General features: G+C 42.4%; 3 protein-coding genes and 1 non-coding gene across 13 annotated transcripts; 2 read left to right on the top strand and 2 right to left on the bottom strand.

The window, feature by feature from the left end:
- Positions 1-14,007: 14,007 nt before the first annotated feature.
- Positions 14,008-22,687, bottom strand: LOC105942543 (uncharacterized). 5 transcript variants are annotated; one of them, XM_058669342.1, is made up of 13 exons: positions 22,520-22,687; positions 22,219-22,416; positions 20,391-20,493; positions 20,057-20,259; positions 19,366-19,450; positions 18,660-18,835; positions 17,818-17,902; positions 17,104-17,288; positions 15,980-16,370; positions 15,595-15,782; positions 15,179-15,287; positions 14,542-14,645; positions 14,008-14,117 (listed from the first exon to the last, which is right to left on the bottom strand). In XM_058669342.1, exons 2-9 carry the CDS (start codon positions 22,379-22,381, stop codon positions 16,327-16,329), a joined length of 1,044 nt encoding a protein of 347 aa, XP_058525325.1. In that variant the 5' UTR covers positions 22,382-22,416; positions 22,520-22,687; the 3' UTR covers positions 14,008-14,117; positions 14,542-14,645; positions 15,179-15,287; positions 15,595-15,782; positions 15,980-16,326. The 5 variants fall into 5 exon arrangements, with proteins under 5 accessions (XP_058525325.1, XP_058525324.1, XP_058525326.1 ...); XM_058669341.1 differs by having other exon boundaries at positions 22,219-22,391; XM_058669343.1 differs by having other exon boundaries at positions 17,104-17,285; positions 22,219-22,391.
- Positions 22,688-37,502: 14,815 nt separating this feature from the next.
- Positions 37,503-54,460, bottom strand: ARV1 (ARV1 homolog, fatty acid homeostasis modulator). Its single transcript, XM_004578545.4, has 6 exons — positions 54,225-54,460; positions 48,262-48,381; positions 46,536-46,689; positions 41,511-41,735; positions 40,554-40,700; positions 37,503-37,729 (listed from the first exon to the last, which is right to left on the bottom strand). The coding sequence occupies exons 1-5, from the start codon at positions 54,393-54,395 to the stop codon at positions 40,558-40,560; spliced, it is 813 nt and encodes a 270-aa protein (XP_004578602.2). The 5' UTR covers positions 54,396-54,460; the 3' UTR covers positions 37,503-37,729; positions 40,554-40,557.
- Positions 54,461-54,578: 118 nt separating this feature from the next.
- Positions 54,579-125,427, top strand: TTC13 (tetratricopeptide repeat domain 13). 6 transcript variants are annotated; one of them, XM_058669336.1, is made up of 23 exons: positions 54,579-54,944; positions 65,472-65,566; positions 68,023-68,098; positions 70,538-70,608; positions 82,001-82,066; positions 83,530-83,622; positions 88,420-88,536; positions 89,714-89,824; positions 94,306-94,388; positions 94,783-94,924; positions 96,489-96,663; positions 98,385-98,541; positions 102,549-102,679; positions 103,463-103,595; positions 104,152-104,244; positions 106,297-106,380; positions 107,060-107,144; positions 110,974-111,080; positions 112,482-112,617; positions 113,666-113,745; positions 116,572-116,650; positions 116,816-116,895; positions 124,646-125,427. In XM_058669336.1, the coding sequence occupies exons 1-23, from the start codon at positions 54,674-54,676 to the stop codon at positions 124,758-124,760; spliced, it is 2,580 nt and encodes an 859-aa protein (XP_058525319.1). In that variant the 5' UTR covers positions 54,579-54,673; the 3' UTR covers positions 124,761-125,427. The 6 variants fall into 6 exon arrangements, with proteins under 6 accessions (XP_058525319.1, XP_058525322.1, XP_058525323.1 ...); XM_058669335.1 differs by having other exon boundaries at positions 54,581-54,944; positions 110,971-111,080; XM_058669339.1 differs by lacking the exons at positions 82,001-82,066; positions 83,530-83,622.
- Positions 115,457-115,563, top strand: LOC118759153 (U6 spliceosomal RNA). The gene has a single exon (XR_004996007.2). It is a non-coding gene; the product is annotated as a U6 spliceosomal RNA (small nuclear RNA).
- Positions 125,428-140,034: the final 14,607 nt, after the last annotated feature.

Genomic DNA, 140,034 nt, shown 5'->3' with positions numbered 1-140,034 from the left:
GAAGGGCAGTAGATGACGGCCCATGTCCCTGGACCCTGGCTTTCACGTGGGAGACCTGGATGGGGCTCCAGAACCGTAGTGTCAGCTACTGCAAACATTTAGGGGTAAACTGGTAGACGGAAGATCTCTTTCTCTCCCTGTTTTCTTCTGTCCCTGTCACGCTGCCTTTCAAATTAATAATTTAAATATATATATCAAATAAGTGGATACACAACAGAGAGCTCCTTTTCATCTGCTGGTTGACTCTGCAAATGGCTGCGCCTGCTAGGGATGGGCTAGGCCCAAAGTCAAGATCAGATTCTAGAACTCCATACAGATATCCCAGTGTAACTGGGGCCCAAGGACTATTTCTTTTAGGCTAAATGCATTATTCCAAACTCTTAAAATATGCTCTAAGAAACCAACAACTTTGTATTTATATTCTTTGGGGTTGTGTTCCAGGATATGTTTAAGAAGTTGTTGTTTATTTCTGTATAAATTACCTTGTAACTTAGCAGCTTGAGACAGCATACATGTATTATCTCACAGCTTTGCTGTTTCAGGAATACGAAAAAAGCACCTGCTTTTCAAAGTAATTAATAAATGTAATTGAATAGTGCTCTTGACACTTAAAACATATCATCAAATGTTTTTTTCTCAGATAATATAATCTAGCTTCATGCTAACCAAAATAGCAACAAAATCGATCTTTCCATTAAAACAAAACAAAAACCAACTAACCCCATGCAATTTCAGAGGAGCAAGGCAATGCCTTCTGAAGGGCACAAAGAGATGAGAAATTTGAAATTGCTCATCTCTGGTCTAGTCTATAAGCACAGTGAAACAAAGAAAAAACTCTCCTAAGGGAAGTTCGCTAATCCTGCAGTTTCGCTGCTGCCTGGCTGCCCACCTCTGAAGAGGTGAGCTTGAATCCTGGCACTGCAGCCAGAGCCGGGAGGAGAAGGCAGACAGCCAGTGCACCTGCCCTACTGGCTCCTCCTCCTTGATGGACATGTACATCATTCCCAGGGCCCTCTCCTTCTGAATCCCACTTTGACTCCAGAATCCTCAGAAAGACCCTCAGCATCGTGACTGTCCATCCTCTTGACACGTTTGTCATTCCTATGTATTTTACTGAGTCTTAAGCAAAATTATCTGAGACAGAGAAGTATAAAGCATTATTTACCACTGTTGCCCAACAGTACAGACCCCAGCCCTCAATATGGGTAAATCTTGAAGTCATAAATTAAGTTTGGTTCCTTCATCCCATAATGAATAAGAAATAACCTTCATTTTGGGAGATGTCAGATCCAGGCTTTTTGTGGGGATAAAGATGATTTTTTTTTAGATTTATTTATTTTTATTGGAAAGGCAGATGTACAGAGGAGGAGAAACAGAGAGGAAGATCTTCCGTCCGATGATTCACTCCCCAAGTGATCACAACGGCCGGTGCTGCGCCAATCTGAAGCCAGGAGCCAGGAACTCTTCCTGGTCTCCCAAGAGGGTGCAGGGTCCCAAGGCTTTGGGCCGTCCTCGACTGCCTTTCCAGGCCACAAGCAGGGAGCTGGATGGGAAGTGGGGCTGCCAGGATTAGAATCAGCGCCCATATGGGATCCCGGCGTGTTCAAGGCGAGGACCTTAATCGCGCTGGACCCAAAGATGATGTTCTTTGAAAAGAAAGATTAAATTTCAACTCTTGAGTATTTCTTCTTAGATGTTTCAGATCAAATCTGTGAACATAGTCTATATTCAGATGAATTCAAATTCCTAAGTATTTACTGTGTGATATGGGACATTTACTCCCTGTTCCAAAGACTATTGAGAGATGGAAGAATGCCAATAGATCACCAATGAACTCTAATAAATCAGTGATGATTGTTTAAGGGGCCTGATAGAATCCCTATCTTTTAGATGTGACTAATTCAAAGTAAGCTAAGCTTATTCTGAAGTTTATTTTTGAAACCTCTTTGGAGATAAAAAAAAAAGTGTGTCAGTAAGGAAATTTATGATACCAAAACAAATTTGACAATATTTTCCATCTACATAAGAGGACAGTTTTCGAAAACCACAGAAAATTCATTGAGTAGCAATTGGATGTGATTAACAGTAAATCTGATCTATCTGTTAATTTCAGGCTGGTGGGATTTACATTTTGGCAACATAAAGAGCAATCTATGCAGGTCATGAAATGTTTTAGGTTTCTAAAAGTTCACTACTCAGACTTTATCATTAATGTACCATAGCCTTGATGAGCTGCCATCTTCTGAGAAGGAGGGATTTGTTTCATTTGCGGAGTAAGGTATTGAACTGTGAGCAGACAGCTAGCCGACATGACAGCTTGTGTTGTGTGGAAAGTTACAAGTAGCTGCCTGGCATAGCAACGAGGTTACCTGTACTTGGTACATTCTTAGGCAAACAGAATGTGTGGAGTGGCCAAAATAGTTGCAGAAAGATTGTAACCCTGTAGTTATTCAGCCAATCAGGAGCTGGGGGAGGGACAGGCAAGCAAGGAAATGAATAGCTTGCTGAAAACTACCTCAGCGCGCTGGCCCAGCAGGCACCTGATCTTGACTGTTAGTGAAGTCTCGCTTTTGCTGAGCGCATTCTCTAAGTGGACACGTAAGGTTGCCTCTCACAGTCAGTGCAAAAATCAGTTGAGATTGTTGTCTATGAGATCAAAATTTTCTGCAACAGAAAACCCTTTGATTTCATGGCCAAGAGGATGCAGCTATGCAAATTAATCCTCTTCTGCCATCTAGAGGGCACACAGACACACAACAGGGCTCACAGATGCTGGAAGACAGTTTCTTCATGGCCTGTAAGCTCAATACTAGAGTGTTCGGAGGTGGTGGGAAAGAACAGTTGTATGTTTCTGTCTACACTGCTATACCAGATTGCTCCACAGGAAAAAAAAAAAAAAACTGGTTTTGAAAAATACGTTTTAAGAAAATGTGGGTCATGCATCTTTTTAAAAAAACACTTAACCCATTTTGTTGACCGTACCTGCACTTCTAAGCTTAAAACACTTGCAAAAATGCAGTGCCCCAGCCCAGTTGCAGCTGCTAACCCTGGCCCAGCCATCACAGTGCAGCAGCGTGGCCCTCACTGGCCCGGCCATGCGGTATCTGGGCACTCGGGCTGGACCTCCCAAGTTACCTAATGGCAGTCCTTCACGTGCTCCAGATGACGTTCTCCCGGGCTCTCTCCACACAGGACTCATCCCAGGCTCCACCGCTGTGCCTCGGGCTTCGGGACGCACGTCCTCTCATCACAGACCTGCATTCCTCTCTGATGTCTCCCCCACAGTTAACTCACGTGGGGCGTTGGCTAAGTGTCCGACGGACGGGGAAGGACGAGGAGGAAGAGAACAGGCAGTGAATCCCTCAGCAGCTTCTGAGCCGGAGGTTCACTCACCGAACCTCCCCTAGCAAGGGGCAAGGACACGAGAGAACATGGAGAAGGAGGGAGGGACAGCAGAGGAGCAGGAGGAGGGGGAGACACAGGAAGGGAGGGAAGAGAAAAGTGAAGGCTGAGGAGGAAGAGGGAGAAAGAAACAGGGGGAAGAGGATGAAAAGGCGAGGGGGAAAAGCCCCAAACCCTTAAGTCTATCATGTATCAACTGATTGCTAATGCTTGGGTTGCTATCTTTGTGATTATCGTCAATTTTCAATATCACATTTTAAGCTCCTCTATACTTTATTAGTTACTGTATGCCTATCTTTAAAAAATATTATAAACTGCAGTATAACAATAGTCTCTAAGGATTTGCTTTTCAGAATGTACTACCACAAAATATATATTTTTAAAAACCAAGAAAGATATCATGGGTAATACCAAATAATTTAAAGATTTATTTATTTTCATTGGAAAGTCAGATATACCGAGAGGAGGAGAGACAGAGAGGAAGATCTTCCATCCACTGATTCACTGCCCAACTGACCGTAATGGCTTAAGCTGAGCCAATTCGAAGCCAGGAGCTAGGATCCCCTTCTGGGTCTTCCACATGGGTGCAGGGTCCCAAGGCTCTGGGCTGTCCTTGACTGCTTTCCCAGGCCACAAGCAGGGAGCTGAATGGGAAACGGGGCCACCGGGATTAGAACCGGCTCCCATATGGGAACGTGGTGCGTGCAAGGTGAGGACTTTAGCCACTAGACTACTGTGCTGGGCCCAATACGATCAAATAATATAGTAGATGAAAGTGATGCTAGAGGGTCTGATGCGATGGCTCAGTGTCTTAATCTTCACCTGGCATGTGCCAGAATCCTGTGTGGACATCGGTCATGTCCTGGCTGCTGTTCTTCCTGCTTAGCTCCCTGCTTGTGGCCTGGGAAAGCAGCCAAGGATAGCCCAGAGCCTTGGGACCTGCACCTGTGCAGGAGACCTGGAAGAGGCTCCAGGTTCCTGGCTTCAGATGGGGAGTAAGCTATCTAACCAACACTGATGGCGATACAGTCACGGCATAATGTAATCAGAAATAGAATCAGCCTCGCAGGAGCCAAGAAGCGGCAGATGCAGCCCAGAGTCCAGCAAGGGGCAAGTAGAAAGCAGATTTCAAAGGGGCTGCACAGCCTCCCTGTTCTGGGATGAAAGTTATGTGCTTCAGTCCCATCCCAGCAGAGCTGGCCTCCAATCAGTCCTCTCATTTTGTTACGTCTCATTGCAAGAGGGGCCTGGTGGTGTGGCCCAGCAGTTCGAGCTGGCACTTGTGGCCAGCCCCAAATGGCTGTAAAAGCCGGGACCAGGCTGAAGCCAGGAGCTGGGAACTCGTTTCAGTGTGCCACAGGATGACAGGAGCTGGACTGGAAGCAGAGTGGCCAGTGCTGGAATTGAAATATGGGATGTAGCAACTTAATCTGCTGTGCCATGGCACACAGCTTCACAAAATATTCTGAAATGTGTGTGTGAGAGAGATATGTGTCCCTCATAATCATGAGTGGAGGCATCTCCATGACAGTACACATAGATTCAATAGTACTGCTGTGTTCTGTGGTATGTGCATGTTATAATTTAATTTTAAAATTAAGTTAATCCTTTACTGATGGACATTGAAGTTGCTTCTATTTTTTTTACTCTTTAAAAAAAAAAGATTTATTTTTTAAAAAGGCAAAATTAGAGGGAGAGACCAGAGAAATCTTTTATCTGCTGGTTCATTGCACAAATGGTAACTAAGGCTGGGCCACACTGAAGACTGGAGCCTGGGACTCCATCCTGGGCTCTTATATGGGCGCAGGGGCCCAAGGACTTGGACCATTCTCTGCTGTTTCCCCAAGTGCATTAGCACAGAGCTGGATTGGTAGAGCAGCTTGGACTTGAACTGGCATCCACGTGGTATGCTAGTGTTGCAGGTAGCAACTTTACCTGCTACACCACAAGACTGGACCTGGTTTTTTTCACTCTTAAAAGTAATATTTCCAGGGTTTGGTGTAGTAGCCTAGCAGCTAAAGGCCTTTCCTTGCATGCACCGGGATCCTATATGGGCGTTGGTTCATGCCCCAGCAGCCTCATTTCCCATCTAGCTCCCTGATTGTGGCCTGGGAAAGCAATCGAGGATGGCCCAAACTTTGGGACTCTGTATTCATGTGGGAGACCTGGAAGAAGCTCCTGGCTCCTGGCTTCAGATCAGCTCATCACCAGCCATTGTGGCCACTTGGGGAGTGAACCAGCAGACTGGAGATGTTTCTCTCTGTCCTCTCTGTGTATCTGCCTTTCAATAAAATTAAATCTTTAAAAAAAAATAAAAAGTATTGCATTCCTTCACAAGTATAATTTAGTATTGATACAAGGATTTTGGTTGGTTGAATTCTTAGAAGTGAAATTCCTGTGTTAAAGAAAAAGAACACTGTATCATCTGAAAGACTTTGGGCTGTAACCAACAGAATGTCTACCTGGGCATGTGGGGCTGGTGATTCTCCTGGTGGTTAAGCCACTGATTTAGGATGCCCATATCCCATGGTGGAGACCCTGGGTTCATCCCCTGCTGTTCATTGAGCTCTTGCAGGCTCTGGGATGCCTGGATTGAGTTCCTGGCATGCAGCTTCAGCCAAGGTTAAGGTCACATGCTCAGTAGCTGTGCCTTGGACAAGAGGAACTGTTTCCCTCCACTCTTTGTGGAAGTCTTTTTTCTCTCCAAGTATGCTGGGTGAAAAGTGATCACTTACTTTAATGTGTAGTTTTATTGTCAATGAGTTGGAGTATCTTAATGATTTCTGTTTCTTGTGAGTTTTTAGGTTTTTTTTGGGCTAATTTAAAACAATTTTGCTAATCTTTACTTTTTAAAATTTATTAGAGAAAGAGAAGAGATATAGAACTAGAGATCTTTCATCCACTGTTTCACTCCCCAAATGGTTGCAACGCTCTAGGCTGAGTCAGAAACTCCATCCTGGTCTCACACACGGGTGGTAGAGGCCCTTGTACTTGGCCCATCTGCTGCTGCCTTTCCTGGCACATTAACAGGGAGCTGGGCCAGAAATGGAGCAGCCTGGATTTGACCCTGTGCTCTGATGCAGGATGCTGGCATCACAGGAAGTGGCTTAAGCCACTATGCCACAACACCAGCACCTTGGCCCAATTTCAGGTAGTCATAATGATTATAAAATAATAGTTAATGTAAAGGCTTGTTGTGTATCGGTTATGTCATTTAGCCTTAACAACCCTACAAAACAGATTTCATTCTTACTGTAGTTATGAGGGAAGTAAGGTGCTGAGAAGTGAGCAGTTTCCCTACAGTTTGAACTGTGGCTCTGAGCCCCAGAGCATGCTGGGACTGTTGTCACACATGGGGCTGATGCAGTGGTGAAGGGCTCGCTTGCTGTAGGAGCTGTGATTCCCAGCTGTGTTCTGTGACCATGTGCAAAATTCCTAATGACAAGAACTGGAGCTGGCAGAAGGGACTGCTCAGCCTGGCAGTGGGATCTGAGGCAGCCCTGGGCCCCAGTTGCTTCCTTGGGCTACATTTGCTTGGTTCATATGCCTTTTGCTATTCTGCCAAGGGCCTGCTCTGTGTCATGCCTGACTATCATGTCCCTCTGCAGCCGAGAACAGGTGACCTTCTCCCACAGGGTTAGTGTGTGTGGCTAGTGACTCTCATGACAGAAATGTATCAGTTTATGGACGTGCAAGTTGCAGGTCCCAGACTGAAGTGCCGGTCCACTTGGCTTCCAGCAAGGCTTCTACTGACTTACAGACCTCACCATGTCCTCAGGTGGCCTGTTCTTGGTGCATGCATGGGAAGAGAGAAGGAACTTTGTGGTAGACCAGTCTCTCCCTCTTTCTGATTTTTTTGAAAGTCAGAGGTATTAGGGGAGGGGAGAGATCTTCCCTCGACTGGTTTACTCCCCAGAAGTCTGCAATGGTCAGGCTGGGCTAGAACTCTGTCTGGGCCTCCCTCATGGGTGGCAGGGGCCCTAGCACTTGGGCCATGCTCTGCTGTTTCCCAGGTTACATTAGCAGGGAACAGGAGAGTGAGCAGAGTAGCTGAGACTTAAACTGGTGCTTATATGGGATGCTGGCGTCACAGGCAGCAGCTTAACTGACTGTGCCACAATGCAAGCCCCTGGTATCTCTTTCTTATAAGGACACGATCCTATTGGATCCAGGCACCAATGCTCTAACCTCATGTAACCTTATCGACCTCCTTGTAGACCCTGTCTCCAAATGCAGTCCCACTGGGATTTAGAGTTTTAGCTCTAACGAATTGCAGTACTGAGTTTGAGGAGGCCATAAACACGAATGCCATTTTAGCACTTGCCCCCCCAAATCCATGTCTTTTTTGTATGCAATATATATTCATTCTAGCTCAACAACTTCAAGTGTCTTATTCTGGCATCAACTCTTTTTTTTTTTTTTTTTTTTAAATATTCATTTATTCATTAATTACATTGCATTACATGACACAATTTCATAGGTACTGGGATTCCCCCCCCTTCACCCCAAACCCTTCCCCCATCATGAATTCCTTCACCTTGATGCATAACCACAGCTCAAGTTCCGTTGAGATTCCCTAATTAAAAGTTTACACCATACAGAGTCCAGCATCCCACTTGTCCAGTTCAAGTTCAACCGCCTCTTAGGGAGGCCCTCTCAGGTTTGTAGGCAGAGCCAGCAGAGCGTCACCTCGATCAATTAGAAGCTCCAACATATCATCAGCAACAGTCCAGGTATGATGAGGCTGGTGCAGAGTCCACTGATTGACATAGTCCGTCTTAGGGTTTCCCCTTGTCCAGTTTTCCGCTGCAAGCATAAAGCTGAGGTGGTTGATTCATCTACTCCATTTTCCATCTTTTTTTGATTAATGCTTTGATTCCTCCGTTTTGTTCAGGGGAATCCCCCTAAAAAAAACTCTGAGGCATTCCCAGTCCAGGCTCCTACATGTACTACTAGTAAGCACAGTGCCCGCCACCGTCCATCACTCCGATCAGCTGATGGTTTTAACCCCTGGGTTGGTTCTCTTCTGAGCCCCGACCTCTATTGGAACCAATGAGTATCGCATCTCTCCCCGGCTCTGCCCATCACACTCTTGTCCCTCACCTAAACCAGTGGGAGGAGTGCTGGTCGGGTGTTGCATTCCCTGCTAGCACAGGCCATTTCACCTTGGCATTTTGTGTTTTGTACTGTTTTTTTTTTTGGCATCAACTCTTAATACCTGACATCCAGGGGCCAGCATTGTAATGGAGGGTGAAGCCACCACCTGTGACAACAACATCTGAATCCAGCTCCCTGGCTGTGCCCTGGGAGAAGCAGCAGAGGATGGCCAAGGTGCTTAGGCACCTGCCACTTATGTGGGAGACTCGGATGAGGCTCCTGGCTTTGGCAGACCCAGTGCTGGCTGTTGCAGCCTACCGGGGATGGAAGATCTGTCTCTCCATTTCTTTCTCTATAATCTTAGTTTCAAATAAATAAATTAGTTCAAAGAAGAAAAAAGAAAGGCTTCAGAGTCCTTAAGTTTCCCAAGGGGAAGATTAAAATGATTATAGTTTTTTATGAACAGGGCTAAAACATATGATTATAAACTGAACCATTTTGATATATAATCGACACTAATGGCAGTATATTCATAGCATATCATAATCAAAAATTGAAAGAATTTTCTCTTTAATTAGACCAATTTAAAATGCAGGGGGGCTCTAGGGAGGGTAAGTTTCCTTTTGATCTCTTGGGAGGGCTTTGGGTGAGTGACAGATGCATGTTCTTGTGGTGAATAGGAGACATATGCCCTGCATGCTCTCTGTGCTAGCGGTCTGTGCAGTATCCACTGGGATCTCTGTTCTGTGAGTGCAAGCGTTCCATCCAGTCCTCACCTTGCCATTGGCTGGGACTCTGAGTAGGGTCTTGAGTCTCACTTGTTTCCATGATACAGGGGTAATACTTCTGTAACTTCGACAATGTTTTCAGGATTAAATCAAATAACATCTATAAACCATTTGGTCCAGTGCTCAGTTCACAAGTGCTAGGTAATTTGTGGCTAATTAAATAATTTACCAGTGTCATTATCTTGTCAATCACATTTGAACCCTGTACTTGGGTCTCAATTTTGAAATAAAACTAAATGTCTTACGAGCAGCAATGCACTCTTTTTGTTTTAAATTTGTATGAACAAATTTCTCATATCGTGCAATACAGACTTAGGAGCGAAGTGATACTTCCCATGCTACCCCCCACTGTTATTTCCTGCCCCACCTTACTTTCTTTTTTCCTTTCCTTTCCCCTCCCTTCCCTCCTTCTCCTCCATTCCTTTCCATCTCTTTCTTTCCCCCCCACCTCTTCCCTCTCTTCTTCTCTTTCTCCTACTCCTTCAATGACATACTTTCATTTCATTTTGCAACCACAGGCTTAATACTCCATTGGGTAAAGAATCCAACTAGGGAAAATCCAACTTTTCCGCAGCAGCATAGGCACAGGCTATAAACAATTAAATATTAAGATGCCCCCTTTGTTCATATAGGTTACATTCTTGTACTCTGTGTATTGGTTACCACAGATTAGGGGAAATGAATGGTATTTTCTTTCTGGAACTGGCTTATTTCACTGAGCATGATGATTTCCAGTTGTATTCATTCTGTTGCAAAAGACAGGATCTCATTCTTTTATGGATAGTTATTATTCCATAGGGCATAAATACCACATTTTCTTTCCAGTCATGCATTGGTGGACATCTGCTTTGATTCCGTATCTTAGCTATTGTGAATTGAGCTGCAGTGAACATGACTGTATAAATAATTCTTTCATAAGCTGAATTCAGTTTGGGTACATCCCCAGGAGTGGGATAGCTGGGTCCTATGGTAGATCTCTCTTCAGATCTCTAAGGAATCTCCAAACTGTCTTCAATGATGGTGCACTAGTTTATATTCCCACCAACAGTGGATTGTAGTACATTTCCCCCCATATCCTTGCCAGCATTTATTGTTTTTTGATTTTCAGATAACAGCCCTTCTAACTGGGGTGAGGTAAAACCTCATTGTAGCTTTTATTTGCATTTACCTGATGGCTAGAGGTCCTGAGTATTTTCATGTGTTTGTTGGCCGTTTGTATCTTTTTAAATTGATCTTTTTAAAAATAATTAACAAATTAATTGGAAAGGCAGAGTTACAGAAAGGAGGGAAGATAGAAAGATCTTTCATTTGCTGGTTCACTCCCCAAATGGCCTCAACAGCTGGAGCTTCACTGATTCAATGCCAGGAGCTAGGAGCTTCTTCTGGTTCTCCCACATGGTTGCAGGGTCCCAAGGCCTTGAACCATCCTCTATTGCTTTTCCAGGCCTCAAGCAGGAAGTTGGATGGGAAGCAGAGCAGCCAGGACATGAACTAGCACCCATATAGGATTCTGGCGCTTGTAAGGGAAGGGTTAACCAGCTGAGCCATTGCGCTGGGCCTATCACATTTTTTTTCTTCCTTTTCTTTGTCAGTTTTCTTATTTATGATCCAATATAAGGCACATGGTTGTGTGCTTCTGGCAACCCCAGCTTTGTTGTCAATAATGTTATACTACAGAAGTGACAGCAGTGTGTGAGCTCAAGCAATGTCCAGGATGGCTTCAGCAATATAGCAGAGGAACTAACCACAGAGAGAGGACAAAGGAACAAATGTCACAGAATCCATGGGAGACAAGCAGAGAAGGCTACAGCAAAGAAGGCAGTATGTTGTAGGCTGAAAGAGCAGCATGTTCTAACTCGGGGGTGGCGCCCATATGGGATCCTGGTGCGTGCAAGGCAAGGACTTTAGCCACTAGGCTACTGTGCCGGGCCCCAGATAGGGTCTTATAAGTGTGGCACTTGCACAAGGTAGCAAGAGTTCTGTGCAAACAGTCCTTGCTTTGTGCATTGGGCTAGCTATTGGATGTACTTTATCTCCTTCCAGCCACTTCTCCAGGCACAGGGAGTCATCCTCTCCGTCTAGTCCAAGTTGGAACTTCTTACAGTTCTGTGCTGTTGTCATCCCCCTAGAGGTAGTAGCAGTCACAGCCTCCACTGCTGATCAGCTGCAGAGGGCCTCGTCTGTGCCTTCCAGAAGGGTCCTCTCTCATCCACACATATTCAGCCACTCTTCTTAGAGCAAGAAATGCACTATCTCTCAACTTGAGTGATGCCAGGGAAGACCTGAAATCCCACCTTGGCCTTCCTCATCACCCCAACCACATGGGGAGCACTCTGCCCTGTGGGACTCCCCTGGTCACCTGGACTAAGAATAATTCACAACCATCCTGGCTGTCATCTTTCAGATCCTGAGAGGGTTATTTCATGGACTCTTGGCCCATCCACCACAGTGATTTTTGTCCTAACACAACTTCCCTCCCTTGCAGCAACAGACTCTGCTCCTATCATCTCCTTGGTAAGAGTGAACTCGAAAACTATCCTATAAGTCACTTTGTGTTTGGACTTCCCACAAGCACCTTTTGGGTTTTTCTGATTCTTGTCAGTTTCAGATAAGATATCATATGGAATTACATCCCACATTGGGGTTCTTGAGTTAGATCTCCAGCTCCATTTTCCTACTAATGTAGACCCTGAAAGGCAGGGATGCTCCCAAGGATGTGGGTCCCTGTCACCCATGTGGGAGACCCAGATTGACTTCCAGGCTCCTGGCTTCCAACTGGCAACCCTGGCAGGCACAGGCTTTTGGGGAGTTGACCAGTGGCTGGACATGAGCTTTCTCTTCAAGTTATATATGTAAAAAAAAAAAATCAACTCATCTTTTGATTCCGTTGAATATTTCTATAATCCCAGATGAAAATGACACTAACATTTTTATTCTTTATTTTTACTGTGAAGTGCTCTTTTGTAAAGCATTAAGTGAGACTGGGTCACCAATGCAACATGCCGTCTGAAGGATGTAATGTCAGCCCCCCATCAGTCGGCTGGCCTGTTTTTTGAAGCACTGTGCTGAGGGACAGAACTTAGGACAGAGCACAGTTTTGGCTAAGGGCCACGGTGTACTTAAAGGAGGCAATTTCAAGCACTGTTTAGACATCCAATGTTTACAAACTAAGTAAATTCTGTCATGGGAAACAAGCCTAAAAACATGCCTGAATGTAAATGCAAGTTCTGTGTGGAGGGTCCAAGAGAATCCCATAGACCTAGTGTGTGTCAGGCAAAGAACAAAACAGCCACACAGGGGAGGCAGGGGATGACTTCTGCAATGATGGCAGGACGGTGGGCTCCGGGTAAAGGGGCATGTGCCAGGATGAGGCACTCTTTTTTTTTTTGCATGCTCCTACACCTGTCAGTACCTAACTACTCGATCATGGCCATGTGACTGAGGAATGAGGAAGCCAGTCTGTCCTTTATCCTCTCGTGTGGGAACAAGTGCAAGCAGTGTTGATGCTGAGCTGCACTCCTGTCATTGCTGCTCTTCACAGCCTTCCTGCACACTCCCAGTTCTCTCCTGCACAGCTCCAGGGTCCTGTGCTGCTGGGTGAAATCTGCTGCTGCCAGCTGGGCTGTGTGTCTCCCCAGGAGGCTGTGAGGCACAAGAGTATTTAGGAACACAATAGAAGGTGGGTGCAGAAACCGCAGGCCATGGGCTGTGATGCCACCCCATGAGCTTTCTGTTTTATGGTGGCTGGACACTGTTGTAGGCCACCAAACTCACCTCTGCTTTTGGGCATCCTCTTCAAGCTCACTGGGACATCCAGGACACTGTGGCAACCCTGGCTGCAAAAATGTCCCCTCAGGACTCACAAAATTCCTGGGGGAGATGGCAAGTGTTCCTCTGTCATAACCCCTCACGTCCTGCTTAGAAGGGCACTGCAGTGAAGAAATTCCTCTCCCCTCCAGCACAGTGCTTGACACCAAGGCCCAAAGCTCTACAATACAAGGGTTCCAGGCTTCTCTGGAACACCGAGTCAGTCCAGGTCCATAAAGCCGGGTCTTCACCTGCCAGCAGTCCACATGGAGGTCTTCTCCAGGTACAGCATCACCACTCAGGCCCCCTCCTACCCCTTCTTGAAGTGTCGGCAGAGTCTTATGGTACAACATACTGTGCTGAGCAGAAGAAAAACAACCCAGCTGCCCAGGGAGCCAGGGATTTCCATGTGGATGTGCTGGCAGGAAATGACCCTTTGCCTTGGTTTTGCCAACTAGACGTAGAAAGGTCCATGAACTACAAATGAATACCTACACTAAGATTCCAGAAGACTCCCACACATTGTTCCTATTGACACTCTTTCTTTATTGAGAGTTTTCAACTTCACCTTGATGGCATTCCTTCTCTTGTTCACCACGCACCCGTCTCCTTACCATGTGCCATTAGTGGGTCTACTTTTCACCTGTGCTCAGGTGGGATTTGCTTATTGCTAGCTTTTTTTTTAAAGAAAGATAGTTACAAATAATCAATTATTCAAGTACTTCACTGCCCCTAACAGACACCCCAGTACGCGTGTTTATCCTACTGATAATATTTACGTGTTTGCAGGGCTTGACCCTGGGCCACAAGAGCATTACGTTTACCAAAAAACCCTGGAATTCCAGGTTCCTGGGTTATATCAATGCAATTTTGCATGAAAAAAATCGTGAAGTAAAAATATCCAGTCTAGGCAGTTGTTGAAACTAGATTTCTTTATAGGGCATTATGGAAAGTAGAGAGGTTACATCTCTGACATGACGAGGTTATGTCTCTGACATGGTTACCACAAAGAATTTCTGGTACCTGAGAGGGAGAGAGAGAGAAAATTAGAGTCTGGAGGCTCTGCTGGCTGTGATGAAGGCGGGACCAGTCTGAGCTCCCTTGGACTCCTAGAGTGACTGAGACTCAACAGGGGCTACTGAGCACTGCTAAGTCAGGCTGTGGAAACAAACTTGTCTAATAATCCAAAAGCCATTGGATAGAGATGAACCTTCAAATTATTTTATGGTAATTAAGGGGAAAATAAGCTATTCAACAGTACACATTGGGAAACCCAAGATAAGGGAGTAGATCTGGTCCTTTGTCCCAAGCTCTCATCCACCTTACTACATAAGAAAAATATGGACTTGAGCCTGACCCTCAACGAACATGAGGAAAGAGGTCTTATTCACCGCACCACAGAGATCCACACACACATGACACCTACCAGGTCCCTGATCCTTCCTACCTTGATAGACCATCCACAGCATTTTAGACAAAATTCTGGTGGACAATAGGAGCCAGGAAGTGCAGGCTACACGAGGTTCATCAATGGAAAGCTGCTGCAGAGACCTGCGGAGAAACAAAGGGACGAAGTTACTGTGGGAAGATGGCAGACACAGTAAGTACCACCAGGTCTCCCTAGCACTAACAGAGGATGGGTATTAAGCAACAGCACACCAACAAAGACCCACTGAATACAATCCTGCCCTTGTTGTCAGCAGCAGACTTCAGAGAGACAAAGAAGGGTCGGGGGACCAGGGAAGCAAGGGGGTAGGGTACCAGGGGGGGCAGGCCTGATGCCCACAGGATTCCACCAGCCCAGACTTCCTCAGGCCTAGGGGCCGTGGACAAGGATGAGCCCAGCCCACTTGCATGGACCCTGGTCAGGATGCCCTGGTCAGGGCAGAGTGTTGTATGGAGTAGGATAGTGTGGGGGAGATGAGAGGAGGAACCAGCACAGGTCTCAGTTACCTTCCTCTAGGAATGTGGAGGACAACAGCTCACACACCCTCCCTAACCCCACACAACACCACCTCCAGCGGGCCCTGCCTTCACCTGATCTACCAGCTAAGTACCTTCTACATATGCCCATGTATACTTACCCATGGTGGGCCTCAACCAGCTCCCTGGATAATGCCCGCTCTTCCTCCTCCTCCTGCCTGGAGGAGTCTATTTCCTCTTCCTCTCCCAGCTCTGTGCCAGAGGTGTGGGCTGCAGCAAAAGTGGGCACATGGGGCAAGGACACAGGGAGATGAAAAAGGGGAGCCCAGGTCCCACCTGCCTACCTACTGCCCTCTGCTGCAGCACAGCCTGGGAGGGAGACAGCTAGGCTGGTAACAAGTACCACCTTCCATGGTTGGCCTGGCAGCTCTGCCATCCAGCAGGGCCCACCTGCCCTGTCCTGGGAATCCTGAGTTGCTGCAAGTGGGTGGCTGGCCAGCAAGCCCGTAACCCATAGTCAAACAGGGATGTGGAAGGCCTAGTGGTGCTGACAGAAGCTTTCCACAAGAGGACTCACCTTCAATGGCATGGGCCCAGTGGAATGGCCTCTTCAAATGCATGGCTGGGTTCCATTCCCAGTCACAGGGACAGGGCAGGCCAAAGGCAACATTCACATTGGCTTCAGTAGGGTCCCAATGGTACATCACAGCCGGAGTGAGGCAGAACAAGGCTTCTGGCTGTTGTTTTGAGTCCAAGCTTAGCCTGCTGCAGAGAAAACAGAGGAATATTGTTGGGTTCTGGGGTGTGATCATTGGAACCCTGATCCAATGGAATCATCACCGTCAACTCCCAGGCTCCTTTGCATGCTTGCCCACAGATGCTATCTCCCAATGTAGAGCAGCCCAGCAAACCCAAGAGTCCACATGCTTGGATGGCAGCCAGTACCAAGCATCCTGACTTACCAGGCATCCATCTGCACGCTGTCTCCAGAGGCCATCCAATCCTCGTCAGGTTTTTCATCCTGCTGATCACTGCAGGTATATACTGCAAACAAGGGCCAAGGTCACAGCAACATGACCACAGAGCAGGTCCAGCACATTGTCTGAGCACCTGTGGGTCTCTCTGCCCTCCAGTGGGACCAACACCTGGTTGGGCAGTGGCCCCACACGAGAGGACCTGCCTGCCTGTGCCGGCCTGCTGCCTCTGTCAAACCACTGAGCTCTCCCTCCATGTCTGGGGATTTGGGCACCCTGCACACCACCTGTAGCCAACGTCTATATGCAGGTGGCACGTCTTCAGTCTCTTGGCCCTAAACCAGAGCCCAGCTGTGGGTGGGAGGCCACCCTTCCAAGGCTGTGGGGAGCAGTCCGTTATCTAGCCATCCATGGGTTCATCTAAGGGTCAGGAACCTGGACTTGGGACTCCTGGGAGAAACCTCCGAGGCATAGCAACATGTGCAGTCAGGTACGGCACTAGGGTGGTCAATGGCAATGGCGAGGGTGGGGAGCCTCATCAGGAGAACTCCCAAAGGCAGTCCTGGGTCTGCCTGCCCAGGCTTGCACAGGCTCTGGTCCAGCCACTGGGCTATGGGTAAGTGAAGAACCACATCAACTTAATGGGGTAAATGGGCATGTGATAGCATGGCATGGGTCCTATTCTCAGGGGAATTGGTGGGATGATGGCAGGAGGCAATGGCAATGTCTAGGTTTGTGGACTCATCAAGGCTGTCCTGGAAAAGACACCAGTCACCATCTGTCCCAACATCTCCATCACAGGTCGGGAACACATGGGCCCTTCCATAGAGGTATGTGCAGGCTGCAGTGACTGCATGGGCTGTGCCAAGCTGCACAAACCTGCCACGGGTGTGGTGATCCCAGGATACAGGGTTTCCTGTGGCCTCATTGGCTGTGATATGAGTCTACTGGGGAAGACACAGCAGTAGATTATTCCCCTTTTCCAGCTACCAGGGCTTCCAACAATATCTTGGGGCCTCTGATGGACAGTCCACAAGCCTGTACTACAAGACCAGGCAGGGCCCTGATGTGCAACTGGAAGTGGGAAGCAAGCCCAGCTGGCAGGAACTCACCCTCGATGGCATCAGCCAAGTAGAAGGGTTCCTCGAGGCTCAGGTCTGGGAACCGGCCTTGGATCCTTGGCATTCTTGTAGTGATATTCTCCATGGCCGCGAAGGAGACCCAGCAGTACACATAACCACTGGGTGGGGCACACAGACAGATGCAGGGCTCACATGGGTATCCTGCAGTCAGCCTGCTGGAGAGAAAAAGAGATGCAAGCATAAGAAGGGTGGTCATGGGTGTAGATCCCACAAAATCCCCACTGCTTCCACCCAGTAACAATCCTTTCTCCAATGCCCTGGGCATGTGGAGCAGTCTGGAAGGACATCTCCCCCAATGAAAACTGGCCTTGCTATGAACACCCATCCCACCACCTGCCCATGCCATCACTACTGAGGTTTCACAGGGACAGAGTAGCACATGGGGGAAGCAGAGTACACTGCGACTGGGCAGGGGTCAGGCTCTGCCACCATCTATAGCTCCCCTGGGCATGGGCTAGGATGAATGTAATCCATGCCCATGAACTCTGGTCAGGGAACCAGTCCTGGGATGGCCACCACAGTAGGGTATGGACTGGGCGAAGTACTGTTTAGCAGATGGCCTAACCATAGCTTTCGGGCACAGGGCATCCCACAGCTCTCTTCAGCAGCTTTACTGGCTGCTGGCACTTGCCCACAATTGAAGTCCTCGTCCAGGTAGTAGCCACCAGCCCAGAGCAGACTTACCCACAACACAGCTTCACCCAATCCTTGCACATCACCACTACCTGGCTGTCTGCCACTTGCAGTTGCTTTCTGGAGGCACCATTTACTGCAAGTGAATGGAGACAGGGCAAGCTCAGGCCATACCAAGGAAAGGATGGTATGGGTGCTACCCTCCGGCAGCTGGGGATAGCTGTGCCCTCAAATTTGCATGCCTTCCATGGACACTCTGGCAGCCTCTGCCAACCAGCAGAGCACACTTTCTGTCTGGGCTAGCACACTGCCATCCTCACCTCCGCTAGGGATCAAAAGCACCAGCAACCAGGCCCTGGGCTGCCAATCAGCTCTGTGAACTCGGCATCCTTGGTCCCAGCTCTGTTGCTGGGAGGCTGGCTGCCCTAGAGAGAGGCCTCTACCAACCAACTGGCCAGCCAGAGGAGCTCTTGGGACAGCAAGTCAGCGATGGATGCTAGAACAAACCTGTACCATACATGGGCTGTTGGGGCCATGCTCCTGGCCCTGGAGCTCGGAGGCACGGGGCTCAGGACAGCTCAGAGCCACAGATGCTGGACCTATTTGGGCCCACAAAACACACATCTGGCCTTGCAGGTGTGCAAGTGCCATTATGACCCAGGGCAACTGGGCAGACACAGCTGCAGGGAGACTCCCACAGAGCCCAGATGAATCCATGGCTGCCCGGCTATCCATGGAAGGAAAGAAAATATGAGGGCAGAACTGTTACCTTCCCCCACCCTGGGCTAGCCACATGTGGCCACTGGGAATAGTGTGCAGGGTCTGTGGGGCCAGTGTCTGTAAGGATGCCTGAGGCAAGTAGGGTTGGCAGGATTGGTATACCAGGAACTTACCTTCAACAGCCTCCAGCCAGTGGAAGGACCCTTGGAGCCCCTGGTCTGGGACCCAGGAATAGGCCCAGGGCATTCCCAGCATGAGATCCTCAGGAACCATGAACAGGACCCAGCAGTCCAGGGTAAGCCAGCATGGGCAGGCTTCAAGCTTGCTCAAGTATTGTATAGTCAGGCTGCTGGGGAGGGAAGAGATGGAAGTGTGTAAGGCAAAGGGGTGTCCTGGGTTTAGATACACAATATTTCCCTCAAGTCCCTCCCGCAGTCACCAGATACCACCCCGAGACCAACCTCCCTCCTAAGCCCACTATGAAGAGTCCAGCTGCTAAAACTCAACAAATGGTTGTCTTCCACTCATGCAGACATTGTGAGGCTTTGCAAGGACAGGGGAGTTAGTGCCTGCCTGGTGGAGTTGGAGAAACACAGGTTACACAGAGGCTGTGAGGGCAGATGCACCCTGGGACAGGACCCTGATAGGGTCTGGAGACAAAAGTCCTTGGAGTCCTGTCGCCACACCCGCTGAGAGTTTCCAGGGAACAGTGCTCGGAGAGAGGGCAGGATAGGGCTATGACACTGGATGTGCTTGAGTAGCAGGACTGAGTCCGTGGGCTCTGTGGTCCTTGAGAGTCCACCTTCTCTGAGACCCTAGGTGCAGGGCAAGGCCACGGTACGTGGCTGGATGGTGGCCACTGTGCATGTGCAGACTCACCTGGGGTGGGCCTCCATCCTGTCTGCAGAGGCCACCAAGTCCTTGTCAGGTTCTTTGTCCTGCTGATATCTGGAGGAGTCATTGACTGCAAATGAAGTAACATGGGTCATGTCTTCGACAGTGTTGCAGCCAAAATGCCCATTGCATTGCCCAATCCTGGAACCTTGAGGGACAAGTTCTATCTCAAGTGCCTGTTCCAATGCCACATGGCAAATGGCTCTATCCTATGTAAAATGCCTGTACCACTGTTCCTAACTGCAGTGCCACAACTACCAGACAACAAGCTAGTGGACCCATTGTCTAGTACAGGAACCAGAAATCCAGAAAAGATCAATTTTCTACCCGCTGTCTGAGAGAACAGTGCTGAAGACAGAGATGGGTCCTTCCACTCTCAGCCCGGCGCTCTCTTCTTCTTCTAACAAGCTGCCTCCTGTCACACCCTCCTTGCTGTTCTTTAAAACTGTGGGTGCCGCCTCCTGCTGCAAAGGGCACTGGCACCAGGGACAAGCAGAGCTTTGGAATTTTGGAAAATTCATGCCTACACATTGCTCCTTTTTTCTTTTCCACCCCAGGCAAATCTGATCATGCCGTGAGCACAAATAGTCCTTGGAAATGCGCTGCTGCTGGATACACGTCCCCTACAGGGACCTGGAATCTCAAGAAAATGGAGACTTTCCTGTGGTTGCCTCACCAGTGCTAATCTTGCAGACAAGTTGATTTTCCCTCCTGGCCTGCACCACCAAAGGCTCTGGGAATCTTAGTCCATGGAAAATGTCAGGATCACACTGGGTGAGGTCTTGGGGACGTTGGTTGGGTAGGTGACAAGTCTGTGTCTCTGCCCCTGACTCCTGATCCGACTCTTGGGTGTGCTCTGCACCTGCGGCAAGCAGTTCCCTAAGGAGGGGGCGGAGGAGAGGAAATGTAAGGAAGAAAGGCCTTCATGATACCGATAATGTCCCAGTAGAGTTGCCCCATCCCAGACATGTCTCTTAAGCCACCATGTACTCTGTACAAAGCCCCCTTACATGAACTCAGTAGGTGCCGGTATCTCACACTGTGGCTCTCCAGCTGCTGGCATCTCCCTCAGTTTGGACTCAATCATGGCTTGGCATTCCTCCCAACGTGAGCCTGACAGAGACATGCCTGCCTCAGTGGACAGCTGGCCATGCTGCTGAGGCCGCTGTCCAGGGAGGAGAACCGCATTACCCAGCTCCATGAAGTACTTCCTCAACAAGCCCTAGCTTAGGAAGGCACAGAGTTCTGAGGGTCAGTGATGATTCCCTTCCCTGAGTTGTGACTGAATCACAGCAGTGCAATCCCAATACTTTGCAACTGCTGAAGTCATATACTGGGTAGGGGTAGGAAACAGTGACTTTTTAAAACAAAAGATTATTTTCCTTTGAAAGACAGAGAGTTGGAGAGACAGAGAGAGATATCTTCCATATACTGGCTTATTCCCTTAATGGCTGTTATGGCCAGAACTGGGCCAATCTGAAGCCAGGAGCCAGGAGTTTCTTCCAGGTCTCCCATGTGATGAACAGGGCCCTGGTCAAGGACTTAAACCATCCTCTTGTGCTTTCTCAGGTCATAAACAGGGAGTTGAATTAGAAGTGGTGCCACCAGGACGCAAAATGACACCCATATGGGATGATGGTGCTGCAGGTAGAGGAATAGCTCATTATGACACCACCCAGACCCTAGGAAGTAATTATTAGAAGAAAGAAAGCTCCACTAGCACAAGAGGCTCATGGTTCCCTTGTGCTGAGAAGTTCAAGCTTTCGTGGTTGGAAAATTTCCTAAGACTTAAAACACCAGCTAGAGAGAAGGGCATAAAACAGATTCCATTCAAAAGCCCTGGAAGAAAAAATATATTCATACTAATGGATTTCACTATCAGGGAAAATAACTATAAAAAATGTAAAAAGAAAATATGGCACACACACACTATGGAGTGCTACTCAACCATAATAAAGAATGAAAACTTATCATCTGTAACAAAATGGACCCAGCTGCCAACCATATCCTTTGTGACTATCATGTTCTCTATGATCTGTGATCTCTATAATACACACAACACCAGAAGCATACTCTTTGTCAGTGAGGTTGGCATACTGGGAATCAACTGTTGTATGCAACATGTCACTATACTCATGAGTCTATACTCCTGGGGCATAAGGTTTCTGTTATTTTAGCTTATTTTTATATCTGTTACTATTACTTTTATTGGAAAGTCAGATATACAGAGAGAAAGATTCTCCATCCATTGATTCACTCCCCAAGTGGCCTCAACGGCCGGTGCTGTGCCAATCCAAAGCCTAGAGCCTCTTCTGGGTCTCCCATGTGGGTGCAGGGTCCCAAGGCTTTGGGCTGTCCTCAACTGCTTTTTTAGGCCACAAGCAGTGAGATGGATGGGAAGCGGGGCTTCTGGGATTAGAACCAGCACCCATATGGGATCCCGGCCTGTGCACGGTGGGGACTTTTAGCCGCTAGGCTACCGCCCTGAGCCCTATATATGTTAGTTTTTCCTTTTACCAACCTGTTATGCCATGATACCTTTATACACTGGCAAGTTAAGCTTGCTACTTTGAAGCAAATGAGTAAGCTTTTGTAGCAATTTGGGAGATAGTAATAAGGGGAGAAATGGGCGGGGGGGAAGAGGACCAAATCTGCATTGTGAAAAATGTATCTCATTTTATAGAAGTTTAAAAATACTAACTTCCACCTTTCTCAGTGTATGGCAGCAATGGAATTTCTTTTGGGGAAAGGAAGAGACATATCAACTCTAGAAAGCATTTCATTTCTCAGGGAGCAAACTAGAATCAGTCATCACTTTGGAAGATCTCCAGGACTCACTGTGTTCCCCTTGGCGGATGCCAACAGCGAGATGAAGAATGATGTCCTTGAGGTCTTGTAATTCCTGTTGATTCCTCTGCAGCTGGGACAGTACTGCCTGGCTGATGGCTACCATGCTCATTTCACTGGTTGGATCGTACAAAGGACTAAGCGGCATTGCCATCCTGATGTTGCTGGCAGGAGAGGTGGATCCAGAGACTAAGGGAAGAAACCCAAGTGCCAAAAAAGTTCAAACAAGTAACATTCAGCAGCCTTCATTAGGGCAGAAGGATGACAAGAACCCCCAACTATCCAAACTTACTGTTAGGAAACACCCCACAGAAAGTCAATCTCCAATCACTATCCCATCAATGTTAGGTACTGAGATCTCAGCTCTGAAGCAACTACTTCTAGCTTTGTCACTGACACCAGTGACCACAGGAAGGCCTCCTTGCCAAGTAGCTGTTGGCTGTACCAATAACACAATTAGAAGGAGGGGGATGTCATGGAATCTTAGGAGCCCCTGCCTTCCAGTTGCCTAGGTTACTACTGGCTGAAACACAAGGCCTCCTGCCTGGGTTTAAGGACACCACAGCAGGGGAGCAGCCACTCATCCTTCACTGGGGAGCAGTGTACCCTGTGCTGACCCTGAACACATGCCCAAGCTCATTCCCAGCCTCAGTGCCTCCCTGTGCTTAAAAACCTTTAGGCAGAATTAGTTTCCAACTAGTTTTACTTTCTCTCAGGAAGTCACCCAACCTTTCCTATAGGTTAAAACGTATGTCTACAAAACAAAACAAAACCCCCAGATTTCCGGGCTTCTCCTCCAAGGAGACATGTCTCATTATAAACTGCCATAGTGTTCCTCGCTGGGTTTCTGAAAAGAAACCTTAGTCATCATAAAGTGAGTTAAGCAAAAATTAGAAACCTGCAATACACACTGATTAAAAGGAAGAAAAAGTATTTAAACTCAAAGACAAGACTTTTGAAAATATACCAGTTAGACAAAAAGAACTCACTTCCTGGAAACTATTAAAAACGGAAACGCAACATACCAAAGCTGTGGCAGCCAGCAATAACAGTTGTAAGAGGCCAGTTTATAGCAATCAAAGGGCACCTATATCAAAAGAGAAATATGGAGGTATCAGACAAAGAATCTAACAATATATCTCAAAGATCTAGCATAAGAATAAGAAATCAGGGGCCAGTGCAGTGGCACAGCAAGCTAGTCTCCATCTACAACACTGGCATTTCAGGTGCCTTCTAATACTGGCTGCCGTACTTCCTATCTAGCTTCCTATTAATGGCCTTAAAATACAGCAAGAATGACCCAAAACTTGGGCCACTGCACCCAAACCGTAGACTTGGAAGAATCTTCTGATTCATAGCTTTTGGCCACCCAACTCTAGCTGTAGAGGCCATGTGGGGAGTAAACCAGTGGATGAAGATTTTCGTTTTTATTTTTGCTGTATTTCAAATAAATAAATGAATCTGGGAAAACAGAGAACAAATACAATCCAAAATTAGTAGTATAAAGAAAGATTAAAACCCCCAATATCTGAAACAAAAAAGCTCAAATGAACTCACTTTTGGAAATGGGAAAACAAAGCTCAATACATCCTGAACTAAACTAATTAAGGAAAATTAGAGAAGTTTCCAATGAGCAGAATTAAGGATGGAAGAGAAGATCCTACAACAGACATAACAGATATACAGTGGCTCATCAGCAACTGTTCAGAACAAGCACATATAACTATGGGACAATAAACATAAAATGTCCAAATTCCTGTATGCATGTAACATAACCAAGTTGAACCATACGGGCACAGAAAACCTGAACAGACCAGTAACATGTTAGAAGACTGAGGAGTAAAAAGCCTGTAAAAATAAACGCAGACTACACTGCTGGCTTCTACTAAAATATTTAAGAAAACAAGCACCAATACTGCTCTATTCGTCAATATGAAAGGGAGAGAATCCTTCCAAATTCATTCTTCAAGGCTAGCATACCCTTGATTCTTAGAAGATGTAAGGATGCACTCTGAATCAAAACTGTACAATATCTCTAAACAAAAATTCTTGGCCGAATTCCAGCAAATAGAATTTAGCAACACATCAAAAATATCATTCACCCTGATTGAGTGGGATTTATATCAATGTTGCAGGAAAGGTTCAACCAAACAGGTCAATAACATATTTCTTCAACAGAAAGGAGATACAAACTCTGATTATTATAATATTCATAGAAAAGCACCTAATGATACAGAAAACCCATTCAGGACTCAGCACTGGAGTGCAATTATTAAGAAGGAACTTGCTCAACATGATAAAGGATTTACATGATGAACCCATGGTGAATGTAATATAAAAGTGGGGAAAATTCGTAAGCATTTCCTTTGATATCTTTAACCAGACAAGGATGACCAAAGACGACAGAGAACACACTAACTGCTCTTGTTTCATGTTGTACTGGAAATTTCAGCCAGAGCAATGAGGCAAGGCAAGCAAATCAAAGTCATACAAATAGGAAGCACCAAGCCAAATGATCTCTGCTTGCAGTTGGCATGATTTCATGGAGAGACCAACCTAAAGATTCCCCCAAGGGCTATCAGAACTGATGGGCCAGATCAGTAGAATTGCAGGATACAAACCCAACCCATAAAAGCAATTCTATTTTTATGTACCAATAACAAACTCACTGAGAAAGCACATATAGTAGCAATTCATTCACAAAAAGAATCAATTCCTTGAATTAATTTGAACTAGGGACGTAGAAGAGTTTTGGGACCAGTGCTGGGGTTTAGCTGATGAATCCACTGCCTGAGCCAGTATCTCTTATGGGTGTCAGTCTGAATCCCATCTGTTCATTGCTAATATGTCTAGGAGAGTACAGGAGTATGGCCCAAGTCCATGGGACTGTGCATGTATGAAGGTGACATGGAAGAAACTACCGGCTTGGCTTTAGGTCAAGGAGTGACAGCATTTGGCGAGTGAACCAGTTGAAAGATCTCTCTCTGTCTCTCTCCCCATCCCCACCCTCACTTACTATTTCCAAAGCAAGGAAATAAATCTGCAAAAAGTAAAGGTTTCTCCAGGAAGACAGAAAAAAAATTGAAGATAACACAACAAACTAAAGATCTCTCATGTTCAGGCACAGGAAGAATTAACATTAAACCACAATGATACCTAAAGAGATGAACAGTCAGTGTAACCCCATCAAAATATCTTCTAGGGAGCCTAACCAGCAGGCCCCCCACAGCCACCAAGGGGATGAGACGATGGTGTTCTTCAGCAAGAACAACTAGAGACAGTTTGGTTGAGCATGTCTGTTTATTGCAAAGCTAGCACAATCTTATATAACCCAAGAAAAAGAGAAGGCAAAAGGGCATTGTTTGACAACTATTCCACCCAGCGATAGTATTATAATTGGCTAGAAAACCTCTCCATGTGTCTGGACCTTTCAGTTACATTGTACATTGCGTACAGCTGGTGATATTGCAGGACCATGCCAACTTTGCAGGGCTGTTTATCAAGAAAGCCCCAGCACAGTTTGTTCCATGACAGAGAAGAGAAACTGGGGTGCAGCCCATTACTCTCACCCGTATGGCTGGTGGTTAGGTCAGATTGAGGTCTCAATGTGCCACGACTCCTGCCAGGGACTCCCTTTGGGGATGTGGTGTGCCGTGTCCTTGTGAACTTCCACATAAGCCAAGTAGGCAGAAATCCAGGGGCAATCCCCTACAAATATCAACAAATACAATGCTAAAATTCAGATGGAAGCACAAAACACTTTGCATCAACACAGCGATCTTGAACATTATCAAAGATGAAAGTATTGTGGCAGCAGGTGCCACTCTGTCTCAAAATAGTGTGCGACTAGCAAAAACAGACACAGAACACATACACATAGCACAGAATAGAAATCCCAGCCATATCTATAGCTCACTTATCTTTGACAAAGCACCCTAAGCCCACCCTGGAGAAAGGACAATCTTTTCAATAAATGTTATTGGGCAAACTGGACACCCACATACAGAAGGCTGCAACTAGACCATTTGTTTTCATTCTTGACAAAAAATTCAAAATGGTGCTCACTTCAGCAACACATATACTAAAATTGGAAAGAAAGTCAAAATGAACAAGGATTCACAGGTAACTATGAAATGGCTGAAAGAATACTGAGGGAAAACACGTAAAGCCATTGGCATAGACAACAGTTTTTTGACAAGTTCCCCAAAGCACAGAGAATGCAATTGAAAGCAGACGAATAGGATTAAACTGAGCAGCTTACAAACAGCAGAGAGACAATCAACACAGAAGAGTTTACTGACAGAATAGGACAAAATGCTGGCGAATCATTCTTCTGAATGGATTACTATCCAGAGCATATAAATGACTAAAAATTCAACAACCAACACTCATAGTCCCATTAGTTAGTGGGCAAAGGATCTCAAAAGACATTTCTCAAAGAAGATACACAAATGGCCAACACATACAGGAAACATTGCTCAGCAGCACTACAATCAGGGAAATGCAAGTTAAAATGATGAGAGTCGTGCCACTTCAGTCAGGATGCCCATTATTAAAAAGACAATCAGTGGGCAAGGATATGGAGAAAAGGAATCCTACCACATTGTACGCTGGGATACAAATACTATAGATCTCATTTTGAACACAGTGGAGGTCCCTTAAAACCAAAAAATGGATTCATCTTAGGTCCTAGGTACATAACAGACATTTCTTCTAAAGCCAATACACTCTTTTTTTAATTCATTAATTACATTGTATTGTGTGACACAGTTTCATAGGTACTTGGATTCTCCCCACCCCAAACCCTCTCACCATGGTGGATTCCTCCACCTTGTTGCATAACCACAGTTCAAGTTCAGTTGAAATTCCCCCATTACAAGCATATACCAAGCATAGAGTCCAGCATCTTATTGTCCAGTCAAGTTCAACGGCTTCTTAGGTATACCCTCTCTGGTCTGAAGGCAGAGCCAGCAGAGTATCATCCCGATCAATTAAAAGCTCCAACATACCATCAGCAAAAATTTACATCATTATGGAATTAATTGACATAGTAATGAGTAACCAATATGTTAAAAAAAAAAAAAGACTGCAAGTTCTTAACCACATCCTGTGACTTCTTCATTGACATTTCAATTTTAGTTTGTAGACAACACTATAACATACATAACATGTTATGCGTAACATCATATCATCTTAAATTAAGGCAAACATGTGGTATTTAACCCTTTGGGATTGGCTCATTTCCCTTAGCATTATGGTTTCCAGTTTGGCCCATTTGGCCACAAAGAACTGCATTTTGTTTTTTTTAATAGCTGAGTAGTATTCCATGCAGTAGATGAACCATAGCTTTCTTATCCAATCCTCTGTTGATGGGCATTTTGGCTGCTTCCATGTTTTTGCAATTACTGATTGTGCTGCTATGAACATAGGAGTGCATGTTGGTTTCTCATAAAACAAGTGTTCTGGATATATTCCTAGGAGTGCTATTGCTGGATCATACGGTATGTTGATTTTGAGTTGTTTAAATGTTCTCCATACTGATTTCCATAGAGGCCGTACCAGCCTGCAGCCCCACCAGCAGTGGAGTAGGGTTCCCTTTTCCCCACAACCTCGCCAGCAAGTGTTGTTGGTGCTTTTATTCATGTGGGCCAGTCTTACTAAGCCAATACACTCTTAACCAGCTATAGAGTTCTGTCCCAGTTTAGCCTTCTACAAGGTGAACACAAGCCCCAGAACATTTCCTTCTCACCCAAAGTCAAATTCTCCATTTTCTCAAAAGCTTTATCAACCCCATCTTCTTTCAAGCCCCCTTTCTGTTCCCCGTATCCTGGAGACCTTTCTCAAGGTACCCTAATTAACCCTGCTCTCGACCCCCAAATCATCTTTCCCTCACTGTTCCTAAGCGTCTTCCCCAGGCCCTGTCCCTGGTCCAACATTGATTCCTCACCAGTTTCACTCACAATCCCATGCAACCTTGTTACAGCTCTTGAAAGTCCCCGGCCGCCTTCTGTAACATTCTTCCCTCTTCCCCTCCCTGTGGTGAGATGGGGGCAAACACCAACCACCTGTTCTCAGTTCTTAACTGCCAAGCGTTTCCTGTCCAGGGATCCTTATTCTCCCCCCACGGTTTCCCTCTAATCTTATCACCCTTAGTCTCCCAACTGCAAGAGGAGTATGTTCTGCATCTGTTCCTGTCCATGTCTCTTCACAAGGACAGATACCAGCTTCCGACATGAGCCACCTAGTTCCCTCACACTAAGGAACCTAAGCTGGGTCTGAAGGGGGCTCGCTGCTGGCAGGCGCTGCCACTTACCTCCACGGAGCTAGGCCTGGGGGCCTCTCCGACCTCATAGGGGCAAACTCAGGTACCCTGGCGCTCCCCACGCCAGACCCACAGCACCCATGTTTGCTCCTGTCCCAGACTTCCCCACTGCTGTACCTCCTTTCTCTGCACCAGGCCTTGCCCCATGTTTGGCCGCCACAGCACCAGCTTTTGCCACCCCAGCAGCCCCACAATCCTACGTGCCAGCCGAGCGGTGCCGTGACTTCCTTGCTGCCAAGCGGACAGCCTGAGGACGCACTACCGCTGCAGCTGCCCCCATACTGGCGGCCACTCCACGCCGCGTGCACCGCCTCCCACAGTCCCTGTGGTCACCGCACAGGCGCTACACGCCCTGGGCCCGCCTATCCTTCCGGAAGAAGCAGGGCTCACGTGTTCCCTTCTTCTAGTTTCAAATGTTCCCACGTGGACCAAGGTTCTGGATTGCTGCTTCCTCTCCTTGACCACGGGACTGGCTTGCCTCTGAAATAACAAACCTCTGCTGGTGCCTCCATGTGATGAATTGCCATTACTCGCCCACCTGAAGCCAACTTTACTGCCGGCCAGAGCTCTCCCAGACAGGGACCACCTGGGCAGACATAAACTAGGAACAGGTCAGGCAAGAGTCTGTGGAGCATCTGTAAACGTTAACACATGTATTGTAGGAGAAACACCTGGAGGCTTGGCCTGTCCTCTCTTGGGTCCTCCACACCTTGCCAGTCAGTGATCCAAGAGTGGGAACCTGGGACCACTCACCCCTCCCCTGCAGCTTTCCCACCCACGCTTCAATGGCGCATCAGATGGACAGGCCACCAAGGACAGCAGAGCAGAAAGAGGAAAAGCTCAGGCTCCCTGCAGGCCTGGGATTCCGGGAATGGCTCACAGGGGTGCCCGGGGTAGCCGGGAAGGCGCCACCAGGGGGTGCTGAGATCACTGGTGGTTCCCCGCTTGCTCCTGCACCCTTCCTACCAGCGCCCGCAGCCGTAGCCGCGTTCCTGGAACCCAGTCCTCCAGGGCATACATGACTTACAGGGTGAATCTGCAGCTGCTCCCGAGGCACGAGGGCAGCTCCAACTTAGCCTGGGGCCGCTCCTCAAGGTTGGCCCGGGCTTCGTTGTTGACCCGCGCGCGGCCAGCCAGGTGGAGGTGGTGAGACCCCGGGGTGGTGGGAGACCCGCGCACCCTGTGACTTTGGTCCGCAGCCCTGCGTGGGGACAGCCGCAGCTGCGGGAGCTGGGGGCGCGTCACGAGGCAGCGCCGCGCCAGCTCCTCCAACGCTACATCCTCCAGACAGCGTCGCGCCTCTGAGCGTCTCAGCATGCCCCGGGTTTGCACAGCTTTCTGCCTGGCTGCCTAGGACCTGCTGACTGCGGTCCCACCCGCCCTCGGTCTGCAGCCTCAGATCACTGGGCGGATGTTTCACAAAGTGAGTGTGTGCATTCCTAATAGCAGAACTCAAAAGGCATTTGGGAAGTAAAATCCAACAAAACGAATTGGATATGAACAAATCACAGCTGAAGAACTTGATACTCCTTTTAGTTATTGATAAGGAATATAGCTAAGACATAACACATGTGGAAACTCAGCTAACCCTCACACCAAGCCTGCCTTATTCATGACAACACAAGCCTGGTCCCTGTACACATTTGCACACTGACCCAAACTCTCTCCCATTCTGCCTCACATAGTGGACACTCTTTTCCAGAGGCCCAACCGTGTTTGTGACTTGTCATCTAGAAGTGACAACTAGTTTCGCTGCCATTCTGACAGTTCGATGGAATTGATTCCCCTTAAGGTGCAGGTGTAAGTAGTTTCCACACATACCAATCGAAGCAGCGATCTGGCAATCTTCCTGTGTGTTGGAGACATGCAGCTATTCAATTCAGATTTTTCTTTTTTGGGGTGTAGCAGATAGACATAATGTGGGAAGGCCTGATCTCAAATACTCCAACCTGATAATCTCAACTAATTCAAACATGATCAAATTTATTTGACAGTTGCCCTGATTCTACAAAGCCCTGATCACAAAGCCCACTACTTTAATTTCTTAACCACCTTATGTTTCCAAGAAATTTATGGGCGTAGAAACAGTGCTATTTTAAAACTTAAAGGAGCCTGTGAAGTAAACACGCAAACAACCTCAGGGTGAGAGGGGGAAATGGACAGCAATGATACGTAGAAGCATGGCTTACGTGCCGAACTTCCCATATCTATCTGCCTTTACACAGTGAATACAGATAATTTATTTTTAAGGATTTAATTTTTATTTGAAAGGCCGTTGCAGAGAGGAGATCTTCAATCCACTGATTCACTCCCAAAATGTCCATAACTGCTGGAGTCGAGCTGAACTGACCCAAAGCCAGGGATTTCTTCTGGGTCTCCCATGTTGGGTGAAGTGGCCTAAGGACTTGAGCCATTCTCTGCTGCATTTCCAAGCCATATGTAGGGAGCTGGATTTGAAGTGGAGTAGCCGAGACACAAAGCGGGCACCTACATGAGAGTCCAGTGCTGCAGGCAGAGGATTAGCCTATTGCTGTCCCATTGCCAACCTCCAGATCGTGGCTCACAGTACACGCATGTAAGTTAAAATGCATGCTGGTGACCTTGGAGTACATTTGCTTTTCATCTCTAGTTGATACCAAAGTTTTCCTCTTCTTACCTAAGCATGAAATCCTGCAGCCTGTTATGACCCCATCCCATCTAAAAATAATAAAAAATACATATCCCGGACCTTGCCACTATGACATGTAAGTCTTGGTGACAGTAATTGTCCTAACCCAGTACATATGGCTATGGGAGAGTCATCCACAGACGAATCAGTTGTATTTCTCGAGTTTGTTTTGTTTCTATAAACACTGAAATGTTTGTGGTTAGTATCTTTGTGGATTTCAGCCCCTTAGAAAAAAGGCACTGGACACAACCCATTTCCTATTATTGTCTTTTTATTCATGGAATAGATGATCTGTTGTTTGGTGTGATTTGTGAAGCCTGTTAAGCCAAGAAAGGAGCCCTCTGAAGACCAGTGATCACTCCAACAGAGGATGTTACACAAGATGATCCAGAAATCACCGCGTTTCAATCGAAAAGTTGCAGAAGAGACATAGCTGTGCGTGCCCCAATCAGAAGGGGCCTGCACACTTTCTTTTCTCACTTCAAGGGGTGGTATAATAATAATAAACAAATAGTGCTGGGGGGACATTTGGCAGAGTGGATAAGTTGCCTGGGATGTTCACATCCCATTTTGGAATACACATTCAGTCCCAACTCTGCTCTCTAGGTCTGCTTTCTGCTAGCGTGCAGCCCAGGAGGGAGCAGGTAACGTCCTAAAGCTTAGGCTCCTGCCACCAATGTGGGAGATGTGGGATTCCTCACTTCAACTTGGCCGCGCCGTGCTGATGTAGGCATTTGGGGAATGGACAAATGGAAAGAAATTTCTCTTTGTCTTGCAAGTTAGTAAGTAAAAAACTTAAAACTACAAATGGAATTTCGGGTGGGTTTCCTTTGTTGACCACAGGTTCCATAGCTCTTGGATCCCTTTTATCCAGGATACCTCATTGACAGTAAGCAAAGGGGTCCTAACACTTGTTTCTCATTTTTATTTTCTGGAAGATCAACAGGTGCCTTTGTGCTGATCAAGAGAGATTCAGGATGCATTCCTGAGTATGAATTTAGAAACACATGCTGTGCTGACCTTTTTTTTATCTGAGTTAGTAGATGGAAGATTAGCAAAGCTATGGTCAGTGTGTGACACTGCTTTCTGATGTATTTTTAATGACCTTTCTCTCTGGTTTGTGCACTGCTTCTCCCCATCACCTCAGTATTTACAGCTCCACCTGGTGCTCAGTACTCCTCTGCACAGCAACTATTCAGAAGTTATGCCAATTATGAAAAAAAATGTATTTTTTAAACTATGTATATTGGTTTCCTTGTCTTTGGGGAAAAAGTATAACTCGTGCAATCATTCACAAGTTGACCTTTACATGATTCTCTTAGGTCATTAATTTTTATTGTTTTTTAAAAAATATATTTATTTATTTTTATTGGAAAGTCAGATTTACAGAAAGGAGAGGCAGAAGGATCTTCCACTGCTGGTTCACTCCCTAAGTGGCCACAATGGCCCAGACTGAGCTGATCTGAAGTCAGGAGCCAGGAGCCTTTTCTGGGTCTCCTATGGGGGTACAAGGTTCCAGAGCTACGGGCCATCTTCCACTGCTTTCCCAGGTCACAAGCAGGGAGCTGGATGGGAAGTGGAGCAGCTGGAACATGAACCAGTACCTGTATAGGATCCTGGGGCTTGGAGGTTGAGGATTAGTCAAATTGAGCCACTGCACCGGCTCAGGTCATTTATATATTTTTTGTTTTTCCATTTTATTTTTTTTCCATTTCTTTATTATATTTTTTGACAGTCTTTACATAGTTAGGGTAAAAAGGTTCAAGGGCTACAAGAAAGTGGGTAAGACTATTATTTCCACATTGTTTCCTTTATGTATCTGAGGTAAAGGGGGATTTTAAGGGAGAAACCTTACCCAGTCTCCCACCCATCCCAGGTCCCCAATGTGGGGCATGCGCCGAGGGTCTTGTTCAAGTGGTTTTGATAGTTCAACAGTTATGAATTGCTGCCAATCTCACCATTCTAAGCATGATGAGGTTGTTGAAGAATCCACTGATTGACATAGTCCATGTTAGAGTCTCCATTTGCCCAATTTTTCACTGCCAACATATGACTGAGGTGGTTGATTGACTTATTCTGTCCTCTGTCTTTTCATGGTTAGGGTTCTGAGTCTGGCAGTTCTACTGGGGAGATCCCCAAAGAAACTTTGACTGAGGTGTTCCAAGACCAGATTCTTGTATGTACCAGCAAGTACAGGGCCCGGCACAGTCCATTGCCCTAATTAGCTGGTGCTTGCAATTGCTGGGTCAGTTCTGTTTCCAGCACTGTCTTCCACTGGACCCAACAGGTGTTGCAGTCCAGCCTGGTTGTGCCTAGCACACTCGGCCCTCACATAAACCAGTGGGGGCTGTAGCCTAGTTGGAGCAACCCACAATAACCCCCACCTGGCCCGCCCCCTACCCTGGTTTGCCAGTATGTGTAGCAAACTAGTCTAGTCTGTCCCACATCCCATTCAGCTCCCATACATGTCAATGGGCATTGAAGCCTAGTTCAATCCAACCAGCCCAACTATCCAGCCCACACAGATGTTGTTGGGTGCTTTTCTGTCTAGCCACTCCAGCCTGTCCTGGTTTTCGTGCCCTCCAGTAGGAGTGGTAACCCAAAAGGGAGGAGCCCACCATTTCCCTTCTAGGCCACTCCAACTTCCGGATCAAGCACTTTCTGGATGGTTCTGTAGTTTAACCTGACAGAATTAGCCCCCAGTGCCAGCTTCTGCCAGCTGATGCTGCGACTAAGTCCAACCCAACCCTCACCCACTCTGATTTATGCTTGCACCAGTAGGAAGAGTCAGCCCAGCCTGGCTTTTCCCTGATCTAGTCCACATGAGGAGCGCAGGTGTTGTAACCCTGCCTAGTCTGGTCTGCACCCATTCCAGCTCACGCTCTCCAGTGGGAGTAGCCATCCAGCAGGGAACCCCCCACATTCCCCCTGCCGGCTTTGTCCCCTCCCTTCCTGGTTCTCACGTGTGCTGGTTGGGCACTGCTGTCACACCCGGTACAGGTAACCTCACCTTGGCATTCCATAATGTGCACTGGTTTTATGTCGCGACCAAACCTGGCTCAACCCACACTCTATTCTGGTGCTCGGATTCACCAGTGGATGATGTGAACTGATTCAGCCTGGTCTGTCAACGACCCATGCCAAATGTATGCCAGTGGGTACTTTCCATGGCCTATTCTGGGCTGTTTCCTGTAGAAGGACATTGTGACCCGAAAAGGTCAGTGAGCACAGGACTACAGTTGGTTGGATAATATTTGGAGGAGAATAACCAAATGGCTACCTTTTGTATACCTTATTGGATATCATCTGCATATGTATATGAGAACACCTGGTGGAATATACAAGACAAAAGGAGTTCCAAACAAGCATTAATGGTTTTGTTGATAAGCTCAGCACTTCCTCCCTTATCCTATATGACCCTCAGAGTATAAAGTCTGATGCTACTAATAAACCTCGGCTTTTGACCATCAGTCAGGGGTCCACGCGTGTTATTATCAGCTCCGTGCACCAAGTCCATCGCTGCGGGACAGCGACAGTTTCCTTTCACGCCTCTTGCGCTTACCTGCAGGGTCTGTGTCCTGCCAGAGGAGCTGCCCAGGTTCCTCCATCAGAACCTCTCCCAATGCCAGATTTTGTGCATACCAGCAGGTCCATGAGCCAGTCCTACTCAGTTTATCTCCTGTCCTAGCAAGTACAGTGGCCTTTCCTGACTGGCCTTCAACCCAATCTGGTTCTTAACTGTTGGATGTTTCAGCCCAGCCACGGCTCATCCATACCCATATACAGCTCACACATGGCTCAGTAGGGGCTGAGACCTAGCCTAGTCCGTCCTACATCTACCCTGGTCCTCCAGGACACCAGACGGTGTTGGGGTCTGGCCCGGCCTGGTGCATCCAGTCCCAGTCCACACTTGTGCTAAGTGAGACTACAACCATTTCCTGATCAGAACGCAGCCCCCATTCCAGCCCCGTGCTCCTTGGTGGGAACCTCAATCCAGCTAGGGTGTCCCCTTCACTCCCCAACCGGGCCTGTTCCCAACTATAGATCACGTGCATGCCAGTGGTTGCTCTGACTCAGCTTGGCACAGCCCCTCACCTGTCCCAGCCCTTGCCTTAGACACTGTGTCTTAGCGTCCCTGGCTCATGCAGACCAGTAGGTGCAAGAGCCTAGCTTGGCATGACCTCTGCTGCATCCTGATTTCTAATTTTGCTTGTGGGCTAAGGTTTGCTCAGTCCTGCCCAGTCCTTCCCATTCCATTACCAATCCAAATTAGCCAGCCATTGGAGCTACTCTGCCCAGCTTGTCTGACCTCCAGGTCTGGACCATGTGTTCACCAGTGGGAACTAGGACCCACCAGGGAAGCTTCCCAAGTTCCTCCACTTGACCCACTCCCGGACCCAGTTCTCATACATGCCGTTGGGTTTTAGGCCAGTGTCCAGCATAGTCTGGCCTTCCTATTGGCCTTGTATGAGCTAGCGAATGTTACAGGCTGGCCCACCCCACACCCTGTTTTAGGATCTGCATTCGGGTGCTGCTGCCTGACCAGTCCAGACTGTTGTGGGTTCCTTTACCTGTGAGTGATGGCAGGCTCCTTGGTCACACCTAGTTTAGTCCATCACCCCTTCAACTCTTGAGCTAACCAGTGGGGCTAGTGTTTCCACGGGATTTGGCCCACACATCCCCCACAGAATCTACCCCTGGATATGGCTCTCTCGTGTGCTACTTAATTTCATGGCCCTGCTTAACATGACCCATTTCCTGATCCATCATCATGTCAGGTAATAGGATATGATCCTGCTAGACAAGCCCCAAGCCTTAGCTTTCGCATGGACTGTTGTTCAGTGATTACAAGTACTACATAGTATTTAAAGGAGTATGGTATATCAGTCTCATCCATAAAGATCATCTGGTCTCTCTTCTCCAACCTACTAGGTCTCATTACCCTAGCTAACCTTCAAAGGAAAAGCTACTCTGTTGCTGGGATTCTTTAGGATTGATTGACATCCCAGATGTACAGTGAGCTCGACATGGTGATACTTAAGCAGCAAGTCAAAGCCCAAAGCCCCAGAGCTGGCCGCCAGGTGGGCAGCAGGCAGAGCCTGGCGCCGAATGGTGCACTGGCCGCCCAGGGACAGATCACCACGTGGACGTGGTGGCTGGAATCAGGGCTCTGAGCATGGAGGCAATCCCAGTCTGGCACCCACCAGCAGCCAAAAGGCTGCTGGAAGTTAAAATTCCCAGGTCCCAAGCTTGCCCCAGCCCCAATCCCATCCCCCGCGCCATGATGGAGTTGGGTGGGGCCTGGGCCCAGGTCATTTATTTTTAAAAGATTTATTTAAAGGCCAAGAAAGAGGTGCTTTAACCTATTGGTTCACTCTCCAAATGAGGCATGCAATAGCCAGGACTGGGTCAGGCCAAAGTCACAAGCCCAGAATTCCATTTGGGACCCAAGTACTTGGGCCATCTGCTGCCTTCCTAGGTGCATCAACAGAAACCTCATTCAGAAGCAGAATAGCCTGCACTCAAAGTGGGACTCACATATGGGAAGCAGGCATAATAGCAGCAGTTTAAATGCCGAACCAGTATTCCTATATCCTCTTCATCATTTAACATCCTCTATACATGTTTTTTTTTTTAAAGATTTATTTTCTTTTATTTGAAATGCAGAGATAAGGAGAGACAGGAAGAGAGGTATTCCATTCTTGACTCATTCCCCAGATGGCTACAGCGGCTGGAGCTGAGCTGGTCGAAGCCAGGAGCTTTTTTTAGGTCTCCCAGGTAGGTACAGGGTACCAAAGCTTTGGGCCATACTTCATTGCTTTCCCAGGCCATTAGCAGGGAGCTGGATGGGAAATGGAATAGGTGGGACATGAACTGGCATCCATATGGAATGCAGGTGGAGGCTTAGCCTGCTATGCCATGGTGCTGCTCCCTTTACCTTTTGTTAAAATCAGCTTTACTGAGACATAGTTCATCCTTGTAAAATATACAATTCAGTGGTTTTTAATATGTTTATTTTCTAAGAGTTCATGAATTGAAAGTATACAAAAGATCAGTTTATTCTGAAAGGCTTTCTTTATTATTAAATGTGTTTCTACTGGTCAGAGCATAAAATACTATTTTTAGGTCAGTATACTGACATTTAAATAAAAAGATATAAACATATTAAAGGAATGAAATCTATATTTTTATTATACATGAAATTTGAGTTCTTACCTGCGGTTTTGTACAAGGTATAAATCTGCACTGGCTGCACCCAGCAGTGCTGTGGCAATGTTTCTGTGTGCGTCTCCGAGGATCTGTACGCATGTGGCTTAGTTTGTTTCCTAGGGCTGCGTGTGGGTGGGTAAGGATTGCGTTTTACTCAATCTCCGCTGCTGTCTTTTGGGGAAGCATGTCCAAATCTTTGCTTCATTTTACTCATCAGATACATGGAGCTTGGTGTCTAGTTCGTGCCTTCTCTTTTTTCAGATATAGCTGGCATGGATGGCACTTAGTAAAGATGAATGAAGCTGTGGATAATAATGGGAAAGATTAGAATGGTGCATCCTGCTATCAGTCAAGCCAGAAATGCTTCTTCCTAAGGGTAGCTCCTGGACTCTGGCAGATACGGAGCAAGACGGAGTGGGGTCTCTCCCAGCACCTAATTTGAACTGTGCTGAGGAAGGGGTGGGGTATAAACAGGAAATTTTAACAGAACGCATGGGCAAATATAAAATATGAGGTAAACTAAGGCAGGAAAATATGTGTAACATGATTAAATGTGTATGTCCTTATTTCCTTAACTATAAATTAGCACTGGTGACCTGACAAGCAGAAGCACCTGTAAAAACCAGGGAGAAAACATCTGACGTTGGGACAGTGTTGGAAGGCTTTGCAAGGTGACTCTAGGTCAAGGGCAGAGTGAGTGGTATAGACAGGAGGCTCTGGGAAGGCTTCATTCCGCAGAGGAGCAAAGATGTTTTTCAGGCGAGGCAGGAAGAGGGCATTCTGGGTTCTGGGGAGATTGTCAGGCAAGGAAGACCCGCAGCAAATGTAGACCAGGGACAGCAACACACTGGGGAGGAAACTGAAAATCAGGTTGTGGAGGGCCTTCCTACATGCCACAGAAGCACAGACATTCATGAGGGAGAGGCTAGGAACTCCTGTGGCAGCAAGAAGAAAGGACTAAAAAGTGCACAGGGACTCGGGAGTGGTGCTTTATGAAGATTTACATGGCACTGGCATGGTTTGTTAAAGGCTGGCTGTGATGTTGTTAGGCACAAGACAATGAGGGATCAGCCTGAGTGGAAAGAGATAAGGAACACTTCCTAAGCAAAGTTATGGTGGCCACACTGCAGTGCGAGGGGCTAAGTGCTGCTTGCCATGCTGGCATCCCATATCGGAGTGCCCGTTCAAGTCCCAGCTGCTCTGCTCTCAATCCAGCTTCCTGGATGTAACTGGGACGGCAGCAGAGGACAGCCCAAGTGCCTGGGCCCCTGTCACGCACGTGGGAGACCAGGATGGAGTTCACAGCTCCTGGCTTCGGTCTGGTCCAGATCTGGCTGGGATGGCAATGTAGGTAGCGAATCAATGGGTGAAAGTCCAATCTGTCGCTCGCTCGCTCTGTCTGTCTGTCTCTGTGGCTCTGCCTTTCAGATGAATAGACAAATAAATAGTAAATCTTAAAAACCAAAAGAAAAGTTTCCAAGAAAGGACCTTTATGTCAGTAAGGAGACATAAAAATAGAGTACAGTTTTAGAGCTGCTGATGTTTAAGGCAGTGGCAGGGCCATCTTGGCATCATGTAGGAGGGAGTGGTCAGGTCACAGTGACCTGGCAGGGAGGAGGAGCTGGAGGTATGAGATACGGAAGGAATACGTACAGAAATAGACACAGTGAGATGGAAAAGAAGCAGGTTTGGGACAGAACCCTGACACAGGCAGGGAAATCGGTGAAGGAGAAAGAGCCACAGGAGAGGAATAGGCAGGTGTTGCAGGAGAGGCCAGCAGTGGCAGCTCAGAGAGGTGGAGAACTTTGCAAAGGAGCTTGTAACTGTCTTTCTGTGAACTGTAGGACCAAAGACTTAGGAGATTCTAGGAGAAAGCACATTTCACAAAAGAAAAAAATAAAAAGGAAGAAACAGAGCGAGCAGGTTTAAACTTCCTGTTTTAGAATAAAGAGCTATGCATGTCCACAGACAGAGAAGAAAGAGCCAAAGCAGCAACATCGCTGCAGACACAGATGGGCAGAGGAGCAACTGGGCACAAAGGGAGCCTGGGGTGGTGCGACGAGAGGATGGTGCGTCAGGAGAGGCAGGGCAGCCTGCAGCAGCTATCCACGGCAGGGACACAACACAACAAGGAAGAAGAGAGCAGCAAGGTGGCAGCTTCCCCTGGGAAAAGCTGTGAACACAACTGCTTCCTTTTGCTTCTGGCCTAGCCTTCTGCCCCAGGATCCTGCATCCTTACTTGGGAGACTACAATCCCCAAGTCTTGGTTGTGCTCAGAGAGAGTGGAACACACACAGGTCAGATACAGACCCAGAGAGGCAGGGGAGTACAATATGAGATGGGGAAGGACGTGGATGACTGAGGACGCTTTGAAGTAAGGAAGAAGGCAGCTCAAAGCACTTGCAAGTAGCTCAATTCTCAGCAAAGCCAGAACAGAGGAGGTGGTGAGGAGCATGCAGCAGATGTAACACAGCCGCCTGAAGGCCCTTTTAGGGGAGGGTGACTGCAGGTGACTATGAGACGGAGGAGAGCAGGAGGACCTGTGGAGATTCTGTGCATTAGCAAAGAGGGCTTCTGCAAGAAAATCTTGCAAAGCTCAATGAATAACCATTGGGCAAGACAGCCTCAGTGAAGCATGAATAGTGAGAGGCAAAAAGTTAATAGAGCTCTAAGAACTTAGGAATGTCACATAACAGTGCCTACAGGTTCAAGTGTGGTTAAGAAAGAGGCGAGGCAGGTCAGGAGAGTTGCAGGTCAAGGGACTAGAGGTAGAAAGAGAAACAACAATGACATCAAGAACAAGAAGATGGTGGGAAGGAGGGAGAGGAGTGGTCAGATGGGAAGAGGCAACTGTCAGGGGGACAGATCTCAGAGTCTGGAGTGAAGGTGTGAATGAGGAACTCTGAAGGTAGGCCCCCGGAAGCAAAAGAACGTGCTGCTGTCAACCAGAACGACACCTGGAACTACAGTGAAGGACTCAGGGTCCTTGAGGAAGATGGCAAACCAGAGGCAATGCCACGCCTACCAAGGCTGGTGCCATGTGAGGACACCCACTTCTGTTTCTATCCTGTCTGCCTAATGTGAGGACATCTGATTGAGGGCAGGCAAGCTGCACGTCTTCAGTACCTCTTCAAAAGTGCTGGGATTTATAGATGGTACAATCGCTGCCCACATCCCACTCCATCCTCTGGAAGAAGTACACCATGGTGCTTTCTAGCAGCAAGCCGCTCAGGATGGCCATGAAGGAGAGCTTCCGGTTGATGTTCAGGGTCACTGCAGAAGAAAAGACAGTAAATGGTCAGGCATGTGAAAGACTTTAAGTGTCTTATAAAGCTGGTTTGGGAAAAAAAAAAATCTGTATCTGTTCCTGTTAGTCTATGTGGTGGTCATGTCCTGTTTTTCTGGCTGGTAAACCTCCTGAGAGAAGCAAAGCCTTTGCTTACTAAATAAGTAAATAAATAAATAAATAAAAATAAAAAAGCTGAGTTTCTCCTCCATGAGTCAAAAGGTAGATCATGAATATTAAAGAGAAAAATAAAAAAGGGATGACAAAGTCATAAAGACATTAACAGGGCAAAAAGATATTCTATGATGTGTCAATTTGTAAGATGACAAGCATGATGATAAAAGTGTCAGGTAACAGATATATTTTAAAATAGCACAGTGTGTACTATGGGTACAATTCTGGGACACGGGACCATTTACTGCTCTGCTGGTGTGGCAGATATTGTCGTGGGCTGGGTGACGGGTACCTGGCATCTATCCCGTGTGACAACTGCCCAGCCATGTCACTTTGGTCAAGCCTCTTCCTCCACAGTTCCACCAGCTCATTCATAACATACAAGTAACGATGGCTGCCCCGACTAACCTCAGAGGACAGAGAACACAGGCAGGAAAAATGTGGCCCATGATACCGTCCCAGTGGTTATGTGAAAGACCAAGGCTCTGCCACAGACACACATGTTACAGTGTTCAGCAGGCTATATGACATTCAGGTTGCAGAAGCACTGTGCTTTAGAAACAAGGCTCTAAGTTTTGATGTGGGTGGAAAGTGGTGAAGGCAGAGTGAAGACAGAAACATACCTCGGATTGCCTGGAAATTTGATGTAAGGACAAACACTTTAATGAGTTTGAGGCACAGAGGTGTGTAGTCGTGTTCCCAAATGACGGCTGGAATCAGCAAGAGCTTTCCATAGCTGGACAGCAACAACGCTTTCAGCAGCAAAATGAAGTTGGGCTTTTTTTTCGCTGTCATGGGTCGTTCCACCCACAAGAAGGTGAAAATGCCAATTAAATAGGCGGTTTGTTCTATGGAGAAAATATGAAATATAAATATGAAAGTCTCTATTGAAATCATATCTGTCTAAAAACAAATCTACCATAGTTCCAAAATACAACATTTCAGCTGACTTCATTGGAAATACTATGACACGATCAAACTGTTTTTCTTTTTAAATAAATCCCTAGCTCTTGTGTCAGATCCTGCTGGCACGATTTCAGACAAGCATTTCATAGTTCTTTTATAAAGTACTTTAGCATCCATTGAAGCAAAACACCCCCAACAGAATTGCAGCTGACTTTCAGATCTTTCTAGGAAATGTGATTCTGTTCAAACATGTTCAGTGTAAGAGATCTCTACAGAAGAAATGAAATTGGAGAATGAGAGCTTTCAAGTTTGGAAGATGTGACCTATTTGGAGCATGGGATAATACGAAAAGATGTGTTTTTTTGTATACTGGTTTATTGAATGCTTATTAGCTATGAGATTTTGAATATTCTTCTATTTGAGAAGAATACTTTTTTTTTTAAAAGAATTATTTATCTATTTGAAAGGAAGAGTGGCAGAGAGAAGAGCAGACATTTTCCACCTACAAGTCACTTCCCAAATGTCTGCAATAGCCAAGGTTAGGCCAGGCAGACCTCATGAGCCAGAAGCTCTGAAGCTCCATACAGATCTCCCAGGGAGGCGGTAGGAGCATTAACAGGCAGTGGATTGACAATAGAGAAAACCAGGACTTGCACTGGAGCTCCAACATGGCAATTCAGCAACACAAGTAGGGACTTAACATGATATGCCACCATGAGGCCCCCTCTATTTCATTTTATCTATATTTTTCTTAGTGTGGTTCTTACAATTTCCAGAAAGCCTTCATACGAAGAGTCTGGACTGGAGGAAGCAATAGCCCTACTGGTGTTCTAACACTGGAACACAGAACAATCTGTTCAGTTCTTATTAATTGGGAATCTGACTTTTTTTTTTAAACTGTACTATTACACTGTTAGCTCCTCTGCCTATTCAGTTGTGCACATTCCAAGAAGTCTTTAATTCTATCCATTCCCTCGCCCCCCGCTTAAGCTGTGTTATTTGTAGATAAGGTATATCTGTAAAACCAGATTTCTGGGGAACACATATTTCATAGAAAATTCTTCTTTAAATGTTTTACAATTCAATATGGCTAAACTAAAGAGGTTCTGAGTGTCGATGATTAGAATCAATAAAATTAATTTAGGATGGTTAACCCTAAACTTGGTATCTCCTTCAAGGGAGATGCATTCTTTCTCTTAACAGATTTACTGAAAGGCTTGTCCAATACGAGGCTCTGCTCAAACAAGTAAATCATATAACACTTGGATTTTGGATTAAAATATAATAAAATGAGAGAGAACTCTTTACCAACAAGTGCCAGCAAAGTCTCCTGTCGAAGATAGGCCTCCCAGCAACTCTAGGGAGGGAAGACTTCCTTGCACTGGAAGGAAGGCTGGACCAGATAACCCCCACTTCTTCTGCCTTTGGGATTTATGAGACGTGTGGAATTGTGACAGCTCTCAAACTCTGCCCATTATTCCTTATGGGAGACACTTAAGGCTTTGGTGGATCGGCCCTGCTCAGCAGGAGCTGCTGCCCAACTACAGGAGACTGTAGTGCAAAAAACACTAGATAGGGAGCCAGGGGCATGACTTTAAACTCTGAGGATGTCAGGGAAAATCATCTCCCCATTTCATGTCTGTTCCAACAACTAGGGATAGGACAGAAATTCTAACTTCCATAATTTATATATGTGAAAACTGCCTTAGCAATTACCACCTATAAAAGTATTTTTAATCTGTAAAATGCTGCATTCGTGGGAGTTATTCTTTCCTTTTTAAATGTTTACTTTTATTTGAAAGGCCAAGTAGCACAGAGAAAGAGAGACAGAGAGAGAGAAAAAAAAATCTTCCATTAGCTGGTCCACTCCCCAAATGGCTACAATAGATGGGGTGGGCCCTAAAGCCAGAACTGTGCAACTCCCTCTGGGTCTCCCATGTTGGGGACAGGGGCCCAAGTATCTAAACCACCCTCCACATCCTCCTGGAATACATCAGCAGGGGGCTGAATTGGAAGCAGTTGAGCCAGGATCAGAACTGATACCTTGATAGAAGATGCTGGCATTGCAGGTGGTGGTTAACTCACTGCATCATAATGCTAGCCCTAGGAGATATTCTTGATAAACTCCAATAGGACTTTATAATCCAGTTAAGGTTTAGATTAAGATGAAGGAACAAGTAGCAGTAGAAAGAAATTTCTGGTTAAGCATCAAGAGATTCATTGTAGAATAGATGCTACAAGAATTCCAAAACTATTATAAGACAAGTCTGGTTTTAACATTAGAAAAAGAATGTGAAGCAGGCATTTGGTTTAGCAGTTAAGATGCTGAGTGCCTGGGATGCAGTCCCAGCACCTATCTCAAGTCCAGCTTCTTAGTAATACGCAAGCTGGGAAACAGAAAGTCATGACCCAAGTGTTTTTAGCTCCCTGCCACCTATGTGCTTACTTCAAGTATTGAGGGAATTTGGAAAGTGAAACAGTGCATAGGAGGTATCTGTTTGCCATTCAAAGAAAGAGATTTTAACAAAAGACACATATGAGTTCATCTCTGGAAATTCAGAAGTCATAAGCCAGGAACTCATCTAGGTCTCTCACCTAGGTGGTAGGGAGCACAGGTATTAGAAGCACCATCTGTGGTCTCCCGGGGTCTGCACGAGCAGGAAGCTGGACCAGAAACAGAGCAGCCAGGGTTTGAGCAAGGCACTCCAATATGACACAGGAGAGACATGAGCTAATTTCAAGTGGGAATTAACTGCTTCATTAAATACCCGTGTCGAATGAGGCTTTACCTTAAAACTTAACATTTTTAAAGTTCTATTTCTTGGGTTAGGTGACATCCTCAAGGATTTTTTTTTTGGCGATATAAAATATTAATTTATCCTTCAGTAATTTTCAAACATGATTTTAAATGAATTAAATTTGTCAAAGGCCAAATTGTATCTAAGATTACTACAAAATGGGCAACACAGTGACCAAACTATTTTAAGACTTAGTAACTAAACTGTAACCAATTGCTGACTGTGAGCTTAAAGAGGGCTTAGATTCTTGTATGTACTTTTCATGGTGTCCAAAGTAGTGCTGGTAGATAACATGTACTCAATAGATATTTCTTAAATAAATGAATGACTGTGAAGACTAACTGATGGTGGCTTGCTCAGGTTAGAATGTCCACATGCATGTCTGCTGTCATTTACTCAATCAATCAAACAAGCATTGAGTACCTATTGTATATAAAACAGACATTTCCCTAAAAGCGTGGTTATATCAATGGCCAATAAGAAGCACACTGTCCCTTTCGATTTTTAGTTACTGAGCGAAGACAGATTATATAAGAACAAATAATGAAGGACTTCTCAGATACGGTAGATGGCTAGTACAAGGAAAGCAAGGTAGAGCAGGGACAGGCAATCAGCAGCATGAGAGGGGAGGAGGCAAGGTCAGTCAAAGTGTGCTTCGTTGAGAAGGTGAATTTAAGTAAGGACTGGAGGGGATGAGAGGGAATCAGACGTGTGGACAGCAGAGACAAGCATTGCAAGCATAACCAAATACACATCTCACAGTGGAAGCTCATCTGGTGTGTGTGAGGTAAGCTCAACAGGCAAGCTGGGTCAGAACACATATGGGAGATGGTGGCTCTGGGATGGGCAGATTGTCAGGGAATGAGACTAGTAACCAGGGAGCTGCTGCGTTAATCCAGGTGGCCGATGAAAGTGGATTACATCAGGATTATAGCTGTGGAAGGAGTGGGTAACATTAGTGTGGTAATGGCAACGTTGTGAAGGTAGAACCAACAGTAGCTGTTGACATGTGACTAGGCACTGTCAAAGCACGAGGCATCAGGGATGACTCCAAGGCTTTTTGGTGTAAGCAACCAAAAGATGGGAGTTGGTGGCAACTGAGACAGGGAGGAGCTGAGGGGAGGCTGAGATGAGGAGTATGGTCTGGGATATGGTGATTTGTCAGATATACGAGTGACGATGGTGGATGGACACAGAGTCCAGGGATCAGGGGAAAGGCCTGGATTAGAGATGGACACTTGGGCATCCTGAGGAGACAGTGGGCAAATAGAGAAGACAGGAGGCCACAAATATGATGCTGGAGTGCAGTGGAGACATACTATTAAAATGTCACTACTAAAATTATCATCAAAGGATTTAGAAAAAGAGAAGCATTTACATTGGTAATAAAATAGTCACAGAAAATAATTCAACCCAATTCTGACCCTGGAAAAATGATAACTTTTGTCACAAATTCAAATTCTGATGAAAAGCACTTTCTGAATTTAAGGAATTGGGGAAATAGCAGATTTCCCTGTTTACAAGCAGATGTGTAACAGGTTTTCTCCACTAAATATGTGGCATCAGATTATAAAGTTATCCAACACTGGGTAAAATCTGGCAATTATCAACTTGTTTTAATAAAGTTGAGATTGGGCAATCTTTTCAAATTGAATAATCACAACCTAGAATTTAAGACTTTTATTAAGAATTATTTATTATTACTATTAAATGGTAATATTCAAAATAGCTTATGAAACTTTGCTATCTGGTAACTATTTTTATAGTATACTGTGGTAACAAATAAAAAAGAAAGCAGTTATATTTAGGCTAACTCACCAGGGTAGGGACAGAGCTGAAATTTCCTATGTTAACTATAAAACTCAGGTTTTAAGACTGTGGTTTCGTTTTCATCAGAACAATTTGTACTAGTGAACTGAGAATGGAAAGTGTGAGGTTTCTTACCTAAAGATGCGATGGCAAACATTCTGTAGAAATCCCATTCCTTAGCATATCTGATCAAGTCATCAGGCGCAGTGTTCTGGTTTGAATCTTGAAGCTGCCACCACCTCAGGTATGCTTCACAAAGCAAACAAAACACGCATAGTTTTCCATGGATCTGACAAAGACATTGCCATTCAGTTAGGTCAAGAAACAGTTGTATTTAACATCAGCAGGAACAGACATTGCTCACTAGCCATAGTTTCGAAGAAAATCCCTATGTGGTTGATTTGCAAATTCATCACTGCCTAATTAAGTAGCTACTTGCATCAATTCTAAAGCCCAGTGATGCTTAAGCTATAATGTCTGTTAGAATCACATGGGAAGATCTTTTTTTTTTCCAAAATAATCAACGATTAGGTCCTAATCCTGATTGAGAATCTCTGGTAATAAACAGACCTGCACATTTGGAAACAGTTCCCTGGGTAGGCTCTGATCTGCAGGACTGTTTAAGAATCATTGCTTGAACAGGCAGTTCAGCTTCATGGTTTCTGACATTGGTCCTGTTCACAAAATAGAGCCCAGAGTGACTCAGGTACACATCTCTGGTTGGATGAGTGTACACTGACATGTTTTGAAAGAGAGCAATTTAAAGGTAGAGATGAATTTGAGGTTCTCGAGTATTTGAAACTTTAGCTAAAACGAACACTAGGCAACATGGATTGGCTTTTTCTGCAAGTTTCTTTTGCAGGTTAGCTTCTCCCATGAATGTGAAGTCGAAAAGGGGCAGCACAGGTGAAAATCACGTGATCTCAGGGCATGTACCCGAGGCCAATCAGCTAGCACTCTGCTTCCCTGGAGTCACCCGAGGAGTTTCAATCAAGATGCCTAGATCCCATCCTTAAAGATTCTGACTGAACTGATTCTGGGGAGATCTCAGTTGGGGGGTGGGGGGTCAACCTCCCATGCCACCGCCAGGAGATTCTGATATGCAGCAAAGTTTGAGAGTCAGTGCTCTGGTCAGGCAATCAGACTGCAACACGGCCAAATAAACTGCAGCGTGAGCGTCCCCGTTAGCCAAAACTCAGAGCTGTTTGCTTAAGCAGATAATACAGGACAGCCAGCTAAATCAAGTTCCTGACATACATAAGTATGTCCCATGCAACTACATACATTAAAAAGTATCCTTTATCTGGTTTTCAAACTTAGAACCTGAAAATATGATTTTCTGTTTTTTTTTTTTAAATCAATCTAGATAGCCTATACTTTTATCTGTCAATTCCACTCGAACTTACCAGGCATAAATTAAACGTATATTTTGAAAAACCCAACTTTGTATGTTAGAATTTTTGCTGACTAAACTCAATGCTGTCATTTACCTCATATGTTCCCTTAAAAGCAGAAAGCAAAATGCAAGAAACTATGCTTAAAATATTTTCTTTTGTTTACTCGGTCAATATTTCATTCTTTTCATACATAAATATGTTTAATTTTTACCCTGTTCAAAGTTAGTGCTTTAACATGTAACTAATGAATAGGGAATGATTTGTCAGTTTCCTGCCAGTGAGCACATTCTTAAAGTTTCAGTAAGTACCTGTCTATATCAACACTTGTTATTTCTAGAAACTTCCATACATGCTAAAAACATACTGAGGTTAGAATTCCTTTTTGTAATATTTTAAACATTTGTTAAAACTTTTTATTCTTATAAAATACCAAAGCATCAAGTAATATTAAAAATATCACTTACATTTATTTTAGTATTGAAAAGAACATGTCTATAGGCCTGGGCTTTGCATAAAATAGCATTAATCAAGATAATAACAGGATCATACTCGATATATTTGTCTACAGGTTTCTGGCAGGATTCCTGAAACAATGCAAGAAAATATTAGAACAAACGAATTCATACATTTTGAAATTTTTAAGGACTTTACATTAGGAAACTATTTTGTACTAGTACAACAACTACATCATATTAGCATTTATTGAAATATACTTCCATTCAGATACAAAATGTTCATCTATATAAAATTGGTTTCAGAAGTGACCAAATATAATATTTAAGGCTAGAATGTTACTATTTTGAAGCTAAAACAAAGCTTGATTTAAATACTAATTTTAGTTGGAAAATTATCCCAGGAATTTCTAATTTAAATTTGCAAGAATTCTATTTCCAATCCCCCTTTGATTTGTAGTGATTCTTAGGAAATCAACAAATATATAACGCACTTTCATAGATAAATTACTTCCTGTTGAATAGACAGCCCGTAATTTCTTGGTTTCTGAAACATGATTTGGAGCGAAGTGTTCAGCAAAGTAAGCTCCTCCCCAAGTTCCAAGTGGGCACCAATAATCCCGAGGCGGCAGAAGCCAGGAAAGCCAATTCCCTCCCCACCTCGCTGGCCCCAGCTAACCCTGAAATATAGAATGTGGTCTCTGCCTCAGCAGAAGTGGTGGAGAGTGCAGAGATGTGTGTAAGGAACTTGGCTGTGTAGACGGTCACCAAAACCTCTTGGTAGTTCCTATTAAATGGCCTTTCCTGCATGAAAGGTCACTTATATACAGTTGAGGTTTTCTAGACACATGTGATTACCATGTGATCAAAATCCAAGAACCATCAGAATACAGAAAACTACCGATAGAGGGTGGCGTTTCAACTAGCATTTACAATGTCCATGACCCACATCAGAGTACCTTGGTTGTAACACCTGCCTCCAGTTTCCTGCTAAGGCAGACCCCAAGAGTTTCAAGTAACTGGGTTCCTGCCACCTGCACAGGAGTTGGATTAACTTTCTGGCTCCCAGCTTCAGCCAGCTGCAGGCAGCTGGGGAGTGAACTGGATGATGGGAATACTCAGTCTTTTAGAAACTCCAACAGACAAATCAACCACCAACCAACCAAAAAACCACTGCAGATAAACAAGAACAAGCTCATTGGAAACGTGATGTGTAAAGCAGTATTGGTTACAAAGTTGCATCAGTGCTCCATTCCCTTCATGAACCAAGTGCAACAAGTCAAACAAAACATTTTGCAATTTTGAGAGTACAAAATAGAAATAAAGGAAGTGATGGGACAGCCTTCCAGTTACCTCAAAGTTTTACGAGAAAAATCAAAGTACCAGACTAATCCTGTGCTTCAAATGTAATTTGGAAATAAGATTTGAAAAATTAGACTTGCTTCCAATGAAAATAGCTTCTTCATTTATGTCATTACAAAAACAGATGTGGTTTCCCCACAATCCAGGGAGAAGTGCAGTTACCTAAAATTTGAAGCTACTTGATCAGCTGCATAAAGAGCTAACAGTATTTTTGTTTTTAATTAATTAATTAATTTAAAAATATTAATTGCATTGCATTATGTGACACAGTTTCATAGGCTCTGGGATTCCCCCCACCCCTCCCTGTACCCTCCCCCCATGGTGGATTCCTCCAATTTGGTGTAATATTACAGTTCAAATTCAGTCAAGATTCTTTCATTGCAAGTGTATATCAAGCATAGAGTCCAGCATCTTATTGTCCAGATAAATTCAATGGTGTCTTTGGAGCGGCACTTGTATTCAGAGCAATAGCTTTCTTTCCTTAGTCATTTTGTGAACCAGGCACTTCCAAAATGCTAGTCATTCATGTTTAGTCCTAAGTCCAACCTCCAGTTTTAAGAGCTAGGCAGAAAGGTCTCTGGGACACAGTCTGATAAGTGCTATGATGGGGATGAGTTACAGGGTGACACCAATTAATCAATCACATTTGTTATGTTCTCTGTCCATCTTCCTTCTGTAACACTCTGTGTTATAAACAATGAAGTCTCAGTCAAGCCTTCTGGTTCCCTTCCAGGTACTATACACCTAACTTTTTCTTGGTATCCCTCTATTACTTGATTTTTCCCTACCAATGTTTCTTTCAACCTTCTTTCAGCTTTCATCATAAAGGTAAGAAGAAAACCACAAAAATAAAACAAACAAAACCTCACACATACAGTAAAACAGCTACATATGTTTGCTATATATGTTTCCTTTTGGCAAAATGGTTACATTTCATATTATTTGCTATTTTCAATGATACTTTATGTATAAGTTTCCTGAAGGCGAGGTTTTTCTCTAAGAAACTCCTACAGCACAGCAGTCAGACACACTGCGGGAACTTAGATGGTGGCTTCTATGACCTAAATCATACATGGATAGGACTGACTTTGCTCTGCTGTGTTCTTCAAACCCCACATGAGTCACATCTCTTACAATACACACCAGCTACACCAGCTGTTCATAAAAATTTTTGTTCCTCTTGCCTTCCCCAACAGTTCTAGGACAATTCTCTTTCCCATTCACCTTCAATTCTATTTTAATGCCATGGTAAGTAGAACCCTCTGGATTTTAAGCCAGTTGAGGGTAAGGGCTGTGTTTTGTTATCTTTGTATCTAGCATCCCAAGAATGGGGGGCTGAACACAGAAGTACTGAGAATTTAAAGGAGTCTGATCTTGTTTTGTTACCATACGAGTTTAACAAATAACTGAGCATTTCTGAAAGGCCAGGCACTATACTGTTACAAAATATCAAAAGTATTGTATTATCAAGCATAATTCTAATCTTGAAAAGCTATAACAGAAGAAATGGTTAAAAGTATGGGGCATTCATGAGATATTAGGAAAATCAGGGAAATCCAGAAAGAACTTGGAAGAATGGCAGCAGAAAGAGAAGAATAACAGGAAAACATCTCAGGATGAAAACTATAGCTGGGACATCAGTCAGTATATATGGCTAAAACATGCATGAATTATCTGTTGTAATCACTCTGAAACGCTGAATGTTAACTTCAGAACAAACACCTTGGTATCTAAAAACTTCATCTCAGAAGTTGGAGACTCTGTAACCACTCTGGTTTAACTGTGACTCTGGCGTCAAATGCTTTTTCCTGAGTAATGCTATTATAGAATATAATTTGTTATTCACTGGCATGACAAAAATGAGGACATTACATACTCTCATTATGGAATGGCTGTGTCCAGTGAGTCCATAATGTACTTCATCATTGTTCTATATTCCGAATATAACTGCATGTGGAAGAGTACAGTGTAGGAGGGAAAGGAGGTAGTCATGGCTCCTGACCTAAACAGCTGTCCAATAATCATATTGCCTCATCATACATAAAATGCAATAAAGAGCAAGCATCTGATGATTTGGAAAGGAATTTTGTTATTTAGCCAAATGTCAATAACAATAAAGATTGTTCTATGTTACTGCTGAACAATATACATTATTAAATGCAATAAAGAAATACCAACTTCTCTTTGAATAAAAGACCGTAATCATATTCACAGTTGTGTGGTTATCGTTATCATCAGCGTCCAGATGAAACACTTACTTGGTCCAGTTCCAAAGTCCTTAAGTTTAGACCACATAGATTGGCTCATGCCTCGCTGGGTGGGACACAAAGATTAGTTACTCCTCACCATGGTGTTGAGGATTTTCCTGCGCACCCCCCCCCCAAAAAAATGTTCTGCACCTTAAATGTCGACAAATGTCTTGTTAGAGTTACAAACCAGTCTAGATTATCCTAAAATCTGCCAAGATCAGCAAAATTATACTTCAACACAACAAATGGCTAAATACTAAAATGAAATAGACACGAGACAGCTGAATGGTATCTTATAGCCATTTTAAGGTATATAGCAGCCGGTGCTGTATATAAACTAAAATTGAAATGTGGTTAGGACTTGCTTTTTTTTTTTTTTTAACATACTGGTTACTCAAAACCATGTCAATTCTATAATATTGCAAACTGCTGTTGATGTTATATTGGGACTCTTAATTGACTGGGACGATATTCTACCAGCTCTAACTTCGGACCAGAAATGGTCTCCCCAAGAAACTGTTCAACCCATCTGGACAATAAGTAGCTGGACTCTATGCTTGGTATATGTTTGCAAGGAAAGAATCTTGATTGAATTTGAACTGTAATACTGCATCAAGGCGGAGGAATCCACCAGGGGGGAGGGGAGGAGGAGGGGGAGGGGTGGGGGGATTCCCAGAGCCTATGAAATTGTCACATAATGCAAAATAACTAATAATAAAAAAAAAGTTTAGACCACATAAAAAATACTGCTCTTTCTTGTAGCAGAATGGTCAAGAATATGCAAATCTACAAAACCTAAAAATGGCTCACTCAACAAATATTTATTGAATACCTACTATGTGTCAAGCACTGTTTAGCTGATCCAGATACATTAATAAATGAGTTTCTCTTGTGTAGCTTACATTTCAGCAGGAGATAGGTAACTACAGAGTTTCAAAAGGCTGCTGATGGTTAACTGAGAACTGAGTAGTGGATCTGACAGATGGATGTTAATAACGGTACGGAGAACAGTTTCCAGTGAGATGGTGGGTGGGAAGAGTCCGGCACAGGAGAAGTGAGAAGAGGAAATAAGCGCACAAGTGAAGGAGAAAAAAAGCAGAGGCTAAAGGTGGAAGTAGGGTCCAGACCGTTTTATTGTTTGTTTTTAAATGGAAGAAAAAATAGTACATGTGCTGGCAGGAATGACTGAGCACAAAGTACAAGAGTGTTGTTAAAGAGATGTCCTAAAGTCAGTGGAAGTGGATGGAATCCAGTGTGTTAAGTAGCACCGGCCTTAGCTGTGTATAACAACAATTCATCCATACTAACTGCAGGGATGGCAGAGAACATGAATAACCAATGCCAGGATTAAGGCTATGTGAATGCAAAGCTTGAGGAAGTTATCTCTCAGTGAGGCAGGGCAGGAAACATGGAAAACTTGCAGAGAGAAAAGGTATGTGATGATGACTGTCCAGAATGGAAACACGGAGGTACCTAGGAAACAAAAGGAGCACCAGATAACATGCAGCACTGCATGGAGTTACCAGCCGTGAATTTACGATGTCCATATAATGCAGGGGTGTACGTATAGACACGTAATAGGCCAGATTCAATAAGGGTTGGCAGTTTTGCACAGAGAAAAAGCATTTGAGAGTGGAACAGGAAATTAAGGGTGTATGCACAGCGTGTTAAATGCAGATTACATCGAGTTACGACACGGCTTCCAAAAGGTTGATGGGAAAAGAAATCAAAGAACAAGTCTATTTTGGTACAAAAAATTCTGCATAAGCACATACTGACATTTTGTCTACTCTTTTGTGTATTACTACAGAGCATGTTTTACCAAAAGACATTACTATCAGAAAACAATCAGGAGATCGGAAATGGGAATAACAATGTACTAACGGCTTGGGGGACAGGCTCTCTGCAGAAGTGCCCCGAACCTCCCGATTTCTGATTTTGTAGTCTCTTTAAGCCCACCCTCTCTTTCTATATAGACTATGAACACCTAAGAAGCAGAAATTCTACTGCATTCTAAGAGAACTCAACATGGGCTGTAGGGGGTCAGGATGGCAACACGCCTGTCAGAGGGAGAATAGAATGAGTGGTTTCAGCTACCTCACGGACCCAAATGCCCTCTGACTTGATCTCTCAATTTCTCGAGACTGCGAAGGTTGTCACCACCACACAGGTCCCTTCGCCCAGTAGAAGAGTGTTATAAGGGAGTGAGTGACTTCTCTGCTCATTATCCCAGCTCACACAAAGGGCGGAAATGTCCAGCAACGAACTGAAGACTCTCTCCTCGGAGGACTCTACCCCTCGGAGTCCCCAAATTCCGCCTTTGCCATTTTCTTCCCCAAGGGCACCCCACACCTGCTCACTCACGCAGATGGTTATCTTCAGCACACCGTGGTTATAGTCTCGGTACAACTCCTTAGCCTCCTGGTTGCATTCAATGCACCTGTACTGGCAGGAAGCAGAGGCACTGGGAGTGGCTGTCATGCCATCCGTGCTCGCCTTCCCCGGCCGCTGCCCGCTCCGCCCGCCAGTGCCCATTTCAACTCAACTGCAGCCCAGAACTTCCGATTCAGTGGCGGGAGAGACGTCAGACGCCAGACCGGAAAGCTTGCGCCGTCCGGTGCCTCATGGGATTCGTAGTTTCCCAACCAGAGATGATATGCGAGGTTGGCTGAGGTGGGACTACAACATCCAGTAGACAATGCTTCTCCCCTCCCCCCCGCCCCTTGCCTCGGCCCACCTGCCGGCGGTGGGTGAGAGGCGGGGAGGCCCGAGCGCGGGGGGCCGCTGCCGCCGCACATGCGCCTTGAGGGAAGATGGCACCTGCCGGCTGCTGCTGTTGCTGCTGCTGTTGGGGCGGCGCTGTGGCCGCCGCGGGCGCCGCCCGGCGCGTCCTGGTGTTGCTGCTGCTGGGGGTCCTGTCCACCGCGCTGTACCCCGGTGCCCTGGCCACTGAGCACTACTCACCACTATCCCTGCTCAAACAGGAGCTGCAGCATCGGCAGCAGCAGGAGGCCCCGGCGGGCGGCGGCGGCTGCAGCCCGCAGTCGGGAGACTGGGGGGACCAGTACTCCGCCGAGTGCAGCGGTGAGTGGGCGGCAGCTGGGGGCCCTGGAGTCGGCCCAAGCCGTGGGGGCAGCGGGCTCTGCGGGCCTCTCCATCGCTGGCTTCAGCGTGTGCTCCGCAGGAGCCGGCTCAGCCTGGGGTCCCGCCGGGCCACTTCCCGCCGCTCCCACCCACGCCGTCGCGCGCTCCCCTCCCGCAGCTGAGTTGGGGAGGTGGTGAGTAGAGACCTGACAAGCGTGTTCCCGGGGCCAGGGTGCCCTGAGTCTGAAGCAGCTGTGGAAGGGTGGCAGGGAGCAATGGCAGGTGGCCCGGACACCTCCATTCCCCCCGCAGACCCCCGCGGGTGCTGTGGGAGCGGAGGACCAGAACTCAACCCCGCGCTTTTGCGGAGCCGGCTTCCGGAGGCGGATACTTGGCTCATCTTAGGCCTAGAATTGGGGTTTTGTGACCTCCTAGGTTGATTTATATTAAACACAGCGCCTAACATTTCGGTCCCTGAAAGGAAGAAGGGAAAGAAAGAGCAACCATGCTTTGTCTGTTCGTGGACATTTTGCTTCCAGTGCTTAAGACTGACCTGTGATCTGTCAGGTGTTCCCCAGAGGGTAGAGTCCTCCAGGCTTGTGCGTATCAGCTGTGTGTGTATTGGAGCTAGGCCAGCTCATTCATTAAGGTTGGATGCTACTGACCTCAGTTTAATAAACCATGTGGATGCTGCTGGGGCAGAGAGTGTGTGTGTATCTATATCTTTGTGTGTGTGTATATATATATATGTATATATTTGAAGTTCTGTAATGAGTCTTTTTAACCTTCAGTCACCTGCCTTTCTCATTCTGTGCTTTCTGTGTGAGTTCCTGTATGGCTTGCTTGGGAGAAAGGACCTGAGTCTACCCAACTCAACTTGGAGCTGAGATTAGAAAGTTGGGATGAGATGTCAAGAGGCTGGTATCCTCTGCTTTTAACACAGTCTGACTTCCTTGGGGAAGTCTCACTGAACGCCTTGCAACTTCTAGATTTTATAATCACTTCTGGCTTTGGCTGCTAACGTCATCCATTCCTATGATTCTGAGTAAGGGAAATTACCTGTCTTCAACATTGCCACCTCTGAAAAAGAAAGACACGGTTTTATTTTCCTTGCAAAGGTGCTGTGAGAAAAGTTAGAAGAAAACGACATAAATGAAGTGCTTGTGTGCTGTGCGATGTCATTGAGTCCTTTATGTATATTATTAACCTGGTATGTTAGCCTAATAGAGAAAACAGTAACCTTGGGAGCCAGTGTGCTGATACCGTGAGTTTAGCTGCTGCTTGCCTTGCCAGCATCCCATATGAGTGCAGGTTAGAGTCCCAGCTGCTCTACTTCAATCTAGCTCCCTGCTAATGCCTTCCCTGGGAGACAGAAGGTGTCTGAAGTTCTTGGGCCCCTGACACTGGAGAGACTCAAGTGGAGTTTCAAGCTCCTGTCTTCAGCCTGGTCCAACTTTGGTGTGGTCATTTGAGAAGTGAACGAGGGATGGAATATTTCTCCTCCCTCACCCCCTTCTCTTTACTCTGCCTTTCAAATAAATAAACAACATTAACAAAAGTATAAAGGCTTCCTTGGGTGCTCCTTCTAATGAGGAAACTGAGGCACAGGCAAATTGTCTCCCTGCTGAGGCCCCACAGCTGTGAAAGGAGGAACCTGGGTAGTCAGCCAGGCTTGGGACAAAACTGTTCTCTTAACCACTCAGTGGTTATCGTAGGCAAACACTGTCATATTTCCCAGTGAGTCAGTCTCCCTTGCTTAGCTCATCGGCTAGGGGGGATTCTGGGGCCAGGTAGTATAAGGTCTCTATCTGTTGACTATTATGGAATTGGCTGGTATTGAGGTAGGCTGCTCACTTCATTCTTAGCCTCCTGATTAAGCCAGAGTGAGGCCTCTTGAGCCAACTCTGATTTGTATTATGATTTCCCCCAGATCATGATAAATATAGTTTTTCATGAACGAGGGAGATAGAGAAATCCATCCATCCATTCCCTTATGTATGGAGAAGGTTACCTCATGTTCTTTGCTCCAGAGCATGAGCACTGTGAGGCTTCAACACTATTGAAATGTTTCTTCTTCTTTCTTTCTCCCTTGTCTAGGACTTAAGAGTTTGGAGTTTAAGAGATCCCGTTGCAAATGAGCAGCATAGGTGTTTCAGACTGCCTCCTCTGGGCTGACAGGAGTGTCCCAGCAGCTGCCAACAGGTGCTAAAGTGGCTTGGCTGCCACCGCAGTCACACACTAAGTCGTTCCTGGAATTGACTACCTGTGCTACTTGGGACTCCAACTGTTTCTCAGCCTTACTGATGCATGACAGAGCTATTGTACTATGGACCTGTGAAAACCCCACTTTTCATCCTGGACAGCAATGTAGAAAGCGGACCCTACAAAGCCTGCCCTAACCTCTGTCTGTCCTTGCTTGTAGGGACAAATCCAGGCTTTGCAGATAACTCTTTTATGGTCTAAGGGCTCCAACTAATGCTCTGAACACCAAAGTCCCCTGCTTTTCACAGCATGGTCTATGTAAGTGCGAGAATGCAGAACTAATCAATACTTCAGAGTCCCAGAGATGTGACTACACCATCTAGTGATTGTGCCTTTGTCCTGCCTCTGCCTGTCTGCATCAAGCCAGGCCCTACATGCAGGGCCACAGGGCAACACATCCACTTTTCAGAAGACTTTTTCAAAGTACTCAGGTTCACATGACTGATTTGATGAGGGCTAGGCCCTAAATCTGCATATCTTCTGATAAGTGTATGTATTCGCTTGAGACAGCTCTCAGTTGTCTTTGGGTGCAAATGCAACAGCTGACTGGAGCCCACTAGTCTGAAGGTATTATCCTGCTAATAACCGACTTAGTTGTGAACACTACCAATACATGGAAACTGGTGCCAGTAAACGGCTGGATGCTCAGTGGGCTGAGCGCCGCCAGATCCAGTGTAGAAGAGGCAATCCTTGTTGCCTTTTTCTTAACTCAGTTTTACGTGTTTTCCAAACCCTCTTTCTATCCTTCAGCAGTAATTTTGTATTTCACTTTTTTTAAATGAAAAAAAAATTTTAATTGTTTTTAACTTATTGGAGAGACAGAGAGCTGCCGTCTTCTCACATGCCCACGGTGGACTGGGCTGGGGCCAGAGCCAGGAGTCAGGAGTGTACTCCGGGTCTCTCGTGTGCGTGGCAGTAACATGAGCTGTCACAGCTGCCTCCCAGGGTCTGTCTGAACAGGAAGCCTGAGTTAGGAGCCAGAGCCTGGGATCCAACCCCAGGAACAGTGTCTTTACTGCTAAACTAAATGCCTGCTGCTTTTACTTTTATATTTGAAAAGCAGATATAACCTAAAATTTAAGATCTTTATTTTTCATGGAGAAAATAGTCATTAAGGAAAAAAATGAGTGCTGTTTTATATGTATTTTAAAAATAAAACTTCCTTTCCATGTTTCCACGAGAGGCAGTTATAGATGTTTCCCCTAATTATTTCCTTAGTTTCCCGGTTACATAGTTGTACGCACTCTGCCGCCTTTGACACTGAGACAGCCATTATTTTCATTACTGTTTTACCTAAGGGAAAATGAGCCAAAGAGGAATTAAGCTAATACAGTAAAGAGTAGAACTCAGATTTAAACCTGACCCTTTGTGTTACAGCCTCAGTGATATTTGTATTATCCTTATAATTTCTTACTAACATTAAGAATAAAGTCCTCTGCCCTTAAACAGAAGATCTAGAAGTTCATATCTGACATCTGTTCAAGTGTGCCTCATTGGATCTTGTATTTAGAACTATGGAGCTTACTTGGACTTGTTCCTTCACTGAAAGATTATTTGTGTACCTACTAGGTGCTACTCAGTGTTTCAGGTCCTGATGAGGCTGCATAGGAGACATAAGTTCTGTGTGTGGAGACCATGTCCTGGTAGGGAAGCAATAAAGATGTGATAAATGTGGTGATGCGTGTCTTGAGGGAAAAAAAACTGAATAAGGAAACAGAGTAACCTGGAGGTACTATGTTAAGAAATGACAAGGGAAGATTGTGGTTTTGTGACATTTGAGCTGTACAGAGAGTGAACTTTAGAGAAATTGCAGAGTTATGTTTGATACTCTAATATTATAATTTGATACTCTAAGATTATAGATCTGGTAAGTTAGGGTCTAGGCAAATTATAAGCTGCCCATTGATTTAATACGTTAGGTTGTCTCCATTCCCAAGTTAAGCTGAATCTCACTCAAATATAACATTCCCCTCTATGAGATGTGTTTTACTAATTTATTACCAAGAGTCCCAGATACATTTTAATAGGTTGAGCATATGCATTTCTAGCAGGGTTGGTTTTTTTTTTTTTTTTTTTTTACAGTTTCACACTATGGCTGGACTTAAAATATACTAGCTATTTGACATGGGAAAATTTACTCAGGTTTGCCTTGAGAAAAACATCTCAAGAGATGTGCCACAAACCCACAGCAAGAAGACCCAGGCCGGGGGAAAGCAGCAAGTAAACGTACCAGTAGTGAGGGTGACTGCAGATGCTACAACAGACCACAGCATCTGGTTCTCAGCTTTCTCATACAACAGAAAAGGAAGTGACTCTTGTTACTAAAATTTCCTTCTATTGATTTCCTAATACCACAAGGCGTAGCAATGATTTCAATGCTATGAGCAGTAAAATGCATTTCATGTATTTAATGACCAATTCTTCAATGAAAAAAGCTACCATTGGGCCCGGTGTGGTAGCCTAGCTAAAGTCCTCAGCTTGCACACACTGGGACTCTATAGGGGCACCACTTCTAATCCTGGCTGACCCGCTTCCCATCCAGCTCCCTGCTTGTGGCCCGGGAAAGCACTCGAGGATGGCCCAGAGCCTTGGGACCCTGTACCCGTGTGGGAGACCCAGAAGAGGCTCCTGGTTCCTAGCTTCAGATTTGCTCAACTCTGGCCATTGCAGCCACTTGGGGAGTGAATCAGTGCACAGAAGATCTTCATTTCTGTCTCTTCTCCTCCCTGTATATCTGACTTTCCAATTAAAAAAAAATAAAATATTTTAAAAAGTTACCATCTGTTTCAACGATCTGAATCTTAACTGGCAGAAGCATACAGTGGGTTCAGGGCTACTTCCTTATTTTTCTGCAGGAAACAATTCCCAAATTAGAAAGATACACTGAATGCTTGTTGTCTACAAAGAACTATAGACGTCCTGGCGTGGTAGCCTAGTGGCTAAAGTCCTTGCAGTGCATGCTCCGGGATCCCATATGGGTGCAGGTTCATGTCCTGGGTATTCCACTTCCCATTCAACTTCCTACTTGTGGCCTGGGAAAGCAGTAGAGGATGGCCTAAGCCTTGGGACCTGGAAGAAGCTCCTGGCTCCTGGCATCTGGTTCCTGGCTCAGGACCGGCTCAGCTCTGGCCTTTGCGGCCATTTGGGGAATGAATCAGTGGATGGAAGCTCTTGCTTTCTGTCTCCCCTTTCTGTAAATCTGAATTTCCAATAAAAATAGATAAATTAATAAATAAATAGTAAAAAACTGTAGAGGGCCCAGCACGATGACCTATTGGCTAAAATCCTTGCCTTAAACGTGCCAAGATCCTATATGGGTGCCAATTCTAATTCTGGCGGCCCCACTTCCCATCCAGTTGCCTGCTTGTGGCCTGGGAAAGCACTTGAGGACAGCCCAAAGCCTTGGGACACTGCACCTGTGTTGGAGACCCAGAAGAGGCTCCTGGTTCCTGGCTTTGGATTGGCTCAGCTTCAGCTGTTGCGGCCACTTGGGGAATGAGTCATCGAATGAAAGCTCTTCCTCTCTGTCCTCCTCTCTGTGTATCTTTTCAATAAAAATAAATAAACATTTAAAAAAACGGTAGAAAAACAAACTAAAAGCCGGGACTATTAATTTCACCAAGCAAAAAGAAAATTACTTCAGGTTGTGAATTAATTATCCAGATTTATTGAAGCATTAAATATGGATTGTGCTGAGGTCATCAGTTAGATGGCTAATTGAAAACTGTGACAGACCTATCCAGTATCAGATTATATCACGCAAGAACTGCCAAGAGTCAGAAGAACTGAGGAAGAAGTCATTAAACTCATGCTTACTATGACAATATTTTCAAAGGATGAATACTGTAAAAGCCAAAATAACTTTCAGGAAAATGGAAAAAAATATATAGGAAAATAAGAAAATCACTTGTAGCCTGTCTGTGTACTTTCTGTGAACCGAGCTTTGTGTCTTGTAGGCCTGACTGTAACAAGCAGCGGCCCTATGAGGGTATGTGGTGATTGTTACTCCCATTGTACACATGAGGCAGTGGAGGCCAAGAGCTATGGAAGGAGTTGGACAAATAACACCGTCAAGAGGCATCTGATCTGAGTTAGTCTGATTCCACAACCTGTGCTTTGAACCACTGACTGGTACAGTGCTGCCAAACTGATGAGTTACATTTGGAGTCTGAGAAAGAATCAAATATAATAACCTAGTGTTTTAAATACAGATGAAGTTTAGAGAGTTATCTAGCTAGCTTAATCAAGAAAAGTGAAAAGAAACATATTTGACCTTGGGTTGGAGGACATTTAATGAAACATGAAAATCAGTAGAATGAATAATTTTCTGTGCAGCTTAATACCAAAATATAGCACATTCCAGAGAAATGGATAGTTTTTTTGTTTTTCCCCAAAGATAAGTTGTCAGATGTGTGTCGTGTCCCCTGGGCTAGCACTTTGCATTGCGCTGTATATAATCTTCCTTGTGTTATTCTGCTTTCACTGCACTATAAGTTAATGATTATCAAATTCATATCTGTAGCTTTTGCCTTTCTTTGCGGTTTCTTTGCATACATACTGGATAATTTTCAGTTAAACATCTCACAAGCATTTGGCTTAAACCCAGTGAGTTGCTGATTTCCTCTGTAACTGTCTTCTTTGAACCTGTACCTTTTCCCCGACACCCTGCCTGTTTCAGAGCCCCTCCCCGCTGCTCCAAATATCTCTTTCAGTTGTGACTCTCCATTTAAACCCAGGACTTCTGCCTTCGCTTAGACTTTTAGCCCTGTTTGTGGGTGGCATGATCTCTGACCTGGCCTCTGTGTCCTGCTGTGCTGCTTCCTCATCTCACAGGGCTGTCAGTAACCTGTCTTCCTGGTTACACGTCCCCTGGTTTCTTCCTTTTTTATTTTTTAAGGGTTATTTAACTTTCATTGCAAAGTCAGATATATAGAGAGGAGGAGAGAGAGAGAGGAAGATCTTCTGTCCACTGATTCACTCCCCAAGTGACTGCAATGGCCGGTGCTGTGCTGATCCAAAGCTGGGAGCCAGGAACTTCCTCCAGGTTTCCCATGTGGGACAGTGTCCCAAGGCTTTGGGCCGCCCTCGACTGCTTTTCCAGGCCACGCTGGGTGGGAAGCGGAGCTGCTGGGATTAGAACTGGCGCCCACATGGGATCCTGACGCATTCAAGGCGAGGATTTTAGCCGCTAGGCTACTGCACCGGGCCCCTCACATAATTTCTTAAGTAAGGCAGGGATGAAATGAACTTGAAAGAAAAGGAATAAGGGCAATTGGAAAGATTAATAAAGCAGAGCCAGAACACTTGAATTAGAAACAGCTGTGCCAGAAACGATAGATTGGCCCAAGTTTTTTTTTTTTTTTAAGTTTTTAAAGAATAAGTTTTGTAGCCCATTTTAAACCAATATGATTTTAAGTTTAATCAAGATGTTAATTGTATGCTATGTCACACACAGATGCAGTAGAGTAAATGCTTAAGCCATAGGAAAAGAAGGGGGTAAAAAGATAAGGCTGGTAAGGTTCCTGTGCAAGGAAGCGAGCAGGTTATCAGTGCTAGTGCGTGTTATCAGTGATGGACAACATAAAACAAGACATAGGACCAGTAAAATACTGAAATTACAGAGAATACTTTAACATAGAGTCATTAGTATTAAGAGATGACTGTGCAGAAATCTTTGCTGTTTGTTTCAGTTAGAATATGAAGCATTAAAGAAATCTGAAAGGTGTTGTAGAGGGTGCAGTCCTCTGATATGTTCTGAGACAGCTTCTGCAGTTATCACCATAACTACTTGCAGTCTCCCAGAAAGAGGAAAATGGATGGTCCAAGGAAATCCATAATGTTTAAATACAGTTGGGTAGGCTTTAATTATGTATAATCTTACATAATAGTTATTTAGTGTGATAATAAATAGTTGCTACTATAGTGAGTTAAAGACTGAGAACAAATTTGAACCTCCTGTTCCATACAATTGTAGTTATAATTCTTTTTTTAAAAAATTTCTTTTGCTTATTTTAAAGGCAGAGTTAAAGAGACAGAATGAGAGAGAGATTGATCATACATCTACTCATTCACTCCCCAAATGGTCATGAAAGGCTGGGGCTGGTTCAGGCAGAAGCCAGGAGCCAGGAGTCTCATCCACGTTTCCTTCATAGGTGGTAGGGGCCCAGTCATTTTGGGGGGGGATCTTCTGCTGTTTCCTTGGGCCATTATTAGGGACTTGCCTTGGAAGTGGAACACCCAGGACTGGAACCACATCCAGGTAGGAAGCCAGTGTTGCAGGCAGTGGCTTACCCCATTATGCCACAGTGCTCATCCTTAGTTACAATTCTAACAAACAATTTATCTATCACTGGCCTTACTAAGTCAATGAGAAGCATCAATGCCCAAATCTAATACAGCTAGGACAAAAAAAAAAATGCAACATACAAAGCTAGAAAAGTCATATGCAAAGTACTATTAAGTTGAAACCAATAAGCATGTGAAAGAATAATCTGCTTCAATTAATTACAGTTTAGTTTGTAAATACAAGGTGGTTCAACTCCAGAGAAAAATACATAATGGGTCAAAGGAGAATAAGATCATCTTAAAGAAAAGTTGAAAGGTACTTCATGTTGTTCAGCCTGCTTTCCTGATTTAAAAATTTTAATAAAACAATAGACTCATTCCTTTACAGATGAAATATATCATTCTGTACCATAGACAACACAGAGCAGCTTTTGACTGAATGTGGAAAGATGCTAAATGAAAAAGTTTCCTCTTCCAGAGCTGAGGAATGTGTGGGTTGTTATGTGAAATGTTAGCATCAGGAATAAGCAGGGGTACCAGTTATCACTGACATTATTAGCACTTTTTTGGGGGAAATTTATCATTCGATGTAATGAGGTGCTTAATGAGAATAAATATTAAAAAGCTAATAAAATTATGTGCAGCTGAGACAGCTATCAACTGAATAGAGACATTAGTAGAGCTTTTATGAGTTCAGAAATGTGGGGGAGATGAAGTATTCAGCTCTCACCAGTTAGACAAGAGATTTATAATGTTCTGGTACCTCTCCCTGTGTTGCAGTTTTCTGGGACCTTCATTAAACTCTTGGCTTCCTTTAGTTCCCGCCCTCATTCAAGGCAAAGAGCTCAGACTAATTGCATTCACGTTGTTTCGCTACTTTGCTGAGATGTGGCCTGGGACAGATTGTTGGAAGGCCCCAGTGCTGCTCTGGGGTGCCAATTTCGCCGGCAGCAGCTTAACTCACTGCACTTCAGGGGCAGTCGTGTGGCTCTTTTTTTATTGTCACCCTAGTGACCTTATTATTTGGTTTGTTTTTTCTAATTATTAATGGAGTTGAGCATCTTCTCATGTGTACAGTGTCTTTTAGTATCTTATCTGGATAATTTGCCACTCAAATTCAGTGTTCATTATTAAATTGGGTTGTCTTTTTCTTGCTGAGTTGTGGAATATATTTACCTGATATTTGTATTCTGGATACCAGACTTAGTGTAGCTTTGTAATAGTAAGTCTGTCTGGCTTAACTTTGTATTTTGGTGATTTTATTTTAAGCTCATGATAAGTGCTGCCAGATAAGTAAAATCTTTTTTAAAAAAATTTATTTATTTTGATTGGAAAGGCAGGTTTATAGAGATAAGGAGAGAGAGAGAGAAAGATCTTCCATCCACTGGTCTCCCCAAGTGGCTGCAGTGGCCAGAATTGAGCTGGTCCTGAGCCAGGAACCAGGAACCAGGAGCTTCTTCTGGGTCTGCCACATGGATGCAGGATCCTAAGGCTTTGGACCGTCCTCTACTGCTTCCCCAGGCCACAAGCAGGGAGCTGGAAGGGAAGTGAAGCAGCTGTGACATGAAGCAGTGCCCCTATGGGATCCTGGCATGTGCAAGGCAAGGACTTTAACCACTAGGCTACTGTGCCAGGCCCTTATAGGTGAAGTCTGAATTGAAAAAAAATCTCAACAACTGTATTAGTATCAGTGTGGAATGAGGCAAGCATTGAATTAGTTCTATTTCTGCATTTCTATGAAGGGTAAAACCCATGTAAACCACATTTCACCATCAGAGGAACTAACTGGATTTACCCATTTCTAAAATAGTGATGAGGACATTTGTTAGTAGATGTTAAGACACTTGCAGGTTGTCAAATATTACACATTTACAAAGGTGAGGTTTGGTTTGGTAGATGCTTTGAAGAACAATTCATGATTAAACAATTCAGGGCATACATTTAAGGTGATGAGAATAACGAGGAATGTTTGCTTTGCAGAATCATCCTTTTTGAACTTCCACGATTCAGACTGTGAACCCAAAGGATCACCACCCTGCGACTCCTTGCTTTCCCTCAACACCGAAAAGATCCTGGTATGCGTCTTCTCTCCGTGCTTTCTGCTTTGGGTTTTGGGGACTTGAAACACACTGATACTAATTTGCCCCTTTATCACCTAGCAGTCAAATCCCTGTTGGTCCTATATATGTAAGATAAAGGTTGAGTGCAGCAGCCCAAGCATCTGGGCTATTTTCTGTTGCCTTTCCAGACATGTCAGCAGGGAGCTGGATTAAAAATGGAGCTGCTGGGACAGACACTGGTATCATAGGTGGCAGCTTAACTCTCTATGCTGTAACACCAGCCTTTAGACCTCTTTCTTAGCTCTGTGCAGTTTAATTGAGAAATAAAATTTCAGTATATTTGTGATATACAATACAATGATATGTATGTATATGCTGTGAAATTATTCCTGTTATCTACCTATCTTAGCAGGTGACTACGGAAAGGCCCTTTGCATCTGTGTGTGTGTGTGTGTGTGTGTGTCTGTGACTATTAGACAAAGAGGAAGGAGTAGGATTCTAGTCCCTCCAGACGTATACTAGGAATTACACCTTTGTTTTGTTAAATCTGCTACTTCTGGCAGATGCCTTACCACATTCTCTCTCTTGTGGAAGTTCCAAACCACCTCACAAAACTAAGAAGGAACTGTTCATCTAGATATTACTGAAAGGCACTAAATGCATAAAACATTCCCACTCCATAGTGGCATTACCAGATGTTTTATTTTGTCATGACTCTGAACAGACTGAATTGAGAATTAGAAATCACTTGAGATGGTACACCTTTTAACTTACAATCTTTTAATTTGAATTTTAGGTAGCAACTTGTGTTTTATTCTGACCTAGTTTTTCCTTGACCTATGTGGTAAGCTAAGAAAATACCATTTTGCATTTAAATATTAATCTGGTTTTTGAGTGTGGAGGGAATGTAAGTAGGAATAACTTGTAACCTTATTATTTGAGTTAGTGAAGCTCAACAGAACATAGCTCGTCTTGGCTATTGAGTAACAGTTGTTACCCAAGCAGTTTATATGCTAGTCAGAAGAGTATCCAGCATATAAGTATTTACTATCATATATGTAGTTATATGGCACATATATTTATATATCATATATTAGCATGCATGTATTATATTTGCATTATATATAACATAAAAGTGCACATGATATATTATAACATATACAAGCATATATGACAAAAGTATTTTACATATTATGAGTATATATAAGTATAACATATGCTTATATGTGCTTATTTGTAAGTAAATATATATATCACATATATACTTATGGGCATGAGTACTATGGATTTTAGGAAATACAAATTCTTGAGCTGTGGCTAGATTTTAATCCTATAGATTTGCCCAAAGTGAATAGATCTTTAGTCTCGTCTCAGCTTTTTTTTTTTTTTCTGCTTATGCATGTATACAAGTTATAATCATGTCTTAGAGGAATCTGGTGTTAAGTTGTAACTTTTAAAATGTGCCTTGTGGGCTAAGTAGATCACAACTGATTGTCAACAGTCAGATCCTCTAGTGGAATGGTAGGTGTCTGGATGGCTGATTTGTGTCCCAAACCTTTTGCATGGACCAGAACTCCCACATATAACACCATTCCAGTTACCAGGCCTTTTGATTTACCTGCTTCCCCTGGCTGACGCGTTAGTTTTGATTCTGCTGCCATGTACATGGGTGTGTCTTTATGGTGTCTTCATGTGTACTACATTAGGTGGGATGTTTATGCTTGTTACTTGTCAATGTGTCACTTCTTGAGTCTTGCTTTTTAAATTTTGCTGGTCCTTTTCTGTGATCCTCTAGGTACAGCGTATGACTGCTATTTCAAAAATATTCTTAGGGTTTTACAGGGCAATGTTCTCATCAATCTGCATTGAAGGATCACTTTCTAAAATTTACAGTAAAATCAAAGTCATTAAAATGGATGTGAGAGAATTGAGGAAAAGGTGAATGCAGCTTTCTAAGTTTGTTTAGGTTGTTCACTGCATGTCTCTTAGGATATGTTATAGTACTGGGGAAGCTGGAACATAACAAACACGTCAGTTTAACAGATAGGTTTCACTGTAATGACCATTTGTTCTTCTTAGGGTTTCGATTCAGACTGCATTGCCATGGTGACTTCATTTGCTAATTTCTAGTGGGCACTACTATCATCAAACTTGGTTAATAAAGACTCCTTAATACATCCTAAAAAAATGTGTGTGAAAATATGGGGAAGGGAGCTTAGAAGCAGCTAGAAAGGTCATGTCCTGTGGAAGTGAGGATACTTTGCCTAGGAGTTGAAGCACCGATGGTAAGAACAGCAAGCCAACCAGTTTTACCATAGACAATGCTCTTGTACTACTCAGTTGATATGATTTAAACTACATATTTTTGTTTTCCTTAAAATCAGATCTAGCTTTAATGTTTTAAAATATGTGTGTGTTTCCCTTTCTTTGTGATAAGCTAAAGTGTGCGTTGTGGTTTTCTTTTTTTTCAGAGTCAGGCCAAGTCAATTGCAGAGCAGAAGAGATTCCCATTTGCTACTGATAATGACAGTACAAATGAAGAGTTAGGTAAGATTTGAATCTGGGAATTGGTCCAAAATTTGTGTTGAGATGCTAAGCTGGAAGGCAGAATGCTGGGGTAAAACGCACACAGGATTGGCTCTGCCAATTCCAGCTGTTTACTCTTGTGTAGGGCCTTTATCCCTTCTGAGGCTCCATGGATCTTGCCATCCTAAAGAAAAGTGATTTGGATGGTGTTTCTATGGAAGTTACTAATTGTGGTAAATGAGTGATGAGTGGTTACCAGTTTTTGAAATGTTATCTGTGTGTTGGCAACCAAATGTGCTTATTAAAGAAGTGAAAACAGACTTGAATCTCAGAGTAGCCATTTCAATCTTCTGTGTTAAAATTCAGCGAGGTGTATTATTATTTCACTCATGAGGCCAGTGTGTTATTATTGGGCCTGAGAATGAGGATGTAGAAAAACGGAGTTTATTCAGATCTACCAGTGAGTCATGCAATCTGTTTTGTTTGTGGCATGTTTCACTGGTGTCAGATGTGTGTTGGGGGTGCCTCCCTGCCTGCCTGGGGAGCTTGCTGTTGAAGGAGTGGAAACAGGATGCATGCAGGGCTGAACCTTGCAGCTGGTCACGTCTTCCTGCCTGGGGCCCCATTGCCCTGAGCAGTGCAGGGTTTTTCCCCCTATCTAATTTATGCACAGTCGTTTTTCTCCTTGTTGTGGCGTTGCAGGTACTATATTAAGATGAAGCACATCTTCTCTGGGCTCCTTCCCCCTGTAAAGACAGACAGTTGGGAGTTGATGGTTCTAAGAGTGCTCACCGCTTACTGCTGGTATTCTTTGAGGAGGCCTTGAGAATCCATTACCCTGGAGGGTATCAGCTTTAGTCTGTCCTGCAGTCCTTGGATTCTGTTCAGCCTCATATTCTTAATGAAATAATGAATCCAGGGCCTGATATGTGCCCCTCCTGGTCTGTTCTCTAACAATTACCCGATTAGATCCAAGGGAAGTAAGTACCGCAGTATTCGTGCTACAGTGTTTTTTTCTTGCAAAAGCCACTTCTGTTGATAAACACATTGCCTAGAGATGTGGAGTTTCCAGTTAGTAAAGATTCCTGTTCGAATTCCAGCTGTATCAGTTTTGCTTTCATGTTTTTTGGATTGCCACAAGGTTTGGGAATTGCATTTGCTCTTATTTGACTAGGAGGGTCAATACCTTATCTGTGGATCACAACTTGAATATGTTTCTCAAGTACAAAATATGTCCCCTGAAATTATATTTATGCTTATGGATCACTTACTCACTTGTCCCTTCAAAAGATGCTTAATGGGAACAGAGGTAGGAAATTCTAAACATTTAGATCTGAACGGGATATTTAAGAAAAAAATTTGCAAGCTTGTTAAGCAAGACCTATAGTTATGAGAAGTCATCATGGCCCCCATGATTACATGGGAGCCAGAATCCAATCCCAGATCTAGGCTTTCTGATATGTCACTGACTTCCTGTAGGCCCCCCTTCCCTCCCAAAAAAATACAGGTTTATGTTTTAGTCCCTGCTCATATGACCTTCAAGAAACCCTGGTCATTTTGCAATCGAGGGGTACGCAGCCTTGGTTTTTTTCAGTATCACGAGTGGATTGAGAGGGTGGCAGCCTGGTTTCTTTGTCTTACACACTGCTTACTTGCTTACCCAGCTTGTTTAATGACTGGATGTGTCTTTTCCTTGCCTACAAGATGGAGATAATAGTTATATTTATTTCATTGCAGTTAAAGAGGAAAAGAGTTAACACAATAAAGGCTTAGGACTGTGCCTGGTGCATACTTATATTAAAAGTGGAATACATCTCACTACCATTGTTTTTATTATTCTGTTCTCTTCCCCACTATCTACCTTAATGATATCTCGGGTTACTGGAGGTAGGCTAACTTTAGAGGGTAAACATTTTTATGATTCTGAACTTAAGATTGACCTTAACTTTTTTCAGGAAACCAGGGCATACTTAGACATTTTATTAATTTGTATTAATCTGAGCCCCTGTTTTGATCTCATTAGGTGATCGGCAGTAAATTGAGCACTCTCAGATATTGAGATGTGCGATACTTCTGGAGTGTTTCTTACAATGGTCACAGTCAAGTCACAGTGCCTTGCTATTTGACTATTATTCAGGATTATAACTAGTTCTTTTGATCTCACAAAAACTATTTGAGATTTGAAAGTGAATGATGGGCTTGGAAAAGGATAAGTACTTCTTGTAGACTGATTATTTTATGGATGACTTTAATAATTTAAATCTGAATGGAACTGGAGACCTGATTAGCAAGTGTTAAATAGGGAAAGTAGAAGAATTCAGTGACATTAACTTTAAGGTTTGCTTCAACTACTTCCACTCCTTGGAGCTGCTTTTTGATATTCAATGACAAAATTTAAATACTGCTTTTAGCCTGAGCTCCTTTTTCTTACCTTTAATATTTTTGTATTTTGTTTCATAGCTATTGCTTATGTGTTGATTGGCAGTGGCCTCTATGATGAAGCAATAAGGCATTTTTCAACAATGCTTCAGGTAATTTTTCTTAATAATACAATTTCATGTTTGTAGACATGATAGAAATTTGTGTTCATGCATAGCCAAAGTGCTGTAACGACACATCTATTTTGTGAAGATTTTACAAGAAAATAAAGGAAACCTGTGTTGACCGAGCGCTGCCTTGACGCCAGACCTTGTGACAGGCTTTCCTAACTCTGTTTTAAATAGGAAAAAAGGAAATCTTAAAGAGGTCAAGCAGTTTGCTCAAAGTTTCTCAATCATCAAGTAGCAGAGATGGCATTCACTGTACAAGTTTGAAAAAGACTTAGCTTCAGTTTACTTTTGTCTATCAAGAAATCGTGAGTTTCAGGTCTTTTCTGCAAAACACTGATTTATATGACTGACTTTTCACTTAGGGATGTGTCTCCTCTTCAAGGAGCACTAGGAGATTCTTCAGTGGCAGTATTGGAGCTTTACTGATCAGCACCCATGTTAGTGTACTTGAAATGCAATGTGAATACAATGTAGGAGAGCTATGAAGGAGACTCGGAGCAGAGTCCTGTTGGCTTTTTATCATGTGACTGTTTGACCGTATTTGCTGTAGGTGCTTAATCATTTGTTGATTGCTGGTATGTCCATCCAATGGCATATGTGAAGAAAAAATAAACTTTGGAGTTGGGATAGCCAAGTCTGAATGCACTCTGCTTCTTGCTACCACAGTATTGAAGCTTCAGGGTAATGGTGATAATAACAGCCACAACCCCCCCCCCCCACGCCCCAGATTATTCTGTTTAAATTAAATACTCTGAAAGGACTGAGTGCCTGAGTGCCTGGCACGTAGTAAGTGGACAGTAAATTTCAGCTACTCAAGATGTCACTCTGTATATTCATCTGTGTTAGTCATAGAGCTAGCAGGAGTTTGACAATCCAACAGAAAGACTTAGTTAAAAAATACTTACTTCTTTTGTTTTCCATTTAAAAACTAGGATTAGTTGTGTTGATAATTCTGTGTTCTCCAAAATCAGTGAGATGTTTTTAGTTACTGTGAGACCCAAAGAGCAATGGGTGTGGATGGTCATAAGGAATACTGGCTGTCAGTGGAATTTGAAGTACAAAGGATAGATTATACATGGTTTTTAAAATCACCTTTCTGTGTACTGTCACAGTATTATTAATGATAAGCAGTATATATTAATGATAAGCAGGCATTTTATATAGTTAACATTTTACCTAGATTTGAGGTGAAGGTTTTGATGTATTTAAAGGGCCAAGTATCTGCAAATTTGTGTAACCAGTAAGCAAGAAACAATAGGAACTTACACATTTGTTAGCATTGTTTAACTTTATTATTTATTGTTTCATTCAGCTTTTAAAAAATACTATCATTGTGGTTGAAGGAAATATAGCAGTAATAAAGAGTAACTTCTAAATAAAAATTTTATATTTTTGTCGCTGAGAAATTTTTGATTCTATTATCTACTTTTCAAAGTATGAATTTGTATTTTATAACCTAAATATATTTACAATTCTGTATTACTTTCCACTTAATTTTATATGTAGCTATGTTAAAGTATTTCTCTGCAACTTTAATATTTTAATGGTTCTGACTTGTTTTATGTTGTCCATTTGTAACGTATTTCTCTCGCATTGATGTTCAGAAAATGGATCAGAATTTCTTTGTTCGTGGAAAAGTCAGCAATGCACTCAGAATTTCATCAGTTTGTGACATGATGGGTTCCTTTTACGTGGGGTGTTTTTCTCTGAGAATGTGTGAATTATGAAGTTAGGCAGCTGTTGAAGTGTTTCAGGCTATTGATGGAGGGAGAGTAGGGGCAACTGAAAGTTCAAAGGCAAAAGAAAGAGCCAGGTAGGTGATCCCCTATGAGGTACTTTGATCGCACAGCAAGGGTGCTGTCATCTTTCCCATTGGTGTTTTTCTTGGTGACTTGTCCCTTCTCCTTTACCAGGTCTTTCCTGATGTTTTCCACTCATGACACATGTGTTAACTCTTACTCACCCATGGGAATAAACAGGAGCAGATTTGGAAGCATATAGATAAGCTTGGCAAAGATTGACATTGGCTGCATGTTATATGATTATGAGCAGAAATTGAAAATGCTTTTCAAAAATTTCAGTAAAAAAACTGCATCCTGCTTTTTGTGGACAGAATGCTTTGATGCTACATTTTATGTCAAAATCCTGTGCACAGTTCATGACTTAAAGTTTTCTGTTGATTTCTTCACATTCTTGATAGCCAGGGTCATCAAAACCCTATACAGTGTCTAGCAGATGTCCAAAGATGATGGGTTTTCCAGCTGACTAGATTTTTTTCTGTGAGCTGTAATTTTCATGCATTGATCTCTTTACGTCGTATTTTTAAATGCCTTTTTAAAAAAGATGTATTTATTTGGAAGGCAGAGTAACAGAGAAAGGGAGAGGTAAAGAAATCTTCCATTTGCTGTTTTATTCCCCAGATTGGCTGCTACGCCTGAAGCTGGGCCAGGCTAAAGCCAGAGCACAGCTAGGTCTCTCACATGGGTAGTAGGAACCCAAAGTATTTAGGAAATCTGCTGCCACTTTCCTAGGCATGTTAGTAGGGAGCTGAGGAAGAACTGGAGCAGCCAAGACGTGACTGGTGCTCTGACTGGGGATACCTGCATTGTAGGTAGTAGCTTAACTTGCTGTGCCTTAACACTGACCCCTAGGATGTATTTTTTAAAAGATTTATTTTTATTGCAAAGTCAGATATATGTATCTGTATCTATATCTATATATTGCAAAGTCAGATACACACACACACACACACACACACACAGAGGAGGAGTGACAGACAGCAAGATCTTCCATCCGATGATTCACTCCCTAAGTAACCACGATGGCTGGAGCTGTGCTGATTTGAAGCCAGGACCTTTTCTGGGTCTCCAACGCACGTGCAGGATCCCAAGGCTTTGAATCATTTTCCACTGCTTTCCCAGGCCATAAGCAGGGATCTGGATAGGAAGTGGGGCCGCTGGGATTAGAACCGGCATCCACATGGGATCCCCGCACGTTCAAGGTGAAGAATTTAGCTGCCTGGCCACGATGCCAAGCCCTTGGATGCATTTCTTAAGTAACAAAAATTTTTAATGTCTTACTTGTTTATTAGAAAGGCAGCGTTGTGGTAGTTAGAGATGTAGATAGATAGAAATTTATTTCTCTACTGTTCTCTGATTCACTGCTCAAATGGCCACAGGAGTTTTGAATTCCATCTGTGTTTTTCACACTGGGGGCACAGGCCCAAGAAATTAGGCCACCCTTCCAGGCACATGAGCAGGGAGATAGATTGAAAGTGGGGCAGCCAGGACAGAACTGTAGCTCATATAGGATGCCAGCATTATAGGAAGTGGTTTAACTTGCTGTGCCACTGACTATGACAAATGTTTTTAAAAGTTAATTTTTTAAGAGCAGAGAAAATAGAGGGTTCATCACTCACTTGCTCACTCTCCAAATTTCTGAAACAATTAGGGCTTGGTTAGGCAGAAGCATAACCAAGTCTCCCATGTGGGTGGCAGATGCCACCCTACTCCCAGGTACAAGGTAGCAGGAAGCTGGAATGAGAAATGGAGCAGATAAGGCACTTTGATGTATAGTGTTGGTGTCCCAAGTTATACCTTAACTGCTGTGCCAAACTCCTGCCCCTAAACTGTATTTTAAAAGTATGATTGTCATTCTTTTCTTAATTTGTGTTTATTTTTTCATTTATAAGCATGTGCATGTGTGCATGCACTCTTGAGAAGAAGGAGATACAGGCAGAGATCTCTGATTTGCTGGTTCCCTCCCCAGTGCCTGCATCAGCCCTGGCTGGGCCAGACCAAAGGCAAGAGCCCAGAACTCTGAGTCTGTCAGATGGATGAGAGGGAGCCAAGTACTTGAGCCACTAAGTACTTGAGGCACCAAGTACTTGCTGCCTCCCAAGGTGCACATTAGCAGGAAGCTGGATTGGAAGAGGAAGAACTTGAACTTGGTACTGAAGTATGTGATACACGCCTCTCAGGCGGTGACTTTGACCACTGGGCTAGCTACCCTGCCCAATATGATCATTTGTTAAATCAAAATTTTCTCCCTTTTCTTTTATAAAGTGCAGCAACAAAATGTTTTGCAATATTTGAATTTATTTTTATATGAGTAATTTTTATTTGGTATATACTGTTTCAGAATAGTGATGAAACTTCTTTAAGCATGCATGGATGTTGCTGTTACGGCTGAACTATCACTGCAGAATCTGTTTTCTTATCAGTACATGCTAGTACATTTACACTTGTCCCTTGCAGGGCCTTCCAGATGTGCAGAGACTTTTTTAGTTAATGAATGGCATTTTACGAGTCTGCAGAGTGAGAACTATTCATGTAACAATCTTAGTTTTCTTGAGTCCATTCACTCTTGACGTATCTTTTCTTTAGGCAGCCCATGAACTCCAGCATGAAGCAGCAGAGCCTGGAGTCTGGTGCCTTTCATAGAAAGCTGAAAATAAATGGGAGTATGGGGGCTTGGATTTTCTCAGAAGCCATTAATGTGACAAGATCTCCTTAATGTGCAGTTCAGATCTAAGCATAAGGCCTCAAGTTTCAATGAGCTTTTGATGTCAAGCGTTTCTTACCTACCCCGTTGTCTTGGCTTCACCAGCAGGTCATTTGTGTTGTGTGAAGTACCTCAAAATGTTTGTTTCTAGTGCTTCATTTGTTGCTTTTAGAAAGGAAAACAAGCTCTTCAAGCATCAGGATTCCCCACTGAGCACATTTACAAGGTGTAATAGATGTCATTCTGTCTTGAGAACTCTTGATTGTGAAAGCTTGTGAGTTAATGCTGACTCTGCATCCGGGTTCTGATGTCATTTTCAAATGTGTCAGTGCGTGATAATAGCATTCTTGAAAAGTAGAAAGTTCTGCACTTCTGTACTTCTTCAGTTTACACTTTGAGCTGGATAACAAAAATACAGTTTTATTTAACCTTTTAGCCTTTGCGATTAATTGTGTGACCTTGAGCATGTCTGATTTCTGATTAGATTCTGGTGGAAATATATTCATAAGAAAACTTTGTCTCTTCAATTACGTAGCAGAGAAGACTAAAAAAATTTGTTGGTGTATGTTTTTTTTTAAATATCCTTTGTATAAATACGTGGGTTAGCACTTAAGTGAAATTCAGTCTTCATTTATGTATTGATTTTTTTGAAACTTAGTTTTCTTTGGATTCAGTGACTTTCCAGTTTTAATTAGAAATCTACTTTGGTGGTGGAAAAACTTGTATAATATAAGCTCGCAATGTAAATAATAGAATAAGGGTGTTATGTTAAGACGTTAAGCATTGAGACATTTAAGTGCCTGCAACTCCAGTAAGGTAACTATCTGCTGTGAATTTGTAGTTGCTAGAGTAAGTAAAAACACTTCTAACTTAACTCGTTTAAAATTCTGAAACTTTATGAAGCATAATATTACTAAACTTGTGTGATAAAAAGTTCTTTGAAAAACTGATGTTCAACGCCCAAATTATTTTCAGTTTTTACAATTTTATTTATTTTTAAAATGTGCTTATTTAGTGAATGGGGAAGTGGGGAGAGTGTATCTGCTGGTTCACTCCTTAAATGAATGTTATCACTGGGGCTGGGCCAGGCTGAAGCAGAGCAGGCAGGAACTCTACCTGGTTCTCCATGTGAGGGGAAGGACCCCAGATATCTGGTCTGTCATCTTCCCAGCAGCATCATCGGGAAGCTGGATCAGAAGTTCAGAGAAGCTGAGCCGGAAACCAGACACTCCAGTAGGGCATATGACTATTCAAAAGATGGCTTCAACTTCTGTGCTCTAATGCTTGCCCAGCCCCATTCAATTTTAGAAATAAATGTTGATTTTTTTTTGTTTGAAAATAAGCCCAAAAATTACTAAGATACCCTGTAAAGAAAACTTTTGACTTCATAACATCTAAAGCTAATGATAAAGTTGTTTCAATTTTAAATAATAATCAAATCTGTTACTTAAATGTAGAAACACTCAGTATTAGAAAATATATATGTATATAAAATGGTACCTCAGAAAGCTGGTGGAAATCAAATTTAGAGATGTTTATTTTGGTGCAAAAAATTTGGATGCCGTGTGTAGCTTTCATTTCTCATGAACTTTTTATCACCCTTTATATACATGCATTTCAGGTTTTTTTTTTCTTGGCATGGAAATAAACTTATCTTTAAATTCTACTTTCCACAGTAGTTTTTGAAATCTTTTGTTGTAATAAACAGGCATAATGATTATGTATTTTTGTATGCTATTAGGAAAAAACCAAAACAACTCTGAAAAGATAGAGTAAATTGAGTAGAAAAAAGCCTAACTAGCTGATTCAGGGCTATAGTAATGATCAGGTTATGGGTGACTCAAAGGGAGGGCTTTTTGAGGCATATATGAAATGGAGCCACTCTGATGATGACTAAATTTGGAAATTGTCAGTGTTAAGTGTTACAGACTTTAGAGTAGCTATGTTTTTGCAAAGATCTAATTTTTTTTTTAAAGATTTTGTTATTTATGTGTTTGAAAGGCAGATAGAAAAGAGGGAGAGCAAGAGAGAGTGAGCTTCCATCTGCTGGTTCACTTGCCTAGTGGCTGCAATGGTCAGATCTGGGCCAGGCTAATGGAGGAGCCAGGATCTTCATCCAGGGCTTCCACATCAGTGGCAGGGCCCCGAGTTCTACTGCCTTCCTAGATACATTAGCTGGAATGCTGGATCAAAACTGGTACTTCGATATAGGATGCTGGCGTCACAAGTGATGGCTTAGCCCACTGTAACAAAGCTTCAACCTGATGGTTTAAAATTTTTAATTGCTTTAAAATATGTTAAAGCTGTGGTGGCTGAAAGCCCACCATTAACCATTCACTATGGGGCATCCCTGCCTTACCATCATCCTGCATCAGCCCTGTTGTTTGTGTAAGCTTTACTTCACTACTTCTAGCCATGTGGTTCTTCTTGTTTACCCTTAGAGAAACAGGTTCAGCAGAGCTGACTTGAATCCATAGTCTATTATTATCGTTAAGCTTTTCCTATTTCCCAATTGTCTAATATATGGTTGGAATAAGTTGCTAGATCATAACTGACATCTGTCAGACTAAGTAGTATAAACAAATATGAAAAGACATGTCCTCAAAGATAATTTTCTCAGTGGTGAGATCAATGTGTACATACAAAATAATGATGCAATAAGAGAGCGGCCTTACTAGAACTATATCCACCTGGGTGCCTGAAATATATCCTCAACTCAGAAGTTCCAAGTCAACCTCATGTTCTCCCCTGGGCCCTCCACACACCCCACCTCAATCATTTGCCAGTGGTGCCCTGTTCAATGGATGATACTCCCTTCCTTTTGGTAAGGTGAGTCTGTGTGCCCCACACATCTTTTTGCTGCGTACTTTATTACCTAGATGTTTCTCCTGAGTTCAGCTGTTCTCATCCAGGCTGCTCAGATCACACCTAAGATGCTGTCATGTGCCAGATGACTGTTGGAGTTGTTTCCTGCCTTATCTCCTTTAACCCATTCCAGCCACACCCCACAGATACACACACTGTTTATCACCATGTGCACTTTCAACATACAGCTCTTTCCTCAGGCTCCTCCCTTGTCTTAGAAACAGTGCCATGACCTCTGCTTCCCCTGTCGTGTTTGAACAGCCTCTTTGTCTTGGGCCAGTCCCACTCTAGAATTACTGTCTTCTTTCCACTCAGTATTGATCTCAGCCCAGCTATCCCTTTTGGGAATTCTTCCCAACCTTGTCTAGGTCTCCATGCATTTCTTGAAAATACATTTCACTACTCTAGCACTTTGTGAAGATATAACTATATTTGCATTTGTGATTCTTTGATTATACTCCAAGAAGATAAGACTCTCTTGCCCTCTGTGCTGGTTTTTGCTGCTAATGTTAGCACTTAACAGGAATGCATGCCTGCTCTTAATTTTATTAGTCTCTATAGAGCTCAAAGTTGCTAACAGTAGAGTAAATGAGCAATGTCCATACAACCTAGAGTGTGAAAAGAGGAGAAAGAGCATATTTATTTCCCAGGGGAGTTTGGAAGGGATCAGGAAGGAGGCAGAGTTTGAATTGAGACTTTGAGGACAGGAGTTTTGGGCTGAGATACGTGTAAGTGTTTCAAAGAGAAGATGATATTTGCAGATGCATTAAACTTCTGGTTATGTTGTATGTAGGGAATTACTGGAAGGTTCTGATGTGGAATTTGAAGTTTAAAATGTTAAGTAGGGGACAGAAAAGAGGTAATACCAAGAAATCAAGCAGAGAAATGATCAGTATTGTCTCAGAGGCTCTGGATGTTACCTGTTTTTTGAACTGTGGTTTGCTGCCCTTTAGTAGGTTCTATATGAATTTGTGATTTTAGACTGACACCTTGTTGGGAAAAATATATTGTACTAGAAAATATGAGATTACACTGTGAATGGTAAGTCTGACCAAGTGAAACTACTTTTTCTGATAGATGTGTATGTGTGTGTTATATACCTGTGTGTGTGTGTGTGTGTGTGTGTGTGTGTGTGTGTGTGTGTGAGAGAGAGAGAGAGAGAGAACATATGAAAAGAAACCTGTAAGGCAATTGCAGTAGCCCAGGTGAGAGAAGAGGGCTAACCCTAGGGCCAAAGAGTAATGGGGCAGGAGAGGATATGGTTGATTCTGTGAGGATCATGTTAGACCAATCAGAATGAGGCTGAATGCTGGTCCTGGCTGCAAGGGCCCAGGAATAGCAGAATAGCAGTCATCAAATAGGATATATATATGTATATATTTCAAAATGTATGTTTGAAAGCCAGATTGACAGCAAGGAGGGAGAGAGTGGGAGGAGAAAGAGAGGCTGAGATTGAGAGAATATGAGAGATTGAGAAATATCTTATATACACCAATTCACTCCCCAAATGACCCTAGTGGCTGAGCCATATCAAAGCTAGGAGCCAGACATTCCGTTCAAGGTCTTTTGTGTGGGTGACAGGGCCAGGGACTTTTACCATCTTCTCCTGTTTTCCCAGACACATTAGCAGGGAGCTGGATGAGAGGAGAGGCGCCGCAACTTGAATCAGTTCTTCCACTGTGGGATGCAGGCATCGCAAGCAGTGTAGATCCTACTTGCATCGTTTTCTGATTTACTACTTGGTTGTCTATAGTAAACTTGTTCTCATCAGAAAGCTGCTGGGATAATACATTTTGAACCATAACAAATCTGAGTGTAGTTTTTGTTTTCACTGGAGATGCCATCCCAGAGGGCACTGTCTTTCGTCCCAGCCGGGCCAAGGCTGTGTAGTGTTTAATATTCTGGTGTCGGGAAGGTGTTACTGTTAGAGGAAAGCACAAAGACAACCTTCCTGTAACTCCTCTGGTGTAACCTTTGCTCTTTTGCCCCATTCCCCTCTCCCTCTACATCCATCTTCCTCTCCCTCCAAACCAATTGTTTTGCCTTTCTTTGAGCGAGGAAAAGATATTCAAGTGAATATCCAGCATCCACTGGTTCAATCCTCAAGTGACTATGACAGCTGGAACTGAGCTGATCTGAAGCCAGAAACCTAGAGCTTCTTCCAGTTTTCCCATGTTGGTGCAGAGTCCCAAGGCTTTAGGCCAGATTCTATGGGAAGTAGAACAGCTGAGACATGAACTGCCCCCACCACCACCAATATGGGTTCCCAGTGCTTGAAGGGGGACGATTAGCCAATCGAGACATAACACTGGCCCGATAAAACCCTATTTTAGAGGATCCCAGCATTTGCAAGCTGACGATTTAGCCATTGAGTCACGGCTCCAGGTTCTTTTTTGTTTTTTGCTTTTCTTTATTTTTAAATTTTTCTCTAATAAAGTATGTATTACTTTAAAAAATTTTTTCTGATTATGAATGAATACTCATTTGTAGTCAACAAAAGGAATGCCACCGTACATTTGGAGCATTCCTACTTTTGACTAATTTTTTTTCTGTGCACACAATGACCTGTACAGTCATATCCATGTATTATTTATGGCATCTCACTAGTATTCTATAACTTGGGTTTTTCTACTGTTAGCTTACAGCATGGATGGCCCTTTGCCAGCTCCATGTAACGTATAGATCCTACATCTGAATCTGTATGGGGGCTCTGGAGGTAATGTAAATGAGCGAAATGATTTCAGGAGATGTAGCCGCGATGGGCAGGTTCTGTGATGATCATACATCCCTCATCTGGGAAGGCAACTAACACTTCACACAGTGCGTTTTTTTTTCTTTTCCATAGATCTGTCTTTGTTAGATTTTGATGTTCTAAGAAGCTGGAAACCTGAGATTGTTCAGTTTAATTTTTGCAGCTTTTCATATACTAGGAAAGCCAGTCTGCAGTTGTTTACCACTGAATATAAATGTACTGTATTCTTTTTAAGTAACAGCTTTAAAACATGTGCGTGTTATCTTTATACTTTTGGTGAGTTTCTTCCTGTGCATATAACAGCCCCCACAATCACATCAGACACTGAAGTTGCTGTGTTCTTTTTCTACAGTGTATGTAGGCACACTGTCTCAGATTGGACATTGAATTAGTCTGTCAAGTTCTTAGATCAGTGCAGTTCTGTTGAATTCTTTAGCACTGTCAGAGACCTTATGGCCAGAGATTACTTACTCTTCCTTTTCAAATGTATGGCAAAACATTCAGAGGTAAAAACTGCAGAGTTTACATTTAGAATGGAGGCACTTACATCATTCAGCAAAGGATCCTTCTTCGTAACACTGACCTGAAGGTAGGCGCTCGGTGACCTGGGATAGCAGGCACCTTGTCCTTGGGCCGGTCAGCTGTTTCATCTGGTCCTTGTGGATGGGAAGGTGATGGGAAAGAGCAAGAGAGAAAGTAGCACATAGGATCTGGCTTTGAACTCTGCTCCATTAGTGTGTAGGGTTGGATAACTCTCCCACAGATTGTGGAGTGGATTTGTTTCTCATTCCTCGTTGCCATGGCCCTGAGAGGTCCTTGCCTTTTGGAATTATGTCACGGATGTGTGAAAGGTAAAAAAGAGTTCTTTACTCACGTCTTTTCTTTTTACTCTCCCAAGCTCCCGTTTTCTCCTCTGAAAGACGTGATTGCTGCTGCTGTTGCTGATCATAGAGTCGTTAAGGGGATTGCATATTCATTACTTCCAGACAAAGCCAATATTGTGCTCATAATGGTGGTTCCCTTCCTTTCTCTTTATCATTTTTTTTTCAGTGCGAAACTCTTAGTACATCTCCTTCAAGGGAGCTTTAAGAATGCGGACTTTTCAGGTGGGGGACTGTGCGTTGACCTATGAGTGGTAGTAGCCTAAAGAAGTAGAGCTGTCGCTTGTGACATTATTGTGCTTTAAGTAGAAACTAATTTTTTTTTGTTGTTTTGTTTATAGTTTTTCACGTCTTTCTGTTTTGGTCTGACTAGGAGGAGCCTGATCTGGTTAGTGCAATTTATGGCCGAGGGATAGCCTATGGAAAGAAGGGATTACATGTGAGTATGTAATAGTTAACAATTGCTGTAGTGCCTACCTGACTTGACATGGACCAGGGTTCTGCTAGAATCGGTTTGAGCTCTGATGGACAAGCATTGGAATTGTTCCAGTTCACAGATGAGAAAATAGCAGTAGATGATGTCCTGAGGTTCAGAGGGCTAGGTGAGGGGGTGGACTGGGTTTTCTGCCCAGGTTTTCTGAAGTCAGTATTGAAGCACTGGATATACACTAAGAAAAGCATGAGGCTTGTCTGCATTCCTAAGAAGTATTCATTGACAAAAAAACCGGAGACTAGGTTTGCACAGTCCAGTGAGTGTGAGATTTTGAGTTCTTTTTATAAATGTCAAAGGTTGAATAAAAGAGCGAGAGAGTCTCTCTAGTGTGCGACATTTGTTTCTATTTGTTTTATTTTGTACTTTTTGTGGATAAGTGTAACTGTAGCTGTCATCAAATGATTTTCTTTATTTCTCCAAGGAAGGCTACCATAATACTAACACCTATGTAAAGACACTGTGCTGTGAAAGTGCAGACCTCCCTGAGATTATATAGTAAATCATGAAATGATCTCAAATTCAGCTCTCTAAATTTTTACTCAAAAACTGCATAACTTTTTCTGTTGCCTTATATACTAAAATATTCATACACAGTTGTGCTTGTGAGAGAGAAGTATGAGTTTATAACTTTTACTAAAAAGATTAAAGTCTTTAATATCCTTATTAAAATACTTCAGTTAAATTTAGTAAAGATGTTAAAATGTAATACCATACTTAGCTGGTACCAGCTTGGTGGAGAAATGTTATGTGATGTTTAAAGTCTTCTAAATCACACTTACAGTTAGGGATAATGAGGACCTGACTCACAGAAGCAGTGTTGCATTCATGGCCTCCAAAATGACCAAGGTTGAAGTTGCTCAAGTAGCATTCAGAGCTAAGCAGCTTCTTCTAAATTCTCACCTTTCAGAATTTTATGTATTTTAACATGATATTTGTTTATATGTTTTTAATAAAAAAAGATTGCACATGCAGTTTTAATGTAAAAGTAGCTTACCTAATCATCTTAAAGAGATGCACAGGCTGTCAATGTACTGGATACCAACTTGGTCCATTTCTGTTCCTCCATCGCAACCAGTCAGCAAGCATCTTTCTGCCTACCGAGATCCATGTGCCCATCCCTTGAAATCTGTTGATTTCGTATTTAAACAGAATCCCTCTAGAGAATACCCTGTCATGTGTGGAACTTGTGATAGGTAGCCAGGTCCCATGGGAGCCAGCCTTGACTGAGTTAGTTAATTGTAGTGTCATGACTTACTTAACTTGGCACATCTCTTAAACAGAGCAAAGTCTATAGTAATTTCTAAGCTGTTGATTCTGTCATTACTAAATTATTAATTTTATTTTAGAAAATCTTGTCTGCCTGGTTTTGAGTCGCAGTATGTCTCATACTAAGCTAATGCCTTTTCAAGGACATTAAGAATGCTGAACTTGCTCTGTTTGAACTGAGCCGAGTAATTACCTTGGAACCTGACCGTCCAGAGGTATTTGAGCAGCGGGCTGAAGTGAGTGTGGTTTTCTTTTTCCCTCTGTCATTAATGGATTGGTTGACATTTTGACTTTTTTTCCTATTATACTATTGCTTGTGAATTTTGACACTCCCTTATAGCAACTTTGTTTTCCTACATAGGTAACTAATGCCTGTAAGCGGGGTGAAATTACCAGAGAACTGGACTAAGAAATACTCCTGCTCTGACATATGATTGTGATTTTTAGCATTGAAGTATGCAGTTGTGATGAATGCTATTCATTGAAAAAAATATATTGTACCTTTGTAAAACTTCAAAGGATAATCAAACAGATTTATAGCCCTCACACGTGTTTGTTCAGCTGACGTATGTCTCTGGGCACTTAACAATGTATTTCATTATTCAGAGATAGACCCATCTACAAAGATCAGATCAGGATGATTATAACCAGGCCATAAAGAACTTGAGATTTGAAGTGGAGACAGAAAGGAAATGTGGTAAAAATGCCACAAGGATGCTTACTCCAGCACACGTCCAGGGGCAGTGCCTCTGCAGGAAGAGAAGCAGGAGTGTAGGGACTGTTTGTCTAGCCTGAGGAGAGACCAGAGCCTGTAAACTCTTGGGGACACAATAAAGAATATTTTTTTGGAGCAAATGTGTGCAAAGGGCAGGGCTTTTAATGCTTGCAAATGAGATGTGTTCTTTATATCATTTCTTAAAGTAATAGACTGTTTCATGTGTGTTAATATGTTCAGTCTGAATAAAACTTAATTGTTACTCATCTGATTCAGGGTGATTTTGTAGTTGAGTTAAAAACAAACAAACAAACAAAAAACCGAAACACTTTTGGCTGCTACCACCACCACATTGTTCCAGTGGCAAGACAAGGGTCCAGACTGGGATCAGGTGGCCCTGCCTTCTTTCAGGAGAGAAAGGGGGAAAATACCTGAGTCAAGAAGAAATTGGTTATGGTCAAGCTTAATGCCCTAAGAGTTGTACATGCTTTTCCTTTTTAAATGAAAGGCTTAATCCTATTTTACTCAAAAGGCAGAGTGACAGTGAGAGGGAGAGGCAGAAAGAGATATCGTCATCTGCTGGCTCACTTCTCAGATGCTGCAGTATTGCAGGCTGTGGGTTAACCGACTGTACTGCAACACTGGCCCCAAGAGATACAATTATTGACCAGAAATACAGACAGGCTAATTGTAGAATCAGAGGAGCGGTACCTGGACTGGGATAAGGGCCACATACAGATCTTTCTGCAGTGGACACATCAAAGCAAATCTGTATTTGTTACTTGGCACTGTTATAATGCTGTGCTGGGGTTCCAGTGAAAGTTTGATGCTTACAGAATTTCTTGGCAATTATACTCTCAGGATGACTGGTGTGTTTGCTGTGATGCAGTCCATGTGGAGGCAGTCCATTCAGTGTTGTTGGCTGGTATAGCTGTCTCCCGGCTTTAGTTGTTGGTTTTCTGGTGTAGATATCAAGATTCAACAGAGCTCTGAAACCTTATCAGAGAGAGCTTGTCAGTGGTTAGGGTTCTTATGCATGGTGAAAAAAGCAAGCTTGTTACTGCTCATTCAGATTAGTCAGTGTTAACACTGGGCCCCTAGAACATGAACTAAAAGCAACAGCTTCATATCTGGGCTACTTGAACATCTATCCAGGTATTAATTCACAGACTAAAGAGACATAATTGTTCTAGTAGTATTTGAACAGGAACAAAAGATGGCTCAATGTATATAAGTAAACTTGGATTGAAGGTTCAGCGCTTCCAAACTACAGTGAACACTGTAAACAAAACCTAGCCTTTAGCCAAGAAGTAGGAGGCTGCCCAAGCAGGTGAAGTAGATTAGCTGACACCTGAACAGCTGGGAAGAGTGTTGGACCAACATGTGGTTGGGTACTTCCCTGTGTAAATAAAATCAACACCAGAAGCTATGAGTGATGTTAGCAACCTGAATATTCTTCTGTTATTCCTAATGGTCAAGATGAAGGGTGCTTGGATGGTATATTTGGTTAAATGCCAGACATCAGGCATCGTTGCAGCACTATTAATATCCTCACTCTCAAGTGTGAGATTTGTTTGGTCAGAAGCCTTGTAGATTCCAAAGCTGCACAGGAGTATATCAAAGTGGACAAATTTTATAAAGATTGCATGTAATATGTGCAGAAATGTAGCTCACCTGTATTTAGATTGTTTCTTACGAAATAGGATGCATTGACCAAAAATTACTTTTTTGTGAGAGAGAGAAAATTAGTGAGAAAAGGAAGTTCTAATGCTTGGTAACTAAAAAAAAGAAACAAAAAAAGTATTTATGTTTTTGTTGTTGTTGTTGCTCTCAAAATTATAAGGTGTGTTTTAGTTCAGTCTGAAAATGAATTTTGTGTTTTGTTGCAAATTTGAATTTTAGGGATGAAATCTTTCTTCATTAATGATATAGTTCCTTTCCTCTTATTTATTTTGGATCATAATTCAAGGATTATATGACCATAATTTTTTTTAATCGCTACACAGACTACTATTTGTGTGTAGTGGCTAGTTTGTTGGTTCATGTGGTGGCCATTTGCTCATACTGTTATGAGAATGCATTTCTTATTTTTATTCAGATCTTTGCCCTTGCATGAGATAAGACTCAAAGCAGTGGCATAAAAAAAGTGTACAAATAAGAATAGGAAGGAAAGCGTGAGAATACATTCAAATGTGAGTATAAGTAGAGAATGAAATTGTGGGTAAATCTCTTTTTTTAAGATTTTTTTTTTTTATTGCAAAATCAGTTTTACAGAGAGAAGGAGAGACAGAAAGATCTTCCGTCCGCTGACTCACTCCCCAAGTGACCTCTATGTGTGGAACTGAGCAAATCAGAAGCCAGGAGCCAGGAGCTTCTTCTGGGTCTCCTACATGGGTCAGGATCCCAAGGCTTTGGGCCTTCCTCTACTGCTTTCTACAAGCAGGGAGCTGGATGCGAAATGAAACAGCCAGGACATGAACTGGTACCCAATTGGGATCCCAGAGGATGCAAGTCGAGGACTTCAGCCACTAGGCTACCATACTAGACCCCAACTCATTTATTCTTTACTCTTTCCTGGTTCTCCCCTTATCAGAGAGATAAGATGCTGATGTTTTTTCCCTCCATTTCCCTAGTGTTATGTTAAAATGTCATGATAAATCATGGATTTAATTAGGTAGACTTGGGTGGGATTTATTTAACAGGTTTTTGGAATTTACATATGTAATAAAAACCCAATTTGTATCTAATAATGTGATACTGGTAACTAGATTTTCTGTTTTAAAAATATATAGTGAGAGCCCGGCGGCGTGGCCTAGCGGCTAAAGTCCTCACCTTGAAAGCCCCGGGATCCCATATGGGTGCCGGTTCTAATCCCAGCAGCTCCACTTCCCATCCAGCTCCCTGCTTGTGGCCTGGGAAAGCAGTCGAGGACGGCCCAATGCATTGGGACACTGCACCCGTGTGGGAGACCCGGAAGAGGTTCCAGGTTCCCAGCTTCGGATTGGCGCGCATCGGCCCGTTGCGGCTCACTTGGGTAGTGAAACATCAGATGGAAGATCTTCCTCTCTGTCTCTCCTCCTCTCTGTATATCTGGCTTTCCAATAATAATAAAATCTTTAAAAAATATATATATATATATATAGTGACTTTTGACATTCCTCTTTAGATTTGCAGCATCATAGTGTACCATTTGTATATATCAGAGGTTGTTTTATGAGGAATCTTTCTTCTGAAAGTCTGTGTTTATTGAAAATAATTTAACCTAATTGTGCATATAGATTATTGAACTAGGATTGGCTAATTTAGGGGCTAATAAACTAGATAGGGATGTTTTTGCTTTTAGAATATAACCCTAGTCCACTGTATTCTTTTTTTCCTTTAACATGCAAAAGGATTGCCGTGTAGAGTTTCACTGTACTCTGAATTTTCAGGAGTACATTCCATTTCTTTCTTTTTCAGAGCTTTCGTTCTTACTATTGGTGATGGGCATGTCTGAATCCTCTCTCATTGGTTTTAAGCTCATGTGGTAGAGGAAATCAGTAAAACTTGATAAAAATGACCTGTATTTAAAAGAAATATTTTTATAAGTATTTAAGCTCTAAGGAAATTTGTTCGGGATAAAATGTTTGTGTTTGATTGCATGAATATTGGAACCATGTTGGATTTTTCTATCTTTTTGGTTTTACTTTTGCACTGTAAATAGTCTTCTGTATTGTCATGTTTCTTGAAAACAGCTGATTGCTCTTCCAAATAAACTTTTCCAAACATACCTTTAGATCTTTTCTCTCCTACTTTACAAGTCATCCTGATAAGTTGAGGTTGTTCACATGCAAGGATTTAAAGAGTGCTTGGAATCTTAGAAATTACCAGTCAGATTTTACTACTAAGGAGCAGACAGCTGAAACCCAGCAAGGAATCTGTGTTTAGTGATTTTTGTAATGGTTCAGTTGTCTTTCAGACTGACTTTGATATCTTTATGACAAAATGTGATTTGAAAGCTGAAATATGGGTCAAGAAATAGAAAGATCACATTTTAGGCAAAGTATCTATGTAATAGGAATGTAAGACAATGAAAAGACGAGCATTGCAGTCTTCCTTGTCGGTCTCCCCCTAACCGAGCAAAGATTAATGGCTCTTCAGCTGTTTGACTTTGAACCCCTTTGCAAAGTAGGGAGGAGGGTTGTCAAGCATTTTTGCAGCCTGCTGAATGAGTAATTTTATGAGTAGAGTGTGGTGAGGTGGGATATAAAAAATTTTTTAAGGTAATTTTAGATTTCAGTGTTATAATTTTTCCTAATTATGTGTTTTGGGTTTTTAGATCCTATCCCCTCTAGGACGAATTAATGAAGCAGTGAATGATCTCACTAAAGCTATTCAGCTTCAGCCTTCAGCACGGCTCTACAGACACCGTGGGACCCTGTACTTCATATCAGAGGTGAATATTTTTTTTTTCTGGGAACATTTCTTTACATGATGATAAAGATTTTTGCTTTTGCCTTAGCCACAGAAAGCTACTTATTACTTGATAAATTTGAATTGGGGCTGTTAGGCATGTTTTAAGCATACAATATGGTTGTAAAAGTGTTGTCTTTAATTGAAATTAAGGAGAGAGTGAGAGAGACAATTTGGTTCATAACATCTACTTCAGGTTTTTTTTTTTTTTTTAATGTCAGCAGAGGGAAACAGGGATGTTAATTAAACTTAGAGGCACAATCTGAATTTCTTTGAACCCAGAAACCATAATCTAAACTAGCATGATTTTTCACACTGTAACTTCTGCATGTAAGTAACCCAAACCTGACAAGAGTATTCTTTATGTTTTATTTATGATTGCCACAATGTTGGGATTGTAGTACTTTTAAAGATTTTTAGTTTATAGTAAAGTCAGATATACAGAGAGGAGGAGAGAGAGAGAGGAAGATCTTCCATCTGATGATTGACTCCCCAAGTGACCGCAACGGCAGGTGCTTTGCCAATCCGAAGCCAGAAGTCAGGAGCTCTTCTGGGTCTCTCATGCACGTGCAGGGTCCCAAAGCTTTGGGCCGTCCTCGATTGCCTTCCCAGGCCACAAGCAGGGAACTGGATGGGAAGCGGGGCTGCTGGGAATGGAACTGGTGCCCCTATGGCATCCCAGCACATGCAAGGTGAGGACTTTAGCCAGTAGCTACTGTGCTGAGCCCTGTAGTACTTTTAATAACAATTTGCCATTGCAAAAGAAGATATCTGAAAAAAAAAGCCTCAACTGATAGCACATTTTAAGGTTGGTGTATGGCATAATTATTGCAGATGTATCCTAGATAATAAAATGCTCCTACCAGAAGTTTTGTAACAGGTTATCACTTGGAAAGTATTTGAAACTTTTTTTTTGTAGCTGAGACAGAATGGTTAAATTAGTCCTTTGTGAGTTCTCTTACAATCAATTTTGTAAGCAAAGCTAGTTCAACAGATAATATAAGCATTCAGCTAATGTTTACAGTCACACAGTGTTTTTTTAAAGCCAAGTAAAGGTACAAGGTGAATGGCATTTTTTATTTCCTCTACCAGCCACAAATAGAACATGTTCAAAAATCTAATGGATATTATTTTATTCTCCCCCATTCTGCTTTTTGTAGGACTATGCAACAGCCCACGAAGACTTTCAGCAGTCCTTAGAACTGAACAGAAACCAGCCCATAGCTATGCTATACAAAGGTTTAACTTTCTTTCACAGAGGACTTTTGAAGGTGAAAGTGTTGTGGGATGTCCGTACAGTGTGATGGTCCTGCTTCTCTTTTGTGGGTGGGAGGAACTGAGTTTGACGTGTTTTAAAATGAACTCTCACAAATTTAAAATACTGCTGTACATTGGAAAGAACTCGGAACTTGCCCGTTTGTTGAGCTCCTACTATTTGCTTGGTTCTTGAAGAAGGGGAATACAGAAAAGGAAAAGAGCAAAGGTTAATGAGAGGGAGGAAGGATAGTTGGCAGGAACTAGGAGGTAGTAGTTACAGGGTTTCCGTTGTGAAGGGAGAGCCTTGAGGCCAAGGAGAAAAGCTTGAGGAAGCTCCTGCAGCTTGGAGCTGGCAGCGCTGGCTTAAGGAAAGTGTGGCTGTCAGAATACAGTACTGGGCGTCTTGAGTGAGACGTTTCATGCCAGAGGAGCTGTGAATTCTAGACTTGAGGAAAATGTAAAATATCTAATGTTATCTCTAAGTTTGAGCTCTTGCTTTGACTTTTTTTTTTTGATCTGCTGGACAAGTCATCTGAAGTCTTTGTACTTCATTGCCATAGAATAGAAAGAATCCACTGTCTGCCTTTTGATGTGATTATGAGGGTTAAATAAAGTACGGCATATGAAAAGGACTATGAAAGCCCTACAGGAATCCGGTAGTTATTGTAGATGTTTTTGCCTGCAAGAAATTTATCCTAAGTTTTAGATCTTAAAACAAACAAACAAGCCAGAAGTCCTCTCACCCTGCTAAAAGCTGTAAAAAAGGATTTTGCAATGTCTGCCTCAGACACCTCCCTTCTGTTTTGTTAGAGTGTGGCGGGTAGCTCTGAAGCTACGAGTCCTGCTGCCTTCAGAGTATCCTTGAAGGCTCGGAGAGTGGTTTCTTAGAGCCTGCAGTTAGCTCCTGGATGGGCTTTGCCAGGTTGGCATCACGCTCTGTTCCTCTTACCTTTCTTCATCATCACCTGTGATAGAAACATTTAGAACCACAGTATTGTTATCCTGCACCTTTTCCCTTCAGTATCTCATGGAGGAGAAAAAAGGATTCAAGACACAAAAAACACCAACCCATGAAGAAGTTAAACATATTTTTCAGAGTAAACAAGCAAAAATGATTTCACGGGTTTTTTTTTTTAACTGTAAATTTAAGTTGTGGGAATGTGGCAGGGTTCTTTAAAGGAGGCACTGCCTACAAATGGGGTAAGAACAAGAATTTAGCTTTGTGTGTCCCAGTTGTACGTGATACAGCCTGGAAGTAGTGCTGTTATAGTCTGAACATTAGTATCTGCTCAGTGAGCCAGTCTTACCAGGTTATCTGGTCCTCTTTCCACCAAGTCCAAAAGTACAGCATAAAAGGTTTAACAGATAGAAACTTTTCCTTTGCATTTTCATGGGTCTGCTGTTTGAGGATGTTGGAATGGTATATGTTGTCTCATTTATCCCTACAACATCAGTCAGAAAAGAAATAGCGGGTGCTCCCCATTATGCAGATTAGAAAACTCAGTCTGTGTAAGATAACTGAATTAGTGAATGGAAAGGAAATAATTCCAGTATTTCTGTTTTCTTTTGTCAGTCATAGAGACAAAATGCTAAATGAACCATTGAGTTTGAGCTATTTTTAATATCTTAAAAGTCTCTAGTAGAGAGACTAAATTATAGCAACTTAGAAATTAATTAGGAGGATGGTTGCTGCTTCTCTACTATTGGTATACTATGTTAAAAAGTGTATTCAGTAACATTACTGAACAAACTTCACAATTGCTCAATTCTATGACTGAGTAAGACATTTTGGATTTTTTAAAGGGAAATAACAACAGAAACTTGTTTATTGAATTCCTTGTGTTTCATTTATATTGTGAACATATGTGAAAAACTGTATATTGTGAGCACTCATTTCAATCAGATAGTGTGAGGGAGGAATGGGTTGTTATCTAAGAGTGTCTCTTAGTCATAGCGAACAGCCCCAGAGTGATGGTTGCCCATCAGCTAGAAAGAAAGATGGTAACTGAAGATGGTAATGATTGCATTTGCTAAGCAAATGAATTCAGAACCAGTTCACACTCTGAGAGATTGATTCATTCGAACGTAGTTTCTTTGTTCCCATTGGCTTGAGATCTTGATTCTGCTATGTCCCCTCTTTGGCAGAATGAGGTAGAGAGCTGTGAAGTGATTAGACAGGAACTCTGAAACCAAAGACTTAAAAGCTGAAGAGAAATCAGACTTTGAAGAACTGTGGCGTCCAAGCATGCTGTAAGTGGAGTGGGCAGCAGATGCCTCCTGGGCATCTCCACCCAGATGTCCACAAACACTGCAGACTTAACACGGCCCCAACTGGACTCACACCCCCGTGCCCTCCCCCTCCCCACCCGCAGCTGTTCTTCCTGCTTACCTTCCTTGTGTTGGTTAACGCTCTCACCATCTCCCCAGGCTCTATAGCTTAAAGCTTCCTACCCTTTCTTCCTTATCCCCCATTCCCAGTAGGCCGCCAAAATCTGTCTTAGTTTGCTTTTAAAGATGCTTCCCGAAATGGACTCTTCTTATCTCCCCTCAGAGACACTCTCCCAGTTTGAGCTTTCATTATCTCTTGCCTAGACTACTGCAACACCCTTCTAATTGGGCTTTCTGTTTCCAGTCCCTTTATGGCCCTAGTCAGCCTTCTCTGTTATTGTTAGCAGTAATCTTCTCTAGAAAATGTGTTTCCTGAGGCTGTTGGGTGCCTGCCTGAAGCCCTGGCATCTGCAGACTCGTGGCACTGTCCAGGCTGTACAGCTCAGCCCAGGTAGCCCTTCCCTTCCGGCCTCAGTTTGCCAGATTAGTCTGGTCTCTCGACATTTCCCACCTACTCAGCCTGCACCTGGGCCACACCAGATTAACCACCATTTCCCAGTGCCCTGTGTTATTTCCCTTGTCCCAGATTCCCTCTTTCTGTGTCTAATTCCTTGTTACTCTCCAAGACCCAAGTCAATCATTCCTTCCTCTCTGAAGCCTGTCCTGGTAACACACCTGCCCTACCCAGACTCAGTGTTTTCTTTCTCTTTTTCCCAAAGGCCTACTGTCTCTCCATTGTAGCTCTTAATTTGTATTCTAATAACTTGGTAATGGAATTGGCTTTCTAACTAGACTGCACCTTCTGAGAGGACAGAGATAATGATTTGCTCATCTGTATCCCCTGTACCTCATGCTGTCCCTAGCACATAGTAGCGCTCAATACATGTTTGTTGAATTAAAAATATCATTGTGAAAATTCTGAATGAACAAGGCTATACCGTAGCAGGAAGCCTAATTAAGAGTGGTCTTTAATGTTTCCTAAATGTTAAAATTCACCATTTCCATCTGTCCATCAAACAGTCAACATGCAGTAAGAATCTTTGATAAGTAGGTTGTAGTCCCCGTGGTTGACTTGAAAGAGTTTGAAAGCCAGCTTCTCTTGCCCTGCTGACTGCCCAGGGAAGACCAAGATGCACGACATGAAAGACTTTTTGAAAAAGGATTAAGGTTGTATTACTTTTGTGAAACTATTTTGTGTACTCACCAAAACATTAAATATTTATTGAGTGCCTACCATGTGCAAGGCATAGGACATCATTAGTGGTTCTCACCTGTGTATTATCTGAACAGATCTGAGTTATCTAAAAAAATATTTTTCATTAAAGCTATTAGAGACTGTGATACTTTATAGGACTTAACCTCAATAACTTATATCATTTTCTTGGCAAATATGTAAACTGTCTTCATAATTTTTTTTATTATAATCAACAGTTATAGTGAAAAGGTCATCCAGCAATGGTTTAATAAGCCCATGTTGTTTCTCCTTAATCAAGTGTAACGTTTTATTCATTGTTTTCACAGAAAGGGAGGGAGTTGCAAGCAGTGACCCAGTACACCAGGCATTTTCCAAGGTGATGCCCCAATGGGCAGTACTTGTGGTGATTCTCACTTCCTTAATTGCAGCCCTGGTGTTAACTGGCAGAGGTTGTGCCCTGAATGTCCCACTCTTATATTTTTTGTTTTATTTTGTGTTATTGTGTGGGTATTGGACTCTTTCAGATAGTCAGCATAGGATCTGTTTGCCTTTTTTAATGCTCAGTCTTCTCTTTGGCTTTTTTTAAATGCTACTAGTTCTAAAGATTTTGAATTCTCTTAAACAGCTGTTAGGGATATATTTGGGTTATATTTGGGTTCATTAAGGAAATAATATGAAAGTGCTATTATTACTAGTCAAAGGCCTAATAAAGTAGATAAAAATGGAAAATTATTTTCTCATAAGGGAAAAACTTGGAAGACTTAGTTTCATAGTAGTGCATTTGTTCAATGCATGAAATTAAACCCTCCTGAGAGTTTGTTGCATTTTCTACCTCTCCTTTTTTTAGTGCCCCCCGTATAAAAGAAAATCTGTCAGAGACCATGTATAGTATTTATTTAGATTCTTTAATGATTTAAGTAAGATACAGCTTGCAGTTCTGCAAATGAAATATTTTCTCCATGTTCTTTACAGGAAGCCATTGAATCCTTCAAAGAAGCTTTGAAGCAGAAAGTTGACTTCATTGATGCATATAAAAGTCTGGGGCAGGCCTATAGGTAAGGGACGTAATGATTTTGGGCAAGCCTATAGTTAAGGGACATAATGATTTTGGGCAGGCCTTAGGTGAGGGACATAATGATTTGGGGCAGGCCCGTGGGGAAGGAACATTTGTCTTTGGAAATTCATAAGTGAATTTTTCCCATGCATTGTCAGGAGGTGATCATGCTGTGATCTGCTAAGATGTAGAAGCAGTGAATGGACTGTAAAGTGTGAAATGCTTTGTAGCTACAAAGTGGTGAAGTAAGAAAAAGAATAGCTGACTGTATTCGTTTAAGGATCTTAGACCCAAAATGTGACTGGGCCATAATTCTGATGATGGCTAATTCTGTGTGCTTATTACAACATCTATTCTGTGTGTTTGTGTGTTCATAACTCTTTTTAAATACCTAGAGAACTGGGCAATTTTGAAGCAGCCACTGAGAGCTTTCAAAAGGCACTGTTGCTCAATCAAAATCATGTACAGACCCTGCAGTTACGGGGAATGATGCTGTATCACCATGGCAGCCTACAGGAAGCCCTTAAGAACTTCAAGGTGAGTCTCTAAGCATGGAGCATTGTGATTAGTGCTTGTTATTCTTCAACAGAGTTTAGTGAAGTAAATATAGAATGGTGGCCAGGTGCACTCTGTGTACTTCAGCAAAAACAGGGAAGTCTCATTGCTTTGTCCTGTAAGCTGATTTACAGAGCATAAACTTGGCATGATCAAACCTGGGAGGAAAATTTCTAATTCCAGATTCAAGAGTAAAGCATTTCAACACTTTATTGAACCCTAGTGAAGGGTAGTTGTTTTGGGCTTGTGATTAAGATGCTGTTTGGAATGCTGTATCCCATGTTGGAGTGACTGAGGTTGACTCCCAGCTCCACTGTCAAATCCACCTTCCTGTAAATGAGCTCCTTTGGATCTGTGGTGCCCGTTTTGGGGACCTAGTTGAAGTACTTAGCTGCTGTCAGTTTGGCCCAACCCTGACCATAGTGGGCATCTGGGGAAATAACCACCAGCTGGGAGATCTCTATCTGTATGTCTCCCTCTTCTCCTCACCTTTCAGATAATTGTTTTTTTTTTTAAAAAACGATGTTGAAACCAGGATACCTGAGCGGTCCACAGAAACAGAAGAACAGTAAACTTCCTTCGGGACTAGGGAGAGGAGCTTTCTCTGGTCCTTGCCTGTTTCCAACTTTGGGTCCCCACCCACTCTCATAATAACCATCAGGAGCGCTCCAGAAACCCCTCAAAACAAATAAACAAACAAACAAACAAACGAAACGAGAATAGATAGACAGAGAACAACAAGGAAAGCTTAGAACCAGACAGGAAACGGTCAGCGGGGATGCACTTATACCTCACTGGGTGGGACACAAAGATTAGTTACTCCTCACTGGGGTATGGAAGATTTCTCTGCACACCCCTCCTAAACATGCTCACCTAAACTGTTGACATATATCCTGTTAGAATTATAGAGTTAGACCACCCGAAAAACAGCCAGGTTCAGCGAAATCATGCTTCTATGCTATAAACTGCTAAAGACTATTAAAATAGGCATGAGACAGCTGAATAGCAATCTAAGCCATTTTAAGGTGTATAGAACACGGTTGAATGTAAACCAAAATTGAAATGTCTATGAAGAAGTCACAGGTTGTGGTTGAGAACCTGCATTTTCCTATTAACACATTGGTTAATCAATACCATGTCAATTAATGCCATAATGTTGTAAATGGTTGGAAATATTATGTTGGGACTTTTAATTGATTGGAATGATACTCTGCCGGCTCTACCTTCAGACCAGAGATGGTCTCACCAAGAAACCATTGAACTTACCAGGACAATAAGATGCTGGACTTTATGCTTGGTAAATACCTCCAATGAAAGAATGTCAACTGAATTTGAACTATGGAAATGCAACAAGGTGGAGCAATCCACCATGGGGGGAGGGTTTTGGGAGGGGCTGGGGGAATCCCAGTGCATAAAAAAATGTATCACATAATGCAATGTAATTAGTTTTTTTTTAAAAAAGGAAATGCAATAAAAATATATGTTTTTTTTAAAAAAAAAAAACGATCTTGATACTAATGCAGCATTTTGTCCTTCAATGCTCCAGCGGTGTCTACAGCTAGAGCCGTATAATGAAGTGTGCCAGTACATGAAAGGACTCAGCCATGTTGCAATGGGACAGTTTTATGAAGGGATAAAAGCACAAACGAAAGTTATGTTAAATGATCCTCTCCCAGGCCAGAAGGCTAGCCCAGAGTATCTGAAAGTGAAATACCTCCGAGGTAAGTCAGAATATTGCTGAACTGGTAGGTGTTCATGCTCAGAGCTGTAGAGATCTCATTGGTTGACTGCTTTGTCTCTTTCGTAAAGTCCCAGAAAAACCATGGAACTTGTGCACAATCACTGCTTGTTGTCTGTACTAGACAAAATCCATGTCTTCTGAGGTTTTTCCTACCAGTTCTTACTCTTTTTTCTTTACTTTTCTAAAATTAAATATTTTTTGAATCAGTAAACCCACATTTTTAACCCCATCTTTAACCTGTCAGTCATTCATATCAGAATGTTCATTTACTTTTATTAAATGAAACTGAAGTAAGGAAGAAGGTACACTCTTACCCTTGTATTAGTCATACTCTTAACTTTTCTCTAACATACATAAAGGTATATTTGTTTTCTGTCTAAAGCTTCAGGATTTTTAATTTTTCTCATTAGCCCTTGCTACCATGACTGCCCAACAGAAAAAATAATCGCAAACTGTGTAAACAGCTTTAAATTTGTGATACCAAATTTAAAAAGTAAAAAAATAGGTAGGAGGAAGTATCATTCATTAGATATTTTATATTTTTTGTATTGAATTCTTTTTTTTTTTAATTACAAAGTCAGATATATAGAGAGGAGAGACAGAGAGGAAGATCTTCCGTCCAATGATTCACTCCCCAAGTGACCGCAACGGCTGGTGCTGCGCCAATCCAAAGCCGGGAACCAGGAACCTCTTCCGGGTCTCCCACGCAGGTGCAGGGTCCCAAGGCTTTGGGCCATCCTCTACTGCTTTCCCAGGCCACAGCAGGGAGCTAGATGGGAAGAGGAGCTGCCAGGATTAGAACCGGCGCCCATATGGGATCCTGGTGCATTCAAGGCAAGGATTTTAGCCCCTAGGCCACTGTGCCGGGCCCTGTATTGAATTCTTATACTTAACACTTACAGTGAACCTCAATTTGGATGTTAGAGCTACCACTGGAAATTCTTGATTTGAATTTAGGCTTCTTAAAATTTACAACTGAAGAGTAGATTCATACAGGCAAATTCTCAAAATATACTGGTTTTCTAATAATTATATGAAATGCTAGCTTTTGAATTCAGATAAAGCAATATTTGATTTCTCAGTCCCCATAATCTTATTTTAAGTATTCAATACTCAGGTAGCTAGGAGCTATCTGCTGGGTACAATTGCTCTTTCAATGACCATATTTCTCTTTCTGGTTTTTTTTTGTTTGTTTTAAAAACCCTGTTTTTGGTTTTGTAGGAGGAGGGTAGGCACTCCTTGTCCTGGTGTTTTTCTACACTATGCCTATAAAGATACCCAACCTTGAATGAGTGGGTGAAATTATATACCAATCCTCTAAGTAGACAGAGGACCTGGCTTCAGGACACTGAAATTGAATTCTCAGAATTCTGGGATTCAAAACAAAACAAAGTAACACAACAACAACAAAGAGAGAGAAAAACTGAGATCTTATATTTGTTCATAAGAATGTGATTAAAGTGTAATCAAAGTAGACCCCAGATTAAATGGGTTTCATTTGACCCTACTGAGTCAGGTTGTGACAAGTTACCCCTGTTACTATATAATCATAATAATAATGGCTACCTAAAATTTTGTATCTGCTTTTAGAATTCTTGTGTTTGAATAGCAGTTTGCTTCAAAGTATGTGTGTGACAGCTAGTGATAAGCCTGTCTCTTTAGCAGTGTTTGGGTCTGTCAGATCTCATGTCTTCTCTACAGAGTATTCTCGCTATCTTCACGCACACCTGGATACCCCCCTTACAGAATATAACATTGACACAGATCTGCCTGGAAGCTTTAAGGACCACTGGGCTAAAAATCTGCCCTTCCTCATAGAAGACTATGAAGAGCAGCCAGGGCTGCAACCCCACATAAAGTAAGCACTTTCAATGAGGATGGTTTCTTTTTTCTTTTTTAAAACTGAGTTATAAGTTCATAATATTTCTCTACCCTGGTTTCTGATTCATTTGTTTTTAACATTTATATGTCTACAAATATTGCTTTCAATATATAAAGTACCTTGAAACTTACTTTGGATGTTACCACTCTTTCTTTACTGACCTACCTTGCTAATTTTGAGCAACTTTCCAACTTCAAATGTACCTACACTTATTGGCAGTCTTTGATATGCGTTTACTGTGTTACTTTTAAAACAACTTACTTAGCATTTTCACAGTTTGAGATTATACGGCTAGGTGACTATTGCTATAACATGGAAAAAACAGATGTACTAATGTGTAAAGCCAGCTGTGAGCGTTAAGTGCAGCAATTAGGATGCCTGCTTTGAGTCCTGGCTTCACTTCTGATTCAGTTACCAGTTAATGCACACCATGGGAGGCAACAGATGATGATTCAAGTGCTTGAGTCCCTGCCACCTCTGTAGGAAACCTGCCTTGAGTTCTGGGCTCTTGGCCTGGGCCTGGCCCAGCCCTGGCTATTGCAACCATTAGAAACATGAACCAGTGGATGGAAAACCTTTTTCTCTTTCTCTCTTATCTCTAGGTAACTCTCTTTTCAAATAAGTACATTTTTTAAGTGTATAAATGTAATTGCTAGTTTTAACAGCAGAAGAAAAGATGCAATAATCTCAGTAGATGATGGAAAATAAAGACACACTAATCATCACTTCATGCTTTAAAAAGATGTAAACTCTTAAGTTAAAAAAGAAAAAAAGTAAATCCTTAGCTTGACATGTCATATTTATTAGAAGCCAGTAGTAGGTATGGGCATTGAGCATAGCAGTGACGAGGCAGCTTGGGACCTTGTGTTTCATACCAGAGTACCTGGGTTGGCTCTTTTCTCATTCCAGCTTTCTGCTAATGTGCAGCCTGGGAGGCAGTGATGATGATGGCTTGCTGGTTGATTTCCCTGCTCCTGGCTTTACCCTGGCCCAGCCCCAGTTGCTGTAGCCATTTCTGCAGGGAACCAACATTCTTCCTGCCTGTCTCTATACTTTTCACAATAATATAAACAAATAAAAATTTAAAAATACACTGTTAAACATTTTAAATAATGAAATGGAAGGTATATTCATGTTAAAATCAGGAGTAAAACCAAACAACTCTAATATTGTTTTATTGTTGTTGTTGGTAGTGATGGTGGTATTTTGAACTGGTGAGCTAGAGTTCATACAAAGTGCACAGAGAAGAAAAGTAAGTCTGTTAGGAAGGAAGACTAAAGTTTGTCATTATTTTTGGAGCATCTGATTTTCTGCAAAAAAAGATGTAGAAGAGAAGATACTAAAGTGATTTCACTAAGGAGAAAACATGAGTGGCAAATAAACATAAAAAGGTACTTAAAAGGTCCAAAGTTAATAACATGAGTTTTTTTTTTTTTAACCCACATATATTGCAATGTCTGAAAATAGTAATATTGATTCAATTGAGGACCCTGGGGATCTTTTCTTTACTCTTGATGAGGGTGTAAATTGCCCCAGCCCCTTTGGAGAGCAGTTGGTTGTTATGCAGTAAACTGAGCATTTGCCTGTCCTGTGTTGGAACTTCCCTGCTGCTGTGCGAGTTTACCAGAGAGCCTGTGCTTGCTACGTGTGTGTACTACCACAGACCTGTACAAAACTGTTCATAGAAACATTTGTTCACAACCCAACCCTGGGGGCCAACCTAAACATGCATCAACGGAAGAAAGGATAAATATGGTAACAGTTACATAGTGGACTCTTAAAAAAAACAGATTTATTTACCTTTTTTTAAAAAGGCAAATTTACAGAGGGCAGGACAGAGAGAAAGATCTTCTGTCCAGATGACCAGAACTAAGCTCACCTGAAGCCAGGAGCGTCTTCCTGGTCTCCCATATGAGTGCAGGGCCCCAAGGCTTAGGCCATCCTTTACTGCAGGCCACAAGCAGAGAGCTGGATGGGAAGTGGAGCAACCGGGACATGAACTAGAGCCCATATGGGATCCTGACACATACAAGGAAAGGATTTTAGCCATTAGGCTACTGTGCCAGGCCCCACATGACTGCTTTTTTGAAAAAACTTTTATGTATATGAAAGTGACCACAACTGACCTGTGAATGCTTTTCTTTGCAGTGTAGGTCTTGACTACCATCCAGGGGTTCCCACTGTTCCCAGAAGTGACACAAGGGTACCTAAGTCGTGTACCTAAGTCGTTTGTAAAAATTGTGTGGTTTATGCTAAACCCTGGGTTCCCTTTTCAGTCACTGGAATCTGGGTACTTGACAGGCAGGAGATTCCTGTATAATTGGCTGACAGCCTAGACACTCAGGGCAGGTGTTTGGGCCTGGCCATCAGGTCAGTCATATCCACTTCTGGGTGTGTGGATTGAACTCTTGACTCTGCATCCCAACTTCAGCTTCCTGTGAATGCAGCCACAGAATAACTGGCGTGATAGCTGAAGCTGGGTTCCTGTCCCGCCATGTGGGAGACCTGGTGACCAGCTGCAGTCCCCTCACTGTTGTGCTGGTTGTATTCTCTTAGTGAGAGCATAAACTGTGACAGCCATTTTGGAAAGAAGTTTGTCATTGTTAGGTGGGAGTGAACATTTGCTTGTCCTCTATCGGATTCTGCTCCTGGTGTATTCAGTGGAGAACCTTGTGCTTGTAGGAATGAACCAGTGGATGTGAGCTGTTTCTCCAATACATAAATTTTATTTATTTTTTGGAACATCTTCTAAAATTTTTCGTTTTTCATGATACAGTTCCATAGGCTCAGGGATTTCTCCTTCTACTATATGCTTTCTCTCTCCCCACCTCCATTTTCCCCTTGTGTTATTACAGTAGTATAGTCCTTCAGCAACAGTCATGCGCTGTTCAAGTGTATCATGATAATTGTAGGTTTAGACACTGATAGAAAAATCCAGAATCCTATTGTCAAGATATATTTGACAATTTCATTGGGAGTCCATCTTTTATCTGGGAGCAGAGATGCGTATTGCAATGTACTTTCACTTCCTGGTGTGGTGTTCTCCATTATACAGTTAGTCTGTGAGAATATATTTATTTACCTGTGTATCTATTGGTCTTGTATTTTGCATGAAGGTTGCCTTATATCGGAGAGAACATATATTTGTCCTTTTGGAAGTGGCTTATTTCACTGAGCTTAATGATCTCTAGTCAAAACCGTTTTGTTGTAGATGATAGGATTTCAGTGGCTGAATAGTATTCCATAGAGAAAATATATAAATTTTGAAAAGAACAACAAATAAAAAAAAGCCTAGCTGATTTTCTAATGAGCTTCACTGGTAGGCAGTGTTTTACATAGGCTGCCAGAACTTCTTGACAGACAAGTAGTGCAGCTTGTATGACTTTGGTGACAGAAGCCCATAGGATATTTGCACCTGGTTATCTTTGGACTTTACACCATGTATCTTTCCCTTTGATGATTGTACTTGATATCAAGCATGACTGTTGAGTCCCTGAGCCTCCTAGTGGGCTATTGCTCCTCGGTGGTTTTTGGAGACCTCCTAAAACAGTATGATCTATTAAAAACACTAATCAGGTTAACAGCTCATCAATAGCAGTTAAATACATCCTTCCAAATATACTTGGCTGTACAGTCTGAGTCAGAGAGGGCGCAGACAATGGTGAAGAGTTGGCTGCTGGTTGATGAGACAATCTATGCAGGTTTATATTGTGGAGATATTCACAGTGGTGAGAATGTCTTCTGAACTGTACATGAGTTCTCAGTGTTACCAACATGTGATAGTAGTTGTGTATTATCATATACTCCCATCAAAGTTCTTTCTTTTATTTTGTGAATCGTTGGGTGCCAGTCACTGGAATAAAGATTATGTGATCGTGGACTTCTCTATTGGTCTACAGTGGAGGAAGTTATTGCTTGTCAAGTAGAATTGGATTACTGAATGTCTGTGACAGCCCTTTTCATATATGTGCTGTTTTTTCCAGAGATGTATTACATCAGAATTTTGAGAGTTACAAGCCTGAAGTACAAGAGCTAATTTGCGTAGCTGATCGTTTGGGATCATTGATGCAATATGAGACACCTGGTTTCCTGCCAAACAAGAGAATACACAGAGGTATTCGGGAAGTTTTCTAAGATTTATTCATTTTTATTTTAAAGTCAGATTTACAGAGAGAAAGGAGAGACAGAGAGAAAAATCTTCCATCCACTGGTTTACTCTCCAGATGGCTGCAGCGGTGGCAGCTGAGCCGATCCAGAGCCAGGAGATTCTGAGTCTCCCACATGGGTTCAAAGACCCAAGGAGTTGTGCCATCCTCTGTTGCTTTCCCAGGCACATGAGCAGGAAGCTGGATTGGAAGTGAAGCAGCCAGGAGTCAAACCAGTGCCTATATAGAATACAAGCACACAGACTGAAGCTTAATGTACTATGCCCCGGCACTGGCCCCTGGAAACTTTCAGAAGTAATGCTCTTTAAAATATATGTACTCTTTATTGTGCTTTACCATGTTCTCCAGGTGATCAAAGAGCAGATCTCTGGATTCATTCACACTGAATTCTGAAATAAAGCTCATTCCAGCCTTGGCTTTTTTTTTTTCCAGTTGGATAGTATAGGTCTATAGAATGTGTCTTAAGTCCTCACATTAGATAAGACAGCTAGGCTGGAAAGCTGTTTTCCTGCTCTAGGACTGAAGAAGAATTTGAACCTCCAGTTGTCTCAAAGGAAGCAGAGTTAGGAGGAGAAAATTTGGAGCGTTTCTGGTTTCCTCCAACAGGCTTCAACTCTGAAATATACTTTGGGACTCATTACATTTCTAGTATTCTCACTAAGATTCTGAAAGTAGGTGAAAATCAGTCCTTCTCCGATGTAGTTAAACACTATTCTCGATATTTCTTGTAGCTATGGGTTTGGCAGCTTTGGAAGTAATGCAAGCTGTCCAGCGTACATGGACCAATTCGAAGGTTCGCATGAATGGAAAAACACGGCTGATGCAGTGGAGAGATATGTTTGATATTGCAGTGAAATGGAGAAGGTAACATTTAAATGAAAACATTCTCAAAGTCTTACAGTGTCATCTCTAGCTAATAGGTTTTGAACCCTGCTGTGCTTGCTAACCATAGATGTTATAAATGAGGTTTTCCTCAGTAAATATCATCAGAAATTGCTGACATCTTTACTCTTTGAAATGTGTTCAACTAATAGTTATGAAGTAGGGGTCGATCAGAAGAAACACTCTGAAAGAGCAGATTGTTACCTGCCATAGCTTTCCCCTTGTGCGTGTTAGTTCCTTTATGGTTTAATGTGTGCCTGGCTAACCATTCAGTGTGTAGAAAGAACCCTTAGTGTTCATTCTCATGAGCAAAAAAATGCTGTAATGATAGGCCTTTACTGGCTTCCTACAGGTCCAGTTCAAGCATTATTTGGAATTTGCATATTGGATGTTATAATTTTTGATGTAATGGCCAGCAGTTGCTTTATTCCCCGCTCAGCTCAACTTTTGCAGATTTCCATGCTTTTATTTTTAATGCTTTTGGACCTCTAGGTTTTGTGAGGTCTTGCACTCACTCTAACATGTTCTGTTCTTTTAGGATTGCTGACCCGGACCAGCCTGTGCTGTGGTTAGATCAAATGCCAGCGCGGAGCCTTAGCAGAGGTTTTAATAACCACATCAATTTAATCAGGTGTGGAGTTGGTGTGCATCTCACCTGTGTTCATGGGAGTTTATTCTCCACAGACTTGTTGCTCATTTCCTTGTGACTTTCTGACAAGGGAACTCACAGATTTTGCCTCTGCATATGCTAGTCTGGGTGCAGAAATGGTACTGCATAGCAGGATGCTTCCCTAGGCTTCTCTTTGATCCTGAGTATAGTTGAAGGGTTGACTGTCAGGTTTTTTTCTGAGACTATCAGTTTTAAAGGGATCCGAAAACACGGAAAGTACTCCATTGGAAAACATTGTACTTGTAGGAGAAAGGCTTCTCTTTCACCTCCAATACACAAAGCATGTTCATAAATAACTAGCTGGTCACTAAAGTCATTCGCTTCCTTAGAGGCTGAGTCAGGTTACTAGAAAGCATCTTCTTGATCTGGAGGCTCTGCTGAGTTGGATTTATGGGCATGGTGTTCCCCTCTGGTCTCTCTAAATAAGTAAACATTGAATGACATAAACTCCAAGGATGCCCACAGTTAGCCAGTCTTTAGTGAATATGATAGTTTTGCCACATCCAAAATGCTTCTAGTTCCAGAAACTTGAATCACGAAAGTCTCACGGTATTCAACTTTTGATGTTTGAATTTGGGTTTCTATAGACATGCCCTTAAATATATATTCACATATATATGTGTGTGTGTATAAATCTACACATATACATACACATGCATATGTGTGTGTGTATATATATATATGCATATATATGTAAATTTATTTCCCCCTGTGATTTGTGACTTTCTCCTGCTCTTGGAATAATTTGTGACATTTAAAGGTAGGCTCAACTTAGTTTAACTGAAGACCACCGTCTGCTAGTGTGGCTTTCTGCTTGCTGGTGATATAGAAGGAAAAACAGTTGCTTTGGCTTCAAAAGCTCACAGCCTAGTGAAGAAGACGTTACGAGCCTAGTGGTTGAATGCACAGAATGCTGTGAGAGCACAAGAAGGGATCCAGCCCTCAACTGATTCCTGAGCTGTGGGAAAATGTCAGAGGCACAGGGCAATTGGGCATGGACCCTTGCTGAGCTTGACTATGGTTGGGAAGCTGAATCAGTCATCCCGCATGGCAATTAGCATCCAACTAAGGGCATATCAGAAATTGAAGCTAGAGAGATGGAACTACAATAGAAATATCTTTATTTTCCATGCTATGGATTCTTTTTTTTTTCCCCTGAAGACAGTGGTGAGCCATGCATGAATTATAAGCAGAAAAGTAACATGAACAGGTTTACATGCATGGATCACTTTGGAACAGATGGCATAATAGATTTGAAAGGTGCAGCAATCTTAGAGGCAAGAAAAAAGGTTAGAAAGTTGTGCAAAGGTCCTGAAAACTACGCAGTAAGCCGGAGAAGAAGTAAATAATTGAGAAGGTCGAGTCGGGAACACTGTGTGAGGTTAGAAATGGCAGGACGGAATCTTGAAACTAGGAAAAGGCTGTCTAACTCGCAGCTTAGGTGTGTGGTTGCCCTGGTAGGTCAGATAACATCTGAACAAAAAGTAGGGCAACATATCTGGGACATTAGAGCCAAGAGAAGTGCAGTGCAGGCAAATAGATTCTTACTTAACAGTCGTGAACTTGAGGTAAGGGATGCCTGTGGAGAACCCAGGGAGTCGTGTGCTGGGAGCGGTTGGATTTCTCACACGATTCTGTGTGGTGGCGGGACATAAAGTTGTAGGAGAGAGTTTAAAAGAAAATGACAAAGAGGGTGTAAAGGTAAGGAAAATGACACACTGGGTAAAGGGATTGGCATCTGAGGCTCATAGGTAACTTGAGGATTTTCTTCCCACGTGGCATACCTGGAGCCAGCTTGGGTGGCTTTTCTACCAAGATAAGCCCCAACAACTGACTTGAGTGATCTTGCTGTGACGATTCTTTGCCTGGTGTATTTCCCTTCCAGAAATTTTTTTATATCTACATTATTCTCATAGTTCCCTCTTTCCATTTTTTTTAAATTAACTTGAAATTCTAGGTTGTTTGAAAATATTGCTTTGTAAATAGATTTTTAATTTTATCTTTGCCTTCCAGGGGTCAGGTGATTAACATGCGATATTTGGAATATTTTGAGAAAATACTTCATTTTATTAAAGATAGAATTCTTGTTTATCACGGGTAGGTCTTCAGTTTTCTCCTTCATAGTAATAATGGACTGATTTCATGTGGCTTACATTTTTTATGTTTATGAAACTGAAAAATTAAGCCCATTAACAACAAAACTCTCACGTTTTTAAATAGTGTTTAGAATTGCAAAGCTTCTCGTAATAATTTGTTAACTTTTTTAAAATCAAGTCATAAAGTTCGTGGACTGTAAGTGATGTGCTTTTAACCTCACATACTAGTCTTTTAAAAACTAAATGTTTCTTTGACTTTACCTGTTAGGGATTTCCATGTTAGTACTCATTCTCCCTCCCTTGAAAGGCAGCGCGACAGATTCAGCAGTGAGCAGAATTCTGAGAAAAGTTGTGAATGGTTAAGCCTCATCAGCAAATTAACATAAAATCAATCTGAAAAGGTAGTAGGATACTTTAAATGGAAAATGGACGGGGAGATCATGTACTACTTGTTGCTGAATAAGAATATGATAATTGAATTTTTCTGATCAAACCCACACATGAGTATATACAAACACTGACTGTCAGTCTTCCTGTTTTTTGTCTCTTTTGCTTCTTGGGTGGACTGCTGTTTTCTTAATTCCCATCTGTAGAACAAAACTCATTGTGATCACAGACGCTACCATAAGTATTACATTTCTGTATTAATCTCATTAGCCACCCCTCTCTCTTTCTCTAAGAGCAAATAATCCTAAAGGATTGTTGGAAGTTCGAGAAGCTCTGGAAAAGGTACACAAGGTGGAAGACCTCCTTCCAATTATGAAGGTAAATTTATCATCAAAATTATAGTGAGGGTTTTTATGGGGGGACGAATCCCAATTGTACTTAATTATTAAATGCATGTTTATTTATATGTGGTAATTCAAAATTCATAATGCATGCTTTCTGAAATTACTAATATAAGTACATGTTGAATAGTAAAATAAAATGAAACACAGGCAATGGCATCAAATAGAAAAGCAAATTTGTAGGGAAACAGTTGTGCAGAAAACAGGAGAGGACTTTGATAATACATATAATTTAACTGCTTCTGGCTATAGTTGAGTAAACAATACTTAGCTTCCATTCCACACTATGACAGTTATAAAGCAGCACTAAATATAAGACAATCATTCTCAGTATCAGACAGAAGAATGCGAAATCTGCTTGGAACGCATATGGGTATGCGGAGCTCAAGTAGAGTGTGCCACAGAAGTGACGTGTAAGAGAGGGAGGCTGTGCAGAGAGAGAGCTCCCACATGTCCAAGTGGGCGCTCCTTGTCATGCTCGGCTGAGATCTGGATCTTGCACATGCAGTGAGACACTGTGAGAAGATTGTTAATTTCCAGTCCTGCCTGGGATTGTCTTGGCCAGAGCCAGATGCAATGATTTCATGGGCCTTGTATGGCCCAGGGGCTGTACGTTCTCCACCTTCCAAGGGATGCAAAACAAACTATACTCCTTAGTTTCTACAGAAATGAATGCTGTGTTTTGAACGTGGCCACTACACCCATCCCAGCCACCCCTACTTACATAAGTGTGCTAGACATTGGAGAGGTGGGACCTGACAGTACATGTTCTGATCATGGCATCAAAAGGGCTTTCGAGAGTTAGCCATTTCTCACCTACCCTTCCACACTCAGACGTGTGAGAATATGTAAGAAGGCCCACACTGGGTGCTGGTGCCTTGGCTTCAGACTTCTGCGCCTCCAGAACTGTGAGAGAGTCGATTTCTCTTATTGTTAAATTGTCTGGTCTCTATATTCCATTGCACTACCATAGAATGAACCAAGACAGTGAAAAAGTAGGAACATGTGACCCATAACTTAGGAAACCAAAAGCAATTACTTGGAACAGATGGTGAGATAATCCTGATGTTAGAAATCTGGGATTAAAAGTTCAAGAGTTGCAACTTCACATTGGTGATTGACTCATGAGACACCATAGGTTTAACCTAGCACTAGATTTAATTAGCTGTATAGAGATAAGTTATCAGGATAGAGACCAGCTGCTGACTGGATGTGCCTCAGGGGTTATTGTGAGGATCTGATGAGCTAATGCAGTGGTCCTTCACCTTCTCAAACCCAGTGCACTTAGGCAGTAAATGTGTGGGTACCTGTTTAGTAAGTTCTTTATTGCACTAGGGTGAAATTCATAGAGCAGATGGCCCACCTACTGAAAAAGTCAACATAGTGCCCCACTGGAGTTACTAAAATTAAATGGTTTATATTCAAATTGCATGTATTTCACTGTGTATCCACACTTAGCCCTGCCTTCTCAAGAGGCCCTAAAGAGGTAGCCAGTGGAGAACCCTTCTGATTATTCAGCATGGCTGTGACAGTCACAAGTGCAGCCCAGTGTCTGTGTTGCTTGTTGAGCTGTAGTATTGTTGGGAACTTGGTTTTCTGAAATGGTAAATCACACTCAGTAAGGTTCTAGAGTTCAAAATTGCACACTTAGTAAAGTCCAACTGTGTACTTTCTCAAATTTATTATGTTTACATTCCTGGAATATTCCAGGTGTATGAAAATTGTAACAAAGAGTTAGTGTGTAAATACAGAACAGAATTTAGTTTTAGGTCCATACAATTATTAAACTATAAACAGATTCTTCACCTGTGTAAAAGCCCAATGGGACATTGGAATGTCATGCATAATGTGTGACCATCTCCTGCTCTGTGGGAATCTGGAAGTCTTAGCCCCAAATCATCCATCATTGTCCACAACCAGAGTCTCCCATAAATCTCCATTGCCCCCAGGAGGCAGAATAGCTTCTGTAAGAGCCACTGCACGCATGATAGAATACCATGATGTGTCTCGGAGTTTTCCATCTGTTTTCCTTTGGATATCTTAGATATTTTTCTATTTACTATGGTTTGAGAATAAAAAATCAGCCTAAGGAGGTTTGAATATTTGATATATGTCTTAATTTTAAAAGAAAAGGAAACAGCAGTTAGTCTAGTGGTGAAGGCACCACATCCCACATTGGAATAACTAAGTTTGATTTCCATCTCTGGCTCCCGACTCCAGGTCCTTGCTAATGCAGACCCTGGGAGGCAGTAGTAATGGCTTAAGTTAATTGGATTCTTCCCTCACCTAAGAGATTTGGGTTCAGTTCCTACCTAGAGCTGTTGCAGGCATTTGGGAAGTGAACCAACAAATTGGAGATGTCATGCTCTCTGCTTTCAAATAAATTAAGAAAAATAAAGTACCAGATTATTGCATGCAGATTGGTACCTCATCTCAGTGGAAAGTTATTGACAGTCAGTGTTTCTGCAAGTGTTGGCAATGAGAGTGACATTCTACTTCACTGTTGTACATCTAACTGACTTTACTCCAGGATTATAGGTATACTTGCATTGGGATTTTGACAAGAAAGAAGTCTACAAAACAAAACTATCTGCACATTTAAAGTGCTTGGTATAATGTGATATTGTGACAGCTTCCACTGAAATGCCCAATATGACCAAGTTACACTATATCTCAACTTCTCCAGGGGTTGTTATTGTTATTAGCTGAGTAACTTGGAGTGGATGTTCACATTCCCACTTGACTGCTCCCCTACCAAGTAACTCAGGCTGGACTTGGCTTCCACAGGCGTATTTTCTTATCTGTTAGATGGAGATCCTGCCTGGCTTTACTAGCACATTGCAAGGATTAAATGAGAACTGGCATATGTTCGTGTTAGCACATTTCTTTTTCTGGACGTTGTTGTCTGCATGAAAGTTGTTTTGGCTGTCACTGTTGGGCCCAGGTCATCTGCTCTGCCCAGCTTGTTCATCCATCTTATCCATCTCTGGGCCCTTAATGACCACATGCTTGTCTTGCTGTTTGTGGACGGCTTCTTCCTTTAATAGTGGCTTACGTACCTCCTTTTTATTATTGGTTCTCTTATTTCAAATCCATCTATCGATCAGAAAAAAAAAATAGCGATATTAAATGATTGACATTGGATAAGATTTTTCTGGAGTAATGATGAAACCTGCTTACCAGCACTTCAGTTTTGTCAGAAATGTTATAAGCAGAAAGCTGTTGTGTGAAACTGTCCATATGCATCACTCCCTGAGAACCATCCTTTGTTCTGTGTGATTCTATCAGCACACTTCTCTTTCATCTGCGGAGTTAGGGGCTGTAGAGAACAAATTTCTCCAACTGACAAGTTTAATTCTGGCCATTTCTTGGGAAAATCCAGTGCTGTTTGAAGATATGCCAGCATGGATATAAATTACTTTTTGAGCTTACAGGATGTTGGGTGCAGCTGTTTGACCAGCAGTCAGATGTGCTGCCCTCCAAGATGGGCATGAGAAAAATCCAGAAGGAGCTCTTAGAAGTAAGCAGTGCTCCTTGTCAGTTGTAAGCCTCTGAGCTTTTTTGTGCTGAGGTTCTCTGCTGGTGTTTGGTGGAGGTCACAGGGGATTTGATTTGGGGCCCCAGGACAGGAAGAGATGGCCTTGATCACTGGTTGGCAGGTGGAGAGTATGTGGTCTGTCGCAAGAGGTGACTTCCGTGGCCTTGTTAGGAACACCTGAGTCTGTCGGCATCACAGACTGAGTTAGAGGCTCACACTGCATCAATGGCATGTTAGTAACGTGATTTTTCTTTTTCCCCGAAAGCAGTTTAATACCAAAACGAAGGATGGGTTCACCGTGAACACGAAAGTTCCCAGCCTCAAGGACCAAGGGAAGGAATATGATGGATTCACAATTACTATCACAGGGGACAAGTACGTATGCTTCTTGGGTGGGAGTGTTGAAGCAGAGACCAGTGTCAGGAAGATCGTGTCTAACTCATGTTATCACAGAGTTCTGAGCTGAGGAGCGTAGAGGCCCAGCACACCTACCTCCATGGTAACATCTGGAGTACTGAGTCAGCAGATATACTTTCTAATGGTCCTAAATCTGACTTTCTGCTTGCAAAATGTAGTGTCTGAAATAAGTTATAAGAACATTCTTCCGGGTTCTTGAAGTTCATTGTAGTGGAGGAAGGCTGTTACTCATAAAATGATCAACCAAGAGACTAGCATATTGAAAACTGTCATAGGATTAAAAAGTAGTAGATTTCAATTTTCATAGTAGATTTCAATTTTTTAAAGTTTTAAGTATTTTTAAAAAAGTTTTAATTGTTACAAGAGTGGCACAGTCTATTTTGTAGAAAATTTAGAGTATCACAGAGGGGCAAAATTAACAAGAAAAAGTAAACCAAGTTGTGTGTTATTTAAAAAACAGATTATTCTATACATGCTATAAATAGCATGTTTCCTTTCTACATTTACATTATGATCATTTTGCAAGTCATATTCTTACATTTTGGTAACCACATAGTATTCTATTACATGAATATTACACAGCTTCTTTCACTGACCAGTTAGGGTTTTCTTTTTCACTGTACAAATACTTGCTGCTAAAAACAGCCCTCCCCCATGCCAGGCACACCAGACAGAGCCTGCGTGAACACTCTGGGAGCCTGGTCTGACAGTCTGACTGTTCCACTCCACTTCACTGGTCTGTGTCATCTCCACGTCTTCCAAGTGAGATCCCTCTCCCCCTCTTGCACCTCAAGGAGCTATGATACAGCCCTCACTGTGTGCTTGTAATAACTCATGGCCTCCTTTCTCTCTCCCTTCCTCAACAAAGGCAGCAGCTGTGCCCTTCTGTGTAGGATCTAAGAACTAAGACAAACCTTGTGCTGATGGAAGTGACCATGCAGCATAAAGTGAAAAACAGCAGAGTCCCTGAGCTTTCTTCCTGCACACAGTTCTTGCTCCTGAGCTTCAGTTCTAAAGGGGAGAGCTGATGCAAAAATATTCAGTTGGAGTTTACATGCATTCTTTACTATGTGTATGTGTTCCTTCATACTTAGTTTATAAGCTCATATAATGAATACACATGGTTAGACTTGATGTGAATGGGTGGATCTCTACTTAATGTGGGAAAAGTATCACATTTTATGGGGAAGAAAATGTGTTCTTATGAAACATACTTACTGCCTAAAATTAGTAAGGTAAGGTATTTCCTACATATGTTTAATACCACATCAGCATACTGTATGATTTTTTTAAACATTCTGTATTTGACTCTTTGAACTGCATAATACATGTCTTTGAAACTTACTTTTGTATTTTCAGAGTTGGTAATATACTATTTTCTGTGGAAACTCAAACCACAGAAGAAAGAACACAATTATATCATGCCGAAATAGATGCACTTTATAAAGATCTGACAGCAAAAGGAAAAGTATTGATTCTTTCTTCAGAATTTGGGGTGGGTTTCACATATTTCCAATTTTTTTCTGGTCTGCTGTGATTCTCTTGTAAACTTGTACAAAACTCTGCCCTTGTGTTGATATTGCTTGTCTTATAAATGAAGCCCAATTGAAATATTTCTTTTCTAATATTCTTATAGGCCACAAACTCCCTTAGTAACTCATGATAATTTGGGTGTTGGGGGAGTGGAGAGAATACATGTGTTACATAACTATTATTACTGTGTTACGTCTTGTACATTTGAGCTTTAGGGAGATTTATATGAAAAGGTTAGTGTGTAACGAAAATGGTCCATCCTTCAGCTTTTTCTTCCATTTTCTTCCCTTCATTAAGTTTATTGCTTATAACTATAGATTTGCACCAAGCTTTTGAATTTAAACTAGATGATGTATTTTGATTGGTTAATGTATGGTATGCACTTGAGTGACCCTTTCCTGGTCTGCGGCCGCGTGGCCTTGGTTGCCTGCTCAGACTAGAGGGTGGACGCCTTGTAGGCCAACTGTAACTTATATCTGTGATAGGTGGTTTCCGCTGGCCGTCCTACTCTGCAGTAGGAACCTCTGGCCCTTGACAAGTCACTTTATTTCTCTGAGACTTATTCAGTCAGGTTTTTCATATAATTAAACACATAAAGCTATATACATAAGCAAGTATATTTATCACATCTCAGCATGAAGTGGAGAGAGCTTCTCAGAATCTTTTGGATGGAGAAAATGTTTGGAAGAGTGTCTTAGATATTGATGAGTGCCTTTACATTTTTAAATTGTAACCTATTTTGACATAATGTGAAAAAATTTTTATATTTATCTTAAGGTTGCAGTTTTAGGAAAATGTGGGAATTGTTTGAAATGAAGTTGTATTGATATAATGCCCTCTAATTAGGAGGAATTATTTACAGACTATTCAAGAATATGGGAAGTGGTTCTTCTCAGAGAGAAGTGGAACAGTACTTTCCCGATGTCAGTGATTTTTCTGTGTCCTGTCACCTGTGGGAGATCAGCATGTAATTTAGGGTATGAGTTCATGATTCTGTCTTCTTTTCCCAGGAGGCTGATGCTGTCTGCAACTTAATCTTGTCCTTAGTTTATTACTTTTATAATTTAATGCCATTGTCTCGGGGATCCAGGTGAGTAATATCCTATAATTTACATTTTAAAATATTTTCCTATTTGCTCTTAATGTCTATTATGGCTATTGGTACAGAAGTATACAAAGAAATGGCAAAAAGTTTCCTATTTTGGGGTCAGGATCCACATTAAAATTATTCCTTGATTACCACCATCAAAAGAATTCTGAAAGTTAGGGATCCATTTATTCAACAAAAACACATTGAAGGTTTATTGTTGTGCCCTCCATTGTTTATGTAAATTGTCAGTTTCCATTGTTACTCCCTTATCAACCATTAGTTAACTTTTAACCAAATGTTTTATACTTCGGGGTCACCAGTCATTCCTTACTGTCTATTATTTTGAATAAATTCCTACTGCTTACATGAGTACATCAAGGAGGTTTTTTAGGTTATGTGTGTAATCTTCACTTTATTCTGTTTCCTGTACCATGTAAGTGACATATTGCCATCCTTCCCAAATATTTGAACTTGGGATGATTCGCTAAAAGTGTCATGCTTGACTGTCTTTACCTTTAAAAACTGCTGCCCCTAATTTGGTAGTGAATTTTGCTATAATGTTTAAAAAGCACTGAGGCAAAGTAGATACGTAAGTATTATATGGTCAGGACAGCGGTTGGTATTGTGTCTGTTGAAGAAATAAGGGATGTAGCACCTGTGCACACTACCTTCAGTCAGCTCTTTCTGTGGGCGCTCTGACAGACACCTCGCATATGTCATTGAAGTGGCCAACAGGTGGCTCAAGTGGCATCGAAGGAAGTGCCACTTCAGTCCCTATTTAGACTAATGCCTGTTCTTTTAGCCTCTTGACAGCTCTTCCTGTCCTTAGACTCCCTGCTATCCCTGTAGTTCAGACCTTTGCATTCCCTGTCCTGATGTTTCTGACTCATCTCCCTGCCTCCAGACTCTGCTCCTTCTCTCCTAAACACACAGATCTTCAGCAGCTCTTCAGAGCCAGTGAATTCAACCGCGAGCCAGGGTGTGTCATTCACAGTGCTGGTCCCTGCTCTGCCTGGATTTGCTTCCTTGTCTCTCCATTTACTGCCCTTAGTTTCCCCCTCCAGATATCCCCTATGTCCTCGTAATAGCCCTACATGACACCTGCCTGCTTTGCCTCCTTTATCCCCATCCCAGGCTCCCAAAGATGCAGTGCACATGCCTGTAGCCTTCATGAGATCCCTGGTAAACAACCCCTGCAAACGGATTGCCTTTCCTTCGTGCTACTGGGAGTTTGCTCTGTAGGTTAGGGTTTGTGTTGTTCTGTCTCCCATTGAGGCCAACCTCACTGAAAAGCTAGGCCCCTCATTTGGGTGGTTTTGAGAAAGGCACATTACCGTGGTTCCAATGCCAAGACCTCCTAGGCCAGTTTTGCCCCCACACCCAGAACCAGCTAACCATGCCTCTTCTTACCAGGAGCAGAAGCATGGCCTCTTCCCAGTATCTCCTATCCCAGCGCTGCACACCTGCTGCCCTACAATTGTCCAGGAGGGACCAGGACAGCAGACTTGTCTGCCCCATGAGGCTCTGAGAGGCCAGCAGAGATATTCTACCCATTCCTCAGCCTCCAGCAGTCACTATGGAAGCCCTAGTGATTTGCACACACTCCCCAGAATTCAAATACAGCAGCCTGTTAACACAGATTCAGAATAAGTTCTGCTCTCCCCTCCCGCATTTTGGAAGACAATATTTTTAGTGCATAAGAAATAAGGCTGTGCTTGCTTCAGCAGCACATATACTAAAATTGGAACAATACAGAAAAGATTAGCCTGGTCCCCGCTCCAGGATGACTTGCAAATTTATGAAGCATTCTGTATTTAAACAAACAAAAAAAGAAGGCTAATACATAGTTGTATTTATTAAATTTGTGACATGTATCCATTTGAGATCCAGGCCTTATGAAATTGCTAATGTACAAAAGACACATTTTTTTAAAAATTATCTTGGAGGCAGATCTAAAGAGACAGAAGGAGAGAGAGAGATCTTCCATCTACTGGTTCATTTCCCCTATGGTTGGACCCCAAAAGTCGGGAGCCAGGAGCTTTTCCTAGGTCTCCCGTAAGGGTGCGGCGGCCCAAGGCCTAGAGCCATTCTCTGCTGCTTTCCATAGCAAGGAGCTGGGTCAGAAGTGGAACAACTGGAAATTGAACCTATGCCCATAGGGGATGCTTGCGCTGCTGGCAGAGGGTTAGCATGAAAAATCACACCAGCCACAACAGGAACGTTTCACAAGATGAGGAAAACAAGTTGAGGGAATTTATTTTTGAAAAAGATGTATTTATTCTTACTTGAAAGGCAGATTTTACAATGCAAAGGAGAGACAGAGAAAAATCCTCCATCTGCTGGCTTACTCCCCAGTGTTTGCAATGGCCAGAGCTGAGCCAATCAGAAGTCGGGATCCAGGAGATTCTTTCAGGTCTCCCACGCAGGTGCATGGTCCCAAGGCTTTGGGCCATCCTCTGCTGCTTTCCCAGGCCACAAGCAGGGAGCTGGATAGAAGTGGAGCACCCAGCGCATGAACCGGTGCCCATGTGGGATGCTGGCACTTGCAGGGGAAGGACCAGTCAGTTGAGACATCACTCCAGCCCCAGAATGAAAATTCCTACTAAAAAGAATAGTTTTTCTTTCCGAGAAAAAATGTTCTTGGTGACATTTACTCTTAAATTGATAAATCAGTCAATGTTTTTAGTAGCACATTCAAATATTTTAAGTAGATGTGTTCTTCTATTTAATTAAGTATATACTGTGTAATGCCATACGATGGGAGACTTAACATGGCAAAATGTTTGTAGAACAGGACCAACTGATACTTGTCCTTTATTTAAATAGTGTAATTGCTTATTCAGTCATCGTGGGAGCGCTGATGGCTAGTGGAAAAGAAGTAGCAGGAAAAATTCCCAAAGGGAAGGTATGTTGGTGTTGGAACGGGGAAATCTTGGCTTCTGTAAAATTCTAGTCCCTGTAGTTGGAATTTTTGTTGTTGTTATTGTTATTGTTAAGGTGTATGAGTTAAACAAGTAGAGCCTTTCTCCTTAATATTTAATCAGATTCCCAAATTTCTTTCTTTTTTCAGTTAGTTGATTTTGAAGCTATGACGGCTCCTGGTTCAGAGGCTTTTAGCAAAATGGCCAAAAGCTGGATGAACCTGAAAAGGTAAATACTTGATGGGATGGACAGGAGGCTGGGGTGTCTCTGGAGGAGAGGGTGCTCGTTACTTTGGTGCTATTTGAAAGTGAGTGGTTATGCTCATTTTCCAGTTGATATTTAATACAAGGTAATTAGTCTTTAACAAGTTTAAAAAGATTGTATTGCAGATGACCCTTTGGGGGTGAATGTATGAATAAAATAAATGGTCTGTGAAAGAATAGTTAAAATGTCTGATTTCTATAAGCAGTTCTCTTTCTGTTGGCCCAGGTAGGCTTTTTTCCCACATTCTGTGTTCAGGAGTGACTTTGACTTGGCACTCTGAGTTACCACTTAGAGTAAAGCACCTAGCTTTATTCTGATGTTATTTCACTGTGCTTGTGTTGAGAATGTGCCTTTTTATTGTACATTAGACAAGGAATGCATGTGAGCTGGTAAGCAGCAGCCAGGAATTACACCTGACAGTCACTGAGCAGGAAGTCCAGCAGACTATGATCTTTCTTGGCTCTTGTCTTCAAAAGCCCAGGAGAGGGGAGTGTGAAGTTAAACTCACAGATGGATTCATGGTCAGCTAAGAATAAGCAGGTCTCGTATTTGATCTTACATAGTCTTAAAAAACCTTTTTTTTTTGGTTAATCATAAGGGCACATATTTATGGGCTATAGTGTGACATTTCAATGCATATATGCAGCGTATTCTGATCAAAGCAGGATAGTCAGCATTTCCCCTTTAAAAATTCTTTATCACTGCGGGCCTAGAGCTCTTTCTGTTTGGCTTTATGGGATATACTAGGCTATTGCAAATCAGTCTTCTCACTATGCTGTGTAACACTAGGAGCTTTCTTCTTTGGTCTAACCCTGATTTTTAGTCATCGAAACGCTCTCTGTCCTCTTAACCTTTCCACCACTCTTCTGTGTTCAGAATAATATTCCACTGTGTTTTCTTTGTCTGTTCATTGATGATGAACACTTTGATTGACTCCCTATCTTAGTGATTGCAAGCAATGCTGCCATAAATATACATGAGACAGATATTTCCTTGATATTGTGATTTCAAGTCTTTTGGGTGTATTTCCCGTAGTGGGATTGCTGAATCATATGGCAGTTCCACTTGTAGTTTTTTTTTTTAAAGAAATTTCCATACTAGAGGAGGAGCAAGATGGCAGTATAAGATGAGGACAGCTTTAAACTGATGGAGAATAATTAGCTGTGAGTTGGGGGGGAGGTTGGGAGAGAGTGGTAAAGCAGAGAAGACAGATTTTAGGAAATAGGAGAGGACAGGCCCATGGCAAAGGGACACCTGGAGACCCATGGAGACACAGAGCAGTATTGCAGTGACCATATACATGAGCAGTTCACTTGTCTTTCCTGTCCTGTAGTCTTTACCACAGTACAAAAAATGGTGCCCTATGTCGAACTGGTGTGGGGGTTTGGACCATGAAATTCACCCTATTCATGCACCGCTGCTTGGGTCTGTCGCTCCGTCTGTACTCATGGTCAGATCAAACAAATCAGCAGGATGGGCAGCTCTTTGCCTTGATTCACCTCCTGATCTCCTGGTGAACTCCTCTTCCCAACTGGTCATTGGAGGAGCTTTGATCACCAACCGCTGACATGACCAATGACCAGTTGGGAAGAGGAGTTCACCTGGTTTAGGTGATTGTGTTGGTCCCAGAGAGAAATCAGTACCAACTTTGCATTCTATGGGTTCCAGCTAAAGTAGGTCCAGGTGGCTATGAGAACTAACAACCAGCAGACCCAGAACCCCACCAGTGCCACATAATGTGCCATTTTGTGCACTGCAGCACAGGCTGCAGGACCAGAGGGACAACGGTGTGCTGCACATGCGCTAAGCCAGGGGTGATCAACCACCATTTTGTGCACTGTGACAAAGGCCAAGGGACCAGAAGGACAAGAGTGAGTTGAGCACATGCTATGCCAGCAGCAAAATCAATTCTGGCTCAGCACATTGCATTGGTCCCACAGGGAAATCAGTACCAACTTGGTATCCTATGGTTTCCAACCAACACAGGTAGGGTGGCACTCAGACCTAAAGACCAACAGGTTCCATCAAGACTAACACCCAGCAGTTTAGGATTAGTATTTTCTTAATCTCAGGCAGTGCTTGAGCCTGGAGTGGGAGAAAGGCTGTGCAGGCAATGGTGCAGCTATAGCGTGGGATCACAGGGAGTGGAGGGTGGTGAGTTAGGAGCTGGAGCTACAGAGATCATGGTAGAAGCCTAGCACAAGAGTCCGAGAATAAAACTTGCTGGAGGAAGTAGCACCAGTGATTGCAAACGAAGAACTGGGTACTAAACACAGTCAATAAAATTGACCTGTAGACCAGTGAAACGGAATCTGCTAACCGGGATAGTAATGAGCAAGAGCAAAAGAAGAGACAGAGGCACAATGAATACTATAGATGGATGCCTCCACACAAAGGAGCAAAGACCCCTCGTCAAGCTCAGGATTAATTGAGGAAGACATCGAGAAAATAGGTGATAAGGAATTTCAAAAACTTGTTATAAAGTTTTTTAACAACAACAAGAAGCACATGTAGGAGTTCAAGGAATTTAAGGAATATGTCACAGAGGAAATAGCAACACTGGATCAAATGAAAGCTGATATTTTAGGAATAAGAACAATGGAACAAATTAATTCAGTGGAAAGCCTCAATAATAGAATGAATGAGGCAGAAGAAAGTATCTCAGAATTGGAAGATATTTCTTGCCAAAATGGGAAAATAACTGAAAAGCTGGAAATGGATCTGACTTAAGCCAAAAAAGTATTCAAGAATTAAGAGACAATACTAAAAGGCTAAATATAAGTGATATGGGAGTTCCAGAAGGTGCAGAAAGATAATCTGGGTTTAAAGATGTATTCAATGAAATAATAAATGAAAACTTCCCTAATATGAAGAAGGAATTGGGAAACAGCATCCAGGAGGGGCACAGAACTGCCAGTACAATTGACTGAAAGGGAACTTCGCCACAACACATGATAATTAAGCTCTTTTTAGTCAAACATAGGGAAAAGATCCTTAAATTTGCACATGAAAAAATCAGTTGGAATATAGAAGAGCACCAGTCAGACTCTATAGGCCAGAAGAGAATGGTGTGACATATCCCAGATTTTAAAGGGGAAAAATTGTCAGCCCAGAACAACTTACCCAGTAAAGCTTTCCTTTGTCTTTAAAATGAAATGAAACTCTTCCACAGGAAGGAAAAGGTCAAAGAATATGCCTCTTCAAGACCTGCTCTACAGATTGATGCTAAAAGATGTTCTACTGACAGGTAAAAGGAATAGCATGTACCAAAACCAAAGGCAAATATTGAAAACATCCCAATAAAACAACAACAAAAGAAGAGTTAGCCAAACAATGAACAACTCATTGCTAAAATGACAGGATCAAATTACTACCTATCCGTATTAACCCTGGATGTAAATGGCTTGAGCTCATTCATCAAATGACAGAGATTAGCAGACTGGATCAAAGAACAAAAACCTTCCATCTGTTACCTATGAGAGACATCTCACCAACAAAGATAGGCTGAAAGGGAAAGGATGGAAAAAGATATCCCAGGCTAATGGATAGGAAAACAAGCTGGCATAGTATTCTTACATCAGATAAACTTTGATGTGAAAAACATTAAAAGAGATGAAGAAAGATACCACATAATGATCAAAGGATCCATTCAGCAAGAAGAGATCACCATAATAGAAAATATGCACAAAATACTAGGGCACCTACCTATGTGAAACAAATATTGATGGATTTAAGGGACGAAATAGACTCCAATACAATAATAGTGGGGAACCTTAATACCCCATTACATCAATGAACAGATTGACAGGATAGGAACTCAGCGAAGAAAAAATAGAGCTCACCCAAACATTATAGAACAAGTGGACTTAATTGATATCTACACACTTTTCATGCTACTAAGAATATACTTTTTTCCCCATCAGTACATGGAGTTTTATCCAGAATTGACCATGTTGTAAGCCACAGAACAACCCTCAGCAAACTGTTTAAATCGAAATTATACCATGCATCTTCTCAGACCATCATGGAGTAAAACTGGAGACTGATAGCTCAAAATGTTCCAAAAGATATGCAAAGACTTAGAGACTGAATAATATTTTGCTAAATGAACAATGGGTTATAGGAAAAATCAAATGGGAAATTAACAAACTGCTTGAAACAAAGGCAACATGCCAAAACTTACGGGATATGACCAAGGCAGTGTTAAGAAGAAAGTTCATCTCAATCACTGCTTATGTTAATAAATTGGAAAAGCATCAAGTAAATGAGCTAATGATACATTTGAAGGAGCTAGAATAACAGCAGCAAAGCTATCCCAAAAGTAGCAGGAAAAAAGAAATAACCAAAATAAGGGAGGAAATAAACCAAATAGAAGCAAAAAAAAAGAGCAATACAGAAGATCAATAAATCAAAGAGCAGGTTCTTTGAGAAAATCAACAAAATAGACAATCCATTACCCCAAGTAATCAAAACAAGGGAAAAGATATGAGTCAACAGGATCAGATGAAAAGGGAAGTATAGCAACAGAAACCTCAGACATACATGGTATTATTATGAATTATTACAAGTGACTATATGCCAACAAATCAAAGGACCTAGAAGAAATGGATAGATTTTTGGACACATGTAGACCATCAAAACTGAATCATGAGGCAATTAATAATCTAAATAGACCTATAACAAGGATGGAGATTGAATCAGTAATTAAATCTCTCCCAAACAAGAAAAGCCCTGGACCAGATGGCTTCACTGCAGAATTTCATTTAAGGGGATGTATAGTAACTGTAACAGAGACTATCATGTCCAATGGCATGTTGTTTAATATCTTGGCATTGTAAATTTCTGCTTTTCTTCCTGTTGTTGATTTTGCTTTGTGGCTTTTCGCTTGAGGGGATTTATAGTGACTGTGTCGTGGAAACTGACATGTCCAGATGTGAGGATAAGGTGCAATGCATCTATACTTGCAGATCGAGGATGGACTTCCAGTGACTGTTGGATGTGTCTTGATAATGGGATGTTGGACTCTGCCATTGTCAATGTCCACAATGACAAACTTATGACTATTTAAGAGGAACTATGCTGTTATAATTATATGGGAGAACTCAGTGAGGGGGGATTAGGGGAGGGTGGAAGCTGTGAGATGTCAGGCCGTTGAAATTCCCTGAGCCAGAAATGAGTTCACTCCCAGCTTAGTGCATGTGCAGTCCTGTCCCAATTTGCCTTTGCCTCCCTACACAAGATGGCACCCTGTGTGGTTTTACCAGGGATTTGGGCTGTGAAATCTACCCTGTTCCCACACTGCCTATTTGGAATCTGCTGCTCTGTCTCTGCTCCTGGCCAAATCAAACAAACTAGCAGGATGGGCAGCTCTTTGTCTGGGTTCACCTCCATAACTCCTGGTGAATTCCCCTTCCTACCTGGATGCGGGTGCAGTTCAGATCACCACTGGCTGAATTCTGCTGAGGTATGTGGTCACTGCAACATCACACCAGTGTCTCTGCTGCTTTCCTGAGTCCGTCAGTCTCCAGGTACCCCTCTTTCATCAGTCTGTCCTCTCCCATTTCCTGGAATGTCCCCTCTCTGCTTCACCCTGGCCAATGTTTTTCTATCTATTTAAACATGTCCTCACCCTATTCTGCCATCTTGATTCTCCTAAAGTCTTTTTAACATAGTGATTTTTCACCTCTGCCTGTTAACTGGGTAGATTGTTTTTGTTGCTAAAGTTTTTTTTTTGTTTGTGATATATTCTATATGCCTTGCCACATGACTAGCTTACAAATTTTTTCAACCATTCTATTGCATGTCTCATCACTGTATTGATTGTTTCCTTTGCTGTGTTTTGTATAGCTTCTGAGTTTTATATAGTTTTGCTTTTGTTGCTTCTGAGTTTTATATAGTTTTGCTTTTGTTGCCTGTGTCTTTAGGATCTTAACCATGAAGTCATCATCTAAACCAATGTCTTGAAGTGTTTTTCTACATTTTCTTTCAGAAGTTTCATAATTTGTGTTCTTAGCTTTAGGTCTTTGGTCCAGCTTGCATTGATGGGTGGGAAAGGTAGGGATCTAATATCATTCTTCTACATATGTATGTCTAGTTTTTCCAGCACTCTTTATTGAAAAGACTATCCTTTTCCAGTGTATGTTCTTGGGCACCTTTGTCAAAAATCAATTGCCTGTATGTACGTAGATTAATTTCTGTGTTCTGTATTCTATCGCATTAATCTAAACGTCCATTTTGTTTTTGGCAGAGGGTAAGGTCAGGATTGCTGTGGCTGTACTGGATCTTTTATGATTCCGTATTTTAAGAATGTTGGTATTTTTGTGGCCATTGCCTTGAATTTGTAGATAATATGGACATTTTAATAAGGTTAGTTTTTTCAATCCATGAACAAAAAATATCTTTTCATTTTTATGTTGTTGATAATTTCTGTCATCAGTCTTACAATTTTCATTGAGGAGATCTTTCATTTTTCTGGTTAACTCTATTACTAAATATTTAATTTTTTTCAATGAATGGATGATATTTTTTGATGGGTTATCTGGTCAGATACCTTTTAGCAAGATTATTCTTGGTATATAAAGTGCTAATTTCTTAGATACTGATTTTGTGTCCTGTGGCTTTACTGAATTGGTTTATTAGCTCAAATACTTTCTGGTGTAGTGTTTCAGTTTTTCCATGTAAAAAATCATGTCAGACACAAATGTATATGTTTTGGTTTTCCTCCTTTCCAATTTTGATGCCTTTTCTTTCTCTTCCATAATTGTTCTTGTTAATACTTCTGACAATATATAGAGTCGGAGTGGTGAAAGTGGACATCCTTGTCTTATTCCAAACCTTAGGAGAAATGCATTTCATAAAGCATTTCGTAAAGGCATGTGTGTTCTGCAGCTGCTGGATGAAATGTTCTATAAGTGTTGGTTAGATCTATTAGCTCTGTAGTCAGTTCTGATGTATTTTATTGACTTTCTGTCTTGATAACATGTCCATAGATGCCACTTGATGTTGAAGTCCCCCACTCTTACTGATTTGGAATCTATCCCTTTAGGTCTAATAATATTTGCTTTGTATATTTGAATGGTCTGATGTTGGGTGCATATATATTTATGATTGTTCCATATTGTTGAATCAGTCTTCTTATCAATATGTACTATCCTTTGTTTGCTTTTAAAGTTTTAGATTTTAAGTATGTTATATCTAGTTTTTGATAGCTGTTCCTACTCATTTTTGTTTTCCATCTGCTTGGTATTCATTTTTCTAACCTTTACCTTTTCTTCTTCACTTATAAGTCAGTCTCTTGTAAACAATATGTAGTTGCATCTTAGAAAAAGAATAATCCAGTCTGAGCCTGTGGAACTGTATCATGAACAATAAAAGTTAGAAAAAACAAACAAACAATTTGGGGCCTGGTGCACCACCAGGTCTGGCATGAACCATCCTGGGGCATGAGGCACACAGTCAGTCCTGGGTGAATCAGAGTTTGTCTTTCTCAGCAGTTTATTTGCGTTTCCAGGCACTGGCTAACAGCGTATTGCTGTAGATGAATCGGTTCCATTTATAGCTCTTCCTTGTCCTTCTAACATGGTCCTGTATGATGTGCATATAAAGTATTGGAAAAGGTATAAAATAGAGATGGAGATAATTGTCTCTGCCTTTTTTAAATGTAGCTAACATGTTGTTAATTTTCAATCATATTGTTTGTGCTTTTCTTTTTCAGTATCTCACCTTCTTATAAGACTCTTCCGTCAGTATCAGAGACGTTTCCAACGTTAAGATCAATGATTGAGGTGCTAAACACGGACTCCTCTCCACGATGTCTTAAGAAACTCTAGTTATGCTGTGGTATTTATACAAGTAAAGGGCCGGACCTCTTCCTTCTTAAGTTATTTTTTAAAACATGGAATTATAAAAATTAGGTCCTTTATTACTTTTGATACCAATTTTTGATAGGAATTGAATACTTGAAATCATTTTCTTTACTTTTTTGAACCACAACAAAAATCATGAAAGAGGGTTTTTTGGGGGGCAAACAAAGCTACTTGACTTGGAGGGATAGTGTATGAGTTAGACAGTGGCCTGTTGGTTTCCACTTGTAAAGTCATACAACTCCTTCCTAATCACAAAAAAATGTTTACTTCAAAAACCAAAAATTAATAACTTAAGATGAGCAAAACCAACAACAAAATAGGAATGTTTTCATTCCTTTAGATATTTGGTTATTTTTCATAGACTTTTTTTTAATGTGTATTGTGCTAAAATGTCTTTGACTCATGTCATCTCCGTGTTCTCCATGGTTTGTCTACCTTATTTAACTTTGGGAAGAACAGTGGGCCAGCTGTGTGGGTCTCAGAGCTCCCCATAGGAACATTTACACTGAATCATGCAGATGGTGTTTACCAGGGTCTCAAACACTGAACAGTTGAACCATTTATTTTTCCTTTTTTGTTGGAAAAAATAAACTGGGGTGATTTGTATAGATCACCAGTTTTTGGCACTGGATTATGTATGTTTTTATTTTGTAAACTCGTTTTACTTCCAGGTTTTAAGATCATTTACACAATTGATTTTTTCCCCCTCAGGCTGGGTAAATGACAGTTATTTCCAAGTCACTTTTATTTTTTATATTTTTGCTAGAGAATTAAACTATAAAGTACTTTGTTTTTAGTGTTTCTCACAAAACCTTGCATGAGAGGAACACGACAGTGTCCTGCAATTAAAACTCTACTCAAGGTGATTTACTGGTGCTGGTGGTTAGCAGAGTTATCTTTGAGTCTTGATAGGACATGTATGTTTGATCAATTTTCAATATCTGCTGAACTTCCCCTTAGAACACATGATAGTCTGGGTATTGATATGTGCTTCCAAAGAGTCACAAAGTTATGATTCATATTCTCATCTCATCTGGATAACCACGGAAGAGAAGTGAATATGATATAAATTGTTAGATGCTGCTCACTTTGTAAATAGATTTCACACCCACAGGTTAATTTTCTCTTGAGACTAAGGCTGAGAGAGACGTGTTGTTATTTCCACTGCACAGATGAGGGAGTTGAGTCTCTGAAGCCAGTGACTGGAGCGCCTAGCTAGGCCTCTTTGGCCCTAGTGCCTACATTGCCCCACCACAGTTTGGGGGAATCAAAGATTGGATCCTCTGATGCTTCTTCAGACCGAGAGAGTGACTAATCCTCAACTGCATAAAATCTCCATATTTCAGTTATATTTCTTTGTACTCTTTTAAGATTTTAGTTATTTGAAAAAGCAACCAAGAGATAGGAAGAGAGAGCAAGAGGTTTTCCATCTTCTGATTCACTCTCCAAATCACTACAAAAGCCAGTTCTGGCCCAGGTTTACACTAGGAGCAAAGAACCCCAATGTCCCACGTGCGCGGCAAGGGCCTGAGGTCTTAGGGCATCTTCCACTGCCTTCCCAGTTGCTTTTGTAGGAACCTGGGTTGGAAATAAAGCAGCCATCGACTTGAATAGTGCTCTGAGATGTCAGTGTTGCAAATGGCAGTTTAACTTGTTGCACCCCAATACCAGCCTGCTTTTCTTTGCAGTTTTAACAAATCCTATTTTGGCAAAACTGGTCCACCCTTTTTACATGTTAAGGAAGTGCAACTTAGAGAAATGACTAGAGTCAATAAGGAATGAAGCCGGACCTGAAAACTTTGTCTTCTGATCCAAATCCTGCTGTGCAACAGGAAATGAGCCGCATGGTCCAGTGCAAATGAGAGCTTAGTTTTCCGCCCAAAGTTCTGGTTGAGCTTCCTTACAACAAAGGAGCTGCATTCAAATATGACCTGCAGGATTGCAAAGAAAGGTGAGAATTATACAAATGAAAGTAGAAATGGATAGGCTTTTAAAACTTTTTTTAATTTAATATCTGAAAAATAGCTCAGTGTTGTCAAGGGTTGCTTTTCATTTAAGGGTTGCTTTTTATGGTCAATACCCATTTTTCACTTAGGAAAATGGCTTCATAAATTAGCTGACTTTGCAAAATTGTGCCAGAATATGTCTAAAACCGTGGGCTATTCTAACAGTACCACGGATCGGACAGCTTCAAGGCACTGGCAGCTTTGGTGTCTGGTGAGGACATGTCGCTCTGGTGCTGTGCCTTCATGTGATGGGGAGAGGGACAGAGAGCCTGATTCCTTCTCCACTTCTTTGAGCACAGGAATCCCATCATGGAGTCTCTACTCGCATTCACATAGAAATATCTCCCACCAGCTTCACCTCCAAATACCATGACATTGAGAGTAGGCTTTCCACAGATAAATCTTAGTACAGTGTAAATATTCAACCCATTGTTTCCCAGAATATACACAGAATAGAATTATCACCTCCCCCTCCACTTTTTCATTCCTCCCCAGTGTGTTGTCATTTTTTGAGGGCCAGTCTGTCATTTTCTGACTCACCTGCCTGCTTCTGCTCTGTTTAAATGCGCAATTTTTCATTGCTCTAAAGTACTCAACCTAGAAACTCCAGTCTTTGTGGTCCCCTATACTTGCCATAGTGTGCCACTTAGAGATTTTGAAATTTAAATTCACTTAACCACTATTTAAAACTCAGTTCTTTTCATGCCCATAGTTGGTCTCTTAGCTTCTCCAGTCTCACCTCTTCTAGCTCCCTCTTGTCTATATGCACTAGGTCACCTTTGTTCATATCACTAAGTCACAAAGTTTTTTCCTTTATCATAAACCCTACAGTGTTCATGGTGATAGCCACAAAATCATGCAGCAACTGTATACTTGAGGTAGGGATAGTGTGCCAGATAAAACTGAGTTTTAAATATAATTCAATTAATTTAAACATAAAAATGTCAATGTAGCTATGGGAATTATATGGGGTCACAAAGATCAGAGTCCCTAGGTTGAGTTTAGAATAAATTTCTTCCCCCAGAAACAACCCAAATGATGTTTTCTGGTGTAATTTAATATCGTTATGAATTTGATGTTGTAGACTACCCTAAATAGCTGAGCTCTTACTATAGCCTGTTTTTACTCACAATTTTTTTTTCTCAAGCTGAAAGAGTAAGAGGAGAGAAAGAGAGAGAACCCACTTCATCACAACACCGATCCCCTTACAGCACTTCTTGACACTAAATGTGTAGAGATTTTTTGTGTATCAGAAGTGACAGCAATTCCCAAGGCAACCCTTTCTAGATCCCATGACTATATTAAATTTTTTTTTAGAGATTTTATTTATTTATTACAAAGTCAGATATACAGAGAGGAGGAGAGACAGAGAGGAAGATCTTCCGTCCGATGACTCACTCCCCAAGTGACTGCAACGGCCGGTGCTGTGCCGATCTGATGCCGGGAACCAGGAACCTCTTCCAGGTCCCAACGCATTGGGCCGTCCTCAACTGCTTTCCCAGGTCACAAGCAGGGAGCTGGATGGGAAGCGGAGCCCCTATGGGATTAGAACCGGTGCCCATATGGGATCCCGGTACGTTCAAGGCGAGGACTTTAGCCACTAGGCCACGCCGCCGGGCCCCGACTATATTAAATTTAAACAGAATGGTAGCAAGTGAATCTAGACACTAACTAAAATGAAATTACTCCTACTGTGTGAGCAACAGCTGTATTAAGGATGTTGCCAAAGTTATCTAGTGAATGAGCTAAAGGATCTCTTTGGATATATAGACTTGAGTTGGCATATTAGATCCACCAGTCTGTCAGGTTAACCTACAGAAGCTTCTGATTTTTAAATTCTTATTCCAGCATTATCCTGCCATGAGATAAAGGTGGGCACAAGCAAAGAAAAACCAGCAGGTAAGAGTCTCATTGTACTGGAGGAGTTTTGTTTTCTTATCTTGGGAACCACTACTTGCAACGTGAAGTCAACCACACATCTTAAGTTGCAGTTTGAATGTCTCTGGTCGTCAGGTGGTTTTAATGAACCTCTGTGTGAACCACAGTTGAGGCACAACAGTTTTCCCATGAAATTATAATCCAGCTGATTGCTTTCCAGTCATCTTGCTTTAGTTTACAGAGCAATTCTTTATTGGTTGCATGGCAGAAAAATGGAAGAACCCTAGAAGAATTCAGAAACCATTCCAATCTACAGAAAATAAAAACTCGAAACAATGAAAAAGTCTACAATCTTGTAACAAATGTACTGTAGTCTATCTTCTGAAAACTAATTTTTCTCTCCACAGTAAACTTTATTCTTACCTCCCCCAAAATAGAGTAAGACTAAAATGTTGGAGCTAGCATCGTGGCAGGTAAATGTAACCGCTGCCTGTGATGTTAGTATGCCATATGGGCACCAGTTCATGTCTCAGATGCTCTACTTTTGCCCCAGCTTCCTGCTAATGAGCTTAAACTGCAGCAGAGGATGGCACAAGTACTTTCATCCCTACCCGCTACATGAAGACCCAAATGAAGCTCCTGGCTTCAGTCTAGCCCAATGTTAGCAGTGGCAGCCATCTGGGGAGTGAACCAGTGGATAGAATATACACTCTATGGCCCCTCTCTCTGTAGTTCTTTCAAATAATTAGAAAAGTAGATTTGCATAGGGAAGGCAAAACAGAGAAAAGGATTTTTCACCTGATATTTTCATCCCCAAATGGCTGCAACAACTGGAGCTGAGCCAATCTGAACACAACAACTTTCCAGTTGTTGCATTTCCCAAAGAGAAGAAAGTCGACAAATGCTTGAAAAAAGAAGGCAAATTAATGATTTTAAGTAAACTCAAGGAGATACAAAGGGAAAGCAGACAATTTAATAAAATCAGGAAGTCATAATAAATGAAAAATTCAGAGGAGATAGAGATTGTAAAAAAAAAAAAAAAGAAGCAAACAGAAACCTTGAAGCTGGAGAACCCAATAAATGAAATAAGAAATAGAGTTGAGAGCTTCAACAAGACAATGCCAACCAGAAGAATTTCTGATTCCGAAGACAAGCCTTTAAAAAATAATTCAGTATCACAACTGCTGGAGTCCAGCTGCAGCCAAGTTCGGAACTCAAGAAGGGTGCATGGGTGAGGCGTAAAGAGAAAAGAAATGGACCACTACGATTTCATGATCATAATGAACAATGTGGGAGAGCTGTCGCTTTATTTATACAGAAGCAGTCAAACTCTGGCTCAGACTTTTTATGTCATGGTCAAGTGGGTGTTTCCAAGGATAATTCAGCCATTTGTTTCACCTTAAAGCAGGATGTTACCCATCCTGACCCTGTGGTCAGGAAGTTCTCAATAGATGGTACATATCGGGCCCAGTAGCGTGGCCTAGTGGCTAAAGTCCTCACCTTGAACGCCCCGGGATCCCATATGAGCGCTGGTTCTAATCCCAGCAGCTCCACTTCCCATCCAGCTCCCTGCTTGTGGCCTGGGAAAGCAGTTGAGGACGGCTCAATGCGTTGGGACCCTGCACCCGCGTGGGAGACCTGGAAGAGGTTCCTGGTTCCTGGCATCAGATCGGCACACCACCGGCCATTGCAGTCACTTGGGGAGTGAATCATCGGACGGAAGATCTTCCTCTCTCTCTCCTCCTCTCTGTATATCTGACTTTGTAATAAAAATAAATAAATTTTTAAAAAAAAGATTTACTTATGAATCTCTAAGAAGCAGAGTTAGAAAGAGGGAGAGACAGAAAGCTTCCATTTGTTGGTTCATTCCCCAACTGACCACAGGGCTGGGACTGAAGCCAGGAACTTCATCTAGCTCTTCATGTGGATGTAAAGCCCAAACTCTTGGGCTGTCTTCCACTGCTTTCCCAAGCACATTAGAAGGGAGCTGAGGGCCCGGCGCAGTGTGCTAGCAGGTAAAGTCCTTGCCTTGAACATGCCGGGATCCCATATGGGCGCTGGTTCTAATCCTGATAGCGCCTCTTCTCATCCAGCTCCCTGCTTGTGGCCTGGGAAAGCAGTAGAGGACGGCCCAAAGCCTTAGGACCCTGCACCCACATGGGAGACGTGGAGGAAGTTCCTGGCTCCTGACTTCGGATCAGCGCTGGATTGGCATAGCACTGGTCGTTGTGGTCACTTGGGGAGTGAATCATCAGATGGAAGATCTTCCTCTCTGTCTCTCTTCCTCTCTGTATATCTGACTTTGCAGTAAAAATAAATAATAAATCTTTAAAAAATAAAAGAAGGGAGCTGAATGAGAAGTGAAGCAGCCAAACTGTCACATAAGTTCAAGGAAAAGAGGTGATGCTAAATAAAGCAAGAGGAAAAGTGTTTTGATGGACATAATAGGAATACAAAGGATTGTTAAGAACCATTACTAAAAAGTATATCCAGTTGCCAACAAATTTCCAAACCTAAACACATTTAAAGGAATTCCCATCAAAGTAATAGCAGATTTCTCAGGAGAAATTTTACAGGCCAGTAATATATTAAAAAACTGAAAGAACAGTTGTATATTGAGGTACTTAAGAAATTAAAACTTAATGGTAAATGAGTTAAGGTGGAAATGATTTGACTGTGGTGTCTAGAAGGTGGATCCATGACAGTCTTTAGGTCATTGAAGACATACTCTGAGAATGTAGCTCTTGGGAGAATTGACTACAAAATCCAAGTCTTCTCTCAGTATCTTGGTTCATCATGTGGTCATTTCTCCCACTCACACTCTACCATTGCCAACCTCTAGACTAGGAAGCTACCTGTTCTTGCACTGTGAGTGATCAAAACCATGAGCTGAAATAACCCTTTCATAAGTAACTTTTTTTCAGGTATTTGAGTCATGGTAATGAAAAAGTAAGTAACATGAGAGCTAGCACCAATTCTCCAATTATTCCAGAAATCTGGAAGTGGGGAAACCCTTCCGGTCTCATATTATCAGACCAGGAATTTCCTGACTCTAAAACCAAAGACCAATATACCTGCTGAACATAAAGCAAAAATCTCCTGGATTTGGATTGGTTTATCTCTGGCCATTGTGGCCATTTGGGGAGTGAATCAGCAGATGGAATATTTTTCTCTGTGTGTCTGTCCTCTTTGTAAATCTGCTTTTCAAATAAAAATTAAAGATAAAAAATTAAATTTTAAATAAAATTTTAAAAGATGTAATTATGTTTGAAGTCAAAGTTACAGAGTGGGGGGTGTGTGGGGGAGAGAGAACATTTTTTCTGTCCCTGCAACAGCCAGGGATAGGTTGGGCTAGGCTGAAACCAAGAGTCAGGAGCTTCGTTCAAATTGCCCATGTAGGTGGCAGGAGCTCAAGCACATGATTCCCTAGGGCATTACCAGGAAGGTAGATCAGAGATGGAGCATCCCAGATGTGAATGCCAGTAGCACAGGTGGTGGCTTTATACCCACTATTTCTCAACAGTCACTATAAATTATAATTTTTAAAAAGGATTTATTTGTTTGAAAAGCAGAAAGAGAAGAGCTCTTCCATCTACTGCTTGATTCTCCAAATGACTGCAACAGCCAGGTCTCTGCTAGGCTGAGTCAGGATCTCGGCACTCTGGATCTTTCACAAGGACCCAGGACTTTGGCCATCATCTGCTGCCTCCCAGGCACGCATGCAGGAAACTGGATTGGAAGCATAGAATAGCCAGAACTTGAACCAGGCTTAAACCCTGATATGGGATATGGGTGTCCCAAATAATATCTTAAATTGTTGCGTCATAATACCTGCCCTGTATATTTTTTTTATTATTTTCACCTTTAATAAAGTTCAATAGAACTTTAAAATGAAAAAAAAAAAAAGCTTTATCAAGTTTAAAATAGTTACATTTAGTTTGATTTTTTTTCCAAAAGTAAACACTTGAAGGCAGTTAAGCCTTCTCTTGAGATGCCTGCATCCCAGACTGCAGTGCTTGGTTCAAGTCCTAACTCTTTTCCCAATTCCAGTTTCGTGCTGCTGGGTAGCCTCAGAGGCAGCAGGTGACAGCATAAATCACCCACTTTTGAGACTCAGATTGAGTTCCTGGCTCCTGGCTTTGGCCTGGCACAGCTCTGGTTATTGCAGGTGTCTGGAGAGTGAACCAGCAGACGAGAGTATCTGTCTCTCTGCTTTTCAAATAAATATAAATGACTAATATTTGAAAATATATTCAAATACCGAAGACTTAAGCTACAATTACATGTTTTTTAATCCCTTAGATCATCACTGACAGTAGATACTAACAATGGATGCATTGTTTGTGATTTTTTTAGATAAATGTAAGAATGCTGTTTTTTTTTAAAGATTTATTTGTTTTTATTGGAAAGGCAGATTTTATAGAGAACGGGAGACAGGAAGATCTTCCATCCAATGACTCACTCCCCAAGTTGCCACATGGCTGGAGCTGGGCCGATCCGAAGCCAATAGTCAGGAACATCTTCCAGGTCTCCCACATGGGTGCAGAGTCCTAAGGCTTTGGGCTGTCCTCAACTGCTTTCCCAGGCCACAAACAGGGAGATGCATGGAAAGTGGAGCAGCCGGAATACAAGGCGGTTCCCATAAGGGACCCTGGTGTATGCGAAGTGAGGACTTTAATCACTAGGCTACCATGCCGGGCCCAAGAATGCTTTTATGGAATTAGTATGATCTGAAAATAGTTGCTACTATTACAGGCAGATTTCATTGCCTGATAAGAACACTACACATACGTAGCAAGATTAAATTCAGTTGTCTCTGGCATTTTGTAGCCTTGGCCTTGGTGTTTTTTGTTTTTTTTATGTGTTCTGTATCTATTTTTATTTTGGAGGTGTATTTATTAAGGTTAGGAGGAAAAATTTATTTGGGCAATGGATTTATGAATTTACAGTCTTCAAGTGTATGGTATGTGGATCCATTGATACTTTTACTCTGGTCCCTCAAGATGTTCAGGCTGTTCTGGAAGGTATGTGAGTCTTTTCATCTTTCCCTCCTGCCTCCTCTGCATTGGCAGACCTGCTCCTCCTGCTTGGTAGGTACAGGGATGCGCATTCTGGGGCCCAAAGACAGGCCTGTTTTCAGTTCTGCTTCTAAAATGATTCTCATTGGTCCAGGTAATGTCAGGCGACCAGTTACACCAATCAGTGGAACCATAGTCCTACAATAACCTTGTGAAAGCAATGAAAGGATGGGAAGTTTCTGGGTTATCAATCACATAGCTATCCAGTAGACATTGTTTACAATTCTGTAACTTTGTTTAGGTTTTTTTTAGGTTTATTTGTTTTTATTGGAAAGTGATATTTACAGAGAGAGACATAAAGAAAGACTTTTCATCCACTGGTTCACTCCCCAAATGGCCACAACAGCTGGAGTTGAGCTGATCCAAAGACAGGAGCCATGAGCTTCTTCCAGGTCTCCCACACAGGTTCAGAGTTCCAAGGCTTTGGGACATTCCATACTGCTTTCCTGAGCCATAAGCAGGAAACTGGAAGGAAAGTGGAGCAGCTGGGCCCAGCAGATGACCTAGAGCTAAAGTCCTCGCCTTGAACACACCAGGATCCCATATAGGCGCTGGTTCTAATCCCGACAGCTCCACTTCCCATCCAGCTCCCTGCTTGTGGCCTGGGAAAGCAGTCGAGGATGGCCCAAAGCCTTGGGACCCTGCACCCTCTTGGGAGACCTGGAGGAAGTTCCTGGATCCTGGCTTAGGATCGGCACAGCAGCACCAGCCATTGCAGTCACTTGGGAAGTGAATCATTGGACAGAAGATCTTCCTCTCTGTCTCTCAATCTCTCTGTATATTTGAGTTTGCAATAAAAATAAATAAATCTTAAAAGAAAAAGAAAGTAGAGCAGCAAGGACATGAATTGACACCATATGGGATCCCAGTGCTTACAAGGGAAGTATTAGCCAGTTGAGCCATTGTACTATTTTTTTAGTTTTAAAATTTAGCAATTTCTAGCATTTTGTCAAATGCACTTAGTATGTAGATATTATACTCACTTATAATTATATGTGCTATTTTTCTTGATATAGGGATATTAGTTTCACAAAGAAATGGATGTCATGATCATAACAAGCAAAAAGAAGTATATACTATCATGTATACTGTATAATCCAGTGATATGATATGACACTGATATAATATGCCACCTCATATCTTTTATACTCGGCGTCCACAAATAAGAGAATATGTGTCATATTTGTCCTTCTGGGTCTGGTTTATTTCGTTATGATAGTGGTTTCCAGTTTCATTTATTGAAATATGAGTATTTCATTCCTTTTATGGCTGAACAATACTCTATTGCATGTCTACCATATTTTATTCATCCAGTCACCTGTTGGTGGACATTAAGTTGATTCTATAACTTTGCTATTGGGAATTGAGCAACCCAATGCACTTTGATATAGTGTAGCTATTTCATTTTGAAACCTCTTTCAGTGGCTTCAAGTCAAGTCTTTACTTAAAATAATGATTTCAGGGGTAAAATTTTCCAAACATTGATTATCAGAGAAGTGACATACCAGTTTGCTCAGAACAGTCCCAGTGTATACCTGTTCTACTGTAATGATTAGCAGTGCTGCTTTTCACCCAAGAGCTTGATGTGGATGATGATTCATGTGATGCCCCTGACTATAAGGAACTTTGTGTCCAGTGAGTATGGAGGTTCACTTATATTCCCGAATGGACTATGTGGCACCTTCTCCCCAGACCCAGGCAGCTATCATTTGGTCACAGCAATCTCTAGGGGCCAGGCAATGTTCAATATGTTGAAGAGAGAGTTGAGTAAAGTAGTAACCCTCTCCAGAACAATCTCTTAGTCCTAGGCAGGGAAATTATACACATTTGGTTGTAATGCAGCCTAGGAAATCTGGGGCGAGGTTTAAGGATGTAAGGAGAGGAACAGAAAGTAGCTCTGCTTGAGGAAACTGGACAAGACCCATTGAGTATGCAACCCTGACCAGGCCATGGAAACTTCCAAACTGCAGACTCAGCATATTAGAATACATCTCTTAATTTCATTCGCTAATAATTCAGGGATGAGATGCTCATCATTACTGAAGTTCACAAGGATTGCTGACTTGGAAGAATCACATTCACATGACTTTCTGGATGATGTTGCGCACCTGACCCTCAAGATCAGTTTTGGAGTGTATCAGATAGGCTTGCAGTAGGTAGTCAGGAGAGCAGAGCTGGAAAGGCTGCTGCTGCATGGGAACACATTGTCCTGAGGAACCTGTGAGATTCCATACACAGGAGTCTCCTCAGGCTCTTGCACAAGCAAGGAATCACTGTGAATACTGAGCCAGCACACATGAGCCAAAAATCAACCCTGCCTATCACCAAACAAATCATATCAGCTCTCTGGCCTTAACTTGGTGGAACAAAGAAAATGTGAAACTAAGTAATTTACAGTGTTTTTTCCCCAGCTTTAAAATGTTAATTTGTTATATAGTAAAGCAATTACAAGTTCTTACATTTTCTGAGTAGCTAATTTGAGAAGATTCAGAAAAATTAGAGCCAATTTAGAAGTTTTTCTTTCTTAATGTATCTGAAGCCACAAAAACTTTTATGCAGATGAAGACCTGCATTTTGAATCCCCTGTGTTAGCTATAGGATACTCTGAAAAAGAGAGCTTAGAAAACAGTTGGAAGGATAACATAGTTCCCAGTTCTCATTTCCCTTAAACCACGCTCTGTTGGGTATAAGGACTGAAACCATTTCATACTTTTTTTTGAAGAATTTTTTTTGTTTTGCTGGAAAGAGATCATATTTAGAGAGAGGAGAGACAGAAAGAAATTTCTTCCATATGCCGATTTACTTCCAAAGTGTCCACAATGGCCAGAGCTGAGCTGATCCAGAACCAGGAGTCAGGAGCTTCTTCCAGGTCTGTCATGTGGGTACAGGGTCCGAAGGCTTTGGGCCATCCTCTACTACGTTTCCATGCCACAAGTACAGAGCTGGATGGGAAGTGGAGCAGCCAGAACATGAACTAGAACCCATATGGGATCCTAGAATGTGCAAGGCAAGGACTTAGTCACTAAGCTATCTTGCTGGGCCCCATAATCTTTTTTTTTTAAATAGGTAGTTATTTATTTGTTTAAAAGGATTACACGGAGAGAGAGAGAAAGAAAGAGAGAGAGAGAGAAGGAGAGAAAGAAAGATCTTCCATTCACTGCTTTACTGTCCAAGTAGCCACAATGGCCTGGGCAGCTCCAGGTTGAGTTCAGGAGCCAGGAGATTGATTTGGGTTTCCCATGTGGATGGCAGGGGCCCAAGTACTTGGGCCATCTTCTGCTGCTTTTCCAGGCACCTTAGCAGGCAGCTGAATGAGAAGTGGAGCAACGGGACTCAAAATGGCATCCGCAAATGCCAGCCCTGCATAATTGTAACTGTTTTTTTTCTTCCCTGCTCAGAATGGAAAACCAAGACTCAGAAGCACTGTCTGGAAAACCTTTCAAATTCCTTTTTTGTTCTGTGATTCCTGATGATAGGTGTTCTGTCCTTATTGTCAAAAGCTGGAGGCAAGTGTGACTCCGAGTTACTTTGGTCTCTACAGAGAATAGAAGCAATGCTGCCGCTGCTGGGCTGCTACCTCCTGTTTTGTTGGTGAGGCTGTCAGCTGCTCTGTCTAGGGGTTCCTTATGCAAGTTCTCTCACTTTTCCTCCTCCAACTTAAACATTTCTTCATGTATTTATTGGTCATTTGTATTTCCTTTTTGATCTGGCTTCATAATCTGTAGTGCTGCTTTCAATTGATTAATACTGGAGGAGCCAGCTTTGAGGTATAGCACATAAAAGCCACCACCGCCTGCAACATCCCATATGGATGCTAGTTCATGTCCCAGCCATTCCACTTCTGATTCTCCTAATGACCTGGGAAAAGCAGCAGCAGATGGCCTAAGTCTTTGTGTTCCTGTACCCGCACAGGAGACCTGGATGAAGCTCCTGGCTTTTGGCTTCTCTACTGGCTCAGTCCTGACCTTTGTTAGGGAAAGAACCAACACATGGAAGATCTCTGTCTGTCTCTCTATATATTACTTTAACTTTCAAATAAATCAGTGGATCTTACAAAACAAAACAAAAATACTTAAAATACACTTAGAGTGTATTTATTGGAGCATAGAATCCTGAGTGTTCCTCTGGCTTTAGAAAGGAAACTTGAGCTGTGCAGGTGATTAATACCTGTTGCATGCTCCTCCCCAGCTTGATCAGCAGACCTTGACATTCCCTAGAGGTAACCATAGCCCTAAGTTCTGAGACTGCATGGCCCCAGCATCTTTGTTTTAAATATACACGTATGTTTCTCTACTCTTTCCTCGTGTTTATGGCTCTGCCTGAAGCAATTTGCATCATTAGAAAATAGACCCTGACTCTAGACCCATGCTTTTTGAAAAGCAGCTTCAACCATATAATGCATTAGTTATTCTAGTTTCTTAAGCACAAGTATAGATAATCTGTTCATTACTTATTTATTTGGCCTACAGAAAAAACATGTTGTGACTGTGGCATTTAGGCCATCACATGGTAGACAAGGGACATGATGTCCATATAGCAGAGATGAAGAGCATATGTTGTGAAAACTTTTCTCTATGTTCTTTTCTTAATATTAATTCAAGGAATTGGAACAACATAGGGTGCAGACTACTGACAGCAAAAGCCTATCTCCACTCAATCATTCATCTCTCATCCATTCATCCAGCAAACAACAGAACCCATTGTGAGCACCAGGCACTGAGTCAAATGCTAGGGAATAAAAATAGTACGGGCCTAGGCTCTGCCCACTCATGGTTGAATTAGGGAACAAAATAGTTTGATGCTAATAATAATAAAAATAATAAAGTATCTCATAGTTGTTGAGTGTTTATGTTTTGCCATAAACTGTGTTAAGTGCTTGTGTTGCATTATTTAATCCTCATGTGAGACATGTCGTATATAGAATAAACCAGCACCTGTGGAAAAATGGAAAGGGAAAAAGCATAAGAAACTTACCTAAGATCACACAACCTGGTACATACGAGTTGAACCTCAATAATCTGACTCCAGAGCTTGGATTTTTGCCTGGTTCAGCAACTGCAGAGGGAATGAGGAAATCTGATAGGGTGAGGAGAGAAATCACAGGTAATAACACCCTGAAATGCTCTGAGTGTGGCTTGGTGTTACAGTTCATGCAGAGCTAAAGTGAGCGCTTCCTTCAGCACAGACAGCCGATTCGGGCTATGCTCTGACAGACACTGAGGGTCTTTATCTTTGTTGGTTTGGTGTTGTTAACGAAGGCTGGTCTCTGAACATGGTGCCAAATCAAAATCACAAGGACAAGGTTTTGGAGTGAAAGAAAGAGACCCTTTAATCTGTCAACAGATGAGAAGGTAGCAGATGTCAGGGTCCCCAGAACTACCACTCTGCCAGATGAGGGTGTTTGGAGGTTTCTCAAGGGGCTACCAGGAAATGGTAACCAGTGTGGCAAAATCACCAGTTGGTTGCAGGTCTCTGGTGTCAGACACCAAGGCTTACATCTGAGGTCTGTAGGTATTAAGCTCGAGCCTGACCAGGTCATCAGGCTATTAGTGGAGCAAGACAATTTGTGCCTTAGGACATGTGCAAGTGGGAAGCCATAAGTCTAACCTGGAAGTGTCCGTTTATCATCTTCACATTGTAGTAGTGAAAATTGTGTGTTTCTTTGTATACCTGGTTAAGGAGAGAAATACAAAGGGTGGAAATGGCCAGAGATACCTTGTAATGTGGCTGTGGTCACTGTTACCCGGTGAAAAGAGCTGCCTGCATTTACTCTGTCCATAAAAGAAAAATGTCCTAATTCCTACTCTATTCTTCCTTCCATCAATCTGCTTGACCAATTAATCTTGGGGGCGGGGTGGGGGGGCTTTCTTCAAGTATATTCTCAATCACATGAGTCTGTCTCCTATGTGTAATCCTAAGCCATATAGACTACAACTTGAACCCACAAGTGGTGAATCTAGAAATATTGTAGGTATGCTTGATTCAGAGCTCAGACATTCTGGAGGTGATTCCATCAAGTGCAACAGTGAATAAACTTGTGATCCTCTACTTGTCTCTGGTGCCTACCTGACCACATGTTGGAGAAGTCTCCCACTTCTGTTTACTGTAGAAGTTACGGGAGCATCATAAATAAGCTAGTCTTCAGGGATAAATAACGTCTACCAACTTGCTAACATTGGACAGCAGAGATTCCCCATGTGTAAACTAGGATGATTCCTGGCAGCCAATGAGAGGCTGCAGAGCTGCCAAAGAATGTGCCCCCTTAGCAGGGACTGG

The sequence above is a fragment of the Ochotona princeps genome, chromosome 10 (assembly GCF_030435755.1).
Source record: "Ochotona princeps isolate mOchPri1 chromosome 10, mOchPri1.hap1, whole genome shotgun sequence".
In the NCBI taxonomy this organism is placed as follows: domain Eukaryota; kingdom Metazoa; phylum Chordata; class Mammalia; order Lagomorpha; family Ochotonidae; genus Ochotona; species Ochotona princeps.
The sequence above is the reverse complement of the archived record's forward strand: the minus strand, read 5'-3'. Positions and strand labels throughout refer to the sequence as shown.

What these genes read in the sequence shown, in the direction of transcription:
- LOC105942543 (XM_058669342.1), bottom strand. Translation starts at nt 22,381, where the DNA reads ATGGCAATGCCGCTTAGTCCTTTGTACGATCCAACCAGTGAAATGAGC. An exon ending in CCGGCACCTACTGAGTTCAT is followed by an intron (nt 20,260 to 20,390) that starts GTAAGGGGGCTT and finishes CCCCCTCCTTAG; the next exon opens with GGAACTGCTTGCCGCAGGTG. An exon ending in AGGATGGAGGCCCACCCCAG is followed by an intron (nt 18,836 to 19,365) that starts GTGAGTCTGCAC and finishes TTCCCTCCCCAG; the next exon opens with CAGCCTGACTATACAATACT.
- ARV1 (XM_004578545.4), bottom strand. Translation starts at nt 54,395, where the DNA reads ATGGGCACTGGCGGGCGGAGCGGGCAGCGGCCGGGGAAGGCGAGCACG. An exon ending in TTTTCAATACTAAAATAAAT is followed by an intron (nt 46,690 to 48,261) that starts GTAAGTGATATT and finishes TGTCTTTGTCAG; the next exon opens with ATCCATGGAAAACTATGCGT. An exon ending in AAATTTCCAGGCAATCCGAG is followed by an intron (nt 40,701 to 41,510) that starts GTATGTTTCTGT and finishes TTTCTTCTGCAG; the next exon opens with TGACCCTGAACATCAACCGG.
- TTC13 (XM_058669335.1), top strand. Translation starts at nt 54,674, where the DNA reads ATGGCACCTGCCGGCTGCTGCTGTTGCTGCTGCTGTTGGGGCGGCGCT. An exon ending in TATTTGAGCAGCGGGCTGAA is followed by an intron (nt 83,623 to 88,419) that starts GTGAGTGTGGTT and finishes TTGGGTTTTTAG; the next exon opens with ATCCTATCCCCTCTAGGACG. An exon ending in ACCTCCTTCCAATTATGAAG is followed by an intron (nt 107,145 to 110,970) that starts GTAAATTTATCA and finishes TTTCCCCGAAAG; the next exon opens with CAGTTTAATACCAAAACGAA.